At 43.7% G+C, this 144,179-nt stretch overlaps 2 protein-coding genes across 2 annotated transcripts; one reads left to right on the forward strand and one right to left on the reverse strand.

The window, feature by feature from the left end:
- Positions 1–37,026: 37,026 nt before the first annotated feature.
- LOC101058699 (putative transcriptional regulator encoded by LINC00473) lies at positions 37,027–74,095 on the reverse strand. Its single transcript, XM_054686480.2, is given in 3 exon segments — positions 37,027–56,163; positions 56,166–56,414; positions 62,602–74,095. Coding segments are annotated over 2 exon segments (555 nt in total). The 5' UTR covers positions 56,404–56,414; positions 62,602–74,095; the 3' UTR covers positions 37,027–55,846.
- Positions 74,096–103,540: 29,445 nt separating this feature from the next.
- Positions 103,541–105,050, forward strand: LOC735389 (putative uncharacterized protein FLJ36797). Its single transcript, XM_001134827.5, has one exon. The coding sequence runs from the start codon at positions 103,543–103,545 to the stop codon at positions 104,245–104,247; it is 705 nt and encodes a 234-aa protein (XP_001134827.3). The 5' UTR covers positions 103,541–103,542; the 3' UTR covers positions 104,248–105,050.
- Positions 105,051–144,179: the final 39,129 nt, after the last annotated feature.

A 144,179-nucleotide genomic window follows, 5' to 3' on the forward strand; every position in this document is an offset into this window, starting at 1 on the left:
AGACTGCAAAGGCAAGGGTGGGGGACAGGAAGTCAGGAAAGTTTAGAGGCACACATTTTAAAAACGGTGTTCCTTCCCCAAAGCTTTATAAAACTGTGATTGAATAAAAGCGTCTTTCATCGATTTTTGATGCCCAGATTTGACTCCCATCTTAGTTACTACTTAAAGAACCACAGGAATGCAGGTCCTGGACGGCAGCTGGAGGAAGGCCCTGCCTGGGACACAGACGGTTCAGTGACTCACCCAAAGTCCCAGAACCCGCGAGTGGCAGAGTTGAAATCAGAAGCCACGGGTCCTTTACTGTCCTACCTTCCACACCTGTCTCCCCCCTGAAACTCCCAACTATACTATTTTTTAAAACCATACATAATTTCAATCAATTTATATCACATGGGTTTGTTTGACTCAAACATAGAAACTTAAAGTTGATATAAACTATTCAATCCTGATATGACTGAAATGAATTTTATGTAAAACATCCTTGCAGACACTTAAAGAGGAACACAGAAATGAACTCAAATCAAGTGTAATTGATCTCCTTTTGATAACAACCACAATAACGGGTCAGATTAATTGAACACTGCAATGAGCGAGGCTTTGTTTAAGAAAATTATAAACATCTTCAGCTGTGAGGGCTTCAGGGATAATTGGACACAACACAGGAATAATTTAGGGGAAGGAAATAAACACAGAGGGAGGGAAGAAGGGAGCAGTGGCGGTGCGCGTAATTGCAAGGCTGTGTCGTCCTGTGTGGGTTTAATTACAGAATTCCGCCTAGACTGCGGTGCGGCCTTCATGTGCACGCCCCTGCCGCCGTTTACCGCCAGGTGGCAGCGTAGACCAAGTAAGCAAGCCGGCCCACCCAGAGCTGGGAACTACAGGGGTGTGCTTTGTGGCTTTCAGACTCACAAAGATTCCAAATGCACGTTATGTCTCTTTTTAAAATCGATTTGAAACGCAGGTGTATTAGTCTATTTCACACTGCTTTAAAGGACTACCGGAGACTGGGTAATTTATAAAGAAAAGACTCACAGTTCTGCACGGCAGAGGAGGCCTCAGGAAACTTACAATCATGGCGGAAGGCAAAGGTGGCAGAAGCGAGAGAGAAGCAAAGGAGAAGCGCCACACTTTAAAACCGTCAGATCTCGTGAGAACTCCTTCACTATCACGAGAACAGCATCAGGGAAACTGCCCCCGTGATCCAATCATCTCCCGCCAGGTGCCTCCCCTGACACATGAGGATTACAATTCAAGATGAGATTTGGGTGGAGACACAGAGGCAAACCATTATCAGTGGGTGAGGATGAGGTGGGAACCGCAGCAAAGTGAAGCTCTCCCCCATGCTGTGAGCAGGAGGCCTGCGGATGAACAGAGGTGCGGATCTCACTGAAGACAGCTCTGCTCAGCGCTGGCTGAAAGGTGGGAGAGGGAAGGCCTGGTTGTCTAAAGCTCCTGGGCAGATCCAGTGCGTCCTTCACTCTTCTTTGCCTTTATTGGATGCCTTTGATACATGGGCAATGCCAAATGAACAATTATGTTCTGTGTTCCTCTTTTAGAGCTGCACATCCGGCATATGTGTAGACATGTGTATGCATATATGTGTTGGAAGGGAAGACAGAAAGTCTCAATAAAATAACCTGTTATGCTCTTTTGGCTAAAGATAGAGAGACTTTACAGATAAGAAAGTTTAAATGTGGGATTTTATATACCTTATATAACTTTAGACGTCTGTGTATGTGTATTCGTCTCCTCGAAAAATATTGTCTATCATAAGTTGTACACTATGCCAAGAAAACTGTAAACATACATAAAATTTCATTTATTTTTTGAATCATTGTAGTATGAAAACTCTTGCCACAAAACATTCTAAAAATGTTAGGTAAGTTTTTCAGAAATCCTATTATGGGCATAGCTGAATTTATTAGGGATGTTATAGGTGGAATGTGGATTCCAGCAGGCCCTGGAGCCCTGCAGCCCTGGAGCCCTGGAACCCTGGAGCCCTGCAGCCCTGGAGTCCTGCAGCCCTGGAGCCCTGGACCCCTGGAATACTGGAGCCCTGGAGCCCCAGAGTCCTGGAAATCCTCCAGCCCTGGAACCCTGGAGCCCTGGAGCCAGAAGCCCTGGAGCCCTGCAGCTCTGCAGCCCTGGAGCCAGGAGAAGCCCCAAAGTGCTTGCTGCTCCTGATGGGTTTGCTAAGCACACAGAAGTCAGAAGATAGCCTGGGGCCTGCCTGTGCAAAGTGAGTACAGGAACAGGACTCCTACACAAAGCCAGAATCCAGAAGTTGCTCAGTGAGGGTTGAACAAGAAGAAATCAGAAGGAAACAAAATGGAAACTTCTTGGCCTTACTTTTTTGAAGGGAAAATATGTCCCATCGAGAATCTGTATCACATGTTGGCTTGGTTTGGGATTCAGATTTACTCTGTGAGCACAGACTAACTAAGGCCATTGTTTTAAAGTCTTGTCAGACTGGTAGCACCAAGAAGTGTTTGAAAAAAATCAAATGAAGATCCTCTCTGGAGGAACATACCTTTCTCTAGTATCTCAGGGAACTTCCACAGATAAAATCACACTAAGCATGAGCTCACACTGGGAAGCATGATGCCATCTTGAGTGAGAGTAAGTGGAAACAACAGAGAGGAGAATCTGTCACTCGAATACTTTGGAAATGGAAATACCAGATATAGAATACAGTGGAGTTTAAAATAAATAAATAAGTTTCCTATAGTAAGAGGACAAAGAAAAACATGAAAACATGAGCAAGATACTGAAATCATTTTAAACAATTGGGGAGATTTATAAGATCTACAAAAGAAAAGAAAAATCAATGAATGAGTTAAACAGCAGGTTAGACACAGCTGAAGAGACAATTAGTGAACTGAAAGATGAGCATGAACCTTCTTCTCCCACCATCAGGGGTGAAGAAGGAGCCTACAATCCCATGCATTTCTGCCCCACACTCACAGCCTTACTAACACTACCTGCCTTGAATCTATCTGGACAATCTCATTTTGCCTTATCTGTGTTTATACCAGTCACCAGAAGAACCCCCAGATTCTTGGGTTCTCCTTCATCACTGGGCTCTTATCTCCATATCAACTCTGCATATTCCCTGTTTTGTCCTTCTCTACCGTCCCCAACTTCTGAAGCCATGTCATTTTGTAATGTAGAATGCACAGATTGACAAGTTTCCATCATTAACCTTCCTCCTGAACCTTTCCTTCACTTTGATGCTGTAGGTGAGCCAGGTTCTTCACAGGGGACAGAATTGCCCCTGCAGTCCTCTCAGCCAGCAGCGTTCCCAGGCCTTCTCTTAACTCTTCCAGTGACTAAGACCAATATGCTTAGAGTTATCTGGAAAAACTCTTGCATTCTGAACTCATATCCAACCCATCATCAAATCATGTTGGTTCTACCTTCAAGACACATCCAGAGTCTGACATTTTCTCACCAGTCTCACCTTTATCTTTATTTTACAAGCCAGCATTAAAGTTCACTCTGATTATCTGATTGGCCTTCCCATGCCTACATTCAGCCCTTTACAATAATGGGAGCCAGAGTGATCATTTTTAAATTCCAATGACATCATTACTTCTCTGAACAATTACAAGCAGTGGAAAAGACAAAGTTCTTTCAATGGCTCACTGGGCCCTACCTGATCTGCCTCCTCTTTGCATCTCTTACCTCACCCTGTTCCATTCCCTCTCCTCATTAATTTCCCTTCAGTCATGCTGGCCTTGTTTCTGAGACATGCTAGGGATGCTCGCTCCTTAAGGTCTTTGCACTGGCTGTTCCCTCTGCCTGAGACCAGTTATTTATATGGCTAATTCACACACCTTCTTACAGTCTTGGCTCCAACTTACTTTTTCAAAGAGGTTACCTTGATCATCTTTGCTCACCCCTCCATCCCAGCATTCCCAAACCACACACCTGGCTTTACCTTTTTGAATTTAGTATAGCTCATTACCTTCCAATCTTCCATTTGATTTACCTATGCTTGCTTTTCTTTTCTTTTCTTTTTTTTTTAATGGAGTCTCGCTTTGTCGCCAGCCTGGAGTGCAGTGGTGTGATCTCAGCTCACTGAAATCTCTGCCTCCCAGGTTTAAGCGATTCCCCTGCCTCAGCCTCCCGAGTAGCTGGGACTACAAACGTGCACCAACACGCCTGGCTAGTTTTTTGTATTTTAGTAGATACAGGGTTTCACCATGTTGGCCAGGATGGTGTCGATCTCCTGACCTCATGCTCCACCCGCCTCAGCCTCCCAAAGTGCTGAGATTACAGGCGTGAGCCACCGCACCTGGGCTGCTTTTTTTCAGTTGCCTATTGCCTTCTGCGGGAATGTAACTTCTACCAAGGCTGGGATTTTTATTTGTTTGTTTGTGGATGTTTTCCAAGTGCCTTGAACAGTGTCCGGCTCAGAGCAATCACTCCAAAAATGCATGAGCCTAAGAAATGCAGAACATTGAAAAACATGGTGACAGTTATGGAGGATAGAGTGATAGGTCCAACACACATTTAATTAGAGTTCCAGAAGGAGAGGAATTCACTAGTTGAGTATTTGAAAGACATCAGTTTTCAGACTTAGAAAATATATGAACCTTGGCCAAATACATAGATAATTCAAACATCCACATCTGTGAACATGGCAGAGCTCAGGCAGTCAATCAGAAGTCCTGCAATCACAGCCATCTATTTACCTTAGTTTTTAAAATTCCTGATCTTGCATACTTTTTGTGTATCTTTTATGAACTGAATATCAATGCTGCCTATGGGTTACCAAAAAGAATCCAAAGACAGAACTTAAAAACTAAGAAGTAACATTTTGTTGGGAAGCATTGAGCTTTAGAGGACCACAAACCATGGTAGTAACTAATATTTTTGCTGCTACCCCTAGAACCACATTTTTGCCCCTTGGGATTGATATCATGCAGGCTCTATGGTGTAAATCATGGTGTGATGCTGCCTATGGAGGAATATGGACCACAGGTGCCAGCAGGAAGGAGAGTAAGCCTTAGTTAGATAATGAATTGTTTGCACACATTGTTACTTCTACAAAATGCGCTGTTGCTAGTTGTTTCCCAATCTGCACTCTCATATGCAACACCTCCCTAAGCAAGGACGTTCTCAGTCTTCTTGGTGAACTGTGCCAGCTTCCAAAGGGGAAAAGCCATTGGCTCTGCCACACCATTGGGTTCACGGGGGAATATCTCCAGGCTTACATCTGCACTCAGGGAACCCAGCAAGCTTTCTGATGGAGTTGCCGTCATTGAGGGGATATGTTAGAGCTGCTAGCTCCATCCAGGCACACGTTAGAAAATGAGCATAAACTGGTGCTTCCCTAGGCTTCTCCTGTTCTTGGCAGCAAAAAAATACCAATCTCAGAAATCCTCCTTCTGTTGCCCCTCAAGTGTCCTCCATGACAGGACTGTGACTCTACTCGAAACTATGGACCCTCTAGACTAACACGGCACAGGAAGATTTCCTGCAGGAAACCCAAGAGGCTGAGTACTGCACCAATAATTTCCTCACTCACCTACTCCTCCCTCCCTCTCGCCCCACTCACTCCTCACTCCTCCCTCACTCACTCCTCACTCCTCCCTCCCTCACTCCTCCCTCCCTCCCTCCTCCCTCCCTCACTCCTCACTCCTCCCTCCCTCCCTCCTCCCTCCCTCACCCCTCGCTCCTCCCTCCCTCACTCCTCACTCCCTCCCTCACTCCTCCCTCACTCTTCACTCCTCCCTCCCTCACTCCTCACTCACTCCTCACTCCTCCCTCACTCCTCACTGACTTCTCCCTCACTCCTCCCTCATCCTGTGTGACTTTAGCTGAATGTCATTTAGAGTCATTTAGACAGAAGCCAGGGTCTCTGTGTTGTCATCATGCAAGTAAAAAGTCACCCCCAGACTTTCCCCACGTGCGGAGCCTGCTGTTTCTCTCTTTCCCACTTGATGGCAGCAATCACTGGAAAGACCACACCGCGGAGGAAGACAGGAAGGTGGCCTGACCCTGTCAATAGCATTTACTTTTTTAAGATGGAAAGTGTTAGCTAGATGGTCAAGAGAGAGAAGGATGACAAACAATAAATCACTGTCCTCCGCGACAGTGGCTTTAGCTGTTTAGCTCATGCCTTAAATCCTCAATTTTTTGTCCTCCTGAGTATGTGTGGACCTCATTAGAAGCTGCTGAGTTTGTCAGCACCGACTGACCCTCTGCTTATGACAAAAACATTACCGCCAGAGTTACAAGTCATTCTTCCTCCTCTAGGCAGGTAGAGAAAGCCCCCATTGTGCCCCTACGTTTCTCAGTGGATCCCAAGTAGGCGCAAAGACGTTCCTGCCTTTACCTGAGAAATACAGCGTTAGAAAGCTGAAGGACAGAACAAGCTCCCGGTGAGAGGGTTAAAGGAACAGATACTGGTACGGTTGGCCATATAAGGCCATTAGGTCTCTATCGCTTTATACAGAGCTCCTTCTGGAAGCGAAGAGCTGTTCTAACTTTCAAGTTACAAAAGAAACAAAGGCTGTAATTTCTGTATTACTAAAGGGATCCCTACTGCGGTTCCAACGCAGGACAGGTCTGAGCAGTATTTTAGGTTTTCTCATTATCCCCTGCCCAGGTTGGTCTCCACTCTCTCAAATTCTACAAGATAACAAATGATTTTTCCCACAACCTTACAACCTAGTAGACTGCCTTTTTGAAACAGAAAGATCTTGAACATTTTATGAGATTGGTGGTTGAAGCCCGTGGAGAGGATTTTGAGCCCTCTGTGCATTCTGATCACGTTGTCACCCATTGCGTTCCTTAAAGGGTTGGAATTTCTGTCCAGTGTTGCAGGTTTTTCAAAGGGCCTTTCCAAACATCTGGAAAGTAGCTTTCATTTATGTCAATTCTACATGTAAATGACATCATTCTGTATTTGCATCTCATTTGGGATTTGCTGGCTCACGTAATGGTTAAGTTCATGTAACTGATAAGCTTCAGGAGTGGATTGGTCTGAGGCTCAGGTGCCACCAGGGCCCAGGCGTTCTTTGTCACTCAGCCCTGTTACCATTTCCCTGCATTTGGGGGTGAGTTGTCGCCAGTTGTCCCCAAGTGGTTGCTGCTACAGAGTCAGATCTCCCAGCCTCCCAGGTTCAGCCAGGGAGAACCAGCCCCTCAGCGTCCTGCAAACCTCATGGTAACCTCACCAGGGTCTCTGATGGGGCCCTTGTCCAGCCTGGAACACTGGCCGCAACCTGACCTCAAGAGGATGCTGCCTGTCCCTGCCACCAGGGGGCTAGATGGCTGCAGGTCCTGGTCACAGTCCTACTCCAGGCTGCCGTAGGAGACTAGAACGAGGGATCCTGGTGGGAGTGCAGTGTTGTTGTTATTGTTATTCTTGTTCCTCTCTATTTTTCTTTCTTCTTCATTGACTGGAAATAAAATTCAAGGCATCTGTAATGTAATTCTAGGCTAGTTAATAAGAGGTCACATAGCTGAAACAGTAGTTATAGCATGTCTCATCTCCGTTCTAGGCAACAAAAGCCATGACCCTTATTCCTGGTTATTAATAACCTTCGTGATCACCCCCATAATCACAAACTCTGAATGGGGTTTCTTGTGCTTGTATGGAGAAAACACCTTGGACATTTTTTTTTTTTTAATGTGATGAAGTTTTGCAGCTTCCAGTATTCACCCATCGGAAGTCCTAGTAAAACTCGATTCTCCCCCCACTGACCGGACATGATCCAAGCATAAAATATCCATGAGGTGGGTGAAGAAGGAAAAAGTATTTATACATGTTCTGAACCGAAGCTGCTGGACTTTTGCCCACAGAAATTTTCAGTTCCAAAGAAAATTCCAGTGGTAACTTCTTGGTACCGCTGGGATGTGATGGAGGGAGACGGGAGTTGAAGGTGCAAAGCAGGAGCCTTCCTGGACCACGAGGTGAGAGTTCGGGTGACACAGGAGGAGGTCATGGACAACAGTCCACAAGGGACCTCTCCAGAGAAGGCTGGACTCCCCCCTCTTCATTCCCCAGCACTCTCTGACCAAAGTGGACATGGCCACAGAGAATCCACTCGCCTTCCACATCAGACCACAGCAGGGCTGCTCTGCCCAGTGCCCTCAGTGGCAAGAAAAGCCAAGGGAATGCCGAGCCTGGCCACCGTGTGTGAGCCCTGTGACTGTCCGTCCTTACCAGAAGGTGTCATGGCAGCTGGCATGCTGGAGGTATGGCAGCCTCCCCAAGGCATGGGTGCATGCGCTCTCCTTGGACTTCTGGCTGTGTTGTCCCTTCTGCAGGGCTTAGAGCTCCATGTTTGTGTTCCCAGCTCCTCTGTCCCCTGTGAGTGGCCGTGTCTCCCTCCCCGGCCCTGACCCATCATCACCTTTGCTGCTCAGCAGCCCACTCTGAAGCATTTCTCTCAGCCTCTTGTACTGGGAGTGTCATGCCTCACCCTCCCCAGGAATAGTCGGGAGAATTACACTGTTGTCTCCATCAAGTTAAAAGGGTCTTGGGCAATCATTCTGTCCAAGGGAAGGCTGACCATGAACTTGAGAGGAATCGAGGCATTGAGCAGGGAGTTCTAGAAGGTATGTGGCTCCCTCAGCTCCTACTCGCTCCAGCCTTTCTGACCCATGCGAGCACCGGCACTGCACGACCTCCTCTTCTCGTTGTTCTGGGATGGTCTCACGTTCACACCTGCTGTCTCCCCAGGTAGGATTTAAGCTTTTATGGGGTGGAATAGACAGATGCATGAAAGGAGTTGATGTTTTCATTTCTTTAACTCCATTTTGAAATAGTTACACATTTACAAAAAGTTGCAAAAATTATATAAAGCATTCCCATGTATCCTTCACCCAGCCTCCTGAAATAATACATAACCACAGCGCGGTTATCAAAATCAGGAAATAAGCATCGCTACAGCACTTTTAATGACTGTATAGTCACTCTTCAGATTTTGCCCCTCGCCCTGCGAATGCCCTTTTTTTGGTCCACATTAAATTTAGTTGCTTGGCTTTCCTAGAAAAGTTGCTGTCTTGACCACTTACTATGTGTTAGGCACTCTCCTAAGTTAGGCTGTTTTCATGCTTCTCATTTTGTTCTCACAGTCTTGTTAGTTAGGCTTCTATTTATTGTCGACATTTAACCAGAATGTGAATATAGTTTAAGATAGCTATAATGGCTAGAATGAGGCTCAGAGAAGTTAATTAATTTGACGGAGGAAACACAGCCAGTAAACAGCAGCACTAGCCTTTGAAGCAGATGTGTCTGCTTGGGAGGGAGGCTGAACTTCTCACTCATGCATCTACACAGCCGGGCAGCTAGGGCTCTGGTCACCCCATCCCACATTCCTAATGCCTTTCCTTTCCTGTATACCCGCATATTCGTATATTCTCAAGTGTCTGGTACCCTACTAAATATATAGCAGGAGTTCAGTAAAGGTTTTTGAGTGGGATTGAACGGTCCAGGTATTTGATAGAACTTAAGTAGGGTTTGAATCGCAACAACATTAGTGCCATTTTTTAAAATTTTTTTTTAGCTTTTGGCTTCCAAGATGGTGCCATGTTAGCTCTTTGAATTTATTTCTCAGTAATGAACACATGGTGCTTAGTTGACCCATTCATTGCTTTCAGGTCAAAGTTGGCAATGAAGATTCTTTATCTGTGGCTGGAACTCTCTTGGTGCAAACCAAGTGATGTGTTCATGGCCCTGGGCACCTTGTCTCCCCTTGTTGCTCCTCCTGGCATGTCCATCAAGGACCAACGGTGCATTTGCAGCACTTCCTGGATGACTAAAGTTTCAAAAGAGTGCTCTAAGAATAAAATATGGCTTGACTGGGTGTTTGTTCAATATGACAGCTGATTTAGGAACTACATTCCCAAAGAGTGCTTTCCGAAGGAGAGCCGTCTCTGGAGGAATATCATACGTCTCTCCTGTGACATGGTGGCAGGTTTTTCAGCGATTTGGTGAAGCCCGAGAAGATGTGTTGATCCAATCTGCAGATGACAAATTTATGAGACAGCGCTAACACAAAAAATGACAGACTGAAACTACAGAAGGCCTCGACAGGCCAGAACACTTGGCTGAAACCACAAGACGAAATTAAACAGAGATATAAGTCAAGGCCTGCATTCAGGCTCCAAAAAATCAATTGCACAAGTGGTGGAGAGGGAAAACCTAGATTTATAGCCCTTCGTGTGCAAAAGATGTGGGAGGGAGTTTTAATAGACCACAAACTCAACGGGGAGCCAAGAGCAGTTCTGGCTCCTGGAGAAGGACCACAACCCTGTACTACATTCCCCGAGGAAGAGCACATGAAGAAGATAAGCAGTCTTCCCACTGAGCATGGGGCTGGCCACATAGCACCTTGAGGATTCTTCTCAATTCAAAGGGTCACCTTTTAGGATGGAAACTTAGAAAATGCATATAAATATGTGTTCATATTGTGTTATAATATTATGCGATAATATTATTTATAGTATATTTGTTCAAAGCTGCAAGCTGTCCTAAAACTGATACCACAAGAAATAAAAACCTTTCAAGAGGTCCTCATTAGCCAGAGCAGTGGCTGTCAACCTGGGGTAAGTATTAGAAACCCATGGAGCTTTAAATGTTTCATATCCTACAATGACTGATTCAGTAGGTTTGGGTAGAATCTGATGTCTGCATCTTCAAAAGCTTTTTAGGTAGTTCTGATAAATAGCCAGGACTGAGAGCCACTGGCCTAAGGAACACAGTCTGAGCTACTCAGCCTGGCTCAGTACAGGTTTGCCTCTCAACCATCCTTCCTACCTAATGTCCACTATCCTCTTGTTGAGGGTTGAATTTTGTCCCTGTAAAAGATATGTTAAACTCCTAACTGCGGTACTTGAGAATGCAACTTTATTTGGAAATAGGGTCTTTGCAGATGTGAGGATGAGGTCATACTCCATAAGGGCGGGCTGCACTCTGATACATCTGGTACAACAGGTGTCCTTATAAGAAGAGGAGACAGACATGAGGAGAAGGCCATGGAGATACAGAGACACAGATGCAGAGGACGGCCACCCTGTGAAGACGTGGGCAGAGAAACCCCAAGCCAAGGACTGCCCATGGCCACCAGAAGCTGGGAGAGGTGAGGAAGGATCCTCCGTGGTGGCTTTGGAGAGAACGCAGCCCTGCCCACACCGCAATCTCAGACTTTTGGCCTCCACAACTGAGAGGGAACATGTTTCTGTTGCTTTAAGCCACTTGGCTGTGGCCCTTTGTCACAGCAGCCCTGGGAAATGAATCACCCTCTTCACAAAGTCCTCACTCCATAAGACAAAGGCCTTCCTTATCCTTTTCCCTGTCCTGGCCTTTGCCACAGTCCTCTCAGACTTGCCAAGCCTGCACGTGCCCAAGTCCTGACCCCACCCCTAGTTCCTGCTCTCATGTGTGTCTTTCCTGAATTACCAAAACCTCCTGTTCCCATGGGTCGCTAGAATGTTGCCTGTGAGGGCCTCGGCATCCTCAGCACTTTCATTCCGGGCTCCCCAGTCCTGTCAATGGTGGAGATGATGAATTGTCCACCAGAGCCATCCTCCCCCGGTCCTGGCTTCTGGACACACAAGCAGATTGCACAATCCCACCTCCAGGGATTTGACTAAGTTTCTGCCACAGAAACAGAAACAAGCACGGTGTGCACCATGCCCAGGCCTCTGCACCCACTGGCTGGATCCGACTCTCCCAGCTGAGCCTTGATATGGTAGAGACCCAGCTTCAACTACAGAAGCAAAGGCCACATCCTGCCCGGGCCGTGGTGAGAACAGGACGGGAAGGAACTGGGCTTTGATAACCCTCTGGTGCACAGCCCAGCGCCCACCCAAACACCTCCCAGACCAGCACTGCATCTTGCTGGAGTTGTCATCTTGTTGGGACTCTGTCAAAGCCATTTCACCTTGTCCCAGCTAATACAACACAGATATTGTCGTCCTACTAAACTGTGAGATATTGAGGACAGCTTCCATGACTGTCATTTTAGTAACTGAAACACCTAGCACAATGCTTTGTATGTAATACATATTTAGTAATTTTTTTTTTTTTTTTTTTGGAGATAGGGTCTTGCTCTGTTGCCTAGGCTGGAGTGCAGTGGCAAGATCTTGGCTCACTGCAACCTCCACCTCCTGGGTTCAAGTGATTCTCATGCCTCAGCCTCCCAAGCAGTTGGGATTACAGGTGCCCACCACAACACACCGGCTAATTTTTTTTTTTTTTCTGAGATGGAGTCTCGCTCTGTCGCCCAGGCTGGAGTGCCGTGGCGCAATCTCGGCTCACTGCAAGCTCCGCCTCCCGGGTACACGCCATTCTCCTGCCTCAGCTTCCCGAGTAGCTGGGACTACAGGCGCCCACCACCATGCCCTGCTAATTTTTTGTATTTTTAGTAGAGATGGGGTTTCACCATGTTAGCCAGGATGGTCTCGACCTCCTGACCTCGTGATCCACCTGTCTCGGCCTCCCAAAGTGCTGGGATTACATGCGTGAGCCAACACACCCAGCCAACACACAGCTAATTTTTGTATTTTTAGTAGAGACGGGGTTTCACCATGTTGGTCAGGCTGGTTGTGAACTCCAGACCTCAAGTGATCTACCCATCTCGGTCTCTCAAAGTGCTGGGATTACATGCATGAGCCACCACCCCTGGCCTCAGTAAATATTTTAAGTGCCTGGAAAATCATGAGAATCCTTATAGAGGAGACAGCTAACAACAGATTTCATGGCCATCTTGAGGCACTCAACAGTCTGTTGGGCAAAAATATGGGCAATTCTTGTGGTTGTAGAACTGAAAAAAATATGGAAAAGCAAACGGAACTTCCTGGTGTCCAAGCACTAAACAAACTGCCTGGAGAAAAGGTGAACCTGCAGTGTTTGGAAGTGCTTTGGTGGAAACAGTGGCCACGTGGCTAGGGTCCTGGCAGTGGAGTTTAGAGGAGAGTTTCTAAATGATCACAGAAATTGGGGAGGCCCTTGTGTGTAGACTGTCTTTAAAGACTTGAGGCTGGATGAAACACCTGGGGAGGGATGCCATACGGGGAAAAAGAATTGGGGAAGAAATGACCTGAGGACAGTCTGGGAGTGGGCACCATCCAGTATTTGGGGGTGGGGGAGATAGGGAGGGTCCCAGGGAGGAGAATGAGAGGGTCCTGAGCTGCAGGCACCCCCAGGGAGTGGGGTCCCTGGAGGGGAAGGGATGGCTGTGGCACACTGCTGAGGGGTGAGGATTGGATGTGAGCATGTGCTGATCTTGGCAGGAACTGTTTCGATGATGGGATCATGGCAGGGGAGTGAGAAGGACCAGACCCGCCCCCCAGCCCCCGCAACTCCAGGCTTCTTGCTTTGCTTCCTGCCCTGGAGTGACCTGTTCATCTTGGAGTTCCGACGTGTCCTCTGGGAATCCTGGCACACACTCTAGGTGAGCTCAGGATGTGCCTGTGGGTGCCTTTTCTCCCCCAATGAGATGCAGGATAATGGCTTTCTGGTACATCCCCAGAAGCCTCACAGTAGCTACTGGAGGGCTTCATTTCCAGAAATGCTGTGCTCTCCTCCAGCTGCTTAGGCTAAAACCTTGGAGTCTTCCTTAACTCCTACCTCTCACCTCATGTCCACCCAGGAGTAGAACCTGCGGGCTCTACCACCATCAGGTGCCTCGTGCCGTCCTTTGCCAGTCACTCCTGTTAGCCCCTGTAACCCACCCCCTTGTACAAGCTGCCTCCCACATCGTGGCAAGGGTTCCCCTCTGTCTCCCCCTCCTACCTTGCGCTGGGGAGGCTCTAGTCCCCCTCCATCCCCCATGAGTTTCCATCTGCCAGAAATGGGAGTCCAGTCTTCTTACTGCTGTGCCCAGATCCCCCCGCTGCCTCCCATCTCCTTCACAGTGATAAACTAAGCTCTCACTGTTTTTACACTGAGAAGGTGGCTGCAGTAGATTCTGTAGCAACTTCTAGGACACCAGAGCTCCGCCTGAACCAGAGTAGGAGCTCCTGACTGCCTGGAAATGAACCGTACAACGCAGCACCTGGTATAGCCTGGTGAGCGAGCACAGCCTCAGGTCATGGTGCCAAGGTGCCAGGCACCACCCTTTAGGTCTCGAAGTCCATATTGGAACTCCAAGATGAACAGGCCACTCCAGGGCACAGAGCAAAGCAAGAAACCTGGAGATTGGGGATCTCTTCCTCGTCACTCCCGTGCTGTGGTCCCACCATCAAAACAGCTCCTGTGGAGATCAGCATGTGGTCAAATCCAATCCTCACCCCTCAGCCTTTTGCCACAGCTGTCCCTTACCTCCTGGGAATCCCACACCCTGAGGGTGTCTACACCTCAGGACGCTCTCGTTCTCCTCCCTGGGATTCTCCCAACCTCCCCACCCCTAAACACTGGAAGGCACCCACTCCCAGACTCAGCCCTCAGGTCATTCCTCTCCATTCTTTGTCTCCATGTGGCATGGTAGGGCTGGAAGGCCTCCCAGGACCTGGCTGCTGCCTCCTCCCTGCTCCATCCCAGCACACTGCCTTCCTCACTCGGCCAAGTGCCGTCCCTATGGCAGCCTCAGGGTCTCTGCGTTTCCAGAAGGTTCTTCCTCCAGATGTCTGTGTGCATCATTCCCCCATTTCTTTGGGTCTCTTCTCAAAAGTCATCTGATCCAAAGGCCTTCAGGGACCCCATCGAGGCCTCCTGGCAGCTCCTGCCTTCACTTGTTGGTTTTGTCTTTTTCCCCACAGAGGCAATGTGAGTTCCATGGGGACAGGGGCTTTGTTCATTTGTGCATCTTTCCCTGGCATCCAGAAGAGTGTCTGGCATAACAATGAGACCAGCAACTTTTGTGGTATGAATGCAAACATGCTGGTTAATTTGGGGGATGATCCTCATTCAGTAATTGCCAGAATCTAGGTATTTTATTGTTGAAAGATACTTCCGGTAGCAACTTAAAGAAAAGATACTTCTGGTAGCAACTTAAAGAAAAGATACTTCTGGTAGCAAGTTAAAGAAAAACTGTTGAGATCATAGTACTCTTTCCCACACTTTGACTAGAGTTGACATTTAATAATGATCAGAGCCATCACACTAATATTCAGCCATCGTTTTCACATATTCCATGAGTATTGACTGAGAGTCACTGGGCCAGAGGATGGGCTAGGGGCTGGGATGTACAGTGGTGAATGGAGACTGTCACTGCATCTACCTTCCTTGGCTTCCAGGCTAGTGGGCAGAGAGATGTTTTGCAAAAATACGCTTATAATTACACATTCAGGTGAGTGCTATGCAGAAGCAGCACAGGCATGCTGAACGACTGACTGAACATGGAGTCCTTTCTAAAGAAGTCACATTCAATCTGAGCCCTAAAGGGTGGTGCCTGGGGTCTTGGCACCCATGACCCAAAGCTGTGTGTGCTGGCCGGGCTGTACCAGGTGCTGCGTCCTGTGGTTCATTCCTGGGCTGTCAGGAGCCCCTACCCTGGCTAAGGCAGAGCTCTGCTCTCCTGGGAGTTGCTACAGAATCAACTGCAGCCACCTTCTTGGTGTAAAAATAGCATCTCCCTCTGCTTACGGAGTTGGGTTGCTCAGCAACCTGTTTTTTCCCTTTTCTTTTTGAATCTCCCCATACACTGATTTTCACTGGCCCTTCAGAGATCCATTGGGGAGGGCTGATTGGCCAGGGCTATCTGATGGGTCCTGCTGCCAGGAGCCAAGGAGGCCATGAGGCCAGGGGAGGCAAGCAGGACTCCCACAGGTTTGCTAGTGCCCTGCAGCCTCAGCGACATCTAGTGGGCCTTCCTGCCCCTAGCCCTGTGAGGGTGATGGGGGCTGAAACAGAGGGGCGGGGAGATGTGCTCTCTGTTCTAGAGACACGTGGAGGTCTGTCCAGTCAGATCATTCAAAAATAAAGACATCTGGGCAGGGCGCAGTGGCTCACACCCATAATCCCAGCACTTTGGGAGGCCGAGGCAGGCAGATCACTTGAGGTCAGGAGTTCAAGACTATCCTAACCAACATAGAGAAACCCTATCTCTACTAAAAATACAAAAATTAGCTGGGCATGATGTCAGGCACCAGTAATCCCAGCTACTCCAGAGGCTGAGGCAGGCTTGAACCCAGGAGGTGGAGGTTGCAGTGAGCTGAGATCACACCACTGCATTCCAGCCTCAGTGACAGAGCGAGACTGTGTCTCAAAAAAAACTACAAATAAAAATTTTAAAAAAAGACATCTGACCAGTGGGCACACATCATCTCTCTCTCTCTCTCTTTTGTCCCTCTCTGTCTCTCTCTTTCTCTGTCTCTCTGTCTCCAACCCCCATGTGTACATACACCTAGTTGTAAAGAAGGAGAAATTGTAGTTGAACACCTTTCTTCCAAACCCAGTGAGTATTGGTTATAATTGGTTGGTAACAGAAAAAGGATTACAGGACAAATCAGAGACAAAGTTTACTTCTCCCTTCTAGGCTCCAGCTCGAGGCCAAATTCAATAATCAATCTATAAAGGATAACTGCAGGCTTCCTATCTATCCAACATACTCTCATAGTTCCTGCATGCCACTGTGACAGTTACACAGCAAAATATACGATGTTCCCTGAACTAACCAGACTAATGATAACAGGCCCCTGACTGAAGCCAGGAGCAAGTTTCTGTTTTAAACCAGACCTGGGCACTCTCTTAATGAGCAAAAGGCCCAGTTGTAGGTCACGGTCATGTGCACAGCCAATAACAGGAGAGGGAGAGCCCAGACTGCGTGGGAGGAAGCACTGTAGACAGCAGCACGTTCCACCTCAGCCTCCACGTGGACTCATCCACCGAATTCTCCACCAACAGGGTTTGATGATTCCGCAGCAAAACATTCACCCACTTGGAAGCCCCTCATCTATCAGGACCTGGCCCTGTTTCTGTGGCGTCTCCAGCTCCTGGCTCGATGCCCAGCATGAACTCTGTGCTCCCCCAAGGCTAGCTAAACAAATGAACCTCCACACCACACGGCAAAAAGGGGCACCTCTCCTGTTATGCCCAGCTCCATACCAGGTATGTCTTCAGTTCACTTTCTAGAGTTATTCACCTAAAGTATTAAAAATGACCACTCTCTCCTCTGTTTTAAAACAGCCGGTGGCTCCTGCGGCACAGAGAACAAAGCCCAGGTCCTCATCAGGGCTCCGGGTCTCACGTGGGCTGCCTCCACCTCCCCTGCCTCTCATCTGGCTGCTCAGCCCTTATTACAAAATGCCCCGCATGGCCAGGCACGGTGGTTCACGCCTGTAATCCCAGCACTTTGGGAAGCCGAGGCGGGCGGATCACCTGAGGTCCGGAGTTTGAGACCAGCCTGACCAACACGGAGAAACTCTGTCTCTACTAAAAACACAAAATTAGCCAGGCATGGTGGCACATGCCTGTAATCCCAGCTACTCGGGAGGCTGAGGCAGGAGAATCACTTGAACTTAGGAGACGGAGGTTGTGGTGAGCTGAGATTGCGCCGTTGCACTGGTCTGGGCAACAAGAGTGAAACTCCATCTCAAAAAAAAAAAAGAATTTGTTTTTCTCATTTTCTTTGTTCTTCTCATTTATTTGTCCCCATGACTAAGCCCAGCCCTGTCACATAAAATTATCCAACAGACATTAGCTGATCTGATATGGACGGTTGAGGTCAGAGTATCCAGATATATTTATTCATTCCATTGTCCAAGTGCTTTTCAAACAGTCCCAGTCCATTATTAACTACTGATCACCTTTGTTCTTACCTCATTTGTGTGAGCTGTAGGAAATCATGGTCAACAATTATTTCCAAATTGAATAAAAACGAAGACAAATTGTGTATATGTATATGCAATCTATACATAGGACTGCATGGATCACATATGCAGATTACATTTCTGTCTGACAAGCTCATGGTCTTCTCGGAATCTTTGTTCAGAAAAGCCCACCCCATATTGACTGACTGCATGTCCACTCCTCTGGCCACAGCCCTTGTTTCTCAGAGATCTGCAAACAGATGCCATGATTTGAACCTTTGCTTCCTCGGCTGGATTTGTGTGATGCAAAAATGAGCAAGCGGCAAGCCGGCTGCCGAGCTGTGAGTGTTTTCCTTTGATCGGTGTTTCTGGATTCAAGGTCAAATGATCAGTTGACTGTTTTTTATCCCAATTGGTGGGTTGCTTTTGGCATCACATGACATGCATAGGTGTTGCACCCCTGAAATACTTTCTCTCTTTGCTCTTGCTTGATATGGTGTGAATTCCCAATACTCCCTCACAGAACTGGCTCTCTTCAGCATTCCTTATTTCAAAGAATAGTTATCTGTGGCAGCACTGGCTCACTGACACTGGAATTTGTGAGCCCATCTAGAGAAGGAAGTTCTAGGAAGCGGCTACCCACCAGCAATGATATTTCCTCGCCATCCTTCCCATTTCAGGTGTGGCCCACGGGCTGTTCTTGCCAGTGGAATGTCAGTGGAGGTATCAGCATTGTTTCTGGGCCAAGACTGAAGGGCAGATATGTCTTCTCCACACTCATCCTTCCACAGTCTGGACACAGGTAAGAGTGAGTCTCTGGAGAAGGCAAGGCTGCAGAAGAAAAGGTCCTGGGTACGTGAGGGAAAGCTGCCCAGACCAGGAACACACATTTTATACTGTTAAGTGAACCAGAAATAACTTCTGTTGTGTTTGAGCCTTTTATATGTGGCCTATTTGTTACAGCAGCCGGCATTACTGTTACTAACACTACAAATTGAGCAAGATAGAAACACAGAAGTCACTCCTGACACTTTTTTCCTCATCTCCTACATTTAACTCTTTGTCAAGTCCTGTTGCTTTACTTCCTAATTAAAATTGAGGTATGATAAAGGAGAGTAGTAGGATGTTTGTAAGTTAGGTGGGGTTCGGTTTTTACAGAATTTTGTAAGGGTTCGAATTTTTATTCTTCTGCATTGGGAGCTCATTGGAAAATATTAATTAATGGTGTTTCATATGGTTTCAGTTTTTAAAAAACTTTTTCTGCCTGCTCTGACTACACTGCAGTGGAACATGGAGGAAGGCTAATTTGCTTAGAAGTTGAGCTAGTTTAGTACTAGTGAAGATGGAGGAAAGCAGATGAATATAGGATTCATTTTGGAAGCAAAGTTGATAGAACTTCTTTAGGGTTTGAATGTGATGGGTACAGGGAAGTGAGCGATCAATAATGAGAGAGTTTTGGTTGGAGTTTGGTGCCACATATTGAGACTAGGAGACAGAAAAGACAATTGGAGGAAGGCAAATAAGATTTCTCCTTTAGACATGTTGAGTTTGAGGTTTCAATAAGACATCCATGTGCATAGGTCCAGTAAACTGTTGTGTAACAGGCCGCTACTCATTGGAAGTTGGAAAGATAAAAGGTGGAGGTAACATTTTGGGAATTATTTTCATAAAGAAGGTGATTAAAGCCATTACTTTGGATGAGATCACCTGGGGAGAAAGTGTAGATACAAAAAAAAGCCGAGTACTCCAACATTTAGCGACAGAGAAATAGAGAACAGCCAGGAGGAAACGGGAGGATGAGACGTCCTAGGAACCAAGGGAAGAGGGTGATTTAAGGTGGAAGCAGTCACCTATGGAAAAGAAGAGGGCAGAGAAACGGCCAATGGATTTAGCAAGAAGGAGGCCACTGGGGACCATAACAAGGACAGTTTCACTGGAGTGGAGAGATGGAAGCCTGGCTTCAGTGGGCCAAGGAGAGAATCTCAGCTGAGGAAGTGGGGATGGAAACATTGGTTTCAAGGGGAACAGAGGAGTAGGGCAGTAACTGGAGAGAATTATAGGATGTAGGAGGGTTGTTATACCAAAGACGAAAGATATGAGAGAATTTTTAATGCTGAAGGGAATGGCCAAATATAAAGGGAATAATTGGTGGTATAGTAAAGAGGAGGGTAATTTCAAGACAAAGTCTTTGAGAAGAGAGAGGGGGCGGAATCCGAAGCAGCAGTGGAGGGGCTGGTCTGTGTTGGGGTGAGGCCATTGCATCTGCCTTAGGGGAAGGGAAATGCGGAGACCTCCATGGGTCTGGTTGGCCCTCATTGGGAAAGAGACAAGGAAGTCTCTATGATTGATCTTATTTTTGCAATAAACAATGAAGACAGGTCATTGGCCAAGAGTAAAAAGAAACTTAAGAATCAACCCATACAGGAAATTATTACCTAATTTCTTAGACTATAAATATAATCACTAACTTTAATTTTTCAAAATAAAGTCTCACTCAATATTTTTTCTCTCTTTATGGTACAATTTTTTTCCCTCATTTTGGTCAAATCCTTCTAAGGAGACTTTTTTAGGCAGCAAGATTTTTTGGAGGGCAAGGATCTCCTATACTTTAGATTATTAAACAAACAAATGTAAACATAAGAAAAGAAGTATTCTTTTTATATTTCACATTTCTCTGAGTTAGAATGTCTCAATTTCCATTAATTTCATTTACTGTTTTTGTGTTCGCTTAGTACTGCATTTGTGGATAACCATGGAATCTTACTCAGAAAGATTCAAATCCAGTGTGAGTCACATTCAACTCTCCTTCTTTTTATCAGCAGCATAAAATTGGTCACATTCAAAGACTTTCATTGAACAATGTCTACCAAAAGTAATTTGTCTACTAATTAATAGATTTGAGTTTTCTTTGTTCTTTTAGCTCTTGTGTCATATTTGCCTAAATTCTTTTATCATTTTTAGATATTTCATGTCTTTCATTATTTAGTCATTATGAGCTTTTGTGTAATAGAATATGTTATTTACTGCATACAAGGAAACATCACCACTCTCCAGTCTCCAAACTACCACAGATGTAGATGTTTGTAAAGAATTGTTATGCAGAGCCAAAGCCATTCAACTACATAAAGTGATTTCTTTAACTTTACAAAAGTAATATTTTCATACCAAAACCTTACTAATTTCAACCAATTCAGGAAATTTACTTCAAATATTGGAGAAATGAAATTTTGTATCAAAAATAAATGAAATTTTATTATATTTATGTCTGCAAAGTCTACGTAGAGGTTGTTTAAATTAGTAGACAATCTTAAATTGTTATTTCTAGCCTAAGTTTACATACATGCAATTAAAAGCAATTCAACCCTTAAAAATCTCGATCTTTTATATGTATTCATCTTTCTTTAATAATCATTAAGAATCTTGTCCATATCTATTAATTTCACTAACAAATACTTTTTATTAACTGTCAATAGCATGGTTATACTTGTAAGGAGTCTAAAACACATATGTATATACATATATGAATTTAAAGATTAAAAATACATATGTTTATATATTTTAAATCGCCATTTACATGGTAATTTAAAAAATTATTTTCTTTTTCTCTAATTATCTGCAGTAAGCTTATACTACTTTTTTAACTGAAAAAAAAAAAAAAAACCCAGCCTCCAAAGAATGAGAGTGACTATTAAACACTTGCAAGTGCTAAAGAGTCATAAAATCCAAATATTAACAGTGTTGGCCTGGAGCTGGAAAGACTGCATGCAACAGGGACAGCACTAGGGTTTCCCAAATGTCAGGTTTAAAAACAAAGCAGTAATAACCTTACCTACTTCTAGACACAAATCTAGTCATAAAAGTAATAGTATACGTTCTTGTAATTCAGAAAAAATGTGTTATTTTATAAAACAATTTTTTTCCTTCTTTCTTTGTTCCTTTTTACCTTCCCTTTTTCTCCTTCCCTTCCTTCCTTCCTTCCCTTCCTTTTTTCCTCCCTCCCTCCCCTCCCTTCCTTCCCCCCTTGCTTCTTTCCTCCCTCCCTCCCTCCCTCTCTCCTTCCCTTCTTCCCTCCCTGCTTCCCTCCTTCCTCCCTCCCTCCCCTCCCTCTGCTCCCTCCTTCCCTTCCCTTCCCTTCCCCTCCCCTCCCTCCCTCCCTCCCTCCCTTCCTTCCTTCCTTCCTTCCTCCCTTCCTCCCTTCCTTATTTCCCCACATGAGACTGGTGGCAAAGCCAGTGATCTTGGAATAGTGGACTCCTGGAGAAGAGCTTAAAGTCACATAAGACCCTTCTTTGTCACAAAGTCCTTCAGCCAGTACTGCTCCAAGGGCGCAGTGGAAAGGAGGAAGCTCTCCATTTAGCTTTCCCAGCATAACACCATTTCACACTTTCCCCAGCCTCCTATGAACTCAGGTCCTGAGATCCTTTCTCCCTTCTCTACCACTTGCCTTCTTCAGGGACCTGTCCTAGGACCCACGGTGCCGAAGTCACTTGAATGACAGGGGTTATGCACTTGTCTTTCAAGGTCCTGTAGAGCAATGTTTTTCAAACTCCAGGTCTCAAACCAATAATCAGCCATGAAATTAACTTGATGGGTCCCAAGCTAGACTTTTTATAATGAAATAATAGATAATGGCTTCAGAAAGTCAGATTGGGACAAAGCAAGGTGAAAGAATGGAAATAATGGAAAGGTAAGGTGGAAGGAACATCTGGGAAGGGGTCCTCTGGCAGATGCCAGAGAATGCACACATGGGGAGGAAAAGGAATCCATGGAACAGAGAAAGCCTGGAATAGGAGAGGTGCTTAGGGAAGAGAACACTTAAACGCTGCCCAAAGGGCAGATCCTTTCCCTTAGGATCAGGAGTTCTAAGAGGCACTGAAGGAGCCCAGTCCCTGGGTTGCAAAAAGTAAAGAGACTATTGCCAAGAGAGGTGAAGTAATGTGACCAAAGTCACACGGTAGATTGGAGTCCAGGTAAGTAAATTAATATCCAAGATGGCCTTCGCTCCTGGGTTGCAGAAGGAAGGAATGCAAGTGCTCACAGCCCTGTCCTTGCTGGACAGGTCTTGTGAGGTAGGGCTCTGTCTTGGGACCTTGACCCTTTCTTTACGGGCCAGGCAATCACAGAGCAGGGCCTTGTGTTAGGAGGACTCCTCTGCATATTTTCAACTAGGTTTTGAACTCATCAGGACAAGCAGCCTTGTTGGCTTATATGTAGCAGGAGACTATTCATGGTGATGGGGCCAAAACCCTGGCTGCAAGGCACAAGGCTCCATCGCCCAGAGTCCTGGTGCAGTGCAGGCCTGCCGCTGTGGTTGCAGGATTCACTGGTCCTGGTGGGAGATTCAGGATCCGGGCCACCACCACATCTCTTTTCCCAGAGGTGAGTAACACTGTTCCCAGCGTGGAAGGCCAGGGGCATAGAGGCTGAGGTGTGAGGGGTGGGCGAGAGCCTCCCTCTGAAAGAGCAGCTGCCCTTCCCGGGAGCCTCGCGTTGCTGGAACTGGATTCAGGTGCGAGTCACTTCAGAGACACTCTCTGTGCATTGCACAGTGGGAGCCGCACTCTCTCTCTGCAGACTCTGCAAAGAGGAGCTCTGAGGTTTGGGCTGAGAGTCACTGGCCGCTCTGAAGTTCGTGGCCTCAGCTTCCTTTCCCCCTCATCATCCTGCTCCTCAGCCAGGTGTCAGGGGTTCGTGTGCTGCCCTGACCTGAGTGCCATCGTGGTTTGTGGAATCCAGCAAGTAGGAGGAATAAAGCACCCTGCAGGAGGAGCGGATGCCTCAGACCAGTGATGGGCCTCCCTGCAGCAGTGGGGAAAGGACCGTGGAACAGCTCAGAGCAGCATGGGTGAGGGCTGAGGCCATGCCTGGACACCTCTAGCTCTGCAAAATAGTTTGTTCAGAGGCAGAGAGAAAATTGTAGTCAGCTCTTAGAGAGAACAGGCTTCAGTCATTGCTACTTAAACAAACAAAAGAACTAACAAAAAACTACACCTCGAGCCTTAGGACAACATTGGAAACCCAGAGAAGAAGAGGGTGAACTTTAAACAGGTGTCGTTCTGGAGTCAAGTCAGGAACTGAGGAATGTGTTTCCAAAAACCCGGAGGAACCTCTTATTTCAGCAAATGCTTGGGAGAGGAGGAGCAAGAACACTTTGAAAAGTAAGGCTAAGTTTTGCAGCCCCAGAATAATCTTCACAAAAATTATTACGAGGAAGCAAGGGGAATGGAAATGAAGCCACAGGAAGGAGTCGGGCTCTGTCCCTGTTCGCAGAGAGCCAGCGAGGGCTGCCATGCAGGACTTCACACACCCGGGAAGGCTGGGTCTTGTGTTTTGCTTTGTTTCTTCTTAGAGAACGAGAAAGTGCCTCCCAAAGGAGACAGTCCATAAACAACACCCACAATGGCAACCTAAAATGTCTTGGGCTACCGTTGGGTTGGAGAAACATGGAGAAAAGAGAAAGGGGCTTTAAGGAATTGCAGAGTACTCAATTTTGCTGGGAGTTGCTTATTCTAAATGTGGGTTCCATTCACAGCAGCAGAGGCAACAAAAGAGAATCCACATCTAATCCAGCACAGGGGCCAGGAACCTTGAATGCACGGGCTGCGTGCGATAACACCAAGGCAAATCTAGTGAAGGCTGGAGGTGTCCCCCCTGCCAATTCCGTGTTGTATCGTCAGAGGAGTGGGCACTTCAGATGCCGCTTTTCCAGAGGGAAGGCAGCCTGCCAAGACAGACCTCTTCCCAGAACATGGGGACTCCACCGTCCCAATCCGTGAATGGGATGTGTCTTTTCACTGAGTAGTAAATCTCCAGGGTGGAGCCTTGTTAAGCGGTGTGTTTTCCATGGCACCCTAGAACAGCTGAGCCAGAAAGCTGCTCTGTGGTGAATCTCCTTGAATTTCTCATCTGCCGTCTTCCTCCACCCACCACACGCTGTCCACGGCAGCCTGTTAACTGAAGGACACGTCAGAAGTGGGCTGCATCCTAGAAACCCGGCTTTTCCTTAGAAAGCAGTTGTTTGCATTGTGGGTTGATCCAGTGGACACATTTTGGGTTTGGAGCTGTGTGTCCAAAATGGTAATGAAGATCTGGAGAAAGGTGCTTCTCTGTAGAAAGCTGTGTCTTGGTAATTCATGGAAATGTTGAAAAAAAAAATGGAACACAAAAGTCAAAGTTGGTTTAATCAATTTGAGAGGAATTGAAGGTGCCACATCAGTCCAGGGAAAAGGAACTGCACTGCGGACTTTGAAGAGCCTGACTTTACACACTCCCGGGCCCCTGGCTGGGGCTGTGCCACACAAAGGAAGAAAGGAGGAAAAGAGAGAGGCCTCGAAGTTACCTTGGGTTTTGAGTACTCTGTGGGCAGGTCTTGAGCTGGCAATGGGAGCCACTTAGATAAGAAATTGTACAAAGTTACAGCACATTTTTATATTGCTCGCTGTGTTAGTTGCTGTCTGTTGGACTCGGACACCGTAGCTTAGGACAAATAGGAGATACAATAGAAAATGGCTTCCTGGTTTTACGCATATTATGGCTGCAGGATAATAATTGAAGCAATGGCCTGATACGTCACAGAGGTGGCTGGGAGTGACATTAACAAGGCATTTATAGCAGGGTTTGAGGGATGTAACTGGCTGCCCCATTGGTTCCAGGTGGAAGCATCAGAAAGCGAATTGCTCCTCCCCGGGTGGTGCCAGGCCTGCAGGCAGCTTCTCACCTGCTCCTCTTGCCTTGCACAAGGGCTTCCCAAGGGTGGGAACAGTCCCTCTTCTGGCTTCTCACTTAGCTCAGAGCCAAATGCCTTAGACCAGCCTTCATGGCCTGTGGGTGCTCATCTCCCAAGCCCACCTTGACAAACCTCCCCTCACTCGCTTCTCTCCTACCACCCCAACTCCTTGCTGTTCCACCAAACCCAAACTTCTCCTCCAAAGGGCTCCTTTGCTCTTCCTTCTTTCTCTCTACAAAGCCCTCTCCCTGAGTCTCTATAAGGCTCGCTCCCACATCAAACACCTGTCCCCATCACTGTCAACATATTTTTTAAAATGGATGTATCTTGTTTATTTTCTCTTTTCTCCTCTAGAATGCAAGGCTCGGGGATTTTACTCTAGTTTGTTCTTTGTTGTATCCCCTGTGCCTAGAATAGTGCCTGGCATAAACTAGATGCTCAATAAACACATGTGGCATGAATGATGCAATGTGATGACATGGAGCAATCATATCTGGGTGCAAAGACATAGAGATGGGGCCGACCAGCGTTAAGCAGGACTCAAGAGAGCACTAAGGCTTTAATGAATAGGACGCTAGTGGCAAGGTAGACAAGATGGCCAGAAAACTCAGGCAGTCAGAAAGCAGTGCCTGGGTCTGTTTACATTCCAACTCCCTCCCTGACGAACAGATGGGAATGTTGTGATGGCTCATCAGATAGTCAAACCGCATCTAAATAAATTGCTGACAAATCTGCAAAGTACAGTGCTTTCTGTTTGGAAGATTCACAAGGCAACTCATATATATAGTGTCGTGCCAGTTTAAAAACAATACTGCCAGAATAAAAACTATAATTGAAAGTTTCTTTTAATAACATCTTGGGGGTGTTAAAAGCAAGAGATTTTTAAAAAGTCTAATTTAGTTCTACAAAGGGGATAAAGCTTTAGCTCCTAGTAAAATGAATTTACTTCCTCAATTTCTCCATTTCCACCCCACCCTCAATATACTATAAAATCCTATAACTAAACTGGAGTTAAAAATGCAAACAAAATATCCAAAGTATGTGAATAAAATCTAATGTGTATTTACAGCGTTGTACTTTGCAAAGCCAATGAGAAAGAATGTTGACTTTGGAATCAAGCCCACCTGGGTTTGAATCGCAGCTCAGCTTCATCGCAGCTATTCTAAGCCACGGTTTCGGCATCTGATCAATGGGGATCCTGATATGCACCGTCAGAGATACGATGGGACTGGTCAGCACTGGGACTGGTCTGGTGAGTATTTAATAGAGTGCTCAGCACATACATGGCCCATGCTCCCAAGTGGCAGCTAACAATCTATACTTTTTCAGGTACAAACAAACAAACAAACAAAAAACCCCACACACAGAAAAACAGCCTGACTAATCCTGGGCTATGACAGAATTTCTAAGAATCACAATGCTATTTTTAGTTTGGTGCAAAAGTAATGGCGGTTTTTGCCATTACTTTTGTACCAACCTAATAATACAACTCAAAAATTATCATAACTTAAAAACCCAAAACATCAACATGAGTAATCAACAAACTCTTCTCCAAAATAATGCTTTGTATTAATACTAGTAATGGAGAACATTAAAAATGATTTACTGCCTTGTTCTGTGAATAGTTCCCCAAAGGGCAGCATTCCTAAAATGGCAAAGACGTTACACAACTCCAAACGAGTTTCTCAAAATGACAAAATTAGAAAACAAATTTAAATAAAGAACTTCAGAGCCACAGAATTCCCCCAAACAAACTATGTACTTATGTCATTCTATTGATGAGGAACTTGAATCCCAACTTCCATCTGGTTACACAGGCAGGTCTTGAAGGGTGACTGTTCACTGCTAATCCAGTAACTCCCATCTACACTGTCGCTGGGGCGGCCACTAAAACAGAGAAAGATAAGCCACCGAAAAGGGCAGCACACCCTTCAACATGAGGCTTTGCCCCACTTCCATTCCCTGACATCAGCATTTCTGCATTTCAGTCATTCAGTGGGTATGGATGGCCCAGCAGATTCCAAGAACTGCCCCCAGGCATCTCTGTGTCCAAGACCCTTAGCTTGCCTTCCAGGCCTACCCCCAAGAGGGACTGAAGCACCTGCAGACATGCACCAGAGGAGCACAGAGCCAGCACCCAAAAGGCCTGGGAGAGGTCATTCATTTCCAAGGTGCTGTCTGGAGGAAGCTTTTGAGGGCCAGGAAGTGTGCGTTTTCCTCTGGGGGATGGCTGCCCTTCACCTTCTGTTCACCACCAGATCTTCAGGTGGATATGAAGAATCTATAGAGAGGGAAGTCTAAATATATATATATATATCTTTCTCTCTCTCCATCTATCACTCTTTTCATCTATCTCTATCTCTATTATCTGTTTATCATCTCTATCAATCATCTATCATCTATAAATCATCTATTATTTATCATCTATCTATCTGTCATCTGTCTATAACCTATTATCTATCTAACTATCTAACTCTCTTTCTCTATCATCTATCTGTCTATCATCTATCATCTATCCATCTATTGATCACCTATCTACACACACACACACACACACACATATATGTATACATACATACATACATATATACACACACAGGCATTCAGTTGACCTCACTGGTTATGATTCACATTTGTGAAGGCATCTACTCACAAAATATATCAGTAACTCCCACATTAACACCCGCAGTGTTGTGCTTGTTTCTGAGTGTGTGTGGAGAGGGAAAGAATCCAATTCTTGATGGGAGCGTTCCCAGCTGAGGGTGGACAAGGCAACGCTCCACCTTCTTGCTTCAGCCCATTCTGTAAATGTGTCCTTTCTGCAGTCTACACAGTGCTACAGTTTTTGCATTTTCTTGCCTTTGATGGTTGATTTTTCAGCCTACAATGGCCTAAGCACAGTGCTGAAGTGCTGTCTAGTGTCACAAGTCGTGAGACTGCTGTGATGTGCCTTATGGAGAAAACAGATGTTAGAGGAATTGTGTTCATGCTTGAGTGTTAGGGCTGTTGGTGGTGAGTTTGATGTTAATGAACCAATAACATAAATTAAATAAGATGCCTTTAAATAGAAATACACAAAAAGTAAGGCTATGTATTACTCAGTGGATAAATGTGACCAGAGGGTCACAGGAAGCGAACCCTCTATGTCCAGTACAAGCAACTGTTTAGTATTGGCTAAGCATCTGTTTAGTATTGGCTAATGCAGTGTACATGGCAACTTTATAAAGCAACTATCTCAAATAACAAGAATCACCTGTATAAATGTGTACACATATATATACGGGTTGAACATCTCTAATTTGAAAGTTCAAAATGCTCTAAAATCTGAAACATTTTGAGCACTGTTACAAGGCTGCAAGTAGAGAATTCCACACCTGACCTCATGTGATGGGTGTGCAAGATTATCTAAATTATTACATAAAACTACCTCAGGCTATGTGCAGGAAATATATATGAAACATAAATAAGTGTTGTGTTTAGACTTGGATCCCATCCCCAAGACATTTCATTATGTATATGCAAATATTCTAAAATCTGAAAAAATCTGAAATCCTAGACACTTCTGGTCCCAAGCATGTTGAATAAGGACACTCAACTTGTACACACACACACACACACACACACACACACAGAGTCATCCCTCAGTGTTCATGGGAGTTCCAGGACCTCCTACAGATAAAAAAATCCTCAGATGTTCAAGTCCCTGATATAAAATGGTGTAGTGTTTGCATATAGCCTACACACATCCTCCTGTGTACTTTGAATCATCTCTAGATTACTTACAATATCTAACACAATGTAAATGCTATGTAAATAATTATTACACTAGATGTTAATTTTTTATTATTTTTATTGTTGTATTGTTATTATGATCACTTTTTAAAATATTCTCAGTCCAAGTTTGCTTGAATCCAAGGATGCAGGACTGGCGTTTATGGACCTGACTTCGCACACACATCTATGTATGTATGAACGTGGAAACACACAAGGGGGGACATGGCATGTGGCTTGGGTCACGGTTTCATAAAAGGAGACTCTTGTGATTCTGTAACCTGTGGGGTGAAACCAGGAGTTCTCAGGAGATGGCCAGTGATGGCTAAAAGAACTACAGCAAAGACATGTGCATAAACCAGTCATCAGTGCTGCAAGGTCAAGGTCACACATGTGTGAGACAAGCCATCCAGCAAATCTATGGTTCTTGCAGTTTTGCAAAGAGATTTTGTCTTTTTCTCCTAACAACTCTGACTTCACGCGGCCTCCACAAGTTCCAGGACATAAGGGTTTCTTGAATGCAGCTAAAGCGTAATGTTTTTCCAAAAATTTCAATATTCTACATATCTTAAGTGTCACAAATTATTTGTCTCCAAATAGTTTACATTAACAAACTTTAAATACTAATATTTTAATCAAAACAGCCACCCCTACATATACACCTCCTTTGGCTTGCAGTACAGTAAAAAGGGAGGCATTTCCAACTGTCAACATTCTGAAGCTGTGTTATCACACAGCTTTGCAGTTCCCATAGAAACATGTTCCATTGCCTAGGTGATGGTGATCTTATGATGTCACTAATGAGTTGAACTAACTTAGAAGACAGACGGACATTTCCTCCTGGGTACACCCACAACTTAAAGTTGCCCTCCAAGACTTATAGGGTTAATGTACCAAAGTGTAGCTTCATTGGGAGTTATGAGCACATTTCATAAACATAATTCCAGGGGTTCGCCTGTGATGACATCATTCCTTTTCACAAGGTTTATGGATATCCACCAAGTTGCCCCTCACATTATCCCATGGAGACTTTTCCCAGCTGAGAAACAGATGCCGAAACAGAGACACAACCACTTGGGGGAAACATGCAACAGCTGTACAAAGGTGTCAAGGGGAGGGAAAAATGAAAGTGTCAAGGGATGTTGTCACCAACTCAGACAGAATGGGTCACTAGAAAAAGTGGATGAGATACGTGAACCATCCTCGGGCAGTTCTTCCTTTCCCAAACCAAGTGATTGCCAAAATGCAGGAAGATTTGCCCGTTTCAGTTTCTTTCTGTCTATATTTCAGTGTGTTTGTCATCTCATAAATGGTGTCACACACAGGCAAAGATGTGTGGAAGAGGTAGTCCCAGAAGTGTGGGGTATCTTAAACTATGTTTAAGACCAGAAACTTAACATTGGAAAGGGGATTCCGGTCCCATATTATCTCCCAATTCCCTCACAACTGGTCTGTTTGAATGGCAGATACAGTACAGGATGTTTCTAGAGCAAAAGTGAAATTTAGAAGATGGGTTGCTATTCCACTGGTTTCAAGGCACAGAAACACTGTCCCATGCACATTTTACTTCCAAAATCATCAAATAGCATTTAGGCACTTTGTAATTAACCCAAAGGGGGCTTTCAACAAATAACTTGCAAATGTGCAATTAGAGTGTGTTCAAAACCAATTTTCTTTCATGAATGGAAAATGCGTCATCAAACTGCTTGTGTACAACTAGAAGTGTGGTAACCTGGCTCATTGACCCTGTCCAAATATGAGATTAGACAAGTTCAAGGCTGATTCTGGGGGACAAGGCAACAGAAGGCTGTGACAAGGTCCCTTTCCTCAAATTGTAACGATTTTTAAAAAACTGAACAAGTAATTTGAGCATAAACCAAAAAATAAAATAAAATATTAAAACCTGATACAGACCACGTACTGCACACAAATGCTGCAATGAGCAGTTACAGATCACAGAGGACCACAGTGTGTGTGGAGGGAGTGGCTGTTACACCTGCTGTCACATGCCACAGTGCAGCCCATGGTCTCTCTGCACCAGAGAGGCAGTAACACAACAGGACAGGGGAAAGGGTAGGCTCCTCCCCTGCTGGGAGTGGAGCTGGGTCTCTGCATTACTGTCTTCCTTGCTCTCTGTTTCCAGTGATGAGATGAGCTGGTAAAGACCCAGTGGACCCAGTGAGCACCCCTGGGCATTGCACACAAAATCGGAACCACACAAGGCCGTGTCATTTGACCTTGGTCCAGGGTCCTCTGCTTTTGCTTTCCAAAGAGCCGAAGGAATGGTTACAAAATCATGGCCATGTATGTGCACACCTCAAGGCTTCTTTACTTTCCTGCTTTTTCTGATACATCACTCAGGATACTTCAACTCTGGGGTTCAAATGCAGGACCAACTTTGGCATTTTGATGATTATTGCTTTTACTTCCTTTTGGTTATGCTTCTGCGACAACCAAAGTCTGAGTCTAAAGTGTTATGAATCCACCAGAAAAGGAACTTTGATATGGAGGTATCCCTCAAAATACTAACTTCGGCCATGTCATTAGGTCTAGATGCTGCACTCTAAATTTGGATGTAAACAACAGCAATCAATGAGTAATTGCACTGGCACAAAGTGGCCGTGTTAACATTGCTATGGGAACATTAATTTCAGAGTGTGTAATGATTCCATTTTAAATATTCTTTTAAAACGTTGTCAGCAATTGTCAGAACTGATGCCAGTTCCTAATTTGCAATCTGTTGATCCGAACTTGTTTCTGCAAAACCTGCCAGTACCAAAAGGTAAAATGTCTGTCAGCATCATGAAACTTCATGACCTAATTCCAAGTTCGATTCCACACGTTCTTCTCTGCTATAACTGGGTCAGTAAGAACTCAGATTCAGGACAGGACCATCCTAGGGTAGTTCTTCCTTTCCCAAACCAAGTGATTGCCAAAAGGCAGGAAGATTTGCCCATTTCAGTTTTCTTCTGCCATATTTCAGTGAGTTTGTCATATCGTAAATGAAGGTCATTTATGAGATGGCAATAAGGTCAGCCCTTATGGCTGCTGTGTCTTATGGGACAACACTGCATGACAAATGACAAGACCTAATGACAAAGGAGCAAAGAAAATGGCACCGTTCCTCTCCTTTGCCATCTTCTCCCGCTTGGAGCCAGCTCCACATGCATACTAAGCTTTCATTTATTTCACTTATTGATCGATTGTGCTGCTGCATGGCTCTGGGTCAAAAGATTGTAAAAATAAATAAACAAAACAAAGCAAAAAACGGATTCCTTTTGGTCTTCAGCAATGACCAACAATTCTCTCTTTTAGGTGGTGGTCACATTTGCTCTGTGGGATAAGGGCCACCCTTATTGTCATTAGAGCAAATGAAACACCACGCCCTTTGTTCCCCCACCGTGGGCCACCTCCCACTCCACCATACATAGCACGCTCTCCCTCGTCCAGGCCCCATGCCAATGGGGTTTTCTGTGTTGGAGGCAGCAGAATACCCAGTGAAAAGTGGCTTAGATCGCTGGAATTCCATGTTTCTCCTAAGACCTGTTGGGGTTGGGTAGTTCCAGGATTGGTTATCTCAGCAGTTCAAAAATGTCAGAGCTCCAGGTCGGCTTTTCCGAAATTCCTTTGGATTTCCTTCCACGGTGGCAACAGGGAGCAGTGGTTGCCGGCTCCGAACTCACTCCCGCCCACACGCAGACCCAGGGAGCAAGAGGGAGGTTCACCTCTCCTGAACCTCTTTGCATTTTAAAGAAAACCCTTCCCTAGCTACCCGCAGCGGACGTCTCTTCCTGCTCCGAGGCCAGGGCTGAGCCACAGGTGTACAGCGGTCTCACTGCACCAAGAGCATGGCCATGGCTGACTTAGAGCAATTAGGACTCAACCCTGGTCTAGAAGGCGCACATCACCTCCATCATCCAGGACACATGGGAGCTAAGCTGGACAAGGTTGGGATCCTGCAGGGGAAAGAACCAGGGAGATAAAATGGTGGGAAAATTGTGCACTCAAGGCACCCCGAAAATGCCCCGCGCCTCAGGGGTGCCGAAATGGATACTTTACTTCTAAGTCAGAAGCAGGGCAAATTTAGGGAAAAGACGTTGGCCTCTACAAGGGCAGATCAGCATGCTATCTAGCTTCCTAAAATGGTCAAAAGAGGACATTAACTGAATAAAGTAAAAGAAGAAAAAAAAAAGGCAGCCAGGCGCTTTGTGCGGCGGAGCCCGCTGGAGGCTGGGCAGTGAGGAGTCCGGACCCGGGGAGCACCCCAGGCCAGGCTTTCCCCAACGCCCCCTGCGTCACCATCACCTCGTCCTGCAGGCCCAGCTTAGGCGCCACCTCTGCATCCCAGAGCCCCTCACGGGTTCTCTGAGCCGGTGACGCTGGATCGCCTCTGACTCCCTCTTTTCCTGCTGAGTCCCCGAGTGCAGGGCCCAGACCCCCTGTTCCTCCTGCTGCCCTGTGGTTCCAGCCACTGGCGCGCTGTCTTATCCCCCACAAATGGTTGATAAATACTGGACGTCCACTAAAATCAATTCCCTTAGTATTCCGGAAGGGAAAATAATTCTGTAACTCAACAATTCCAGAGTGGTATAAAAAATAGAGACAGTAAATTTGATATCTCATTTAGAAACTGGAGGATTTTTTTAACCGCAATGGTCTCATCATGTGTAGAATTCTCTAATAGGTTACAGCAAACATGGATGTATTTTTGTTTTGTTTTGTTTTAATATACTTTATTTTTTAAGAGCCAGGTTCACAGCAAAATTGAGTGGAAAGTACAATGAATTTCATATGTGCCCTCCCTCTCCAGAGTGTATTCTGAAATTATCAACAGTATTTGAAAATATGGGTAATGTAAATATAATACACGTTTTCAGACTTTAGAGAGAGTTAACATTATACTTGCCTTATTTTCAAACCAGAACATACCGTAAACCACCATTTAATTTATATTGAATTGAGATTTAATGCTATGGGTACTTAAATGATTGTAAAGTTGTGCCGGAAATCCTTCTCTCCAAACAATAATTATTTAAGCAGCCAATCGTTCAACTGAGATTTACAACTATTTTCACAGAATCGCTTGAATGACAAACTGATTCTTGTACTTAAGTTATTGCCTTTTAAAAACAGATTTTGATATTGCCGTTTTGTATATGTGCCTATAGTAGCTCATAAAGCACTTTCGTTGACATTCTTGAAACAAATTTGGCTATGTTTTCAGATATTAGCAATACATTTCCAAGAAAATTGCCCAAGTGGACCTCATTTCTCCTGCACAGGTTTCACCTCTGGAGCAGGAGTAGGTGAAGCCCTCTTCCTCTTGGGGGTGTCAGTGTGGACCCCTGGGAAGTTAATACTACTAGTGAATGACACAAACTTTCAGACTGTCTTTGTGGATGTGTTTGTAACCTGTTGATGAGCTACAGAGGACTGTTTTTAATGGCAGATGATGGGAAATCTGCTCTCACCAAATGGCAAAAGCATAAATGCAAATTACATTTTTCTGGAGAGGGCTTTGCACCCACAGACTCAGTACATTGTCAGAGCATAGAAGCTGATTCTATTCTTGAATAAACATAGAGAAGATAAAGGAGGTCCTGAATCTTCCACACTTACCCATGTAATTATTCAATCTTTCCCTTCCTTTTGGCTTCGTCAACAAGCCAAGCAGGTTTCATGCCTTCACGGAATTCTTCCGAGATGGCAAGTGGATCATCAGGTCCTTGTTCTGTCACCATTTCCCATTACAAATATGATGTCTACCCACCGAAAATAGGAATGTATGCACTGTCTCTTGGGGCAGGGCACTCTGTGTGGCCTCACTGGGCCCACCACATGGGGACTGGGTATGAAGGCACTACATGCCATGAGCATATATACTCATGGCTGAGCTGCCCCAGGCCCACCTCCATCTAGGGGATAACCTTGTGGCTTAGTTAATAGCAAGATCTTGGTATTCCACAGACCACGTTTCTCCTATCAGCCCAATCTTTCCACTTTCTAGCCTGGAGTCAGCAAACTTTTTCTGTTAAGGCCGAGTAGTGAAAGATTTAGGCTTTACAAGGCACATAAAGTCTCTGCTGTATCCTCCTTCTTGTTCTTGCTCTTCCTCCTCTTCCTCCTCTTCCTCCTTTCCTTTCTTTTTCTATTTACAGCCCTTTGAGCATATAAAAAAACATTCTGAGCTTCTGGCCTGTGCAGAAATAGGCTGCGGCCTGGGTAGGCCTGCTGTCTGGCGTTTGCCAACCCAAGCAAACCATTCTAACTTATCTTTTGCAGTCCTGTTTTAAGAGCTATAATTACTTATTTGCTGTTTATTCTGATCCTCCCAACTTTCTCTGAACTTTATTGTGCACATGAAAGCAAATACAAAGCTCCAGTGGAAGTCAGACGGAAGCAGAACGTGCCCTTCTTGATAATTTTCAGGTGCATTCTGTTAATGAGGATACCTCACTGGTGCCCACCCTTCATATTCCTTAGAGTCTCTGATTTTTTTTGGTATGGCTTATGCCATTTCATATTGTTAGACATATTCTAGTTACCCTAAATCACTGCAATACTCTAGTCAGCAAACTACTGTTTCTTTGCTCCCTGTTTTATAAAGAAAGTTGTATTTAAATGCAGCCACACTTATCTGGTTACAAATTTTTTTGGATACATATTTCTGTGGTTGCTTTTGCTCTACAATGGCAGAGCTGAGTATTTACATTAGAACTGTATGGCCCATAATTACTAAAAAATTTCTACTGGTTCTTTACAGACCCCTAATCAAAACTACAAACCATGATCAAGGGCATACAGTTAGTGTATTATCTGCTTTGCAAAACTACACTTTATCTACCTTCACTCAGGTGTTCTTGCCCTTACTCCTTCTTTCAAAAATTTAAACCAATCATCTTATACATGAGTAGCACTTTGTTAATCTGGAGACAGAAATAGGTTGTAGTAAAATGATCCAGTTATCTTTAAGAATGAGACCATTGGTCTTATACTGTGGCATAAATACTTTGAGTGACAATCAAGATGCTTATCTTCTAAGACTGGGCTTACACACACACACACACACGCACGCACACATACCTGCTTACTATACATTTCAGGACAAATATAAAAGTCAGCAATGAGCCATACTTAACTCTTCTATTTTGAAATTAATAAGAAAATTGTGATGTTTTCACTGCTTCTTTCTATGCCCACACCTCCCTGGTATCTTTCTACCTCAATTTTTCTATTTTTTTTCTGAAATGCTATTATTTGTTTGTTCATTTATTTGCTTCACTCTGAATAACACACTAGACCATATTCCATGGGTTAGGGATTTTATCTTCTACCACTGTATCTCCATTATATGTTCCTGAACCACAGTAGATAATAAATAGTAGTTAAATAAATTCATTCTTATGACACAAATAGCACTCTCCTCCAAAATTTGTTTGGAGGAAAGAATCTTAAGTGCTCACAAAAATGTGAAGATACTCCAAAGACTCATTTTGTCATGGCTCCAAAGGTCTTGACTCATCCTCCTGATGTGCACCCATCCCCCGGAAATAGGGGGAGCTGGTTGAGGGATGGAAGGGCTGAATGACCCGCCTACTGACTTTCAGGTCTATGTACCAAAGCAGCGTGGGATTACGAATTTCCCCAGTGCCAGCCATACCCCTGACTGTGTTCTGGATTATCTCCAATAACTGGGAGTTCAAAGCCAGGGTCACTAGGTTTCAGCTGCTGGTAGACTGCATAGAAACAGACTTCATTTTGGAGGAATGTGCATCTTAGACAGCCAGTTTGAAGGGCACAGAGAAAACAACCTGCTCTTGTTGGAGGTGGTGGTTCATTTATTCAGCAAATATTTATCAAATACATAGGCAGGGATATCAGGGAACAAAAATGACAATCATCCCTGCCCTTGTGGAACTTACTTTCTAGAGGCTGAGAGTAAGGCCAGATAATAAACAATGACATCATAAATTTTAGAATCATTTGATGTGTTAGAAGATGATACATGCCATGGATGAAAGAACAGGAGAAGAAAGATCAGGAGTGCTGGGGATACAGGCTGACATTTACACAGGCTGGGCCAGCTAAGCTTATGAAGAAGGGTAACATTTGGGCACAGATCAAAAGGGGTGAGGCAGTGATACCTGGAAAGAGGCTGTTCCAAGCAAAGGGAGATCTTGTGCAATGGCCTGTGATGAGAGAGGGCTTGGTGCATTCCAGCATGAGCATGGAAACCTGCTGCTATCACAGTGAGCCCATGGGAGAATTTTAGAAAGTGGGTGCAGAAGGGCAGGGCTACACCACGTAGGGTCTTGTGGACTCTTGAAAGAGACTGGCTTTCCCTTTGAGAGAGACAGGGAGCACTGATGAGCTCTGAGCTGAGGAGTGAAATCCAACTAATGTCACGAATGGATCACTCCTGCCGCTGCTGGGATTAGACTACAGGGTAGAAGCTGAGGGGCCAGTTGAGAGAAGCAAGCCGGGTGCATGAGGTCAGTGGGATAAACCAGGCTAGGTAGATGTGGACATAGTGAGACGTAAGAAGATTCTAGACATATCTTGAAGATTATAGGGCCAGTAGGATTTTCTGAATAGATCAGATATTGCGTGTGAGAGAAAGCAGTCAAAGACAACCTCAAGATTTTTGGGCAGTGCAACAGAAAGCATGGGATCTCCATCAACTGAGATGGGAAGGCTGAGATTAAGAAAAAAATGCACAATTTCCAATATCATTGAGTAAGTTTGGTCTTGATTGCCATCAGAGTACCCCAAGACAGCAGGACTCCTGTGGCCAAGCCCAACCACTTGGCAGAACACAGAGTCTAATGAGTGGGCAGGGTCACCCCATCAAAGCCAGACCTTCCCTTGCTGTCCGCTCCTCTTACACAAAGTGGTACAAGCACAGCTGAGGTATGCGGCAGATGGCTCTTGCTGGTGCTACTTGGCTGAGGTTACATGTCTGAAAGTTAAGAAGCGAAACAGTAAACAAAGGGATGTTTAATATTTTGATAGTTGAGATATTCATATGGAAAGTGACTCATTTCCTTTTTTCAAAAAAACTAGGACAATCTGTTTGCTCTACAACTGGTCAAACAATGACCCCCTTTTTTAATAATAGTAAAACTCCTCAGGGTGGCATTCTGAAAAATCATGTGGGAGTTTATGAGAATGTAAAGGTTAACCTTAAGTAACCCAGACCACTCCCATGAGCTCCACACGTGAGTCAGAGTCGGAAAGAAAAGTGCCCCGTGGGTAGTGCTGTCCATTTGCAGATAGATCTGCTCACAACTGTTTTCTCAATCTTGGAAACATTCGGTTGAGTCCACTGAGTGGCTAAGAAAAGGGTTCTGTCAGGGTTGCATGCAAAGAGAGCCTAAGCCACCTTCCGGGAGTTCCCTCCCCTCCATGAGTCCACGTTGTGAAACAAGGATCCCAGCTAATCCCAAAGTCTACACAGAGGATGACTTTACCTCCAAGCCCTGAGATTAAAGTAGGTCAAAGTAGACACCTTCCAGGCAACAAAATAGGAAAACACCCTAGCCCACTGTAATGGGTACTATTAACAAAGCATTCTAAGATGGAGAAAGGAAACCAAGATGCTTTGCTAAAGCTTGGTGAGATGGGAGCAGAGATAAACAATGCAAACAAAAACGACCTTCGCTCCTAATTAGGAAGTCACAAACACGATGTGTCTTTTTACATGTTTAGACAAAAGTATTACAAAAGCAAAGGGCTTGCTTTTATCAACATAGTTACTGACCAATGTTAAGCATAACTATCCCTGGGAAATAGACTTTCAAAGTACAGACAATTTCTTAAGACGAAACTCTGTGCATGTCTGCTAGAAAGAGAACAAGGCCTATTCCAGGTGTTCAGAGCAGTGACCACATCGTGGCAGGTGGCAAAGTCCTATTAGAGAGATACGTGTACCATTGACAGCACCGTCGATATGTAGATACATTGGCTCACAAATATTTTGGGACAGGGCCCTAAACAATGCCAAGACAGGCTGGGCTGCAGTAGTGCCCCCTCCTTAGTTCTGTGGCAGCCAGAGAAGGCTCCTGGCTGTGGTTGGGAGGTGACGGAACAGTCAGAGCATGTGAGTCCTTCATAAAGAGAGTTTGTACTGGCAGCCTTCTTAACAAGAGGACCCATTGCTGGTTAGGATGCTTTTACAAAATTATCTCAATGAACATGGGAAGAGGCTCAGGAAACAGTTAAACAATTTGGGATTATACTCCTAGTATATAACTATTGCCACTTTAAAATTAACTGTGTTTTTTTTTAAAGAAAATTGCACAAATTTAACTGGACATTTGTGCCAATTCATTTTTCAGAGAAAATATAAAATGCATTCTACCCTTGAAAGTGATTTTTACTTCTCAAACTTCAGCTTTAGAAAGAATAAGACCAGCTTTTGCCTGTAATCCCAACACATTGGGAAACAAAGGCAGGAGGATTGCTGGAGGCCAGGGATTCAAGACCAGCCTGGGCAACATAGCAAGACCTCACCTCTGCAACAACAATAACAATAATGACATCACGAAACTTTAGCTAGTTGTAGATACAGAGTATGCTATCACATAAGGAACACCTGAATTGGATAGAAGATCTCCCTCTGTGGGTATAACTCATTGTTTCCATGTTGGATAGAAGATCTCTCTGTGTGTACAATTCATGGTTTCCAAGTTGGATAAAATATCTCTCTCTGTGTGTCCAACTTGTGGCTTACATATTGGATAGAAGATCTCCCTCTAGGCGTACAACTCATGGTTTCCGTTTTGGATAGAACATCTTCCTCTGTGGTACAATTCATGGTCTCCATGTTGGATAGAAGATCTCCCTCTGTGTGTACAGTTCATGGTTCCTATGTTGGATGGAATATCCCCCTCTGTGTGTACAATTCATGGTTTCCATGTTGGATAGAACATCTGCCTCTGTGGTACAATTCATGGTGTCCACGTGGATAGAAGATCTCCCTCTGTGTGTACCATTCATGGTCTCCATGTTGCATAGAAGATCTCCCTCTGTGGTACAATTCGCAGTTTCCTAGTGGGACAGAAGATCTCCCTCTGTGGTACAATTCATGGTTTCCACGTGGATAGAAGATCTCCCTCTGTGTGTACCATTCATGGTCTCCATGTTGCATAGAAGATCTCCCTCTGTGGTACAATTTGCAGTTTCCTAGTGGGACAGAAGATCTCCCTCTGTGGTACAATTCATGGTTTCCATGTTGCATAGAAGATCTCCCACAGCACGACGAGCATCAGAGAATACTAGTGGTGGGGCAGGGGTCGCCAGCATCCTGTAGTAAAGAGGCAAAGATTCCCCTGAAACAAAAATCCTATCCAAGCATCCTTATGCAAAAAGGACCTCAACCAAATCCTCACACCTTATATGGAAATTAACCCAAAATGGATCACAAACTTAAATGTAAAACATAAAAGTTATTAGAAAACATTTAGAAGTAAGCATAGGAGAAGATCTTTGGGACCTAGGGCCAGGCACAGTTCTTAGATTGGACACCAAAGGCATGAGTCATTAAAGAGAAAATTGATAAGCTGGACCGCATCAAAATTAGACACATGTGCTGTGCAAGAGTCTCTGAAGAGATTGAAAAGGCAAGCTACAGACTGAGAGGAAATGTTGGCACACCTCATATCCACCAAGGTCTTGAATCTAGACCCTATAATGAATTCTCAAAATTTAATAGGAAAAATGAAATGGGCCAAAGACATAAACAGCTGCTTTGTTGAAGAGGACAAATGGCAAATAAGCACATGAGAAGAATTTTAACACCATCAGCCATTAGAAAATGCAGATTAAAGCCTCAATGAGATATCACTATACACCTGTCACAATACAAAAAATAAAAAACACTAGCAATAACACCAAATGGCGGTGGGGTGAAGAGAAACTAGATCACTCGTACATTGCTGGTGGGAATGTAAAATGATACAGCCACTCTGGAAAATAGTTTCTTATGAAGCAAACCATGCACTTACCCTAAGACTCAGTAATTCCACCCCTGAACAGCTATGCCAGAGAAATAAAGGCTTATGTTTACACAGAAACCTGTACACAAATGTTCATAGCAGCATTTCTTGTGATAATAAAAAACATGGGAAATAACCCAAATATCTTTCAATGGGTGAATGGCTAAACAAACTGGTATGTCCACACCATTAAATAGTACTCAGTGACAAACACGCAAGTTGGATTACTCTCCAGTGAATTGTGTGGAGTATAGAAAGCAAATCTCAAAAGACTACATAGTATATGATCATTTTAATAACATTCTTGAAATAACAAACTATTGAGAGGGAGAACTAAAAAACAGATTAGTGGTTGTCAGAGGATCATGATGGGAGATAAAAGCATTGGCTGTGGCTGTTTGAGGTCAGCAGGATGGAGACTAGTGATAGAATTGTGTTTATATTGACTATGCCAGTGGTGGTCAAACAAGGCTTCACGTCTGATAAGACCACATAGAACTAAATACACACAAATGAGTGCAAGAAACATATGGGAAATCTGAATATGGTGGATGGATTGTATCAATGCCAATATGTTGATTGTCATAGCAGACTGTAGTTACACAAGATGCTGCCATTGGGGGGAACTGCATGAAGGGTATATGAGGCTCTGTATTATTTTTTACAATTGCATAAAAATCTTCAATTTTCATAAAATAAAAGTATAAAAAATCTTATTCAACAGAAAATATGCAGTGTACTTGTTTCTGTCTCTGGGACCCCAGTTTTCCAGCTGTTTTCTGCCTGGAGCAACCCTGGCAAGGTGAATGAAGGACCAGCAATAGTGGCTGATGGTGCCATCTTTGATTTCTTCTGCAGGTGAGGCCCCAAGCCAAGGCAGGACCTGAGATGTTCACTGATAAAGCCAGTTCTAGTAAGAAGCCATCCATCCTTGCTTGGAGCTGTAAACCATCCCTTCTTACCTGGCAACAAACACCCTTTAGCCAATTAATCTGAAACTAAATATGTATGTCTCCTTTAGTGTTGAGAAAACTCTCCTGTTTTGGCTTTTTCCATAGTATTTGTGTCCATGTCTAAATTCTCAGAGGCAAAAGTTCTATTTTAAATGGAAAAGTCAAACAAAAGAACAAAATGTTCGATTGACCTTTAAAGACTTAGAGTTTACAGTTAATTTGGAAACCCTAACGATTAGATTGGACACACCCTATGTTCACACTCTCCCTGTGTGTCCCTGCACTGGATGACAGGAAGAGAAAAACAAGCCAGGCTTCCAGCCACTGGCAATTAGAGCACAGCATCCAACCCGAGAAAAATCAGACTTTCCACCCAATCCCACCCAATGCTCAGCATCAATGACGTGTCAGACAGGCTGGGCTCCACTATCCTTGGATGACTTCCTGGGTCACTGCAAAGATCTTTAAGCCTCAGAGCTACTGAAGGTAATTCTGTTTTATAATGAAGATGTTGTACTTTACATCAAAAAGGATTTCATTTTCTAATGGAAATATGTTGCATTTCTATAGATTTTGCAGTTGCATTTAAAAGACTTGGGCTGGGTGGGAGAGGGGTTGATTGGAGTTTACTTACTATAGAAACAAACTTATGGAAGCATGTTAAGATTCATTAAAAAGCACATGCTATGTTCTCACTTATAAGTGGGAGTTGAACAATGAATACACATGGACACAGGGAGGGTAACATCACACACTGGGGCCTGTTGGGGGGTGGGGGGCTAGGGGAGGGATAGCATTAGGAGAATTACCTAAGGTAGATGACAGGATGATGCGTGCAGCAAACCACCATGGCCTATGTAACAAACCTGCATGTCTTGCACATGTACGCCAGAACGTAAAGTATAACTTAAAAAAAGCACATGCTAGTCCTTAAACTACCTGGAATTCATCCTAAGAAAATAGTGAAGTATGCCTTTCAGGATTTAGCCATAAGGATATTAGTTACACTGCTATTAGAAACAGCCTAAAAGCCAACAAGAGATTGGTTAAATTATTTACAATTATATATCCAGAATGATCATATAAAACTATTTTATTGATATGGAAAGATAATCACAATAACGTAAGATTTTTAAAAGGCGGTTTTTTAACAACTGAACATGATTTATGGAAATAATATAAATGTATAAATGACTATGCAGAAAGTTTGAAGAATATATGCAAAGGTATTTTATGTGTTGGTCTGTGGGTAGAATTGGGAAAGTCTTGGATTTTCTCTTGCTTATATGTCTTTTTTTTCTCATTTTTCTTTCATAAATATTATTAACATGAGAATGACATATATATATATATATATATATATATAGTTTTTTGTTTGTTTGTTTGTTTGTGTTTGAGACAGAGGAGTCTCTCTCTGTTGCCCAGGCTGGAGTGCAGTGGCACCATCTTGGCTCACTGTAACCTCCACCTCTTGGGTTGAAGCAATTCTCCTGCCTAAGCCCCCCAAGTATCTGGGACTATAGGTGTGCGCCACCATGCCCGGCTAATTTTTATATTTTTAGTAGAGATGGGGTTTCACCATATTGGCCAGGCTGGTCTCTAACTCCTAACCTTAAGTGATCTGCGCACCCTCCCCTCCCAAAGTGATGGGATTACAGGCGTGAGCCACCACGCCAGGCTGAGAATGATATAAATTTTTAAATTATGTTCTTTTATATATAATTTAATATGTACTATTTACATGTAATTAAACATATTTTATATTTATATGTAATATTTATACATAATTATATACATACTATGTATACACTATATAGTAGAAGTAGGTAAAAAGGGGGAAAACATGGGTCCTGCGTGGGCGTCCTCAAAGGTACCTGTTTAGAGGTATTCCCTGGAGTTGGTGATGAGATCTTAAAGTTCCCTTGCATAAGAATCATTCTAATTTGCACTGTGAGCAGATTGATTGGAGGATGAGAATAAAAGGGGGTTTGTGAAACCCACATGAGGCCGAGGGAAGAGTCAGTCCTACGTGGTTTGTGCACAACCTGCTGGACCCACTCCAGGATCCAGGGAGCCCTCAGGTCAGCACGTGCTCAGACACCCACTGTTTAACCGCCAGGCATGGGGTGTGAGCTGCTCAGCCCCTCATGCTCGACTTGAGCTGGTCCTCCAACCTTTGTTGTCTGGAACGACAAAACAGCTTGTTCTCAAAAGACCATGGCAGAGCAAAAGGGGGACATTTCCTGGAAAGCATCCACTCTACAGGAAATAAAAGGCAAAGCTGTCTTCATATTTGAAACCTGGTGGTGCCAACATCCCGGCTGCTGGTGGCCGACGTCTGAAGCACTTCTGACTCCCTCACATCCCCTCTCAACCCAGCACACATCACTTAGTGCCTCCTTCTGAGTGCTGGGACCCATGGTGGGCTCTAGGAGCTCAGAGAAGAATGCAATCTTTTCTCAACAAGCAATTGCTCAGCCCCGACTCCACTGTGTGTCCCCAAAATGTACTCAGGGAAATGAATGAAAATGAGATAGGATTCTTTGATTGAGAAGTTTCCAGTGCAGTCTTGCTGGGATGAGAGACGAAGAACTAAACCATGGTGCACGTTAGAGCCATACGGGTCTCCTTTCTATCTGAGCTCTTCCCCCAGAAGCTGTGTGTCCCTGGGCAAGTGAATCAGCCTCTTGGAGCTTCTGACTCCTCGTCTCTAAAATGAGACCTCCTGCACACAGGGTTTTTTGGAGGACAAAACTCATGGCCAGGCACACAATAGCATTCACCAAGAAATGAATTCAGTCTACAGCCTCACACGTGGCGGGCATTCAGTAAACTGTTAAAGACGTGGTTGGTGCAGAAAAACAAAAGAACTAAAACAAGATGCTTGTAAAGCACGCAGGAGTCCTCGAGTGCAGGTCAGATTTGAGGATGTTGTGGGGAGTGGCTGGACACGGGGAAGGATCAAACATGGGGTTGTGCTTTTTCTCTCCTCAGATGTGTTTGTTTGCTTCTGAGAAAAGCAGAGGGGATACCTAGGCAGGGAATATTATTTCTCTTGCCCTGGCAATCTGGACACATTCCATACATGTGATGGAATAATACAACATTGCTGTGAAGGCCGTCAGAAACATTACAACCACTGAGGTTGGGTCAGGCTGCCCACGGGACCGGGAGTGACCACTGTGTGGGGCTGGATGCCGTGACACCCTATGTGTCCCATGCCCCAGCTAACAGCCCCCTGTGTGCAGGGCCTTCAGTGCTGCTGGAAAATCATGAAGTCGAAAGCATATTTTCTTAGAAGGATCAGTTCCTACCAGATTTGGATAAACACAGCCAACTTCACTGTCCCTAGCAACATCTCCATGACCGCGTCCGCACAGGAAAATCTGACCCAGCCTGTGGCATGGGCACTGCAGTTGCCCATCACCTAGCACCGGGCTGGCTCAGAGCTGCTGTCACCCAGGTGGGAAGAGTGTGCTCCCTAATGACCAGGCAACATCACTCCAGGCGTGAGGGCAGCAGGTGGGAAGAGAGTGCTCCCTAATGACCGGGCACATATCACTCCAGGTGTGAGGGTAGCAGGTGGGAAAAGAGTGCTCCCTAATGACCAGGCAACATCACTCCAGGTGTGAAGGCGGCAGGTGGGAAGGTTCACAGATCCCTGAGCCACTGATGAATGAAGAAAATGGTTTCTTCTCCATGTTCACCAGGAAGCCTAGAGAGTTATGAGGAAGAAGAGCATTCATAGCCCTTTTCACCTCCATGGAGCTGCCAAGGATCTTCATGAAGAAAAGAAGTTAGGGACAAGTGGCCCAAGAGAAGAGAGAGGGTGTGGGTGGCCACCCAGCAGGCAGGAAGGAAACACTTGAATTTCCTTCCTTTGCATGCGTTCTTTGAGTCTATGGACATGACCAACTGGATCAGGGAAGAAAACAGAGAAATAAAGAGAGAAAATTAACAATGTGTTGTTTCCCTGCTGAATTCACAGTCCACAGAGTTGCTTCGAGTTTCACAAGTCATACTTTTTCCTTCAGTTTTGTTTTCTTCAAAAGATGCTCGGGGTCTGCCTTCATCAGTATTCCAATAAGCCCATGCCGTGCACGCCTTGCCCAAAGGCCGCTGATGAAAACGCTGGCTGTGCATGGAAGGAAGTGGCAGAAAGAAACAGATTCCTATTCTTCCATAAAGCAACTTACTTGCATTCGGAACATTTCAAGTGAAAAATCCTGAGCACTTTAATTGCCCATGTTCACAAGGGCCGAGGCTGTGAGGGCTGGAGCTGCGGGGAAGGCTCCCGGCTCACTGACACGAGGGGAGCTTCACTGTGGCTCTTCGCAGGATCAGGAACTGGCATTTCAGCCTGGCGCAGCCTGGCACATGGGAAGCCACCGTGGTGCTGATGAAACTGAGGGAACCGCAGGGAGAACCAGCCAGCCCCGTGAAATATGGTGAGACAGCATGGAGCATTGACGATGCCTGTTAGGAACCTTCCCATGCCCCTGCACCTCTGCGATATCAGATGGGGACCTCGCCCATTTCAAGTATGACTTGATTGTAGAAAATGATTGGTTCATCTCCTCTTCCATCCACTTTCCCATGGTGGTCTCCTTCCATTCTTCAGGCCTCTGCTCAAGTGCGACCACTTCAGGAGTCTTTCTTGCCAGCCTAGCTAGGGAAGCAGCTCTGACTGGCACTCATGAGCACCTTGCTCTGTTCCTTGGCTGCAGTCATTATTATTTGACATCCTATTTATTCATGTACCTCCTCAGTGTCTGTTCACAAGAATAGATACCACATCTGTCTACAATAGTAACTGGCATATAATAGGTGTTCAACACATATTTATTGAAAGACGAAAAGGAATAAAGGGGCCATGGACTGCAGCAGAGTGAATGGACCCTGATGTTTGTGCTTGTTTGCACACTTGTCCTATACTCACACTTCATTCCACAAAGGATTCGAGGCAGAACTAATTCTGTGATTTGCCATAAAATTGTATTGAGTGCCTATTATTTGCAGATGTGAACATGAAAGAAGGTGGGAGAAATAGTGCAGGTGTTTAAGGTTTTGAAATGCTTTTCTATGGGCAGCACCAGTTCCTTGCAGCCTTCCAGAGTCACATCTGACATTTGTATTCCTTGTCTCATACCTCGGGGAGAAGGCAAGGGTCTATGTGGAAAAGGTTATACATGAAATGGCTGTATTGTAAAGAAACAAAATAAAACAAAGACCCAGCTCTCCTAGGGGCTGTCTCCCGACAGTCACTTCTCCTCCTTTCAAAGTGTGGCTGTGATCCAGTGTGTGGGGCCCTCCTCCTACACCCAGAGGAAAAAGCTCCAGGAGGTTGTTGAGAAGCAGGAATGAGAGAGAACAGAGGTTGAGCTGGACCACCAGGAGGCCACACCCTGTGGCTCTCATCAATGGCATGTGGTAGATGACAGAAAGGTCAGAGTCCCCTCACGAGGCAGGTGAGTGGAGGCACAGCACAGCCTTGGTGAGTGCGGGTGAACGGTCACAAAAGCAGAAACCATCAAGCTAGTGCCAGTCACAGGAAATGCAGCTCCACACAGGGAACGATATACCGCCCGCTGAAGTGGTCCTCAAAGCATGGCTCAGCCCAAGAAGTCCAGATCTTCCTGCCCTCTGTCTTTGGTGGAGACTCATGAGAAATACCAGTCTAGGAATGGCACCGGCATCAAGTCTTGAGGTTAATAAGGCTTTTTAACTTTGTTACATTTTTTATCTGCGTTCTTAAAAGTTGGAACAGAATAATAGTGTGTACAGCCAAAGTTTTTGACATGTGAGAGCTAGATTTTTCTTTTTCAAGATGAAGTTTTGCTCTCATTGCCCAGGCTGGAGTGTAATGGTACAATCACAGCTCACTGCAACCTCCGCCTCCTGAGTTCAAGCGATTCTCCTGTCTCAGCCTCCCAAGTAGCTGGGATTACAGCCATGCACCACCATGCCTAGCTAATTTTTGTATTTTTAGTAAAGACAGGGTTTCACCATGTTGGTCAGGCTGGTCTCGAACTCCTGACCTCAAGTGATCCACCTGCCTCAGCCTCCCAAAGTTCTGAAATTACAGGCATGAGCCACCACACCCAGCCTAATTTTTGTATTTTTAGTAGAGACGGTGTTTCACCATGTTGGTCAGGCTGGTCTCAAACTACTGACCTCAGGTGATCTGCCCGCATCAGCCTCCCAAAGTGCTGGGATTACAGGCATGAGCCACCACACCCGGCCTGAGCTAAACTTTTTGAGGGATAACTGGTTTTGAGTTTCTGGGGGGCTTAGCCTTTAAAGACTCAGGACGTTGGTGCAAGAGCTGGTGGATAGCAGGTTGCCCTGCTCCAGGCATTCCCCTCCACAATCCCTCCAAGGAGACCAGGCAGAGTTCACCCAGGGCTGGGGAAGAGGCAGGACCAAAGAGGAGGGAGAGAGCCAGGCAGCAGTGGGCTCCTGAGAGAGGCCTCTCCCCTGGGCTGATTCCTGGTCTGGGGAGGCTACCGGAGATGACAAACCCCTCCCCAGGTTTGTGGATATGAAGACATTAGGAGTCTTCCTTGGGGAGCACACAGGAGGCAGCAAGTCTTGTGGTAAAGTCCCCTCTACCTGTGTGGTTGGGCAGCAGATGAAGGAAAAATGGCTTTACAGGGTGTCTAGACATGAGAAGACCCGAAACAGTCCCTATGTTGTCAGTGGGCACCAGGCAAGGAGGAGAAGGTGAAACATCACAGTTTCCAGAGAGGGAAGAGAATTGGCTGAGAAAAGCTTGATGGACCCACAGGAGAGAGAAACTAAAACCTACTTCTCTTTTTAAGCACCTTGCCTGGTAGCTAGCATAGCACACATCCATTCATTAATAAATTTGGATATTACCAGGCAATTCTAGTTTGTCTCATTTTAGACTTGCGGAGGACAAATGAACTCAAGCCAGTCGATCTTTTATATTATGTCCTAAAAAATATATGCCCACTTCTAAGGAAAAAATTAAAAAAGCATTGCTTCTCATTTTTTACGTAAATTTATACAAATTCACATGGGAAGCAGAGACCTGAAAATTCATTTTCAAATATACATAATGAAAGGCATTCCCCCTGAGGAACCTCTCCCTGGTTAAAGAATTGTCAGCAGAGTGCTTCTGGGTTTTTACAGCCCAAGTTTCATAGAATATACAGATCTTTTGGTACAGGATTTTTAGGCTAACATTTGTACAGGAAAAGAAATTTATACACAACAAAAATGTAACACAACATTCCGGAATAAGGAAACATACAGGGAGACATCTCAGGCTACCTTCCAAGTGTAGCCAGGAGCAGGTCAGAACCAAAACAGCTGCTTTGATGGGCACCTTGGGGCCAACCACAGGCACAGCACAGCAAGAGGGGTTTGTGAACATAAATTCTGGGACAAAAGCACAGTTCCAGTTTGCAATTTTTCATTTTGAAGCATCAATTCCCCCTTTTTTTTTTCAAACAGAGTCTCACTGTGATGCCCAGGCTGAGTGTACTGGTGCCATCTCGGCTCATTGCAACCTCCGCTTCCCAGGTTCAAGCAATTCTCCTGCCTCAGCCTCTCGAATAGCTGGGATTACAGGCATGCACCACCATGCCTGGCTGATCTTTCTTTTTTTTTTTTTTTTTTTTTTGTACTTTTAGTGGAGACGGGGTTTTACCATGTTGGCCAGCCTGGTCTTGAGCTCCTGACCTCAAGTGATCCGCCAATCTTGGCCTCCCAAAGTGCTGAGATTACAGGTGTGAGCCACTGCGCCCAGCCTCAATCACCTGTTTTGAAGATTTGTCATCACTTTACTCCCCAGAGATCTTTAGCTGCACCAAAATGGCAAATATAGAATAGTCATTGCCTTGAGTTTGAATCTGATATTTTGCCTGAAATTTTGGCTTCATCCTTCAACTTGTCTACACCACCACCACCAATTTTCAAACTAGTGACAAAAAAAAAAAAACCTCTGGATCCATCTTTCTCTATAATCTTTATTTTCCTCAGCCCCATTAAAAAAATTAATTTTGCATTTATTATATCTTGCTTTACTGCAGGCACCTCTAAACTACCATAAACAAGTGGTCACTGAAACGAAGACTTAACTGAAAGCAAAGAAAGCATACTCTACCCAGTATCCTGCTTTCCCAGATACTTATCCAGTTCTTAGGATGGCAAAATTTTCATCTGTGGCTTTTGTTCCACCCCACCACTCTCTGCAATGCCATGGATGGGCTCCCAATGTGGTTTACACCACATTGGATGACACTACTACTACTAATATCTTGGTTTTAGATAGAAATGTAAGTTTGAGAAACATTTTCATACACATTGTCACATTTAGTCTCACATTTAGTGTCAACTGTCAACTGTAAGGTCGGCAGGAATGGCACTATGATTTCCATTATTAATGCGAAGAACACATATCCAAGTGTGTGAAAAAAATAGCAAATTTGGGGCTCAAAAAGATTCCTAAGTGTTAGGCACTGCTTCCATGAAGTTACAAAGAATGTAGTTATCAGACGTAGTTCCTTCCCCCAAGAAGTTCACAGTCTAGTGCTGGGTATAGATTTGTAAACCAGCAAGTGTAATACAGTATGGAAAGAGCCCACCACATACATAGGAGGTTGCATAGGAAAAGGCACAACAAACTCTATCAGCAAGAGAGAGCTGTGGAAAACCTTATAAAGGAGGCCATCTTTGGGTTCCTTGAAGAATGAGAAGACTCTAAATAGTGTAGGAAAGAAAAATAGAAGTAGGACGAAGTGATTCCAAGGAAGAAAATGTGTGTGCAAAGGCACACAGATAATCAAAGAACTGGAAGTCTGTGCACAGGAGATGGCACTAGATGACAAAGGGCACTGAGGACCTTGACTTTGTCTTATAGCAAGTGGTAAGCCACTAAAGGATTTAACCAGGGGAAAGACAGGATCAAATCTGAATTCAAAAACATTTTGAAAGTAGAGAGGAGGATAGATTTCTAAGGAAGAGGGAAATCGTGGGCAAAATCCCAGGCAAGAAATGATTCTGGACTAAAATTAAGGCAAGGATAGCAGGAATGGAGGAGAGTGGATATGTTTGAGAGAACATTCACTGGGAGAATAAAAGTAGGGTTCATGTGCTGGAAACTTAAATCCCAATGCAACAGTGTTGAGAGGCAGAATCTTTAAGAGGTGATTAGGTCATGAGGGCTCTGCCCTTATGAATAGATTAATGCCACTATATCAGGGGTGTGTTAGTGATTTTGGAAGTGGGTCCTGAGAAAAAGGATGAATTCTGCCCCCTTGTTGTCTCTTTTGTGCTCTTGCTATCTGATGCCTTCCACCATGGGATGACACAGCAAGAAGTTTCTCACAAGATACAGCCCCTCGCTCTTGGACTTCCCAGCCTCCAGAACTGTGAGCCAAATAATTTCTATTGTTGATAAATCACCAAGTCTATGATATTTTGTTACAGCAGCACAAAACAAACTAAGACAATTGTCATTTAGATGTAGGTGATGCACATAAGGAAGAATTCCGGATGGATTCCAGATTTTAAACTCATCAAAGTTGGATGATGGTAATAACTTTAATAATGAGGGAAAGAAGCAGATGGGTCAGGGAGTGGGGAAGAGCAGGAATCAGAAAGAGGAGGTAACATGTTCAGTTTTGAGCAGTCCTTGTACACTGAGCCTCTGATGTATTCATGCAGAACTGGTGACATTTGAGCTGGAGTTATGAAATCCATTTTACTGATGCCAGAGGGAGGAATGTGATGAACCATGGAGGGAATGTGATGAACCATGGAGAGAATGTGGAGTAAGCAGTAGCAGATAGGAAAGGATGTGGATATCACCCTCGTTTAAGATCGGCAGAAATAAAGCAAGATAATGAATGCAGAGAGAGAGAAAGACGACAGGAGAAAATGTTGTCAAGGAATCCAAGAAATATTTTTGAGAAGGAAGAAGAAGAAAGAACAGATGGTCACGAGGGTCAAATGCTACACCCATGTGTTAGCCAGATCTGGCACCAGAAGACAGCTGTGTCCCCACGACCGGCTGTGTCTATTGTGTGGTGAGGGGAGCTGCCAGGCAGGGTGGTGGGAATGGGAATGAATGCAAACAATGGGAGACAAGGAGAATTTTGCCTGTGAAAAGAAAGGAGAGAGAGGTGATTACAACCCAGGAAGATGGTGATTCTTAAATTTTAATGTAGGAGCAAGATTTGACCATGTTGGCAAATGAAAGGCAGCCAACGTTGGTGGAGAATGAGTAGAGACTTACTGGGGAGCCTCATTGTTCCCCAGTATTCTCTCTTTTTAACCCAATAGTGTGAATCATCGCCACTCTTCTAAGATCATCTCCCATCAGTCCTTTCATGGTTGAACTGAGAAAGGGCATTTGTGCTTTGGAAAGAATGTGCAGGTGGAATAAGACCTTTGCTGTGAGTATGGTTTGCTTAGGGTTAAATGCAGCTTGTATTGTTGGGAACTTGTTTGTACAAATTTTGGAAGACCATTTGCTTGCGCTGAGACAAAGTTCTTCCTCTGTGTAGTTCAGGGGTGACCATGACAATTTTTTTGCCCCAAAACAGGCAGTTCTGCCTGCATCCTATGTAGCATCCCAGAGGTCTTAGACACCCCTTGAGGGCTGGAGGAAAGCCAAACCCTGTAACCCACTGGGCTTGGCCATCAAGCTCCACGTGCCATTGCCACTTGTCTAATCCTGAATATGGAAGGGTTCATGCGGCACCTACTTGAAACTTAATAAGACTTTTGTTTACTTTTTCCCCAAAAGTACAAGACAAGAAGACATTAGCTAGCATACAGATTTTAACTATCTTCTTCTATTCGGCTTCTATTAATTCTCAGCGTAACTTTTCTCCTAAGTCAGTGAATGGTGAGATTTTCGCATTCTCTTAAAACAACTTTGCATTGGAATTCAGTCTCATATTGCATCCAAAATAAACTTACATATTTAAAAAAAAGCAACCTGTTCTTAATAGAACCTTTCTTATTTTTATATCACTTAATATTTTTACAACTTAGAAATATTTATTGGAAGAGTTGGTACATGTCTTGACATCTTTATAGGCTAGACAGTACTTGGCACATAGTAGGACTGAATAAATATTTGTTGAATGAATGAAGAGTAAGCAGAATAAATTAACAGTGAACATTTTGGCCAGTAGAGAAAAACAGGCTGAGAAAGAGCTGTTGTCAGTTTCACAAAACCTGTCAAGAGCAGCAAATCACAATTAAACACGAAACACACACATACACACACAGACACTATCCAGTTCTATAAACAGGAGACAATTAAGGACCTACAAACTGACCTTCTAATAAATGCTAACCAAACTAGTCTTGTTCATTTCAGAGATTCTTACCTGTCAAAGCCTAAATTCAGGGCTCTGCAAACCAGTCCCCCCTGTATGAAGCCTGATAATAAATGTTAAAAAAAAAATCCAGATATCAGCACAGACCCCCACGTCACAGGAGGGTCCTCTGACAATCTCTCCCACTTCCTTTCCTCTACAAAGACTTCAGAAGCCAAAGCTGGACTGTCAGTATCAAAGGTCTAAATATATTGCATTTTACCCTCCCCAGCAAGCCAAGCAGCTTTGCAAACAGAGCAATGAGCTTTGGCATTCTTGAAGCACAACTGTGAACACAGCAGTCACTCAAGGTAAAACAACCTTGTGAAACAGGTCACCAACAGAGCAGCTTGTGGGCAACCAGAGCAGCTCTGTCACCAGAAGCAAACACTGCTTCACAAAGCTGTAGTGTGGAGTCCATTGACAACTGTGAGCATCTCTGAATAAGTTGTGTAAATATGGTTGTCTCCAACTAGAATAAAGGCAACATCCACTCATATCTCTTGTTGTTTTCATTAAAATGGCTATTCTGTTTATAGCTTATCCATGTTATACATGCAATTTTTAAATGAAATCATGCAATAAAACAAGAATTTGGCTGGAATGTTACTAATCTTGGATGAGTTTCAACTGAGGGTGCCAAGGGACCCTGTGCTCACTGGACAATGGGGCCCTTATCCTTGGGATTCAAGTCAGGTTCCCATGTGAACCCCAGAAAACCCACCCGGGGCTTCCTTCAGTGAGGGGGCCCTGGCTGATGTCTTCTAAAACACTGGGCCCTGGGCACTTGTCAAGTTCTTACTCAAGAAATAGATTTAAAGAAGTCCTGTAGTGTTCAGAGTCCAGTGAGCAACAACATCAAAAGTAAAACAAAAACAAAACACACACACACACACACACACACACACACACACACACACTACATATAACCAGGTCGATGACCTTAATATGTGTGTGGAAGGGCAGCTTAAATGAAATTGGAGATAATAAAATTCTATTTGGAGACTAGAAATAAAATTCTATTTGGAGAAATAAAATCTTTGTTAAAGTGGACATATGTGCAACAATATTTATTGCAGCTCTGTTTATAGCATCAAAAAACTGGAAATAACATAAGTGTCCATCAATAGGAGACTGGCTGAATAAAATATGGTGTTGCTACACCTCTACACCACAGAATATTATGCAGCCAGCACAAAGAATTAATTAGAATATACCAGTTGACTCAGTAAGATTTCTAGGAAGTGCTATTGATTAAGCCAAGATACAGGAAATATGCATAATATCCTTCTTTTGTAAGACAAACCATAACCCAAAAGCTATGTATACATACAGGTTAACAAGTATCCCTTTCTCTCCAAAACCTCTTGTTCTTGCGTTCAGATCGCAAGTGCAGATGGTGAAACTGTACAGGGCGAGGGGCACCTGCATGTGTGCAAGTCCACGTGGATGTATTTATATCTGTAAATCAGTAAGCAGCATTATGGAATTCCACATTTTTACATTTCTTAAAATGTTTGCATAGACACATATAACAAATTTCTAAATACAATTTTATAAAGGAAGAAATGAAACAGGTGAACTGCTATAAATTTTTTGGACTTTTAAATTTTATTATTTTTAAATTTTGTTTCCATAGTTTACTTTTATTTCAATGGTTTTTGGTTACATGGATAAGTTCTTTAGTGATGATTTTTCAGATTTTGGTGTACTTGTCACCCTGCTTTAAATGAATATGACTTGGGTTCTTCTGGCATTTTTATTCCTGTAAAATAAACAGTGTCTGCACATCGTTAATTAGAAAAGTGTTCGACACAGAGTGTGGATTCCATTGTCCTCAGAAAACCCGTCAGAAGGAGGAGCAGGTAGGGAAATGATGTTCCTGGAAGTGCAGTCACTTTTTTAAGCTTACACAACTCCTAGCCTGCAGGACTGGATTTGTAACCTGAGGCTGCCTGACTCTAAACCCTTTTGGCTGCTCACAGGAGCCTCCCAAAGTCCTTGTTTTTGTCTCTGCCTTAAGACGTCCGTGGAGAATCCCGCACAACCAAGCTCCAGCAATGGAAGCATTCTTTGCAGCTGATCACTTTGATTTCTCCAGTTACCACCCACCCCAAGTTCTTGGGCAGCAGAAGAGGTCATAGGACTCTCAGCTCTCAACAATCCCACATCTGTGTGATGGGGGCAATGGGTGAACCTTACACCGTGACAATGACTAAGCCTTTAAATTGGAGCGTCCCCAAAACTGAGCACATAAGCCTTGCTTGTTTTATTATTCCAGAATTTTTTACTAGGTGTCTGCTTTGCATTCAGAATAAAGATTCTATTCTTTCAGCAATATGTTGTAGTGTCTTTAGTACATTTCCAGGCTATAGCACGTAGACTCAAATTTATATTAAACTGGATCTTTGCAGACAGGGTTGGCCCAAATAAACGTGGAAAAAGGAGCACTGTGTTAAAACACATGCAGTGGAAACTAATCAAGGGCGCGTACAGACGCGGGCAGCTACTTGCCAACAACCAGGCCGAGCATAAAGTAGTATCAAGGAAAATCAACCAAGACTGTTTCATATTAGAAGGTGGAACCGCCTGGAAACAACACGCCCTCTCGGAAAGTTCCCGCCATGCTCTGGCGCAGTTTTTCACATGCATCTCCCGGCGCAGCCTGGCGCTCTGCGGGCTCCGCTTCTGCTCACACTGGCAGCGTCGGTGCACGTGGGAGTGCAGTCACGGGGCTCACGTTCGCGTTTCCTCGGCTGCCTGGGGGCCATAGAGCGCTCCTTTCTGGGGGTGCTTCCTCGTTCCTGGGAGCGTTCTGTCCTGTGCCTCCCTGTGAATTCTCTCCAGGGCGCCTGCCTGCGCCTTCCAACCGCAGCCGACAGTTCCATTTTTAAAAGGTCTTGAATAAAGTGAAATGTGATTAGTTGTGGGAAATGAACCAATGATAAGCACAATCCAGCAGCCTTTATCACTGATGAAATGCAGAAATAAAGGTAATTTTCTGCAACTTTTGGTGCTATAGTAGCCGTGTTTCTATGAAAAACACTGATAGAACTTAAATTGTTTCATCCCCATAGTGCCTTTAGAAGAAACATAACCCACCATCAACTTCAGAACTGCTGCACGCACACTTCAACACTTCTTGGTGTAGAGCGCAGTAGGGGAGGCAATAGAGCGAGATAAGAGCTCAGACTCTGAAGTCTGTCCGGGATTTGTGCCCACATCTCACACTTGGTACTCTGACCTTAGGCAAGTTACTGATACTTCTAGGTTCCATTTCCTTGAATAAATGGGGTATAGTAACATTTACACACCCCATAGGGTTGTTGAAAGGATTAAACCAGATGATACCAGTAAAACACTTAGAACGACGGTTGGCAGATGGGAGTGCTTAGCAATTCATTAATACTACATCCAAAGAGAAAAAATGGACTCGGGCCTTTCTGAAATCAATAAAAATCTGTTTCTGTGGCTGTTAAGGCCTTGTTTACAAGAGGTGGAGAGACTCCCTCCATGAGCTCTCTGTCTAAACCAGACAGACTCCAGTCATTTGAAAACACTCCTTGCCTCTTGGCCTTCCCACAGAGCCCACCTGACATCATTTGGATATTTGTCCCCACCCAAATCTCATGTTGAATTTTAATCTGCAACATCCCGGTGGGGGATGTCGGGATCATGGAGGTGGATCCCTCACGGCTTGGTGCTGTCTTCCTGATAGAGTTCTCACGAGATTTGGTCACTTAAAAGTGTGTAGCAACTCCCTCCCCCACTCTCCCTTGCTCCTGCTTTTGCCATGTGATGTGCCTGCTCTCCCTTTGCCTTCTGCCATGATTGTAAGCTTCCTGAGGCCTCCCTAAAAACTGAACAGATGCCAGCACCATGCTTCCTGTACAGCATGCAGATCTGTGGGTCAATTAAACCTCTTTTCTTTATAAATTTCCCAGTCTCAAGTGTTTCTTTATAACAATGGAAGAGTGGCCTAATGCACCACCTTTCACCTGCAGAGCCATCCCCCATCTCCTGCCATTTCACCTTTCTTTAAGAGCAGACCCAAAGATCCCCCATCACCAAGATCTTCCCTGGGCACTTCAGGGGCAGAAGCCACTAGGGATGCACCTGGCTTCAGTCATCGTTCCTATCCACATAGCCATCCTCTCACGATGCCATCCGGACAGTGATTCCTGGATGTGACTCTGCCCCTCAGGCATGATTGGCAAGCAACTTCAAAACGTGCACATTTGGGGTTTTCTCATAAAAACTTTTTTCAATAAATGTCCGTTACTGCCTCATTTATTAAATATTCCAGTTAGGGCTGCCAACAGCCACGCTGTAGTATATCATATGTGTGCTGGGGTAGCAGGGGAATTAGAAATGCCAGTTTATGATTTTATATATGTATGTACACACACACACACACACACACACACACACACCCCTTCACAAAATAAAGACTCCCTGAAGCTTGTTATTGTTCCCTGTTTTGTTTCTGCCTTGAAGATAGTTACTAAGGATGTTAATAATTTGTGAGGCATCATCTTTAGTGCCTCTTTGCACCCACAGAAGGAGGCTGTCGAGGGAGATGTGTTCGGTGTGTGCTCACCTGTGCTCGCTGCCACCCACTGTGGACAGTGGGCCCTGCCATGTGTGCTTGCCAGGGCTCGCCGCTCTGCCCCCGCTCTGCCCCGCTCTTGGGCCTCTGCTCACCTGCCCTTGCCTTGTCTGCTCCCAGTTTCAGCTTGTTTCATTCAAATCCCACTGGACCTCTTCTTGGGAAAAGTACTGCTAATTCTGATCATTTATTAGGCACTATTATATACCAACCTACATAAAGTGCTTTAACCTCGACAGTGTGCTGGTAGGTATTTACGACAAGGCCCTCGAGGAGGAAAGCCCTGGTTTATGGTGTTTGCCAATTCCAGGGTGTAACTGCAGCCCATTCTGCTAGAACATTTCTTCTGAAAGTGAGGATTTGTTCCACTGTGATTGGTAAATTAGGGAACAATTTGAGTGTCATGTCAATGTCGGTTTGCTCAGGCACCATTTTGTTGCTCAGAAGCCAGGTGAATGTAATAGGAAGGATGGATCTCACACACATGCATTTCATCAAGACAAGGAGCCACACCCACCCATAGGATTTTAGATAGCCCTTGTATTAGTCAGGGTGCTCCAGAACCCTGGGGAGAAACAGAATCCAGAGAGAGGAAGGGAAATGGTGCGGTGGGGCAGGGGAGGCAAGAGAGGAGAGAGAGAAGAAAGAAAGAAAAAAGAAAGAAAGAAAGAAAGAAAAAGAAAGGAAGGAAGGAAGGAAAGAAAGAAAAAGAAAGAAAGAAAAGAAAGAAAGAAAGAAAACGAACGAACTGAGTATACAGATCTATTGAGCACAATATTTATGATGGGAATGGCTCATGCAATTACGGAGGCTAGCAAGTCCCATGATCTGTTGCCTACACACTGGAGAACTGATGCCGTAACTCAGTCTGAGTCCAAAGGCCTGAGAACCAGAGAGCCGGTGGTGTAAAACTCTTAAGTCTGAGGTCAAAGGCCTGAGAACCTGGGAAGCCACTGGCGTAAGTACAGAGTCCAAAGGTCTGAGAACCTGGAGAACCTGGTGTTCCAGGTCCGGAGAAGATGAATGTCTCAGATCATACAAAGATAATTCACTCAAATTCACCCTTCCTCCACCTTTTCATTCTATTGGAGACTTCAGTGAGTCAGGTGATGCCTGCCATGTTGGTGAAGAAGGATCTTCTTTATTCAGTGTTTAAATTCAAATGCTAATCTCTTCTGGAAACGTCCTCACAGACCCACCCAGAAATAGTGATTTTCCAGCGATCTGGGCACCACCTAACCCAGTCAAGATGGCACCTAAAATTATCCATCACATACTCCTATCAGCAGTTCAAAACAACATGAGCTACAGCCCTTCCTGCCACCAACCGGCTGCACAGCTCTGTGCCTTCCCTTCTGTATTAGTCTGTTCTCACACTGCTGATAAAGACATACCCAAGACTGGGTAATTTATAAAGGAAATAGGTTTAATTGACTCACAGTTCTGCATGGTTGAGGAAGCCTCAGGAAACCCTCAATCATGGTGAAAGGGGAAGCAAATGCCTCCTTCTTCACATGGCAGCAGCAAGAATAAGTGCTGAACAAAAAGGGGGGAAATCCCCTCTTAAAACCATCAGATCTCATGAGAACTCACTCACTATTGGGAGAACCGCATGAAGGTAACCACCCCCATAATTCAATTACCTCTCACTGGCTCCCTCCCAGGACACATGGGGATTATTCAAGACGAGATTTGGGTGGGGACACAGCCAAACCATATCACCGTCTCTTTAATTTCTCCTCTTGAATCTCAGATATTTTGTATTTTTCCTTTGGTTTTCTGTTCTTTTTCTCTTGGGAACTCTTTGGTTCCCTTCCTCTTGCAGACAGGGAGGTGGACATGGTGGGCCCCCAGGCATGGGACACTCACTTCTACAAGCAAACTTCAGGTCTTTCTCAAGGTGATCTTTTCAAAGTGACGTCTTTACTGTAGTATTTACAGATTTCTTAATGAGTTGAAATGTATAACTGTGTGCTACCATTTTTATTGGGTTCCTCATCTTTTATTATTTGTCACTAATAAAGTTTTTGAATGTTGTGTCCCTAACCCCATTTTCCCATAAGCCCTACAGTTTTTAATGTAGAAACACATACATTACATTAGAGCAGAACTAACTGCCTGTGGTATGCTGGGGCCCACTCACGTTCACATACTCTTGCTTCAAAGAGCTGGTTGGATTCCCAACTCTGTGTTTAGTGATGTCATATAAATACTGCAGTAAATATGTCACTGTGCAAAGAAAATTTTTGAAAAAAAAAATCTTCTATACTTAAAGAGGATAAGGTCCTTTTATGAACAGTCTGTGTGAAGTGAAAATCTTCTGTGCTCAGAAGGCAGGGCTTCAATTTCTAGTTTTGCCAGCTGGTATGACCTTGAGTGTGGCAATGACCTTGGGTGTGGGAGCCAACTCATGTTGGCCCCTGTGACCCCCATCTCCTGGTGTTCACATCCCCCATGTTGCACAGGGCGGTTGGTTTGTGTGACCGACAGAACCCAGCAGAAGTGAGAGTGAGTCACTTTGAAATCAGGCTCTAAAGACATTGCAGCTTCTGACTTGGTTGCTTATTTGCTCAGTGGGCCACCTGCTTTGGGGAGGGCCAGCCTCCACATTGAATGGGCCTCCTGACAACAGCCATGTGCCGTGAACCACCTTAGAATCAGTTCCTCCAGCCCCAGTAAAACTTCAGATGATATAACTACAGCCAGCATCTAAACTGAAATCTCATAAAAGACTCTGAGACACAGCCACACAGCTAAGCCACTCTTGACTTCCTAACCCTCAGAAACTATGAGAAACAATATATGCTTGTTTGTTTAAGCCAATAAATTTTGGGATAATTTGTTGCTACAGTCTTCAACTTTGTGTCCCCACACCCCAATTTATATGCTTAAATCCTAAACTCCAAGGTGATAGTATTAGGAGTTGGGGCCTTTTGGGGTGTGATTAGGTCATGAGGGTATAGCCTTCATGAATGGAATTGGTGCCCTTATAAAAGAAACCCCGTTGAGCTTGTTTGCCCATTCCACCATGTGAAAACACAGCACGGAGGTGCCATCTACAAACCAGGAAGAGAAACTGCCAGCACCTTGATCTTGGACTTCCCAGCCTGCAGGACTCTGAGAAATAGATTTCTGTTGTTTATAGTATTTGATTGTAGTAGCCTGACTAGCCTAAGACATTTGCTATGGAGCAATAGATAACTAATAGAGTCACTAAGTCATCTAGTTCTCTATATACATATGGCAAACAGGTACAATAATGCTAATTCTGTCTACTTCATAGATAAATAATTAAACCAAGTGGGGAAATGTGTGTGATTGCACTTTAGCAACTGTAAAAATGCCATGCAGCCATAATGTGCTATTTTTACATTTAAAGATATCATTTAGTTGATTGTTTCCTTTGCTGTGCAGAAGCTTTTTAGTTTGAAGTAATCCCATTTGTCTATTTTTGCTTTTGTTGCCTGCGCTTTTGGGGTCATAACCAAAAAAAATCATTGCCTAGACCAATGTCATACAGCTTTTCCCTTACATTGGTCACAGGTTAGGAAGGTTCAATGAGACAGAAGGAATAAGCTAAAGAGAGCTATTGCAAAACATAGTGACTATAGTTAATAAGAATATATTGTTGGCCAGGCTCAGTGGCTCATGCCTGTAATCCCAGCACTTTGGGAGACTGAGGCGGGTGGATCACCAGGTCAGGAGATTGAGACCATCCTGGCTAACACAGTGAAACCCCCTCTCTACTAAAATAAAAAACATTAGCCGGGTGTGCTGGCATGCGCCTGTAGTCCCAGCTACTAGGGAGGCTGAGGCAGGAGAATGGCGTGAACCAGGAGGCGGAGCTTGCAGTGAGCCGAGATTGCGCCACTGCACTCCAGCCTGGGTGACAGAGCAAGACTCTATCTCAAAATAAAAAAAAAAAAGAAAAAGAAAAAGGAAAAAAGAATATATTGCCTTCTTAAAAAATGCTAAGAGAGTAGAATTTAAGTGTTCTCACCACAAAATGACAACTCTGTGCAGTTATGTATATGTTAGTTAGCTTGATTTAGCCATTCCACAATGTATATATATTTCAAAACATCATGTTGCACATAATAAATACATAAAACTACCTGGCTATTTAAAAAACTAATAAACATATCATTCAGGCCTTACTACATGACCTTCACATGATCAGAAATTTAATAATTAAAATACATGTCTCTACCATCCAGAAATTAGTGCAGGAAACACATTATTGAATATAATTCAGATATTTTCTATCTATATATACACTTGCATACCTAAAATGAAATGACTTTTTACGTATAATTTTATAACCATTTTTTTTCAGTTAATAAGCTCTAGGTTTCCATTTCAATGAATCTTCATCTTATATAATATCTAGTCCATGTTCAAATTTACTCGGTTGCTCCAAACATTTTCTTTAGCTGGCTTAACCATTCAGGATCCAGTCAAGGCCCATTCATTGTACCTTGTTGCCTTCCTTAGGTTGCTCCTAATCTACCACAGCTTCTTTATGAATGACGTGCAGTCATTGATGAAGACCACATTTCATCTTCTGGGCGTGTCTGGGTATTTCCTCATGGAGTCATTTTGTCTTTTCCTCTATCTCCCATATTTCCTGTAAGCTGAAAGTCAGATCTAAACGTGTATAAATTCAAATTAGACATTTAGGATTAGACTACATCTTAAGTGATGCTGTGTACATAAAGCCTGGTTGACTGGCCATTGCTGATGCTTAAGTTGACAGTGGGTTAAGAGATTGAACATATAATCCTTCCATTGTACAGCTACTTTTTCTCCCTTAGATCAATGTCTAGATCTGCATTAAACTACATATCTAATGTTGATTTTTCTAATTCTATCATTTATTCTATATTATTGATGGCCTTTTATTCTTTTAAAATAGAGCTTTCTCTCACCAACTCAGCTGTCTCATTATCCCCAGTGCAGTTCATATTGGAAAGAGAAGGTAAATAATGATTGCTTTTCAGTGGCAAATTCTTAATGTAATGAGTTGGTTTAGTAGTCATCTCAAGTTGTGGCATAAACGTATTTTCCTAGCTTTTGCTTTTTGAGTTTCATTATGGACTCACGTATTTTTATTGATTCAATGTGCATTAATATGCTATAACCACTGCTACTTTTGATGTCGAAATTGTCATACTTTTGGCCAACAGGAAGGGGCTTCTCTTTGCACAATCGTATGAGTTTTTGACTGCTTCCTTGCTTCCTGACACAGCAAGACATCACTTACCCCCGACCTGGAATTATCCATCTCACCAATTAAGTATGGCCTTCTGAAAGGGCAGCATTAGGTAATGTCCTATCAAACAGACTGGAAAGGCATAAGATTCTGCTTTATTTTCAGAATATTATATGTAAATTACAGGGAATAGGAGAAAACCTTGTCAAATCAGAATTCGACCTGAATCTTGACAATGGACTTCTCTGATGCAAAGAATCATATACATATACATATATGTACATATATATATACATACATATATATACATATATATATAGAGAGAGAGTGTCTGTGTGTGTGTGTCTGTCAATAGACAAGAGATGTCTAAATTGCAAAGTCTTCTTCCGCTTAATAAAAGTAAGACCAAAATAAGACCTTGAGACCTGAACCAAGAGTTTTATTATCAAGTGCAGGTGGAGAGACCTCAGGATAGGTAGAGAAAGTTCCTACCATCAGGCAAAGAAAGTATAAAGCTCTGTCAATGGAGAACAAGAGAAGAGTACACCGCCAGGAGAAAGAGTTATTGATTCTCCCTTCCTGGGGAGGAGGTTCCACCTCTCAGTAGTGAGTGTGGTGGGGATGGAGGCAGAACTAAGTCAGAGAGCAGAGGAGCTTGCACCTACCTCCCACCGGGAAGGCTCTGGGAGGAGACCTCATGGAGTGCTCTGCACCAAGGTGATGTTCTACCTCAAAGGAGAAATGGCAGTGCGGCCTTCAGGCAGAATGCTCTCCCGTGTTTCCAGCAACAGAAGTTCCCGAATACTCCTGCTAAGGAAGGTAGCTGAGAGCTGAGGCCCATCAAGAAACCATCGAGATGAGAAACAAGGTGATTTCAGAGCCAAGATTGCTGTGGGTGGACAGTCTAAGCCAGGGGCCAGGTGAGGGACTTGTTTGAATCCTACACGAATGCCAAGGTGGGACAAAGCAAGCTGCAGAGGGGACTTCCGCCTTGGCCATGCCTAGGGGAGTGACTAAGCTGGCCCCACAGCAGTAGGTACAGGGAGGACTGAGGCCTTGGCCCAGAGTCCCGGTGAGAGAAGCTGTGCCACCACGTGAGGTCAGGTACCTGCAACAAAACATGACAGCCTCGATTATGTGTGGTCCCTGTCCTGACTCCAGGAAGCCATCGCATCTGTCTTGCCACAGGGCACCTACTTTGGAAGAAGCAGCAAACAGGAAATGGCCCTGGTAAATAATCTGAATTTTGAGTTGATGGATTCAGAAACTCGATTTTTCAAAAAGAAATAGTTTCAGTCCAGAAAAGATTGTTACCTTTAACTAAGAAAAATGTTATCTTTTCTTCCACCCTCAATGGGAATATAGGCTCCATGGCAAGATGAAATCAGTTAAACATCACGATTAAGCCATATTGGTCACGCTAACCCATTTGAGATGAGTTATCTTTTAAACCCACCTAGTACACAGTATGATGCAATTCAGAATGCTTGTTATTACAACGATTCCCTGGTTCTTCGACTCTCTTGAGTCTTAGTGCACGGGCTGGAGGAGGTGCCCATGGCAGATGCCCTGGAAGGGGTCGGCAGCACGGCTCAAACAGCAACACACACTGGTGCAACACGTCGGATGATGACTGGGGTGACCACCGCAGAACTTATGAAGTGCCACAAACTGGTGCAACACGTCGGATGATGACTGGGGTGACCACAGCAGATCTTATGAAGTGCCATCTCCCACTGACCATCCCCCACATGAAGAACTACTTGAAAATAAAAACGTAGGAGATCTCTTTAGAAGAACTCTATTAATATGATACACATGTTATGCATTCATTATGAGCTGCAGGTTACATAATGAGGTGTCTGAAAAATGTTTAGGAGGAGGCATAGTACATAAAAGTATTCTGTCATGGTTTATCATCAGTGTCCAGAAATTCACCAAAAAATGGAAAAAACGAACACATCCAAAGATGAATAAAATGATCATCTGTAGTTATTGCATGAGTTTCAATGTAATTCTGGCTATTTTTGTTGATGATAGGAAGTAAAATGATCCCTGGGGGAAAAATGAGAAAATCAAAAACTAAAATTTTATTTAATTATAATAAGAGCTAAAACATGAGGAGGAACAAGAATGTTGATGCAAGAGGCATCTTTTAAAAATAAGTATTATTTTGCATGTGTTTAGTCCAGCCTCTTGTTTTTGCTTTGTCCTGATTAAGCTGACTGCTTTATCATTGTTAGGTTATCTCCCTTAGAAGATGAAGTCAGATTGGCTTGAAAATACGACCTATTTTTTAATATATTTTAAATGTTTAAAATAAAATTGAATATATCCTGTGACCTGAATAGGAGATCCCAAAAAATACTACAATATTTATCCTTCCAGCATACACAAAAGTACTGTCTTTGTTAAATGTTTTAACAGGCTTTTATAGCTTGATAGCCATAAGTTTTTTATCCAACAAGATTCACTCACAGTAACATGGTCTAGAGCAGCATTTAGCATTTTCTATTTGCACACTGAGAGCTTCTGGAATTTTTAGCTTCTGATTTCTATCAAAAGAATGAGAGAGGAGCTTGCTTCCCTGGAACCCCGTGTAGGGTGTGAGAGTGATGCACCTGTTCCCTAGGAAGGACACCGGGCGGGAGCTCCAGCACAGAAGGCTTTGCCAGCTCTGCTTAGAACCTTCTTCCCTGCACACAGAGTGCTTTCTGCAAGTGGGCGTTCACAGGAGACTCCCAATACCTGTGCAGACCAGGTCTGCTCGGATGCAGAAGGCGGCCTTCTAGTCAGGAGGACAGCAGCTGCCAGCCCAGGAGTGGGTACCCATGGATGAGGAGGACCAATTTAAGTTACAGCCGTCTTCAGCTGAGCCTTGGAAGTCTAAAGCACTAAAAAAAGGGGAGATGTGCTTACAGGATGGTGAGTATCCTGAGCTGGCTGAATCCCCAGACATGAACCAGGGCTACACACAACAAAAGTCACGTGAAAAATTAATAAAGTAATGTAAAACTGGGGTACACGTTGGGAGATCTGATCTCTCATCCTGATTTAATAAAGAACACGTGTCCTCTTTGAAAAGATCCTGATTTCTTTGGACATTATTCTTTCCTACATTGTTTGGAATGATAAAAATGTGGGTTATCTTGGTTCTTACATATTGTATCATTTTATGCCAACTTTAAGCTCTAGAAGTCAGTTTGTGGGATTGGCAAGGCCATGAAGGTCTTTCTCAAGGTTGAAATAAGCCACACTGTTTAGGGATGTCAACTGGGGAGGGATCTGAAAAACTACCTCCGAACTGATACAAAGTCACACTAGATTTGCCAGTTCTGTAAAGTAACACATTAGATCACAGTCAACAGACACACTCACAGGTCAGTATATTAAACATCATCTCCGACATTGTTTTACGTCTTCTTCTTGAGTATTACCTGTGCATCCTTTTGTTCATTTTTGAGTCTTGTAGAACTTCAATTCAGGTTGATCTGCTCTGTCAAGCTTTGTTCTGCCCAACCTGAGATCCCTTTCTGGGGGTATTTTCTGATCTATTGGCTAACAGCCCTCCTTTCCGTGTCCAGCATCCTTCAGCTGAATTGCCACAGCTCCTTGGTTGATTTCCCTACCAACTGTCAATTGCCCCTCCCACTGGTCCTGAAGCAGAGCTACATCCAGCTTCTTCTGCACCACTCACGACGTAGGGTGAACTTCCAATGGGACCCTTATGTGCAAGGTCCTCTTCCATCTGGCTCCAGCCTTCCTTTCTCACTCGGTCTCCTAACACTGACTCCCCCATTTAGACGAGTCTGTTTTCCGTTCTCCAGCACTGTCCTCTGCCTGCCGTTTCTTCTAGTTTAATTTTTTAGTCTCCTCTCCCACTGCCCTCAATTCTCCAAATCCAGGTGCAGGCACATCTTCTCCATGCAAGTGGTGACCTGGCTCTTTTAATACATGGTCCTTCTTCCATTTATTCATTCAACGAGATTTTACTGGGGTCCTACAAAGGGCCCAGCCCTGTTCTAGCTAAAAACTAGCCAAAACTCTTCAACTGGCATTTTATCATACACTTGCTCCAGTCATTTATAATAAATAGTTGACATTCATCATGAATTTACTATGCCAGGGGAGGTAAGTACTTTCCAACATGTGCATCTCATTCTCGCAATAGCCTCCTGAAATAGGTGCTGTTATTACCCTCAAGTCCTCATGCGAAGTAACGAGGCAGAGACATTAAATGACTTTCCCAGTCTGTGCATCTAATACGTGCCCAGCTAGGGTTCAACGTCAGCATTCTGGCTCCAGAACGCCTCTCAGCCAGCAAGCTGCCATGCACCCACCAGCAGCCCCCATGGCCTCTGCCAGAAACCGTGCCAGGGATTTGATTCCTTCACCTGTGCCTGTCTTCACTCCCCAACTTTAATAGAGCCCACATGTCTCACGGAGCATAACTATACAACTCCTAAAGAAACCATGCATACATTACGTATTATCTTGGTTAGCTTTTGCCAAAATCAGGTGTTTGAACCCGATAATGAAGCCACAACAGGAACCTGTTATGTTGTATGGTCTGTGGGAAAAACACCAGAAAATGACACCGTAAAACACCAGAAAATGACACCGTTTCTTAGTTTTACACACACACATTTGCAAATTCAATTCTAAAACATGCAGACTCTATTAGTGTTGATTCTTAAATATGACTACTGAAATAAAAATGTCAACATTTACTTTTCTTCTTTTAAGAAATGGAGAAAACTCACGGGAGGACTAAGAAATCTGGGAGAGGCAGGAAACCACACCCCTTCAACTCCCCGCCTGGGCAGAGAGAAAGGGCTCTGCACAGGACGGAAAGCGCAGCTGCCCTGACCAGCCTGGCCTCAGGGGCCAGAATCCTCCGCATCCTCCAGCCACCAGGGCTCACATGGGCCTAATCGTCCTTCACACTGGGCTCCATCCACTTTGCTTAAGTAAATCTTTCACAGATATCTCCTCAGCCACTTATTATTTTTATAAGAGAAAAAAAAAAAGGCCACGGTGCATTCCTAACCAAAAGTAGTTGTGGTTTTTCCATCCTCTCATGAGTGTGAAACTGCCCAGCGGCCTCCCTCAGGTCCTACCTGAAAATTATGTTTTAAGTCCAGCATTAGAGGAAATTCTGAAGTGAAGCAGGGAGACTCGTAAAATGAAAATCCGTGTTTGAGCTTGCTGCTGGGCTCCCTTTTTGTGTCTATTGAAGCTAATAAACTTCTCGGCATTGTAGTTTGCACTTAGGACTTGCTCTATGACTTGGGCCCTCAGTGCCTCTGTTCTTACAGAGGCACTTTCCAACCATCTAGTTAATAGCACTCCCTTCCTACCCCTTCCAATATCTGAGGAATTAAATATTGTTTTCTAAAATAGTAATATTTATTACCAAAAGAAATAAAAGAAATTTGAGGGCTGTTTAATATTTATTTTAAAAATTTGGCCAGGCACAGTGGCTCACGCCTGTAATCCCAGCATTTTGGGAGGCCGAAGCGGGCGAATCACCTGAGGTCAGGAGTTCAAGACTAACCTGACCAACATGGTGAAACCCCATCTCTATTAAAAATACAAAAATTAGCCGGGTGTGGTGGCGCACACCTATAATCCCAGCTACTCGGGAAGCTGAGGCAGGAGAATTGCTTGAACCCAGGAAGCGGAGGTTGCACCAAGACGAGATTGTGCCACTGCACTCCAGCCTGGGTGACAGAATGAGACTTCGTCTCAAAAAAAAAAATAGATTTCTATTTTTTAGAGAAGTTTTAAGTTTACAGAAAACTGAGCAGACAGTAGAGAGTCCTCCCGTCCCTGGCATCCTCTGCTATCTGCGTCTTGCTCTAGTGTGGCATATCTCTTACAAGTGATGCACCAATACTGACACATTGTTATTTACTAAAGTGCGTAGCTTACATCAGAGTTGGTTCCTTGTGTTGTACAGTTCTACAGTAGTTCTATGTACTTTACCAAGTACATAGTGACCTGTATCCACCATTTGAGTAACATGCAAAATGGTTGCATTGTCCTCAAATTCCCCTGTGCCCCACCTATTCATCTCTCCATCCTCCTGAGCCCCTGGCAACCACTGATCTTTTTAATGTCTCCATAGTTTCATCTTTTCCAGAAACCAATATAGCTGGAATCATGGCCTTTCCAGATTGCTTCTTTCACTAAGTAATGTGTATTTGGGGTTCCTTGCTGTCTTTTCCTGACAACAGCTCATTTCTTTGTAGTGCCGGATAATATTCCACTGTGTGGAACGACCACAGTTTGTTTATCCATTTACCTAACCGAGGGTATCCTGGTTGCTTTCAGTTTGGGGCAATTATAAATAAAGCTGCTATAAACATTATTTTGCAGATTTTTGTATGGAAAGATGAAAAATTTTAACAATTTTTAGATGAAAATATTATAGTAGATGGTGCTTCTGACATTACCACTCTTGTGACGTACTGATATTGCTAAGATTAAGTTGTCAGACCTGAATATAAATGTGGTGGCTGCATAATGACTGCTACATGTCTTAAAGATCACACACACTCACATGGACACTTGGTTTGGTTCTAGACATTCACAGTTTAACGTCTACCTACGGGTAGGAAGCCCTCAGCTTCCTAAAGTCCATCAGTTAGGAACACAAAACTCAACCAGCAGAGCATAAAACAGGGTTAGGATTCGTTTTGCTAAGATAACAAGAGAGGACAGAGGCAGCTGCCAGCATTGTCATCAAAGGCACAGGGTCTCTCCGTCCTCCCTCCTCACCACCTGTGCCGACTCCAGCTTCATCTTGGCTGCGTCTCAGTTGCAAGGCGGGCACAGCAGCAGGTAGGCCAAGCAGCCCACCAGGGATCGCACCAGAAGGCCTTACAGAAGGCTCAGGGTTTCCGGAAGCTTCTACACAGCCTTGGTTTTCTATCTCACTAGCTGGGCCCTGTCCCATGGCCACCTCTGTGTGCAGGGGAGGCTGTTCAGGCCAGCATTTCTTTCTTCAAAGTTCACAAGCAGAGACAAGCAAGGGAGAAGGTCATGAATTAGCTAAAGCAACAGGCTTTGTTATTGCAGGGAATTAACAGCAATAAGCAAAAAACTCAACAAACTCAACGTAGCTCCAGCCTGGCCCATTCCAACCTGCCTTACACCTCCACAAGGATCTCCTCGCTGCCCAGGTTGGGACCTGGCCATTAAGGACTTTGAGAATGGTCGCCATTTCCGTGACAGCTCCTCCGCTGCCATCACGGCCTCTGTGCCACCACTGATCCACACGCGCAGAAAGGAGCCCAAGAGGGCTCTCACTCACCTTGGGGCTACAATCCCCAAGTTCTCCCCATAGCCCGAGGGTCAAGGTCGTGCTCGGTGTATAGGGTTGGAGGTGCACAGAGGACAGAGAAGGCAAAGCTCATTTTAATGGCATCCCTCTTTTATTTTCCACTCCTTTACTTTGATCATTATCTCTCACTTGGATCTTTGCGATAACTTCCAAACTGTCTCCTCTTCAGTCTCCCTGTATTCAGTGTTTCTCCAACAATTTCCAGATGAGGCTTCCTGAAACGTGGAAGTGACTGCTCCCTTATTTGCTCACACACCTTTGCCTCCTCCGCTTTAGCCACCATGTAAAGCCTGACATGGGAGCTTAGCGTCTACCTCCACCGTCTGCCTGCTACCATTCTGCTGTTCCCATTACCCGTAATCTTCTTCTTACAAAGCCCACCATTTCAAATCAGGAAATTCACAAAGCCAGATACTAATCCACATTATAAAATCTTAATATGGGACACATATGGAAGTATTTTAAGTGCGAGTAGAAAAGTCATTTCTTCATACTTTAGAAATTATTGACAAGAAAAAAAACAACTATGCAAGACCAGAGAATTTAAAGAACTTAAATTCTAGTAACGTGTTAACTAGTAGTGCAAACAGGATACTATGACAAATGAAAAGTTAAAAGCTGCCAATACCTGCACCTATATTTTGGAAGTATAACATAACTACCAAAGGTAAAATAACATAAAACATAAAAATATACATTTGATTCATATAAAAATTCCTAAAGCTATACAGAAGAAGCATCTTGTATGTTTTGTTTTGCTACAACTTCTGAGCATATTCTTAACATTGATGCCTCAACAGTCACGTCTATAAAATGGAAACATCTGTAAACTGCCTGAACAGAAGACTGGGAGATAGATGGGAAAATTGTCAAGGGTCTTTTCAACTTTAAAATGTCTGATACTATTAGATTTTTTAAAAATAAAACAGTGCATTGCATGAATTAGTAAAATTCGTGTCATAATAGTAGCAACTTATTTTCAGCAATTTCTACTTAACTCTTAACTAATCTACATTATGCAAATCTAGAGCCTGGAGAGCAGGGTACCCTATTAGCAGGAGAAATAACCCAAATACTATTATTTATTTCTCCACTTTTTTGAAGAGTTCAAGAGAAGGAATCAATGCCTGTGGCAATTTCTCTTCATCTTGTTGAATCCTTTTCTAAAACCCTATTTAGGTGACTTGATTTTTGTGGTTTCTTATGGTTTAATACTTCCAAGTGGGTCTAACAGTGTTTAATTTACTAGTATCTCTAAAAACTGAACAGGAATGATGAAAGTCACATAAGAAAAGCAAATTAATACAGAAATTCAACATGGTTGACTTGCAAAATCCCATAATATTCACCTGCAGGATCCAAATTTTCTTTTAATTTCTGTGAGTAAGAAAAGTTATTCTTCAAGCAAATGTGAGAAATACTCAGGTCTTTTTAGTTAAACCTGTGACAAGATTTACCAGATCCTGCCTTTTCCTGTGGTTCTCATTTTAAAAGCATAACTATTCATACAAGGAGCTGGTGAGCTGCAGGATTTCTCTCTGACATGTCTCTGACATGCGGAGCACAGGAACAGATGTGTCTACCATGGTATGGAATCCGAATCATGTCATAGAGTTGAAGGGCAAGTGGGATCTTAAGACCTGGCCATAGGCAAATGATGGTATATTCCCAAATCAACCTTTACTTAAGGAGCTATTAACTGCATGGGTCATAATTCCACCTCCACCCTCTCAGAGCATTTGAAGGAGTGGGGCCAGCCCAGGGGTTGATGGATAAGTCATAATCAGCACAGGAGGTGGGCCAGGAGCACACCACACAGCTGGGGGCCAGGCTTCGGGGGAGGAGCATTTGCAAAGCCAGAAAAATGACCTCCTGGCTACTAGTGCAGGAGACCTGTGCTAATCAAAGAGTGAACTCAGAGGGCTGCCAGATATGAGGGTAGGGGTGAGAAATTTTTCCTAACACCTTTACCTAAAAGCCACTTAACAGACTCATTCAAAGAGCACAGGCCCAGCCCAGTGGGCTCGTGACTATAATTCCAGCACTTTGGAAGGCCAAAGTGGAAGGATCACTTGAGACCAGGAGTTTGAGACCAGCCTGGGCAACATATTGAGACCCCATCTCTACAAAAATTTACAAAATTAGTCAGACTTGGTGGCACATGTCTGTAGTCCCAGCTACTTGGGAGGCTAAGGTGAGAGAATCGCTTGACCCCAAGAGTTCAAGGTGACAGTAAGCTGTGATTGTGCAGCTGCACTCCAGCCTGGGCAACAGAGGGACCTATCTCTAAAAAAATACAGAAAACAAAAATCCCAAAACCAAAAAATATATATGATTAACAATAATTACAACTAACGTTTTCTGACCTCTCCCTCTGTCAGCCACTGTGCTAAGTTCTTCACAAGAATGACTTTATTTGTGCAATTTGACTCCAGAGCCCATGGGAGTCCAGCTCCAAACCACTTTGCTCAATAACCTCCTTATTAATGAAGGTGCTGTGCTTGGGCATTGTGAAGACAAAATATGTCCCATGTGTAAGAAATAACCCCCAGCCTCTAAAAGCTTAAAATATTTGGAAGGAGGCAGAAATGTTCAGACATGAATAATAATACTAAGACAGAACCACCTTTAAAATAGAGTTGTTCTAACTCAATTTGAAACAATTGTGTTTGGGGGAGTCTGAATTAGGTCCATGCCTCCATGGAGGCCCTGGCCGAAAATCCAGCTCCTTCTTTCAATTCCGCACCTCTCAGGGCTGGAGGGCAAGCGGTGGTTCTCCAGCAGTGGGCAGTGGGTTTGATCTCAAGCATGATCATAACGGTCTTTCTCAGCTTCCATTCCAGGAGAAAATTATTGAGACATATTTCTGATCCTTCCCAGAATGAGAACTCACACAGACGGTCTCCCACTTAGCAAGAGAGACAAAACATGGGATCCACTGGTTTAATGAGTAGAGACCCAGCGTCTCCGGGAACAATCTGCCACAGTCTGTGAGCAGGACCTTCTGAGCTTCAACGTCCTGGGCTCCTCCACCCACAAAAGACAGCAAAGCCCGCCAGGCAGGAGGTTTGAACACGCAGGTGCCCAGGAGCAAAATACAAAATGACCCGAATGGGAAAGAAAAGCCAAAACCAGCAGTTACAAATAATTACCACTTGGCCTACAATTTCAAAAGAAAGTCGGAGAATCACTTGAACCCAGGAGGCAGAGGTTGCAGTGAGCTGAGATCGTGCCATTGCACTCCAGCCTGGGCAACAAAGAGAGAAAACAAAAGAAAGAAAGAAAGAGAGAGAGAAAGAAAGAAAGAAAGAAAGAAACAAAGAAACAAAGAAAGAAAGAAAGGAAGGAAGGAAGGAAGGAAATGAAAGGAAAGGAAGGGAAAGAAGGAAGGAAAGAAAGAAAGAAAGAAAGAAAGAAAGAAAGAAAGAAAGAAAGAAAAGAAAAAGAAAGAAAGAAAGAAAGAAAGAAAGAAAAAGAAAGAAAGAAAGAAAGAAAAAGAAAGAAAAAGAAAGAAAGAAGAAAGCAAGCCAGCCATGCCTCCCGACTCATGTCTGGAGGGCTTTCAATATCACTCATCACTTTCAATATTCCACACCCTCCGGCAGTGCTTCCTCCCCTCTTGCTTCTGCCCAAAAGACACATGGAAAGCAATGGAAGCTGCCATGTTAGCTCATCACTTTCAATATTCCAGTTGCCCTGGAAAACTGGAGGCCATAGTGCTTGAGGGCCAGCTACAGGAAAGGCAGAAAGTGCACAGCTTCAGCGTCAGGATCCCTCTAACCAGGCTGAGAACTGGACCAGCAGCAAGATTGGGTGGTAATGGGGCTCGGTTTCCTTCTGAACATAGCAGAGTTTAAAGCTCAACACTTCTGCCCCAGGCTGTTCTTGGCAAACATCGTACATATATATTAGAGTGAAAAGTCTGCAATATGTCCTGTGGATGTGGAAGCCAAGGTGAGGCCATTCCTAAAAAATGTTCAGCTCCTCATTTCCAAGCAATGGTTTCCATACTGGCAGCAAGAGGCGATTTCCTCTTTGAGCTGGATGGGGTGGGGATGGGAGGAGGCAAGTGAGGGAGGGCAAATGGGGAGGAAAGAAGAGAGGTCACTGCAAAGTCCTGGCTTTTCTTTCTTGCACTAATGCTTTTGTGAACATATAGGAAAAGTCATGGTGTTTGGCCATAAAAAATAGTGAGCCATTTATCCACTGCCCTCCCTATGACAAGTATTATATATCAATTATATATGGATTGAATCAGAGATACATGATCATCTAGTTTCTGCATTCATTTCAGGAGACTGGATATCTTTGGAATATTTGTGGAAGTCAGCTTAAAAATTGTTTCCCTGGATAATGTTCCATCCACACCCTCTGTTTCTGGAGAAAATAGCGGGAAGGGAGTAGTTAAAGCTGGGGGTGAGAGAAGACTTGAGCCTGACCCCCAGGGGAGGCTCTTCTGCTTGGTGAGACCTCCCGAGTAGGGTCTGAAGAGGGCCCTCTCTCCCACTCTCCTGCTTCCCAGGTGCCTGCTTCCTGGCAGAGAGACCTAGCCTGGGGAGGGGCAACTTAGGAGGGCCACCCTGGAGAGCTGCCAGCTCGAAAGCTCAGGCACCAAACACCATGACCTCTCCCCACTTCCACTGGAATCAATGAGGGGAACACACCCAGAGGCGACTTCCTGCAGCTGTCCCTGCCCCACTTTATCTACAGTTAGCTGCACCAGCCACAGCAAGGGACAATCCAGCAAAAGGTTAGCCACTGGGATGAAAGACAGACAACAAACCCAACACATAGAACCAAGGTACAGCCATCCAAAATTAAAATGGGGATTTGATACAATTAAACATGGTCCACCTAGAGAGAAAGTGAGCTGCTGTACTTCAAAAGCCATTAAGGAGGTTAAGGAGCAAGAACAGGTAAAATCAATGAGAATCAATAAAGATCATAGTAAAGAAAACTAGAATTCTGAAAATAAAAAATAGTGAAGGCTGAGTAGCATACAAAGATCAAATTAATGTGGTGATAGTTGTTACAAAGGAATTTTCCTGGAACACAGCACAAAGTTGTCAAAGAACACCCAGTAAAGACGTGGAAAAAGCTTGAAGACATGCAGAAGCACGTGGAGGCCTGATCCGACCCTCATCCACGGGATTCCAGGATGAGGAAAGAGACAGGATGGAACACAGCACATTCACAGATGGCATCACGTCTTCCCAGAACTGAGGAAAGGTCCACTGAATTCCAAATATGGTAAGGTTGGAAGGCTACCCTAGACATGTTGTCATTAAATTTTAGTACATCAAGGACAAGCCCGTAGTCTTGAAAGGAGGAGAGCAGGGGACAGCTAGAAAGGGTTGTAGAATCCAGAGATTTTGTGAGGATGTCAGCAGTTAGCGCAGATCTGTACGGCAAGGGACGTGAGTTAGTAACTTCAAAGAAAATGCAGATATGAGGGCGCTGGAATCGCCAATGACCCAGGGGCATTGAGGAGATGGAGAAGCTGCGCATAGAGCACAGACAGACCCGATCCTCAGGCAGGGAGCGGGGTGGGAAGACAGAGGAGCACTCTGTGTGAGTGAGTGTCTAATGGCCGAGAAGACAGATGGGCAGGGAGTGAGGGAGGCAGCTCTGCGCTGGCCCCCAGGAGTGGGGCCAGAGCTAACGCTGCAGGCTCCATTGCTTGTGATGTGTCTTTGGGCGGAAGCAAGAGGGGAGGAAGCATTGCCGGGGAGTGTGGCAGAACGCATAAGGGGACCTGGGCTGGGTCAGGCCATGTTCAGCTCTGGGCCAGGAGCATGGGGTCACTGACTCCCTCCCAGCCTGTCGATCTCCAGTCTGAGGCCAGGCTTGTGGTGGGAGGGTGGGGACGGGGTGCAGGGGACCTTGCTGTGGATGCAGCTGCTGAGAGCCCTAAAGCTTAGTTCTCTCTTTAAAAGCTGTCACTTAAAAGCTTTACATCCTCTGAATTTCAGTCCCACAAAACAAATAGGATGTCACCACATAGCATGATGGCCTTGCTTCAAGTCCTCGTGCTGAGATCACAAGCCAGGCAACTTCAAGCAAGTCGTTAACCTTTCTTCTCTATAGAGTGGGATAATGCTTCCTACAGTCCTGTCCTACTTCAGAAGGAAGCCAGGATGAAATGCGATCACGTGGAAATGCTAAGCCCGCCTTAGCGGGTTTCATTACCATGAGGTGGCGAATGGCATCATAGTGGATGCGGTGAGGGTGGGATCACTGCTGGTTACCCACGAGATGAAAATGCTTTACCCATGACGTCAGCGAGGGCTCCACAACCAACGAGCCTCCACTTACCCCTTGTTTGGTTTGCAAGTCCCCTCCACAAGCTTGGAAAGCTGTGCCATCACAGTGACAGGTCACCTGCAGAACTCATGGCCCCTCCAAACTTCTGCCTCTGACTTGATGGAAGTTTCCCAGACTGTACTGTACGGTGTCATCTCAGGCTTTTCAGAGGCCCAGAACAAAACCACGATTCTTAAGGAAGACATGCCCGCTTCAGAGCAAACCCCAGAACCCCTTAATGATTTCTCCTTTCCAGAAATCCATAATATTCTTCTTAGCCAAGATCCACCCTCTATCTGGGCACAACCTGCAGTAAAAGGTGGTTTGTGGGCAATGAAGGAAGGACATGAACCCAAGTCACCAACTGGCGTGGCTTTTATGGAACATTATTTGCCAATCCCTACCTAGGCACTTTACGTGTGTAATTTCAAATCCTTACAGCTCTAGGGTCTAGTATTATTCCCATGATAGTCCTAGGTAGATAGAAACACGAGGAATTCGAGGCTCAGAAAGTAAATTGCCCAAGGTTGCCTGGCTCATAGGATGCCGCTGAGATTGGAACCCAGTTTATTTGCCCCCACGGGCAACACTCCCTCTGTACATGGTGCACATCACAAAGAAAACTGACCAGATATCTATGTATTGCTTGGGTTATAGCCTTTAATTCATATCACAGGACTCAGAGACCTCAGGGGCCCCACTACAGGGAAGCTGGCCATTTGCTCACTGTCAGACCTACTTGGTGACCAGTGGGTGGGAATGATGATGGACCCAAAGGTGAGCGGCTCCTGGGCTGGTCCAGCCTGGCTGCCTGATTGAGCAGTTGCACTTCTCGTCTTCAGGAACTTAGACGTCCACCATGGAATCATTTTCACCATTTGGCTACTCATTCAGCTTCGCTCGGCTGCAGAATTCAGGTGGGAATGCACATTCTGACAAAGTCATGGAGAAATACGTTTCCATGGGGCCCTGGGACAGGATGTGCTAAGGTTCAAGTTCATGTTTTTCCCAGACTCTGACCACGTGCTGTGGAATGTCAGCCATGCACATTTTGGTCCATTTTATAACGTGACTTAAGGACATCAGTCAGGATTTAAGCTCCCAGACGGGCTGTGGTGATGTCATATCTAGGCCCAAACTAGCCAGCAGAGGCGAAAGATTAACTGTCCTCATTATGACCTTTATAAATTCTGGTTCATAAAACCAATAAGACACCCAGGCAGGAATGGCAGGACCATGATCACTCTCCTTGGGTGAATAAGGTCCATCTGCTTTTGGCCAGACCTCTGTGCCTTCACCAGAGGCACAGGTTAATAATCAGCAAATTAACCTGTGGCTTAGGTGCCATACATTGAACCTGGTTATTTTATGAGTTAACGTATGAAGCAAGCATGCATACGTGAGTGCACACACCCACACGCGTGGTTGTAATTGCTGTGATAACCAGCCAATCTTACAAAAACATCAATCTATTCGGGATGGAAATTTGTCATACGTTAAGACAGAAGAACATATGACTAATGTGTTGAATGAAGAATGCAACCTTTTCCATCCTTTGAAATAAAAATTTTTCAAGACATGAATCAAGATTTGTGTTAGATCCCCCCACACCCTAATATATATCACATACACATATACACACTTACACAAGAGAAGAGCAAATATGTTCTTAATCTCCCATCCAGGGAAGCTCAAAATCTCTGTGAAACAAATCTGTCTTATTTACTAATGACTTACATCTGAATAATGCTTCACAGTTTTCAAAACCTCTTCTCCAGCACCCTCTCACTGGATACTTACACAGGCCTAGTAGGAGCTGCTATCCTCATCTTTACAGGAGATGAGCTGATATTTTAAAAAATGGCGTGAAGGAAGTAGTTCCGGAGGGAATGCCTGCTGTGCGACCTTCTAGCCATGTGGCCTGCTACAGTTGTTTAACATCTTTGTATCATAATTTCCTCATCTAAAATGGGAGGACAACATCTACCCCAGTGGACTGTGGTGAGAGTTTGTCAGAAAGTACCCAGTATGTGTTTGAAAGTGGACAAGTTATTTTACTAATAAAGAAAGGGGCCCAGAGAGGGTGGGTGACCGGCGGAAGGCAGCAGCATGGGGGCGGCCACACCTGTCCTGAGAAAAGCCTCAACTCCTTCCTCTCTTGACCCCACCATCTGTCCCCTCTTGCTGGAAGGTGGTATCCCCTGCTGGCACGTCCTCCTTGACCACTCAGGCTGTGCTGCGCCTCCTCCTCTGAGCTGTGGCCATCCCTCCTTGGGCCTCTGTCCTGGCTTGGGCCAGGCAGCCGTCTCACCTGCCAAACTCTGACTGACAGCCCCTGGTCCACTGCACCTTATCGAGGTTTGAAGGAAGGAAGGAAAGGCAAGAATCCGTCAGCTAAGGTGTCAGCAGCAACATCAAAGTTCTTTGCTTTCCTGGCAGGTGATACCCATGCAATCAAAAACAGTGATTCTTTGTTTAAAATGTACAGATGTAAAGGTTTCTCTCAGCTCTCTCATTATTTTCTCTCTTTTATTGCCAAGAAATTATTCATTTTAGCTATACACTCTCCCTATAAAATTTAACCCACTTCTTCATTATCAGCCTGAAGGCAACAAGGAGCAACTTGTCAAGGTTTACCCCAAATAACTCCTGCTCCCTTGTCCTCCCTAAGCCAAGCAGCTGCAGCTTAGCATCGGGCTTCCTACAAGCCAGAAGAGGACTTAGACTCAGTCAGCCGCCAGCTCCTCATTTCATAGACACCAAAAGTGAGGTGTGGAGTGCTAAGGAACACTCGATACTCTTTTATTGTTCATAGGACTTATTTTTTTATCACTATAATTGTTTTTCTCCTGTTCTCTTTTGTGTCATTGCCAGCTTTACCACACTGTTTTTAAAATGTGGAGATGAAATCTGGGCGTAATGGTCTGAAATAGTCATCAGGTTTTAAAAAGTGCCCAGCCAATTCTACTGAGGGATGCTAGTGGAATTTACCATGAGATGAGTCACGATCTCTCTCATCATCTTCATCAACAACGGAATGCTCCCTATGTGCCAGCGAGCGTCCTAGGCACATGGGAATCAGACTTTATAAGCCCTGGTCCCTGTTATCCAGCAGTGCCCGATTTAGAAGGAGACGGCCATGTAAATACATAATTACTGGAGAGATGTGTACATGAAATCACAGCTAAAATATTCCTTAAACATTGTTTTGGCTCTGGGTACACAGATGGACCCACTTAATGATGAGAAAGGTGCATAAGGGGCTATAAAGGTGGGAGTGAGACCCTGCGTGAGAAAATCAAGGAGCACTTTATAAAGAAGACATGACCGTGCTTGTTAAAGGAGGAGGAGAAGCTCAGCAGGCAGACAGGAGAAGGAAGGGTGCCAGGGGAGAGAGGCATCAAGCCTTCAGTTGGGTGGGAGCGGCAAATGGCCAGGTGATGGGGAAGGGGCAAATAAAGGGGCCTTTGGCCAAACTTGACCCTGACGGCCATCCAGGTGCCTTACAGGGCACAGTGCAGATGTGATATATTTTAGAAGAAGCAATATAGAGATTGTATTTTAAACATGTGAACCTGCAAGGGGAAACCAGAGTTGTCCAAGTGAGAGATGGTGAGGACTGGAATTAAGGCAACCACAGCAGGGAAGAGGTAGGTGCCCCGAGGAGAGGGACGGCGAGGAGGTGGGATTTACGCAACTGTCCAGAAAAGTGATGGCCCCAAGTTTCCAGGTTGGGTAGCATTCTGAATGGTGTGGCCATCTCCCTATACAGAGGAGACACTGGTGGGGCAGACACAAGGTGAACTGTGCTCTTGATGAGTCTGGGGTATAAATCGGGGGTAGTGGCAGGTGTACAGCAGGGCACTGAACACGGGAATACGGAGCTGAAGATAACTCTGGAGCGAAAATCACCACAATTCTGTCAAAATGAGGGCGAGACTGCATTCCAATCTAGATCCTAAGGTTTTCCTGGGATTTGATACCCTACAACTTCACACTCCTGCCCTAATACTGGAATCCTTACCTTTGTATTTCTTTGTCACTCAGCACACTTCTGGCTATTATGCTGCTCGGAAAATATAAAATTCAATAGTGGCTTTGGGTTTATCCTTGCAACTAAAAAATTGTGTCTACATTTAGAAATGCCTGGGCCTATGCGAGTCTGAGTTTGATCATAAGTACTAATACAGAGCCATGTGCTGACTTTTCAATACTCTCCACAAGGTAATATGTAGCTGGGGCTCTGCCTGATTGCAGCCAACAGCACTGAAGACAGCCCAGGAGCTGCTGAGTAAACTGGAACAAGCCATGGTGGATGTCACAGAGGCTTCTGATCCTTTTGTGAGTTTTGGTCACAGCTACATAAAACATTCAGTAAACTATATTATTAGGGGTGAACTGTGGATCCTGTTCCATTGTATTTAATACATAGATTTAGGGGGAATCACAGTCATCGGAAAACATCACTAAACACCTCCACACACATCTTTCTTCAGATCAGAGAACTACAAAGTTGGGACTTCATCTTCCAAGTAATTGTAATCTAACACATTTGAACTTCAATAATGCCTCCTCGAAAACCAAGTGGTTGAGGAAGCAGTGGGGATGTAGAGATGCAATGTCTGCAGAAAGAGTGGAAAAGTGGCCTCCCCACAGGGCTCATAATGGAGCTTAGGAAAGTCAGGTCACTGTGAGTTACTTTTAAAGGCTGTAGACCCCTTGTTTCCTATGCTCTTCACAGAGAGAGCATTCAGATTCGGAGGTGAGGCTTTTCCAGCCCAGTGTGAATTCACGTGACCCCCTGCTCATTTTTGCATTGCATTTTGCCTCCTGACCATGTGTCTCGCTGTAGCCTACTGCATGTTCTTATGTCTGTGACCGTTACTCAACTGTGGGCCCTGGACGTGAGGGACAACATGCAGTGTTCCAGGCCTCGCAGCCCAGCTCGTGGAAGATGCTTAAAAAACAACTGGGTGGGAAGCCCACTTGCTTTTCTGTCATCATGCAGTGAATATCGAGTCCACTGCTTTGCCTCATGGACTCAGAAACAACTCTTCACAATTTAACAAACATCCATTGAATCCTTGGTACAATTTTTGCAAAGCCTTGTTCTCATGGCAAGATGCAAAGAGAATAAACAAGCATTGTCCCTGGCCTCACGGTGCATGCACTAAGTAAAGGAGGTGAACCTTGTCCCCAAATAATAATGCATGTATTTATTTCATTGTGGTTATTCATGTGTTTATATTCTGATTTTATGCCAAAAGAGATTTCAGGTAGCTTACAAAACTGCACACAATAAGTCAAGAGAAAATAAAATATAAAATAAATAGATGAAAAAATCTACACAAAGGAGAAAGAGGGAGGAAAAACAAGATGAAACTGGAAATGAGGGTAATACACTAAGTTGTTGCCATAAGATCCTCTAAATTTTTTAAAGAAGAGACAGAAATTTGACTGCTAAGCTTCTAGAAATGAGTGAGAAGAGGGAACTACAATTATCTGGGGTGCCAAGTGCTCGCCGTATATGGAAGGGTACAACTGATTCCTAGAGATGCCCTGGGCTTTGATTCTCACCCCTATGCCTGTGTCAGACCCTGCAATATTTGAGACAAAGGGAATCTTGACTCTAAACAAATAAATACAAATTATTGGCCAGGCACAGTGGTTCACACCTGTAATCTTAACTTTGGGAGGCCGAGGCAGGTGGATCACCTGACCTCAGGAGTTCCAGACCAGCCTGGCCATCATGGTGAAACCCCACCTCTACTAAAAATACAAACATTGGCCGGCTGTGGTGGTGCATGCCTGTAATCCCAGCTCCTTGGGAGGCTGAGGCAAGAGAATCACTTGAAACCGGGAGGCAAAGGTTGCAGTGAGCCAAGACTGTGCCACTGCACTCCAGCCTGAGCAACAGGAGCAGGAAACTCTGTCTCAAAAAAAAATTTGTTTAACTGTCAGAAATTTTGAACACCATTCGTATCTATCGTTTTTTTCCTAAATGATCAAAAATCATTTCAAAAACAAATACTGCATAAGGAAAAGATGATTTGAATAAAGAAATAGCATATGTACATGAGAGATGCAGGACAGAAAATAGAGAAGTGTCTCGGGCATTTTCCTTGGGTAATACACATCTATCTTTTAATTCTTAGACATGGGCTTCAACCTTGCTTTTGAGATAGCCCTGTGATTGCTCTATGACTATTTTCCCAGTCTCTAATCAACTTTCATGAATTTATACACAGGAGAAGTGATTCCCATGTTTCATTTGATGTGTAAATAGATGGGTAGCTGTTTTCACCACAAACTCTGCCTCCTCTTGGGTTTCACAATAGCACTCCCCAAAATTGCACTCTGCTAACCTTCCTGTAAGACATCACACCTCTGTTAATATTAAACACACACAGAGCAGCTCTGGTGTCGATGCTGAGCAGTGAAGCATCACACAGAAAGATGTCCAAGGTTAGGAGACAATGTGGGTGAAAGACACTGATCATCATACAAAATATGTAGGGAAGTGGCACAGAAAGGTTGGTATTACGTGAGTTGGTCGGTGGCAGTGCCCCTCCTCCATCAGGGAATGACAGAGATGCCTGCTCTTAGGAGAGTATTGGAGAAACTAGGAGAAGATGACTCATCAAGAGGCATGATATTAGCGAGGAGTATTGTGCAGGATTCACCAGCATGCCTATGCAAAATGTCAGGTTTAAATGAAACCATTGCAGGTCATTGTATTTTACACAGTATTGACATCAAACCCATCGGACTGTGGTGGATGGCGTCACTCACATTTGCTGTAACACAAGCAGCTCATCTTAGTGCCATTTTAAAACAATGTCACCATGAAGCCACCACTACCACCCACTATCACAATGGGGGTCTCTTACCTACATGGATTTCTAGAAAATGGGCCAAACATTTTCAACATGCTAATTTTCTTTTGACCAAGGAGGAACAAAATCAGACATGCAGCTCCAAAATGTTCACCATGTGAGGCGTCATGACTCAGACAGAGAGAGATTTCATGTGATTCTTTAAGTGACCTACCCTGACCAAGTGACATGGAAAACTTCAGCTGTGTCTAACTGGGGCTTCCTTGTAAACCAGGGATTTTAAAATGTTTTGAAGATGATTAACAGATCAAAAAGGAAAACACATAAGATTATATCTATGAGCAAAAAAGACATGTGATAAATTTTTATCTCTAACATCTACTCTTGATTAAAAGGAAAATGATCAGTAAAGTCCTGAGGCAAAGACAGAGAAGGCAGAAGGCAGAGCCTGTAGGGCCCCACTGACCGCGCTGCGGGCTTGAACCTGCACCCTGTGGTCAATGGGAATCCATCTTAAGGTTGAATGCAGCACTCTGTTGGTACCAGGTTTGCACTTAAGAATCATCACCCTGATGAAACCTCCCTGTCTCTACCCAAAGCCAGCACTATGATGAGTGAAAAACAAAAGAAGCATTCCCATAAAGTCTTCATCATTGTCCTCATTTAATGACGTTCTGGAAGCATTTGACAATGCCATCAGATGAGAAAGACATGAGGTATAACGTTTGGAAAAGGAAAGTAAAATTACCCTTCTGCAAATCATGTTATGAAGAACTACCTGAGGTACCTGAGAAAATAATATGAAGAACAAATGTAAGTAACAGAAATCAATAAGGTGGTGGAGTACAAATTAGCTTTCAAACTTCCTCTTCCCCTGACAAGATAAGCAGCTCCGCCAAAGATAGAGGAGGAGGGTGGTGGCTCAGGTGTCACAGCCTGGAGGGGGTAGGGACAGTGTCCTCACTGGGGAGGGCGTGGCAGCGGTTATGAGATTGGCTACACCCAGACAATTGTTCAAATAAGACACAGCTGTAGCTATAGCGATGGAGGAGAAGAGAGGTACAAACACTAACAAGGAGAAACTAGAAGTAGCCCAGTGGTACTGGGTGAAATGAAGGTGTTGATACGAATTCCTGGTTTTGACTATATTAGGCTGGCGCAAAAGTAATTGCGGTTTTTGCCATTAATGACCAAAACCGCAATTACTTTTGCACCAACCTAATAGATTAAATACAGAAAAAAATACAGCTATAAATGCATTTGTATATGTACACGTCTCATCTCTAAACAGAGAGAGATCGAGATAGAAATGTATACATCGAAAGACACAGAAGCCACCCTGAAGGAACTCCGACTGCCCAAACCTGGGACAATTTAAGCTTCAAAGTAAATTAAATAATGTGTTATAAACCATTGAATAAAATAGGAAACCATAAGTCCATACTCATGTAAATCAGCAAGTGAATAATTGAAGAAGTTTGGAGAAAAAGAAAATGTTTACATGATTTCAGAGTAGCTACTCCCAAATTCCTTCATAATGACAAAGGGAAAGAGTGTAATTTTACAGTGGAGACTGTTGGAAGACACTAACTTAAGCTAGTGACCAAGTGGTCAAAGTAAACACCGTCAGTAATGGGACAAATGGACACAGCATCATTTTTATGATATTTCCCCCAGCAGGCATCACTTCGATCTAACCATGAGTATATAACAAAACAGACTCAAACCAAGAGACAATCTTTAAAATCATTTGCTCAAAATCTTCAAAAACACAAGTCATGGAAGCCCACGAAAGACTGAGAAGTTGCTCCAGACTGAAGGAAACCAAAGAGACAAATGCTATGTGTGGTTCTGGAACAGATCTTTTTTGCTATCAAAGATGTTATTAGAACAACTGACAAAACCTGAATGAGATTTGAAGATTAGATGGTAGAGATGTACCACGATTATTTTCCTGATTTTGGTAGTTGTAAGGTGATCAATGTAAGAGAATGTCTTGGTGTGTAGAAAATGCACACTAAATTATTTGGGGTAATGGTTCAGAAAAAAAAAATTTCTACTGCACATGCAGGTTTTATATAAGTTTGAGATCATTTCAAAATTTAAATATCTGTTTTTAAAAATATCCATAACGGTTATCATATATTAAAAAACTGTTTAAAAGATTTAATAGAAGAAATGACTCCATTTATAAGTTCAATAAAAAGGTAAACATAGCTAAAGATAAACTTAGAGGAAAGAAGCCATATCTATATGAAGAAAACTTTGAAACACTACCGAATTAAACAAAAGATTTATTTCTTGTTATATATCTTTTTGTCTTTTGAATTTTTGCCAATTGCATTTATTTTTTATTTAAGAATAAATCAATAGAATTACAACAACAAAAACAGTGCGTTGGAGAAAGTATTATCAGAACATGAATTGGATCCCATTATTCTGATAATGAAAAAAAAATTTTTCAGCCTGGCGCAGTGACTCACACCTGTAATCCCAGCACTTTGGGAGGCCAAGGCAGGTGGATTACTGAGATCAGGAATTCGAGACCCAGCCTGGCCAACATGGCAAAGCCCCGTCTCTACTAAAAATACAAAAATTAGCTGGGTGTGGTGGCCGGCACCTGTAATCCCAATTACTCGGAAGGCTGAGGCAGGAGAATCTCTTGAACCTGGGAGGCAGAGGTTGCAGTGAGCCTAGATTGCACCATTGCACTCCAGCCTAGGCAACAGAGGGAAACAAAAAAAAAAAAGGAAACTTCCAATTTGCTTTTTGAACCTAGTAGAAATTGCTATAAAGAAATCACTGTTAAATTTTTTTAAAATGGCACAGAAATGGATTCTGATTGTTAAATACATGATTGAACATGATGGAGACCCCTCATTGACTCGTGAGCACCTCAAGCTGGAAGTTCAAGGCCATCCATGATTCAATTCATTCAAGCTTAGGAGAAATGATTCACTCCCTTCCAGAAACCTCTGCAACACACTGGATGACCTCACTTAAGGGCTCATGCCACACCTTCTTACCTTCCTATAAGACTGAAAATTCCTTCAGGGCTGGGAAAATAAACTCGTGCCCATCATCCATTGCCACTTTCTGGGTCTTTGCACACAGGAAACATGTGACTGTGCGACTGTACGTTTCATTTTCATTTCTCTCTTGGTCCAAACTCAGGCCCAGACTGTCAAAAGTGCCTTGCCAATTAAGAACCAAGTTTTACGTATGTATTTTACTGAAGATGGGAGAAAAAGAAGAAGCAAAACAATAGTAATTTATTGCTTCTGATTTTTCAAAAGAGAATGCAAAAGTTTAAATCTTCAGGCCTGGGATTGGAAGCGGTACTGCAAACCACAACCGTTCCAGACATTTCCAAAGATAACTTGGCATTAATTTTGAAAACTGGCATTTTGGCAGCCACAGAGCTTTTATTTATTTATTTTATTATTTTTACCTCTGTACCTGTGAAATCTAGGCCACCCAGATTTCACTCTTGAAGGGGAAAATAAAGAACTGTATGTACCCATGGCGTTGACTTGGGCTTCACTTTAAACCTGTTAAAGTATAGAATGAGGAGTGATACCTGACACAGTAGCAATCACAGCATAAATAACAGAGGCTGCAGTCCAGCCTCCTGGGGTGTGAGGGGGTGAAAGAAAAGGTACACGCTGTAACAAAGGAAGCCTGAAAGAATCTCACTTAAAGAAAATACATAATTACTCCCCAAGCACATTGGAATAAGGATTGAGAATTAGGTGTGAAAAGTTTTAAGAGCATAAAAATGATTTTAGAAAGGAGAGTGCACCTTTCACTCTGTGGTAGAAGGTGGGGAACATTCTGTTCTGCTGGCCGGGATGGAGCTGCTGGGAAGTGAGAACTTGCGGTACCAGCAGGGTGGCCACCTGCGCAGGTGGACGGGGATTCTGCCCCTGGGTCCTCCACACTCTCTCTGCTGGCCACCGGCACCCAGTATGGCTCTCTTGTCTTCCTCTCCTCTCACCCTACCCTGCCAGGTGGTATGACCTGTGGCTGAGATGTGTCCCAGTCTCTGTCACGAAAAAAAATTATTTGTGAAACACCTACTCTACTTATTCCCCGAAGAATAACTGAGACAAAGAGTTGGTTGTACCCTTAAAATGTGTTCAATCCAGCTGGGGAGACACAGCGCACCCAAGCAGCTTTAGACACTGTCAGCCAGCAGGGACAGTGATGACAGGAGGCTCCAGTGGCACTGAGGCTCGGGTGCTGAGATGGGGGTGGGTGCCCCTTCAGTGAACAAAGGAGGCTGAGAGCCCTTTAAGGGACAACCCTTCATCCAAAGCAACTGGCTTCAATTAATTAAATAATGTATTATTTTTCGCCAAGAGGCCAGAAGAATTCTGACATTGGTGCTCTGTTTATTGTGACCAAGATACCTGTAAAATATGGTCTCGGCCAGGGATTTTATTACTGTTTTCACTCACAATAAAAAATGTGTTTGACAAGAGTACCAAATACACACACACACAAGTCCCTCTACAACACCAGCTCATTCCTTTCTCCCCTCCATTCCCACCCTCTCTCCTTCTCTCTTCTCCCCTTCCCCTCACCGTCTCCCTCCCCTTCTCTTCCATTCCATTCAGTTGCTTAAAAACATAGTTAGGACTCACTAAAAATAAATTGATTTCATAGCTCACAAATAGGTTGCTCTCCATAATTCAAAAAAATACTGCTTGAGCCCAATCCGAAATGTGATGGAGGCTGGGCACAGTGGTTCATGCCTGTAATCCCAGCATTTTAGGAGGCCGAGGCTGGCAGATCACATGAGGTCAGGAGTTCGAGACCAGCCTGGCCAACATGGCAAAACCCTGTCTCTGATAAAAATGTAAAAATTAGCCAGGCATAGTGGCAGATGCCTGTAATCCCAGCTACTTGGGAGGCAGGAGAACCACTTGAACCCGGGAGGCGGAGGTGGCAGTGAGCCAAGACTGCATCATTGCACTCCAGCCTGGGTGAAAAGAGTGAAATTCCGCCTCAAAAAAAATAAAAATAAAATAAAAAAGTGATGGAATTGAGGTCTCTTAGGATCCCTGCATATGTTTTGTGAGTGAAAGATAAAAGGAAGTTTTATTGAAGTTAGTTGAGATTGACTAAGGAATGTATTACATTAACAAAAGCTTAAAATCTTTTTTATGAAAAAAAAAATTCTGAAGAAAGACTCAGTTGTTCCTGGCAGTCTGAAGATGCCTGTGATCGCTGAAGAGGCCCCAGGGAAGAGGCAGACAGATGAGAAGCACCGCCGCGTGGGCCCCAGACTGGCCCATCCCAAACAAGGGGTGAGGTCAGGACGTCGCAGGAATATCCAGACAGATGTGAAATGGCTGGACCGCAGCAGTGTTCATTTATGAATACAGTAACGTAGCTTTGCATGTAAAGTTTTTTTATTCCTTTATCACAATTCATCTTCTTTGATACTTGGGCAATTTCTTTCTTCAATAACATGCAGAATTTCTTAACAAAACTAAAGCATTTTGCATAAAAATTACCCACCTTGTGCACCAGTCATTGTCTGAAGCAAGATAGTTTTATCCTTATATTTTCTATCATCTACAAAGTACCATTTGAATCAGTCCATTAAATTATTAAATTCACTTTAAATAATGCTAAACATATCAAGTTTGAAATTGCCTTCTCATACTGTATACTGATATCACTAGTAGCTAGAGGAGAGCTTCTTATCAATGCAGATATGTAGAGTTTTATTTCTTTACATCTTTCCTCCTCTTTCATCCATACATTTTTGACAAGTGGCAACTTTCACAAATGTATGTCTCTATTCCATCAGAAAATGGTCATGGGCCTTCTACACAACTAGTGACTCCAAAGACTGCAAGAATGTGCATGAAACAAATCTCTTCTCTAGAATCCTTCAGGCTAATGGGAGAAAGAGGGATCTAAAAATGATTGGAACAATCCTCATGCACCAGGGGGTATAGTAAGTGCCTGGCACGCCACCCAGAGCCCTGGAGTCCTGGAGGAAAGAACCTGTCTGCCCCTTGTGGGGATGGCCATACTTCCTGGAGAAGGTAGAAATTCACAAGGGCCTCCAAGGATGCTTAAGGCCTACACAAAGACATAGTGGAGAATGGGAGTTCTGGAAGAGAAGATATCATAAGCAATAATTGAAAGTAAGTATCAATTTTGCTGAATGATAAAGAGTGCAGAACCTGATGGACATAAGATATTAAGACTTTACCAGTTGATAGAGCATTGCACATCTGTTTTACATCTCATTGGTACCTTCTCTGGGACCACAGTATGCTAGATTCTATTGCTGAAGGAGAACATTTGTACTAAATTTTACTAGACAATAAAAGAAACATTGGCAAGTTCCCTACAGCCAGAAAGGACAGCAATGGTGCCACCTTTACCCAGTGAGAGGGATCTGGCAGGAGGAACAGAGGGTGACTGTCGTGCCTCTCTGCACAGTTTTCTCTTGAACTTTCTTCTAGGAACACACCTGCCCTATCTATAGAAATGGGAGTGTCTGCCTTTGGGATATTTTGGCTGGGTTAACCGGGACAAGGTACTCTTTCCTGGCTGTGCAGGGATTGTGAGGGTGTGACCTTGAGCTGCCCTTCATCTCATTGTCTGAGAGAACAATGGAGGCAGGAGAAGGAGCCTGGGTCCAGACCCTGGAGGTGGCTGCTTTCTGTACACTCCTCTGCTGTGGCCTCTCCCCAGGACTTGCTGATAAACCGCCTTTCACTTAAGTTTATTCTCTTTGCGTGTTGCCACGTGCAACTGAGACTGACTGAGAGCCGGGAGGTATTCAGGCTACCTGGGGAGCTCTTCTAAAAGTCTCCCTTAGCCTTTCTCTATAAAGCTTTTGATTCACCCTAACTCAAGGGAAAAATTCCATTAAAAAGACAATTTATTCCAGGTGCAGTGGCTCATGCCTGTAATCCCACCATTTTGGGAGACAGAAGTGGGTGATTAGTTGGGCTCAAGAGTTCGAGACCAGGCTGGGCAAGACATAGCAAGACCTCATCTCTATTAAAAATTTTTTTTAAAGGGGAACTCAATCATTCAGTCCCACATTCATTCAACAAAAAGTTTAAGAGCACTTAACATTTGCCAGGCTTTAGTCCAACTGCTAGAGGTACACAGGAAGAAAGCACAAAGAAGTTTCCAACTTTAATGAGAATATATTTTCATGGGGAGAGGCAGACAATAAAAGTAAGCAAAATAAGAAATTATCAGATGACACTTTGTTCTATGAGTTAAATGAAACACCCTCACTATGACTAGCAAGGCTATGCCTGTTCCTGAGACACCATGTGTCCAGCACTTAGCTTAGTGGATACTTGGCACATTTTTGATGTCTAGAATAGAATGGAATAGAAATATTTGTAGGGACACAGGATAACCCTCATGGATTTTCCTTTTTAAGTTCAAAGTCTAACTTGTTTTTTAACGACATTGCGTGTGGGTAGAGCTGTTCCCAGCACCTCTCTTGGATTTAATGAAATCTTGTAATTGACAACATTTCACTTCCATGTTGTAATTCTTTTGCATTGTATTTTAGACAATCAAATAATGATGATCTTACAAATCTTAGAATCAGAGACTGAACAACAAAAATGGGAGAAAGTAGGCAAATAAAGAACCTGCTATTGAGCATAGAGGGGTATGGATAAAATTAGCATGTTGTCAGTTAGGTATAGATTTTTCTTGTATGCCATGACAAATTTATCTTCTCCATATACATTTTGACATTCATAATGAAGCTAAAAAAGACTCCTTTTAAGTTACTGTTATGTGGATATGTTAATTATTATTATTATCGTGTAAGATAACAGCTGATGTTGACTCAGCCCCAGTGATTTTAGGCTGAATCACTAAAATCTGTTGGGCCCTGAGTAAAACCAGGCCTCTCACCATCTTTGTAATCTTTACCTAAATCTCAAGCCACAGGTGATGCTACACTGAAAACAGGAGACTAGGCTGTGACTACAATCAAAATGTTCCAATTCACTTCAAGTTAAGAAGAAAATGGCTTCAATATAGCTCAAAGCCAAGAGTTTGCTAACCCTTGGGGTAGGGTGATTTGCCTTGAATCGCAACATATTCCTACCTGGAGACACCAGAGCCTTTGCCAATGTTTCAAAGAATATTCTAGAACCTGAGTCTTCCTGGACTCGCCTGACTCTGGCTACCACTTCACACTCACTCACTCTGGTTTATGCCACCAAAGCCCATATGTGAAACTCAGACCCTTCACGGGTTTTTCATTTACAAAGCCTCTCTGAATCACTCAAGAATTTGGTAAACTTGACAGAGCACTAGACTCACACAGAGAGTCACGTCTTCCACCACACACCACACCAGCTCACAATAACTGACAGCTGTTCCTGGGCTCTGCAGTCCCCACCAGCCACCCTGCAGCAGGGCCCTCCTCGGGCTGTGCGCCATGCCATCCTCCTGTCCCCAGCTTCCCCACACGCTCTCCTGGAGCAATCAAACCCTGTGCACCGGAAGCCTTGGAATCGCACCCTCTGCTGTCAGCACACATCGAAGCATTGTCCCAAACAGATAGTTCCCTTGGTGAGAGATAGGCTAGAGCCAAATGTGAAGATAACTGAAAGTTCTCTATCTTGTTACAGAACCTGTTACTTTAAGATGAGATTTATCATTCTGTGGCAAGAGGGTGACATAAAGTTACACTTGTCCCTTTCTACTTCACAGTTAGTCCAGGCCAGCCCCAAATAAGACAAGCAAGTGGATGTCATTATGCCACATTGATGCAGAAAAATAAAGAAGGTTGGAAATCAAAATCACAATAGCACAAAAAGCAGTTTGGGAAAGATAGCAGATTCCTTCCCTTCTTGAGCTGAACTTACGGACTTTCCTAGGCAGAGATTTCTCAATCTGGTAAGCTTTTGTCAAACAGAAGTAAAGAAACCCACACTACCAGCAAACTGTACCTCAGGACGGTATAACTTGGTGATGGTCCATCTTTCTTCTTAATACCGTCTCCTTCAGCGTCCTCAAAGCAAGCACAATACACCACTTAAATGAACAAGCACCAAATTCAACATCCATGGTAGAGAGGGATAATTATATTTGTGAGTCAAAATTAAGCACAGACTTCTATTATGGGTAAAATCTAGTTCATTTGTCAAGATTCTATATCTGAATTTTAAGTGTTCCCATGAAGGCATCTGGATTTTTTATGAATATAAGGTTTGTGATATTCAGACATATTTATAGAAAATCAAACACCTTCACTGATGAGTTCCAATGACTAACAAAGAACATTAAACAAATTATTAAAATAAAAAGTGGTCTGTAGGATTTGTGCCTCCGATAAACGAGGGTCTATGTCCACTAAAGGCATGTACAAAAATGTTGCATAGCAGTTTTATTTGGAGTAGCCCCAAAGTTGAAACTACTCAAATGTCCACCAATAGTAGAAAAAACAAGTAAATTGTGGAATAGTGATAAAACAGAATATTACTTAGCACTTAAAAAGAGCAAGCTACTGCAACAATGAAGCTGAATCCCACAGATTGAAGTTTGAAGAAAAGAACCCAGGTAACGAAGATGTGCTTTTCCATTCCTACAGAAGAGTCCCAGAGCAGGCAAATGAATTGATGACAGAGGTCAGAAGGGTGAACAATGGTTACCTGTGGGAAGGGACCTGATGAGGCAAGGGGCACAGGAAGCCTTCTGGAATGCTGGGAATGGCTTACATCTTGGTGTTTATTTATGTTAAAATCCACTGAGCTTTTCCCGTAAAATTCACCTAAGCTGTTTAGCTCAGAAAGGGCCCTTTCTAAAATCATCACACCTCAATGAAAAAGAAAAATGTTGGCATGTAAATAAAATCCAAATTTATATAATTATGAATGATATTAAATTAAGGATTTTAGTTGTCAACATTTTGCACCTTTAGGCAGACATTTTGCCATGGCATAAGGGAAGAATAATCAGAGTTTATTACTACTTCTCTTTACAGTAGAGAAGTCTAGCAGAAATTTTCTTAACCAAGCGATCAAACTTAATGTCACCACGACAGGACCTGCTGACATCAGGTGCTTTCCAATGGGATGCATCGAGAATGGCACAATGCCACCTATGTGGTATCTTTGTCCAAAATATTTAACTTGAGTCTAATCACTAAGAAGCATCATATGAATCCAAATTTGGGATTTCTGAAAGATAAGTGGCCTAGATGCTTCAAAAATGTCAATGTCCTGGAGTTTTTTTAGATTAAAAAAATGACGACTCAACATATGTGTGATTCCCGATTGGATCCTGGATTGAGAAACCAGCTAGGCTATTACTGGGGACATTTGAATATGTGCTCCCACTAGATAATAACGTTATATCAGTGTTAAGCATTCTTAGAATAGGTGTTGAATTGTGGTCATGTACAGGAATATCTTGCCCTTAGAAAATAAATCTAAAGTATTTAGATTATCAAAATGTTTATAAATAACTCTGAAGTACTTCAGCCAATAATAATAATAATTATGTGTGCCAGAGAAGAATAAGAAAAGGAGGAGGAGGTGGAGGAGGAGAAAAAGAAAATGTAACAACATGTTTGTGATGGGTATTCCATGAGAGTGAGATGGATCTCCCACCCAAAATTTCATTCCGATGTCAACTCTGATGACACACGCACCAAGGGGACATAAACCGGTTTATTACTCAGAGTGAGGCTTTCTACGCAGAGGAGGGCTAGCTCCGAGTGTGTCTGAAAATGGCTTGAAAGCAGGGATACAGGCTTGGGGCCTGCTGTGGTTGGGAGCTGGAGCTGGGTAAGGGTTCTTGTTCATTGGCCAAGACTTGTGTGGGCTGAACTCCCCATTAGCACCAAGGGAAGGAGTACGTGGGCTTTCTCCCCAGCTGGCCCAGGTATGAAGCAGAAGGGGAAGGGGAACATGTTTCTGCTTCTCTCTCACCCATTCATACCAGGCATTAGCACCTTAAAATTATGTCCTGAAGAAAAATGCTTTTACAAATATGTGCTGCTGCGGCATGTTTAATCTCATAGCAGATTTTATTTCATGAATAAAAAACTTTCACAACTGAATATAAATATTTCTTCTTTCTATAGTCATTTACAAGTAGAAATATTATAGTTTCTATTAAATAAGATACTTGTTAATTCAAGTTGCCTCACTTACAAAAACATTCATAATGTCACTCAACAAGAAATGCTCACATGCCCATTAGGTGCCAGGTACACTGGTAGGAGCAGGGACAAAACAGGGTACAAGGCAGGGGTTATCAACTCCCACACGGTGGAAATGTCACAGTTAAGACACCACCACTCCCACTCTTTGAGAGCCAACATTCTGACTGACAAATTGAGGAATCTCGAAATATATAAAATGTGCGAAAGTCACGACACTCAGAGTTACCATTGTGGTTATGAGAACTCAAGAGTAATACATATACCAATTACAATTCTCACAAATCTCCTCAGAAAGAACATTCATGTCCTATTTTAAAATAATACACATTTTAAAATAACACAATTCATTCTCTGTCACTACTTAAATTCCTCAATGTTTATTCTACAGCAAAATCACAAACCTGCGCCTATGTATTGTTACTGAGATAGATGTAATGCAACACCGCCCATCCCAACATCCACCTTAAGCAGAGAGCAGGAGAAGAAAAAAAGTTGTCTTATGAATCCTAAAATCCATCATAGGTGTAATCACCCTACAGCTGGGACTTTCAACATTTCAAATACTGTATCCCACTCTTTTGAGGAATATGCTTATACTTGCCAAATATCCCAACTTGGGATTTTCAAAATGTAGTGTCTGTACTCATGACAGATCAAACTGCATAAGAAAATTACAGCAGGTATGGACAAATAGCCTTCGGTAGAGTTCAAATAGTTATCATTTCTTTGACTCAACTTCCATATCTAGGAATTTACCAACATATACATGTATACATGTGTTGAGAAAGTACTGTGTGGTTGCTTATGAAAGCTTTATTTATTTATAAAACAAGAGACTAGTATTTTGAATGTCATTCAATAGGGTTTAGTTAAATCAATCACGGCACATTGTACCACGGAATATTATACAGGCAATGAAGGTAGTTTTATATATGCTGATACATTTCCAGGACACAGGTAAGTGGATAAAGCAAAGTATAAGGGGAACAGTTTAACAGGATACTTGTGTCTGTATATGAAAGGGATGTTACGTATATCACCCTGCATGTGCTCAGGAAATTTCTGGTTGGCTTCATAAGAACCAGGGTCACGTAGGTGACATTTGGGGTTGGAGGAGGACTTACTGTACATCTTCTCATGACCATTGACTATTGTTGCCATGTGTGTATAATATACTTGCATGTATCTATATGATACATGCAATATATAATATCAAGATATTGGTCATCGTGATTGCTACCTTGTATTCATCAAGGAAGGAAAGGGAAAGTCAAAGAGCTCTTAAGAATTTCATGTCACGGTTGGGCAGTTCTTTTTATTAAAAGTGCTCCTCCTGCTAACAGGTGAAGATAATTTCTGCTTGCCTGAGAAACATTTGTTCCATCTGTATTATTTAAGCTAGCCATAGAAGTGACAGGAGGTGGCATTGTTACATAACTTTCACCTCTGTTTATTTGCAATTCTGTTTTCCCCTGGAGGGGAGGGTCAGGTGCATGTTTGTTGGGGAGCAAGAGTTGGCAAACAGACATATAAATGTAGGTAAATATAGGCCATTTACAACATAAAGAAGAGTCCCTGCTGTACTCTAGATCAAAAGGTGCTCTACATTATTGAACTGTGATGCTCAGAGCTTCTGCAGTTCTAAAAAGAGAGTATCCTCCCAGTTAGTGGCTTCTCAAATAATCCAGTTTTTAGGTAACTTCCTCTCCCCACACTTTCAGATGAATAATTACCCCTCCTTTGGTTCCTTTGTCAGTTATCATTTAGATTGAAGTCCAGTTATGGTTTATGTTCATTTCTTCCCAAAGTCATCATCAAAGTCACAGAAATTGGACCACTAAGGCCATCTAATTCAACCTGAGGGGAGGAGAGAGGCACATGGGGTGACTTTGTCTTTCAGATGTCGGTCATTTTCTTTCCCACTTGAATCAAAAAGGCAGGGGCAGGTCCAAAGATGAGTGAGGACTGAGGCCTCTATTCCATTCTGCAGGCTTCATTCTTGAGCTCCTTTTCTCCTCAAAGACCCCTCCTTCACCTTCTTTGGCCCACTGGATGGTAATGGCCTTTCTGGTTTGAAGCCAAAGAGACTAACACAAGAACTTTAAAAAATGTCTAAACGATAACCGCCTTTGCCATCAAACTTCTGTAAAAATGCATGCTTGTATGACTGTTTGTTTGTCTTTAACATTGATTTCCTCTTCTGAGGGTCATGCCCATTTTTTAATATCAATGATGTAAATCAACCTTTGAGAGATATTTTTGTAAGCTATTTTAGAGATAGGCGATCTGAGCAATTCTATTAGAAACATTAATCTGTTGGAAAGATCAATCCAGCTGATGGTGGGGGTTAGGCAGATGTAGGTCAGTTAACAACATACACATTCACTTTTAACTAGTTTTAGAGACATAAAATTGATGCTATTTCCCATACCCAGTTTCAGGCTCTCCCAATGCTAACTACCCATTATTAATGCAGGAAAGTTACAAAATCTTGGTGTTATTGTAATGTCAGAGAGGTAGAGGTATGTGGTTATTGAAAACCATATGTTCACTCAGTCACTGTTTCATCTGACCACATAATAGCTACCCATATTTCACGATGGCTCAAGAAATTCAAGGAACGCGTGAGTCGGTCATGCCCAAATGTCCCCTAGATTCATTCAGTCCCAGAGTCTCCCCTTTGGGTGGTTTTAAGCACTACCAAGGCAAGCACCCAGAAAACTGAGCTGGGGAGGATCTTAACCAATTTCATCCCAAACAGAAACTACTTACTTTTAAAACACTCATGAGATTAATTTAATGTAATAATATACCACTTACGTAATTTCCTAACCTAAAACCATCTTGAAAGACATGGAGGTTAAAACTAGAAGACAAAGCAAGATAGTCCATTTAGGGTGACATTGGGGAGAGGGGAGAATAGAGATGGATTTCAGAGAAGCTACAGGTACTAAGAGAACAGGTTTCTAACTACAGTGTAACTGGAAAAATACAGTCAGTATTACTTCTTCAGTGTATAGTAACTAATAAGATATCTTGTGATTAAACCAAACTCTTTAAGTAAATACTAATTCTTTGAAAAAAGACTAATATAAAAAGAATGTGAAGAGAATGAAAAAAATTTTGAAGTACTTTCTTATTAGTTATAAGATCAATAAATACAACTATTCGGGGTTTTCATCAAAGAGTCCTCCCATACAGCTTTCCACATGTCCATTCAGTTATAATCAACCAAACATTGTAACGCAATCTTATGTCCAAGTTCAAAGCAATTAAGAAAAGAAGAAACAAAACAAAACAAAACAAAAATTGTCATTGGCATGGTCCATTTGCACACCAATTTTCTTTAAGTTACAAAGGAAAAATGTTTATAAGTTTAACATTTTATGCTAATATCTTCCATCAGTATAGACCGCACACATGTTGGACACGGAGCCAGCTGCTGCCCACAAGAGGAATGTATCCTAATCACAATTTTACAGACACACACACACACACACACACACACACACACACGAGTACATGTGTCAAATAACTTCAATGGACATCCAAGGAAACATTCAGTCTAAGCTAGGATAATGTACTTCATCTTTCCTTTTGCCTAGTTAAATTAAGCAGGCTGGATCTATTAAGTCAGGGAGGAAACCAAAACCATCTGAGTGTGTACACAATGACCCATTTACTATCCTACGTTCATCAGTATAAGGAATCTTCTAATGAGAATCTATTAACAATAGAGGGGCCACACAGCACCATAGCCAGGAAGTATCAGCACAGGACCTGAAATGAGCACTTAGCAGTTGTGGCCAGAGACCATGAGCACTCTGGCATGGATTGGTGGTAGGGAAGGAGGTGAACAGGACAGAAGGGCTTTAGTTCTCATGTTCAAAGTTCCCACCACACTCCTCTCTAGGCAGCCTATATGCCTATCAGCTATTTAAAACTTCAAGTCAAACCAGCCTGCCAACATGCCATCTTAAAATCATTGACTACCACTGAAAGTTAATTTCCAGTTGCCTTCATTTCATACATGCTATAATATACTCTCAATGGTTGAAATGAGCAAACACATAAACCTTCCAAGTTGTTGGAACTTAAAAGATGACCCCTCTGATGTTCCCCATCCAGGTCAGCAACACCAACATATATACTTTTCTCTGTTTTACAGTGTGTGTACAGTCACATTTGGCTTAGAGGCCCAAAGGGGTAAAAAACAACAGCACTGAGTTTGAGAGGCAGAGAAATGCAGTTTCTTAATCATGGGTAAGGGGTTATGTGTCATGAACAGCTGTCACTCAAACACTGCCAGCTACCTGGCCTCCCGGTTTCCCATTGTGAAAGCGTGCACAGCCGTGTATTCATATAGCCATATACCACAGACAGCCACCAGAAATGCACAGATGTGCTCCCGCCACTGCAGGCATGGGCCGTGGTTTCCATTTCCCAAAGAAATACATTCCCAACTCCATGGTAGTGGAGTGTTCACCCTTCAATGGTTTCTACAGTTACATATTCTCAGACAATTACCAAGTAGCATTTTTAGTTGCCAAATACAAAGGATATAATAAAATCTTTAGACATTTTTATGCTAAAAAAACAACTGTACAACAAATCATTTTGAAATTATGATAATCTCTGAGTACTATGGATATAGGTACTTACTGTTGACTATTCTGACTTGCAAAATATCCTCTGTAGACTCTTATTACCTGGGGAATGTGGGAATTACTTGCTACTGGTAGTACAGACTTCCATTGCTTAGATTTTTAAAAATCCTAATACCAAATATTTCCACCAAAGAGATGAAAAATGTTTGCTGAAATACAATTCTTATTTCTTTTCATAGCTGGCAGTCATACATTTATTAATTATTAAAATAGCATTAAAAATATTAAGGTTGTTATTTACCATAATAATGGTTTCAGTTCCCATAGACTTCGTCTGCTCTTAACCAAAAGAAAAGCCTATGTACCTTTACAGAGCGACCCGAGGTCAAAACCAAATGCTGCGTATGGAGCTGATGAATTTGCCAGACACTCATGGTGATATTGAATTATTTCCCCCAAAGATGGAAAAATACAACCATACAAATAAAGTCACCTGCAGTGCTTGAATTTCTTACCAAATGCCATTTTTTTTCAGTAAAGGTAACTTAAGAAATGCCCTAGCTTTGCTCTAAAATCATAACTGAGCAGAGAAAGTCAAAGCCTGCAGTTACTGAAATACCCCTTTTGAGGTAAGCGGTGGGATTCTTCTCAACTCCTTCCAGTGTAACCAAAATGCACTTTCCGGGCATGGCCGGAACCCGACCTTTGTTTGGAAACGGAGGCAAGACATGCCGAAGGTTCCCAGTGCACACAAAGGCTCATGTTTTCTGGCTGGAAGGACTTCTGTGACTTGGTGTTTCTTGTGACGTCAAAGGAGAAGAGCCATTGCCTCCATTTTGGAGACAGGAGCCCAAGCCAGTCTCTCTGGATACTCTGCCCAGCTCGGCCCCTGCCACAGCCGAGGCCACAGAGCTGGGCTGCAGGAAGGAATCGGTCACACAAACAACCCCTCTACCTAGCTGCCTACCTATCCAGACTCAGATTCTCCCCCAACATGCCTGTTCACCTAATTTTCCACAGCTTAGCCAACAACAAAACATCTCCATCTGGTTCATTTTTCCTTTGCATTTTAACTGCAGCCCAGAAAAAGCCTGACTAGTTCATTGGGGCCTACTTTCAACCAAATCCAGAAAGCTTTAAGGGAAATAAAAGGTGTCTGCCTGGGTTTCTTTTATGTGGAAATCAGATATCCAAGTATCACTTGTGTTTCCATAGGAAATTTTCCATCTTCAGTTTTTCATTGGTGTTATTCTAGGCAAAGAAGTACCCAACTGCTTTCACCACCACGTCTCTCCTTGAAATCACAGCACATCACCCCATTTGCTTCAAAAACCTCACCTCCAACTTCAGGAGGAGGCACAGGGCCCTGCCTGTGCAGAGGATGAAGATTTCACATGACGCAGCCCTAAGCATCCCTGGACTGGAGAAGCATGGAAGAAGTAAACGTCCCTCCCTGCTGTCCCTCATCAGCAACGAGCCCGAGGGGGATCTCACCGGCACCCCTGCCCTCTGGACACAGGTGTCCTGCACACAGGCATTCATGTAGGCTCTCCATCCCCAGTACGGTGTGTCCACACCAATGCACATGACAGCCAGGCAGGCATGAGGGAAAACAGTCAGCTGTCCCCAGTCAATACCTCTTGGCCTCTTCCCTTCCCACCCCACCCTCCCTTCTTCCCCACACAGCTTCAAGTCCACGCAGATCTGGGTCTCCAGCATTATCTAATCAGCTCACTCCCACCCCACTCCCCGTATCCTGAAGAAACACGTAAAATCCCATCTGTGGGGGAAAAGTCTACTCAAGTTGTCTTGCTATAGGGAGCTCTGATGAAGCGTGGCGAGGGCATTCCTGCGGAGGGATCTCAACTCCCAAACGTCTTCCTGCATGTGCTCCTGTTCCTTTTTCTCCTCCCCCTCCCCGCCCCCTACCTTGCTCCTCGCTGCTGTCCCCAAACCAGGCAGTGGGTTCCTCCTCTGGGAGCTGGGGTTCTCCGCCACCTCCTCCACCCTCGAGGGCTTTGCGTTTCTTCGACATCTCTGCCCAGGGCTGGGGATTTGGGGGTTTTCTTTCCCCACCCCCTGGCCCTCCCCCCTCGGAGAGGAGAGTGAAGGTGGGGTTAGATGGAGGGGAGGGGGTTAGGTGCAGAGGAAAGGGGTGGGGAGAAGAGACCAGAGAGGGAGATGGAAGAGATTGCTTCTTCAGGAGGGGAAGGGACTTGGGGTGGCAGGAAAGGCAGAGGGGCAGGGACTCAGTGCAGAAATCCTACAATCCGGTCCATCAGTGTAGCCCTACGTCTAGGAGACTGTTTGCTGGTGTTGCGCCTCTCTCTCTCTGTCTCTCTCTCTCTCTCTCTGCCTCTCCCTCTCCCTCTCTCAGTCTCTCTCTCCTTCCTCCTTCCTCCTTTTCCTTCAACTAGAAGGGTGAGCCGAGAGGGGAGGAGAGATCAAACCAGAAAGGAGAGGCTCCTTGGGTGCCTCAGCGGATTTCTTCCCCATTTGGGGGGGCGATGGGGTGGGGTGCTATGAGGACTCCTGGCCCTGTCTAGCTATGAAGGAGTGGTGTCTTATGGTTGGGCTTGGCTTGGCTTGGGGGGAGGGGGCGGGACAGTGTTTGCAGTGTTTGGTGAGGATGCGATTTCAATGGGTTGCAAGGAAAATTGGGTGGCATGAAGAAAATAAAATGCTGCAAAATGCAATCTAGTGATGCTTTCAGGTGCTGGGGACTCCGGACCCCCTCCTCCCCTATGACATCACAGGATCTTTTGCAGAAGAGACTAGGGGAGGTGGGGGGAGAGAAGAGAGTGGCGGCAGAGGCGAGGATCAAAAGAGCAGGGGGTCCTGTCCCCACTGAGAACTGGAGAAGGGCGGCTGGCTCGGGAGGAAGGAAGTTGCGGTGCACACACCATCCCTTCTCCGGGCCGCCTCGGGAGGCACCTGCGGGTCTGGCGCGGCAGCCGCTGCGGTTTGCAGCTGGCGCGCAGCCCTCGCTGGGAACTTGGAGCTCTCAAACTCCTCGGATCAAGCGTTAGCCCCGAGGCTGTCAGTTGGCGCTGGGGCGGGCTGCAGTCTCTCTCCCCTCCTCTGCAAACCCTTGAGTCTTCGGCTTTATAAACTCCCTTTTCTTCTTTCTCGAGTCCACTCATCACCCTTTCCCCCAAACAGTCACGTCCACAAACACAACACACCACACACGCGCATACGTTTTCTTATTGCCAAAAAGGGTGGAGGGAAAGGACAGGAAGTTTTTTTAAGTACACGCACACACACACAAAGATTGGGTCTAAGTTTTTCTGGACTCTCAAGGGTTAAATAATAGGTAAAAGAACTGTCAACTTACCCGCCAAAGTATGCTGACGCGCATATCTGCTTTCCGCTTCATTTCGAGTTCATAAATTTAAAAAGAGACAGTGAGAGAAAGAAAAAGAAAAAAAAAGGCAAGGCGCCGGGAGCACAGTGGGTCCAGGGTTCCATGGAGAACTGCGCAAAGCAAGTTGCCAAGAAAGCCCGCTGGCCAAGTTCGGGACCTGTCCACCACGCTCGCGCGCTCCGCTCAGCAGGCAGATTCCAAAGGCTTGGGGCACTCTGGGGTGCGCGCCGATCTTCTCGCAAAAGGCGAGTGTGTGGGGTTCCTCCTTCCCTCCTTTCCATCTGGGGGTCTCGGGGAAAGCTGCACCCAGCGCCTTGGGCGCCCATGAAGACCAGTCCATCTCAGCTCAAGCTCCCAGCAGCAGCAACTTCGGACTCAGACCTCTCTCTCTAGAACATGAGTGCTTGTGTGTGCGTGCGTGTGTGTGTGTGTGTCCGAGTGCACTTGACATTTGGGGGTGCATGTGCTCTCAGGAACGACTCTCCCGGCTGCCCGGAACTTAGAGAGTTTCCCTTTAAGCCGGAGATGCTGCTCGGACACCCCCCCGCGTCCAACAGGAGGCGATGACGTCTGTAGCCTCGTTGCCAGAACAGTCCCCAGGCTGCCGCTGCCGTTCATTGACAGGAGCGGGCGCTCGGACGTCAGCAGCCGGACCTTTGGCAAGGCTGCTCCCGCGGAGACGGCTCCCACCCCCGCACCTGCCAGCCCGCCCCCCCGGGGGGTGGTCACGAAATCAAAGCCACCAGAGGAGGGGCCCGGGGAGGTGCTGGGGCTGGGGGAGGGGGATGACTCGGATCTGCCCTCTTTGTCCTGGAGCACCGGAGTATATAAATAGTGCAGTCTCCAGCCAGACTCTCTCCCAGTCTTGCACGCCCCCGCAGTCCCCCCAACCCGACCCCCGCCCCTTGTCACTACGTGTCGGGCTCGCTCTGCCTGGAGGGAGGCTGGGGTGCGGGGAAGCAGGGAGTGCAAACAGACATTGGTTCTCTTTCCTCTTCCCATTCATACATTTCTGTTGGAGTCCTAGGGCCGCCGCGCCGGGAGTCGCAATGAATGGATGGATGCCCGCGCGCTGGGACCACCAGGTCCGCAGAGATGTCGCCGGCGCTAGGGGCGCTCCTCCCGCTTGGGGACAGGCGCCCTCGCCTAGGCGCAGTGTGGGGGGACCCCAAAAGACCCTTAAGAGGCCAAAGGCCTGCTCTCCCCCTTCTCCCCAACACACACCAGGGGTCTTTTCTGCCCCGGAGAAGTTGGGACGCAAAACGTAGGGAACTGCGCTCAGTCTCCGCACCATGAAGAGTCCAGATGGGGACCGAGACCAGCACGGACGGTAGCAACAGAGAGGGGAGCGCCCAAGTGGCGCAACGCTGTGGCTGAAGCCAAGCCTGTCGCCTCCCCCTGAATACCGCTGGCGGCCCAGGACCGTGCGCTCTCCCTTCCTGAGCACCCAGGGATGCACTGCGCAGGGAAGGAGGGCACGGCGGGAGGGTGCTTGCAGGCGACTGCTGCGCGGATTCCCCATCCGCACCCGGCTCCCCCATCCGCACCCGGCTCGCGGGGAATCCGTGGGCTTGCACTCGCCAGAAAGAGTTGCTGCAGGAGCAGCCGGATGGTGAGGCCCGTTCCCGACCCTGGGTGGGAGGCACTGAAAGGACTGCGTTCTGAGGCGCCAGGCACAGGGCGCAGCTTCATAAATGCCCCCAAAAGCTCCATGGACAGACGGCACAGATGTCGCTGAAGTGAACCTAAGGAAGTTTGCTACCCCAAGACCCGGGCTTCGCGCCAGGTGACAACAGACGTCTGGGAGTGTGGTGACACCTGCGCAGAGTCCCTGGTGGTTCAACGTGTCCGAGAAGGTTGCAAGAAGATGCCACTGTCTTACCTTTCTCCCCTAGTGCTCATGCCCCAGAAAAGGCCACTGGGTCACTAGATCCCAACCCCTTGTACCATGAGAGGGAAGCCTGCACAACTGCGTTGGCACTCCCCCCTAAATCGTCTCCTGGGTCCTTCCCATTATGCACACACATAATGTCATTTCTCCAGGGAAAAATAAATAAGAACTTTCTTGACTCTCCACCTTCTCCCTCCATCTCTACCCAGGTTCTCTGTTTCCCTTTACAAAAGAATGCAGCTGTCTAGATGGTGGCTCTGGTCTCTCTCCTCTCTCTGGGTCTTGAATCGTTCCAAAACACTTTCTTAAGAGTTCTACTTCTGCTGTCCTGCAATATCTCACTTTTACTGAGGTCACCATTCAACCCAAAACTCTATCCAAGAGTCCATTCTTAGACATCTTAGATGACTTACCCATGGCAGTGGACAGAATTCTTCATTCCTGCCTCCTTAGAATACAACCTTGACTCAGCTTTCCAGATCTCCACTCTGCTGATTTGTGTCCCACCTTTCTGGACATTCCCCCTTAGTCACATTTGCTGAACTCCTCATCTCCCCACTGTCTTCATGTTGCAGTGTCCCAAGGCTCATCTGTGGACCTTTTATTTTCCATCACTCCCTGCTCCCTTGGTGATCTCGCTCAGCCTCATGGGTTTAAATCTGAATACTAATGACGCTTGCACTTATATGTTTAGCCCAGACCCCTCCCCTAAACTCTACATTCATGTATCTAGCTACCAGCTCCACTGGGGCATCTAGAAGGTATCTGAAACCTAACATGGCTGTTACTGAGCTGTTGGTTTTACCCCCATCACAAACCTGCTCTTCCCACAGTTTTTCCACCTTGGTGAATGGAAAGCCCACACCCATCATGTCTGGGTTATAGCTGTTGCCACCTCCCTCAGCTGTCACTCTGCCCACGCCTCCTTCACTCTATTCTCAGCCACATGGGCCTTCCTAGAACCCACCAGGCACCCTCCCAACTCAGAGACTTTGCAGCTGCTGATTCCTCTCCAGGAACTCCTCTGCCCAATGTCCTGAATATCTGCAGGGCACATTCTCTTCCTCTTTCACATTTTTTCATCTTGCACCTCTTCAAGAAGCCTCCAGAGTCCACCCCACCACACACTGCTACACCACCTCTCCCAGCACTTATTCCCGCCTTTCTTTGCTTTACTTCCTCCATGCATTGCTTGTGGTTGACTTATCTACCTCGTTTAGTCTATTTCCCCAGTAAAATGTCAGCTTCCTAATGGCAGGAATTTTGCCTTTGCTTATAATTGCATAAAAACTACATAACCTCATCAAACTTTCTTTACCTGTCACCACACATTCAGGAGTTCCTGATTCATCTCTTAGAACATAGAAGAAAGTGAGCTTGGAGGTTGGCAAAGGCCATTTCTCTGTCATAGTGATCTCTCACATTAAATGTGTGTGTGTGCGCTTGTGTGTGTGTGTGCGCTTGTGTGTGTGTGTGTGTATCTGCCCAAGACCACTGTCACACCTCTGGTGATTCCTGAGAAATGCAATCTCTCTACCTTCCTCACTTTCTTCTTCAATCCTTTCTTTGCCTTCCCCTATTTCTTTCTTTTCTCTCCGTTAGTCTTCTTTTCTTTTCTGCCTTAAGCCTCCCATGGGCACCAAGGGGCATGCCAACCTAGCCCTTGGCCACCAAGGAGGTAAAGGGGACCTTCAGGCTTACCTGTGTTCTCAAAGCCGCCTGCTTCTTCCCATCCATCCTGTTTCAATGTGTTCACATCCCTTCTCATCAGCAAGGAAATATATCCCTGTTTCTAGAGCTTTGGAGTACCCAAATTAGATGTCAAACATTTGAGTCATTTAATAACTGCTGAGCTCTAGGGCTCCAGAATGAAGTTCTGGGATCTCCCCTCAAGGCTGTCCTAATCCAGTGGAGGAGAGGGACAGGCACACTATCAAGGCATCAAGGTGCTGACGAGGGTGCTGATGAAGACAGCCAGTGCGACAAGAGCGCTGATGAAGGCAGCCAGTGAGACGAGGGCGCTGATGAAGGCAGCCAGTGGGACGAGGGTGCTGGTGAAGGCAGCCAGCACGACAAGGGCACTGGTGAAGGCAGCCAGTGCGCGAGGGCGCTGGTGAAGGCAGCCAGTGGGACGAGGGTGCTGGTGAAGGCAGCCAGCACGACGAGGGCACTGGTGAAGGCAGCCAGTGCAGGAGTTCCTGGAGTCCAGGTCACCGGAAAGGTGGGAGAGAGGACCACAGGGGGAGCTGCATCCAAGAGGGGTTTGCAGGCCTTGGGGGAGCTCGACAGTGGAGGCAGCTGTGCAAGCCCCAGAGGCAGGAATGAGTGGGATGGTTGGAACGCTGGGCATCAGGGTGGTTTGGGTGCCAGTGCCAGGATGGAGGGTGAACAGACAATGAAGGGCCTTCAGCCTACGCTGAAGAGTTAAGGCTGCATCCTGAAGGGCTTTATGAAAGAGAAAAAATGGTGTCCTACATGTTTGAGTCGGAAAGTTGATGAGTGGATCAGGAGGTGAAATCAGAGGCAGGAGGAACAGCCAGAAGAGGCTATTCCGGGGTAAGGCGCTAAAGGAGATGAGTTGGCCATGTGGGACGAGAGGATGTGGAGGCCCACACTTCCAGTGCACATGTAATTGCCCACCTTCTGCAGAAGGACCTGAAAATAAGTTAGAGTTTGCTGAGGATTACAGGGTCATTGGCGTCGAGGGGGCAGATGCTGCTTCATGCCCGCCCTCTTAGCTGGGCACCACTTTGGTGGTATGAGTGCAGTTTATAATCTGTCACCTATCCTGCACATCTGGAAACTCCGTGTCACCAACTTAACCTGAACAGATCAATGTCAAAGGAGCTTAGATGAAGACTCATGAGAGATTGATGTAGGAGCCAGAAGCCACCTTGTCACTCTACAGTGGGCAATTAGTCTTTGTGAGCACTAGAATACTCTTTTCCTTTCCTCTGGCCACCTCTACCCATATCAAAGTTATAACTGATCAAATTACAGGGCAAATTTCATCTAAGCTATGGTAAGGGCAATACATTCGTCATGTGAGCCTAGGAAATGCAATGCAATTCTCTAAGGATGCTTCCCCAATTCGTTCCATGCCGGGTATCCACTTGACTGTCAGTGGCCTTGCTTCCTCATCCCTGTGTTACTGCTTCCACAATGACCCATAAGACCTTAAGGAGGTTCTTTAAGAACAAAAATGCCTTGTGCAAGGCTTCAGCACTTCTGACATGTGGACGGCCTTAGCTTTAGTGTGAGAGCTGCTTCACATAGTCAGACCTTTTCATTTTCCCTTTTCTTGGAAGGGCGTTTTTAGGTTCTTCTCATTCTGAGAAGAAGAGAGACCTTCAGATAAACGGAGTGTTAATTCTGTCCACTTCCAAGGAATAGTGCAGAAAAAATGAGCAAAACCAAAGTAGCTTACAGACTACTTTATAAGAACCCATCATTAGACAAACTGATACTTCCCTCATGCTGTAGTCTGAATGTGCCGTCCAAAACTCATGTGTTTGAAACTTAATCCCCATCTCAACAGTGTTGGAAGGTGGGGCCTAGTGAGAGGTTTAGGTCCTGATGGCTCTGCCTTCATTAACGAATGAACAGCACTATAAAAAGGGCTTAAGGAGAGGGTTAATCCCTTCTGCCTCCTTCTGCCATGTGGTGAGGAGCAAGAAAGCCCTCACCAGAGGCTGGCAACAACTTGATCTTGGACTTCCCAGCCTCCACAACCATGAGAAATACATTTCTGTGCTTTATGAATTACTCAGTCTGAGGTATTCTGTTATAGCAGCACAAAACAGACTAAGACACCCCACTACATTGACCGATTGAGCACAACAATTTCTATACGGAAAAAAATTTCTAACTTATGGGAAACTATTTTAAAGTAAGTACAGGAAACACAGAAAGTCTGGAAGAAGTTTACTTAAAGTTGCAAATGGGTTAGATCTAAAAACATTCAGAAGGTAATCATTGATTTTTAGAGCTACAAGAAACAGTAAGTTATCTAAGAAGGCTAATTCTCCAGCCCCAAAATACTCTGTTATAAATGAGGAAAAGGAGAGCAAATAATATGACATAGAACATTTGTTGTAGGCCTTGAAGTAACTTTTTTGGGAAGAAGGACATTACAGCTATGCATTATGCTTGGATTTTAAACTAATCATGTAATTGCAGAAATATTATATCATATCTGTTCTTCTTCCATAAGTGGCATAGTTTAGTTATTCTATATATGTTCATTTATTTAAATTCCATCACCCACAGTTTTATTCTTTTATTTGGAAATAATTCCAAATTTACAGAAAAGTTGCAAGAATAAAAATAATACCAAAAACACCTATAACACCTGTTACCCAGATTCACTTCTTGTTAGCATCTTATCCCACTTAGTCTCTCACGTGCACCCTCATCCTTTGCTTTATAAAGCAGCAAAAGGTGAATTATGTATCTCTAGGTCCTTGACCCCCAAAGGCTTCAGTGTGTACTTCCTATAAGAGAATTTCTTATATAGATATAGTACTGGTATCAACAGTACTAAATTAACATCATTACTACAATGCTTTTATCGAATCTATCACCCACATCCCAGTTTTGTCAATTGATGCAATAATGTCTTTTATGATGTTCTCCCCATCCGCCTGTCCCACATAGCATACGGTCTAGGGCTCAAGGATGGCATTTATCTGCCCTATTTCTTATAGCCCTTCAATCTGGAGAATTTCTGGAATTTTTCTTTGTCTTTTATGACTAGACATTTTTGAATAATACAGACCCTCCTCTCATTTTTTTTTTTTTTGAGACAGGGTCTCGCTGTGTCACTCACGCTGGAGTGCAGTGGTGCAATCTCAGTTCACTGCATCTTCAACCTGCACAGCTCAAGGGATCCTCCCACCTCAGCCTGCCAAGTAGCTGGGACTACAGCCATGTGCCACCATGCCCAGCTAATTTTTTTTTACTTTTTGGTAGATCTGGGGTTTTGCCATGTTGCCCAGGCTGGTCTTGAACTCCTGAGCTCAAGCAATCCTCCCACCTCGGGCTCCCAAAGTGCTGGCATTATAGGAATGAACCACCATGCCTGGCATCTTCCTTCTATTTTTAATAAAACATTTCTCAGCCTGGGTTAGGGTTCTGCCATCTCAGCTGGACTGCTATGGAGATGAGGTGGTGTCTGTTTCAGAATTTCATATCTGGAGGCGCTTATGTCCCATAGGTGATGTGAATTCTGATTGAGGCATGATCTGACTTTCCCATTGTATAATTACTCTCTTTGTTTCAGGTACAACCAATAAGCAGCCTTTGGGCAGCTGAGAAGACAAGGCGAGTATCCTGCCCCTCAACTCAGTTCCCTAACTCAGCACCCACTCCTGACTCCTGCTTGGTCTACTCCTGCCTCGGGGATGTTTAAGCTCAGTAATTCTTCCACATCAGCCCTCAGGCAGGCAAAAACACTTCCTTATGCCTCAATGACTAACGTCTGTACCTATTTATTCATAGTACAAGTATCTTGGACTCATGAATTCCTATATTTAATCGCTCATAATTCATTCCTTTATATATTATTTTGATGTTCATATTTGATCCATTAAAAGGGCCAATGAGAGTCCCCTCAACCTGGCTCCTGCATCCTGATGGCATGCCCCCATCACTTCTAAACACTTCCTTACTTTCTGGCTTAATAAGGTGCTTTGGGCTCATTTGTACCTACTTTGTTCCAGGCCCTGGGGTCAGCCATTTCTCAGAAGAACACTGGTTCCTTTTAATGGAATTATAGACCAAGACACAGGTACTAGGTGTGCTCATTGCTGCTGGGGCGTCTTTTCCCCCTGGCCCTTGCAGCAGACAGATCTAAGCAATAAGTGCATGTACATGCATGCACACATACACACACAAACACATGCATGTGCACATATACATACATGTACTTATTTTAGCAATCAGGAGCCATTCATTTGTCTATGTCTCTTTCATCACAGTGAAATCCCTGGTTCCCAAAAACATCGATGTATTTACTCACTTGCTGAATCCTATAGTGCATCTAGAATAGTTTCCTAGTCGCTCGCCCATGCCACCACAACAAAACACTCTACTCAATAAAGGTCAGGACGTGTTCGCAACTCCTCCCCCTAATTTCTTTCACCACTCAGCACAGAATCTGGAGGATCTATAGTTAAATTCTGTGTTCATCGTTATTTGCATTTGTTCTTTCTAGTTGATTTCCCTTTTATTGCCTTTCACTGGAAACATGGTTGAGTTCATTTGTTTTAATTTCCTTTCAGTTTTAGGGCTTTTCTCTCTTTCCATTCTTACTGATTTAATTCTATTGTTTGAATATTTTTTGAATATGCCTTCACAAGCCAAAACTACACTTTAAGAAATACAGGCAGAAGAGTCCTCCCCGCTGTATTCCTTCCACTCCATCTCCCTCCCACCCCCAGACTCTATAGGAAGCAAATTTCATTGTATTCAGGTTTATCTGAATTTCGTCTCCTGTTGTAAAGGTGAGCAGGTAAAAATTTATTTTCTTATTTTCTCTTTTTGCTTCATACAACTCAGTGTACTATATATGCTCTTTTGCGATTTGCTGCTTTCACCTAATAATATTTTCTAGAAATCACCCCATATCAGTTTATCAGTATCATCCTCATCCTTTTTTCAACAGCTGTACAGAACTCTACAGTGTGTATGTACCACAGTTCAGTCAGCCAGTATCCTGTGCTTGAACATTTAGCTAATTTCCAATATTCTACATTTACAAATAACACTGCAATTAGTTACTTTACACACTTATATTTAGGTAATTTCTAACACTTCACAATGACAAATAATGCTGCAATGAGTTACTTTGCACATGTAGATGTTTATTCTATGAGAGGTATAACTTCATGGTATAGACCTAGAAGCAGGTTTGCTGGAGCACAGGTAACTGCAAACAGTTTTATTAGATACTGTGAAATTATTCTTCAAAGGTTTTGTACCAGTTTCTAATTTACTAATCATTTTCTTTTTTAAAGAACAATAAATAAAACTTCCAAGGGGTGATAGAGCTGTGTATTAGTCTGTTCTCCTATTGCTGTGTGGAACTACCCAAGACTGGATAATTTCGGCAGAAAAGAAGTTTAATTGACTCAGTGTTCCACAGGCTGAACAAGAAGCAGGACTGGGGAGGCCTCAGGAAACTTAACGATCATGGCAGAAGGTGAAGGGGAAGCAGGCACATCTTTACATGGTGCAGCAGGTGACAGAGAGCAAAGGCGGAAGCACTACATACTTTTACAAAACCAGATCTTGTGAGAACTCACTCACTATCACTAGAACAGCAAGGAGGAAGTCGGCCCCCATGATCCAATTACCTCCCCTCAGGCCCCTCCTCCAACACTGAAGATTACAATTCAACAGGAGAGTTGGGTGGGAACACAGAGCCAAACCATATCAATCTGCATTAATTTAAAAATATTTAATGCATTTTAAGGAAGTAATTTGGTTCTCCCAGCTGGAATGGTTAGGATCTAAGGCCTACTTCACCCTCAGACAATTTGGGCTCCAGCGAACTTGAGAGTATGGAATACAAAAGCATGTTTCTATAATACTGGTCTACTAAACTCAGCATATACATTTTCCATCTGGTATCCTCCATGTTATATAATAAAATATACTAGAAATAGCCCGGGTGCAGTGGCTCATGCCTGTAATTCCAACACTTGGGGAGGCCAAGGCAGGCAGATCACCTGAGGTGACAAGTTCGAGACCAGCCTGGCCAACATGATGAAACCCGGTCTGTACTAAAAATACAAAAATTAGCCAGGTATGGTAGTGTGTTCCTGTGATCCCAGCTACTAGGGAGGCTGAGGCAAGAAAATCACTTGAATGTGAGAGGCGGAAGTTGCAGAGAGCAGAGATTGTGCCACTGTACTCCAGCCTGGGCAACAGAGCGAGATTTCATCTATCTATCTATTTATCTATCTATCTATGAAATAAATTGATTAGAACCAAATGTGATTTCTGTTCTCAATTCTGACATGTTCTTGTTCTGTGAATTTGGGAAAGTCATTTAATGCTACTAAGCCTCTGTTTCCTTGTCTGTAAAAGGGGGGAAAATAATAATTTTCATAATTACACAATGAGTTTAAGAATCAAGTGTGTGTGTCATTTATAGGCATAATCACAAAGTTCTATCTATCTATCATCTATCTATCTATCTATCTATCTATCTATCTAATCATCTATCTATCTGTCATCTACCCATATCTCTATATGTCTATAGTCTTTGAAACATCTCCCTTTCAAGATAGTGAGAAGATAAAAAAAAATTTAACTAAAATTTGGGAAGCCTGGGTTTTTTTGTTCATTTTTATCCTAACCACTGTAAACTCACTGTTTAATTCTAGAAATGTTATTTCACCTTTCTGAATCTTATCTTCTACATCTATAAAATGAAAGGGCTAAACTGGTTGATCTGTAAGATTCTTTCTGGTCCTAAAACATTTTGATTCTTCATGTAACCTATGTTAGGTTGGTGGTGAGTGCACTAAGAGAGTGGAAAAGAATTTCACTCCCCATATTTGAAGATCCTCAGTAAAAACAAATTATTTAAAAATGAAACTTTAAAAAAAGAGAACTAGTACAGCTCCCTAAAGTCATTTTGAAGATCATATTTTCCACCTAGGAGGTGTGAGACCAGCCACCTTTGATTCAGTGGAAAGTATTTAGATTTTTTTCTTGCCTTTCCATAAGATCTCGAATTTTTTAGTGTAATTTTTGAGTTCGGAATCTCGAGATTTTGAATTTTGGGTGTAGTTGGCTAACAAACAAAGGCTGGAAAGGAAGAATGGAAGGGAGGGAGGAAAGAAGGGAGGGAGAGGAGAAGAAAAAGGAAGAAAGAAAGAAGAAAGGAAGATAAAAGAGAGAAGAAAGAAAGAGAAAAGAGAGAAAGAAAGAAAAAGAAAAGAAAAGAAAAGAAAGAGCGAGAAAGGGAGAGAGAGAAAGCAAAGAAGGAAGGAAGGAGGAAGAAAGAAGAGGAGAGGAGACGATATTACATATGTCCACTCCTAACACATTCTATGCCCAACTCAGTGACCAGGAAATAAAAGGGAATCCTCCCCCTGGCAGGAGGGAAATGAAGAGTGCAGGTGGAAAGGAAAGAGAATGTATCAATATGGCTGATGTGTACTTTATAAAATTTACCTCCATCAAGGACTTTGAAGCTCTGATTCTAAAAGTGCTTCGTCTTCTGGAAGAGGATCGGCCTGGCTATGCTGGCCAAGTCCATCGAGTCCATGTCACCGTTCCCTGGGTGACGTAGTGCCCGGTCTCTTGCTTTAAGGCCCCTGCGGTATTTCACTCACAGCCCCTGGGATGTAGGACTGACACAATCTCCAACCCCAGCCAGGCCCCGAGCGCCATCCTGCTTTCTCATTCATTGTCGCAGGGGCTCCTGTGAAAGCCTCCTTGTGCTTCCCACCCTTTCCCCACCCTGGAAGCCACCAAGGTCGAGTGTGCCTTTGTCTTCCACCTGCCTCCAATCCTTTGCAGATGCTGCATCCCTGTCCTCAGCCAGGCATCACTCGAGCCCTCCTTCTCTCCATTCCCAGTGGCTGGCGTTAGGCCCTTCTCATTTTCTTCCACTGAGACCCCATGGAGGCCACCTGACACGTCCCCTTCCTCAGTTTTCCCTCTGTCCCAGCCTTCATTATAACTGTGTGAAATGGAAATATGAGCAGCTTAACAGCATCCAGAAACTCTCCTCAGTACACAGCCCCAGCCCAGGTGAGCCCACGGAGCCCTTCAGGGCGGGACCCTGCCTGCTCTTCCAGCTCTGTCCTCCTCCACTGGCCAAGGCCTCCTCCTTCTCCAATCACACAAACACCTGGAGCTCCCAGCATGCTAGCTCCTTCATGCTTCTCTCTTTTACTGATGCTCAGTCCTCTGCCAGGACATCTTGCCTTGGCTCCTTTCCCAGGCCAAGGTCCGCCGGGCTGGCTGTGCTCCCTCGGCAGTGCTCCACTCCACTTGCTCCTGGAAGCTCTCACCCTCTGTCCTCCACCTTGGGAGGAAGCTGGATAGCTCCTCAGAATAACCTATACCAGGGCACACTTTATCCCATTGTATTATGGCAGTCGGGGGTGTGTGTGCGGTATCTGCGTGTGCCTGTGTGTGGTAAGAGATGTGATCTAGAACAGAAACCCTAGCCTCTTGTTCTCACAGAACAGTACGTTCTGAAAGGGGGTGGTTGCTGCTGCCAGTCAGAGGCCCAGCAACGCCAGAGCTGGCCCTTTGGCAGTGCCATTGGCTCTCTTCCTCCCACTGTTCCTTTCATGGACAAGATTCCCTGTGGAGATCCAGGCGCCATTTTGTGTCCAAGGCATGAAAATGAGGGAAGAGAGGTTGACATCAACCGACACCGTTGTTGATGTCGTCAGGAAAAATAAAACCTTTTCCACACACCTCCAGAAGACGGCTCACACCTCATCGGCCGGGACTGTGTCACAGACCACCTCTTCCAAGAGCAGAAGATTAACATGACCGTGTCATGTGGGCAAAGCATGCAGCTCCCCCCGCCCCAACAGAACCAGGGATCTGTTAGAAAGGAGAAGGGAGAACAGAACTTGGAAATGCAATCACTCAGCTTTCTCCCTGAACCCCACGACAGGTCCATGTCCCTCCCTGCTCTCAGTCTCCAGCATTTGGCAGGCGCCTGGCTCACAAATAAAAATCAAGCAGAAGTCAAAGGGGCTTCTGGTTTATCACTTAAGTTTTCATCTGCCTTAGCATGAATAACATGAGTAAATACAGTAGGCGCCGTGCTCATCATACTGAACATGTTTTGATTTGGTATAAAGTATTTTGTTCAACTACTTCCATTTTCTTGTGAGATTTCACTCTTGCTCCCCATTAGTGACTACAGATTTGGGCCAATTTGTGAAAAAAAGAGCTATTATATATCGAAACGTCTTGACTTTAGAACAGTAACTGATATGCAATAACAGAGACAGCACTGATCAATTAGAGGCCAAATGTCTTTAAGGAACAGACAAAAGAGTTGTTAAAAAAAAAAAAAAAAGTAAAAGAATTGCTAGGCCCAACTAAATGCCAACATAAAAAATTGTCTTCTTATAAATTACAAAATGCAGAATTTTGCTCAAAGTTAAATTGGACAGCCTATGTTCAACTATGTACGCTTTGGGAATTAATTTTTTTATATGTAGGCAGCAAATACTAGTGAGCTGCACTGAAAATCGGAGCTGTTTGGGAATGTGCTTTGCTGCTGTTTCTTATTAAGTGTTTGTCTTCCAACTCTACCTCCCTCATGCTATCAGTGACAATGCAACACGAGGGTTTCCTTATGTGAAAAATAAATAATATCGCATTGAAAGTTGTGAAGTTTCTTCTCTCAGATTTGAGGCATTTCTCAACACACTAAGGCTTTAAATGTTAGGGATTCTCTTGCAAATCTGGAAATTTCCATAAAGAAATGCTAAGATTTTGACTAATGTACAAGTATAAGAACACGTTGCCACGGCATGTAACCCATTTATAATTTGATCTTTGATCCAAAATTTTTTTTGATTACTTCTTTTGGTAACCATAGCAATATTAAAAAAAATAAACATATACAATGAATGCTGTAAGAGAATTATTATGGCGTATATGTGCACATGCTCAGCTTGAACAAAGATCAAAGATGCAAAATCTTATATAACCGTGTATCTGAGGAAATTCTACACAAATTGAGGGAGGGTTGCAATGAACATCTTTAATTTATTTCAATGTCGCTAAGTCTCTTTTTTTTAAAAAAATTGCTTGCATCTAACAATTGTCTTTTATATCTTGAAACCCAATTATCTTAAATACATTCTGAAAATAGCTAATAAAATATTTCAACAGCAAGTAATTGTAAAAGGAAAAGATATAATTAGCAGTGTTCATAGATGATAGAAAATGGGAAACATGCTGCGTATGGGTTGAAAAATGAAGAAGCAGAAAGAAAATCGGAAGTGTGGCCAGTTATTGTAGCAGCCCATAGGACGTGACTGTAGGGTCAACCCTGGTCCTAGTCCTCAGCTTCGTAGTAGCCATCACTGGGAATAAAGAGTGGGAATCTGAATTCAGACCTACAAGTAAGCGTTCTCCTGTTGCCTGGTGTAGCTCAGCCTAAGGGCCTAGGATCCCTTTCTGTCATTGTTGAGTTATAGAAAGCACACTTCCTGAGCATTGCCCACGTGCTGGGCACGGAGCACAGGCTGAAAGCAAACAGCACAGCCAGTGCCCGCCAGAGTTTGCAGGGTTGGGGGCTGGGAAGACAGGCACAGAGCGAAGGGAATAATATATAAGTCAGTACATAACTACAAGTCGTAATATGTGCTGGGAAGGAAAATTACACCATGTAATCATAGATCACAATAAAGCCGTGTGTTTGGGGTTGGGATGGAAAATAGGAAGAGAAGATCTCTTTGAAGTGACATTTCTGGTAGAGCCTCAAAACAGTATGAACCGCAGCCAGGAGAGAGGTGAGGGAAAGGAGGACCTAAGTGGAAGGAACAGCATGTGAGGTTGCTCAGGACAGAAAGAGCCTTCTGGAGACTGAGAGACAGGGAGCTACACAAGGCAGCAAGGGAAGGAAAGGAGCAGATAACATGGGGCCTTGGGATCGACACTCAGACTTGGGTTTATCCTAAGGCAGTGTGTGGTCATCAAAGAGTTTTAAGCAAGAAGGGGACAATTTGCTCTGTCTTTTGCAAAAGGCCAGCAGTTTCCCTTCTCCCCTAGCCATGCAATCCATCCCACACTACCTTTGCAAGCTTTTAGAAGGACAGTAAACTGAGAATGCATGGCTGTCTCCTGGCCCTGCACCAAAATCTAGAAAATGAGAAAACACCTTTTAAAAAAAATGTTTAATTATGGCTGCACTCAAAGGGGGAGACTGTGAGGACTCTGGAGACGCAAAGCCAGTGGGAATGAGAAAGGAATCAGAGGGTGGGGAACCATGGGGGAGTTGGAGGGGGTGAAGGGAGACCAACAGGGAAGCTGTTGGTGTGGTGGAGATCCTTCACAAAACCCACCTTCCCCTCTGCGCCCAAACAATTAGAGCCCAACACAGGCCATGCATTTCCCAGGCTCCTTTGCAGTTAGATGTGGCCAGCATGGGTTACCTTTGCTTGAATAATGGGAGTGAAGTTGCTGTGCCCCTGCCCAAGCCCAGTTGTCTGTTGTACCCTCCTTCCTCTCCTTGCAGCCTGGTAAGCCAGGACAAGAGCAGCCTTGGAAACCCGGGCTCCCAGGACTCAGGACTGTAATGCAGGCAAGAACTCCTTTTGTCATTGAGTCACTTTATTGTGGGGTCACTCTTTACAGCAGCAGAGCCATTCTTGCTGACTAAAGACAGCAGAGGAGCAGCCAGGCCTGCATCCTCCTCACCCCCAGTGGTGCATTCATGGCAGGAACCTGGAATAACCACTGTGTCTAGGCTCAAGTGTGCTCAGGGCAGAGCTCCTGGTGGTGAGTGATGCTCGGGATGGAGAACCCGTCTGCGGACACCCCCCAGCTGGGTAGCACATCTTATTCACCCAGGGCTGGCTATGTGATTTGCAGGGCCCAGTGCAAAATGAAAATGCAGGGCCCCTTATTCAAAAATTATTCAGAATTTCAAAAAGGTGACAGCCAAGTAATAAGCAAGCCTGAGACACTACTGAGTAAAAGTTCCTAAGAGACCACACAGGCCAAGGCCCAGGACACAGGCCTGTCCCACCCTCTACTATCCTGAAACAATGAGCTCCTGCCTGTGCAGCTGCCCCACCCCCCGGCAGGCTGCACCCAGGAGCCTGTGAATGCCCATGGCCTCAGCTGCAAAGAGGAGCCCTGAATCCAGGTTCACAATCATTGGAGGAGCACCACCAGTATGACAGGAGGGACCAAAAACCCTCCTCCAAAAAGCATAACTCACTCAGGGAAAAAGGGAGATAGCAGAGCAACCTCCCCAGGACTCTAGGATGGGATCAAAGCCACTAAAAAAAGAAAAAAGAAGTAAAAGTCACTGCAGGAGAGCCTTAGTTAATTTCTACCCTGAATATTTATAAATTGTGAGCAAGCTGGTTTAAATGACTCTGAGTTCCCATAAGCAATATTCTTTAATATAAAATCATAAACTAGAACAGGTTCCTTAGAGTAGACAGAAAGATGGCCCCAGGATGTCCATGTCCTAATCCCCACAGCCTGTGACTGTCACCTGACATTGCAAAGGGGATTTTTGCGGATGTCAAGGGCATGGAGCTTGAGAAGGAGAGGCCACCCTAAATGATCCAGGTGAGCCTGCCCAATTTAATCGTGTGAATCCTGAAAAGAGGAATTCCTTCCTCAGCTGTTCAGAGGGAGAGGGAGCCTGGCAGGCTCTGACCATGGAGGAAGGGGCTGTGAGCAGAGGAATGCAGGCAGGGGCCAGGAGAGGGATTCCCCGAGAGCCTGCAGGGGAACAGAGCCCGCCCACAACTTCATTTCAGTTTACACTTCTGACCTGCAGAACTGTAAGACCATAAATCATAGATTTTTGCAGTTCTAAGCTACCACATTTGTAGTAATTTATTACAGCAGCAATAGAAAACTAATACACTTAGGTTAGCAGTAACCAAAAACACTGACATTACTTTTCTTCACAAAATCCATTCTATGTTCAGCAGTGCACGTGGTGAGGCACTATCGAAGGGAAGAGCCAAATGATGTAAGAATGTAGTCTGCTCCCCCAAATTCTCAAATAGACAGGGTGATCTTTTTAAAAGATGTAAATGAGCAAGAGAACCCTAGTGGTTTTTGGTATCTTATCTCAGTTTGTTTTTAAGGAGGCAGAGGGTCCATTTCAAGCTGGGGGTGCCTGAGCGTGCTGACACCATGCCTGGGGGTGCTCTTCCCAGAAGGCAATTTGAAGAGGAAACCTGGGTGAAGCATCTGTGCTAACAGACATTCATGTTTGTTTGTTTGTTTTGTTGTGGTTATATATGTGTGTGTGTGTGTGTGTATACACACACATATATATGTACATATATATAAAATATATATATATATAAATTTTCCATTGTCGCCATCTTTAAGGATACAATTCAGTGGCATTGATTAAATTCATGATGTTGTGATATGAGCGCCATGATCTATTTCCAACACTTTTCATCATCCCCAACAGAACAATATTCTACCTATTGAACAATAACTCCCGACACCCCTCCCCCAGCTCCTTGCAACCACCACTCTACTTCCTGTCTCTATGAATTTGTCTACTCCAGGGACTTCCTGTAAGTGGAATCCTGCAGGGTTTGTCCTTCTGTGACTGGCTCGTTTCACTGAGCACAACGTTCTTATCCAGGTTGCGGCACGGGTCAGTGCTCCCTTCCTTAAGGTTGATGCTCCATTGCATGGATGCACCATGTTTTGTGTATTCGTTCATCGGTTGAGGGGCACTGGGCTGGTCCCTCCTCTTGACTATGGTGAATACTGGCTATGGCTGTTGTGAATCCTGGTGCGCAAGCATCAGACATTCCCGTTTTTAGTTCCAGGGACATGGGGTGCCTTCTGCCCCAGGGGGTTTGAAAGCTCCATGTCCCTGGGACATTATGAATGGCACATCTCCCTCCCCAAGTGGATGTAGTGTAGCGGGATTGATGGGGGAAGTTTAGGCACTGGCTGATTAAAATGTTTATAGAATGACTTATGGACTTGGAATTGCGAGGGTTGGACGTACTTGAGTTTTTTAGTTTTTTTGATGTCCACGTGCCAGACGTGCCACGTGCCATTACTAATTTTTGATAATTAGTGATGGAATTTTAAGGCCTGTTTTTTGTTTATTAGTCTCTCTAATTCCTTCTCGATCTCGCTACATTTCGAGTAGACGTGTAAAAATGTAAGGCTGGAGGGCTGAATCAGGGCTAGCCGATACAATTACTTTTCTAGTGTCCTTAGGAGGACATCTTGCCAGTCATTCTGTTCTGAGACCGTGAGAAAACCACTGGTCTGGAAGCCCAGATGTTCTATGCCGTCCTTGGCTTGTTTTGCCTGGATATCAGAAGCAGCATTTGTGCGTGGGTCCAGCAGTGGCATTTGTCCCCGCACCATCTTCGGGGCTGGCCCGGAGCCCAGGTCCTCCTACTGCCCGGGAGCAGTGGCCGCAACTCCAGGCTGAGGCCTGGCTCTGTCCACGGGGAACCACGCGTGGGTGCAGGCACCGGGCCTTGGATCACACTTGCGCACTCCGAGCACAGCGCATTACTCTTTTTTTCCTGCCCAGATGACTTTAAATAGAAAAATAACCCTGACTCTAGCATGTTCTCAGCCCGTGAACAATGGGTATTTGCTGGACGAGCGGCTGCGGGCCCTGTCTGCAGGCAGCTTGGGCCTGTGGGGAGGTTCCCGTGACTGCAACTCCCCGGGGGCTCGGAACACAGGACCCCAGGCTCCCAGCCCTACCTCCTTCCTCGGAGGGAGGGGAGGGCTGTGACCCCCTTCCTGGGGGGCTGTGAACTGCCCCCTCCCAGGTCGCTCCCTCTTTCACTCTCCCCTCGGAGGACTAGGGGTCCACAGGGGCAGGGGGATCACATAGGGTGGCACCCGTCACTACAGAGGGGTGCAGGGTTGCAGTAGCGGGGGCTGGGTTGCCTGGGGGACTCGAAGAGTCGCGGGAGCCGTGCGGGGACGAGTGCAGTGGTGCGTGGGGGTCGTGGGGATGGCGACAGCGGGGGCGGGAGCTGAAAAGGCGCGGGGGTGGCTAAGGGACCCTGCGCAGGAGCTGCCGGCCCTCGCGCGCCCCTCGCGGGCCCCCCGGGCCCCCCGCCCGCCCGCGGCTGCTGCCGTCAGAGCTGCCTGCGTCAATGCTGCTCGGTGACACACACAGCTTTTTTTCTTCTGCTCCTTTTTCTCAATGAGAGGAGCCTAATGGGATTTTTATTATCAGACTCATAAATCAAACCGTTAGGCCGTCAGGTCTGGCACGTGGACAACACCCCCACCCCCCGCGGCAAACGGAGAGGGCTAGAGCTGCGTTTTCCCCTTTTCAAGAAAAACTTCAAATATTTTATCTTTATATTTTGAAAATCGCAGTAATGCACAGAGCTCGGCTTGCTGTGGCTGGTGCAGCTCTACATGGATGCAGAGCTGGTCCTCCCGTTCCCTGGAAATGGTTTTGCAAAGTTGTTGGTTTTGCAAACAATAAAAGGGTAAAAAATGGGGTTTGCAGGCAAATCGGTTGGTTAGAGGGAACCCACAGATATTTCAAGCTACTGCAACACGAATCGATTAAACATTGTATCAGAGGGGGTTGTGGGCACAGACTTTGGAGCAGCCCTGCCCTGATGCTTGTGCTACTGACACAAAACAAAACCCCAGCTATGAATGCAAATCAAGGAGCAAAGACGTCAGCAACTAAGGCGATCTGGAGCGCTAGGAATCCTGAAAGCTTCTGCATTCTCATAGCTACTTGCATGCAGATTTCTAATAAGATAAATCGGCACTGGTGTATCTAATTAATGGTTGTCCTTCAACAAGCCACTGGATAGCACTTATTAGCCATGGGAGGTAGGAAGCCAGGTTAACCCCCAAAGGACTCTCAGTGCAGCCCCTTCCTCATTTTGGTCAGAGACTCAACCAGAGTGTGGAAGCGGAGCAAAGTCAAAAGGGGTCCAGGGACTAAGGCGTTGGGGCAAGGACCCTCAGAGAGGGAGGTCCCAGCTTCCAGAGTTGGACACAGAAAAATATGTTCCACTCTTGGGAATTGCCTCTTGTGCGAAGCCATATATATTTAGGGGGTCATCTACAGGGAACTGTGAAAGGTCTGCAAGCCCGTCATCTGGTCACTCTGAAGCCAGGTCTCCAGAGCTTCCCTGATGAAATTGTCCTGCCTGTGATGGGGGAGTGTTCTCGGAACCTTTGGGACAGCCTCTGCTGGTTCAGATCAAAACTTCACAGAGCTCAAGGCGTGGTCTTCAATTAAAAGCCTGGACCACATGTCAGGTGGGCAGAGGGCTACCGCTTTAGGGTAAAGTGGCTACAAGGAGAGTGGCCTGATATTTTGTATATATTCATGATCATTTTAATTTCCTCTTCCCAGCCTGTGTTCTGCATTTCCCCAGATGTCTTCAAAGGACATATATGACGCCCAGGAGCAGAGTTGTTGGGTCTGTTCTTTCTAATTCCAGACCTTTCTGGTCTTGAGTCATGGTTTTCTTAGGGTCCAGTGAAAACAGCAGCGCTTGGAGCTGCAGACCCAGGCTGGGAGCTGCCGCGGGGGCGCACGTGTCTACCTGTAGCCACAGCCTAGGATCATTGCCCTGCGCAGTTGGACGGCTTCCACGCCTCGTCTAGTTCTCACTGCATTCTTATAGCAGGACAAGTTCTCTGGATTTGTGTGAACTTTTAAAATAAGAGTTAATAAGTCAATGATTGCCAGATGAGAGAGGCAGCTTATGTGTTTTTAAGAAGCATCAAACCCACCCCCCCCACCCGCATATTCTTCCACCCCAGCAAAGAAGGAGCCAGGAAGGCACTGCAAGGGGGAAGCGGGGGGGGGGGGGGGGGGGGCGGGGGGGGCAGGGAGGATCCGTGAGAAAAAAGATGAATATTTGCATCTTCACTTGTGTGTCTCATTTGGGGTGACCCATGGGTGCAAAGGATGATGTATTTTATACTGAACATGGTACTGGCAATTTTGGGTGCACAATGAAAAAGAAATGGGCATGAGCATATCTAGCTTTAAGACACGATTTCAAATATAACTTCTGTCATTCACGTCTAGACCCATATTCTGATATGAGTAATAACTATGCTAAGCAAAAGTAGATTAGGTGCAATAAACATAAGACCTGTATTCCCATGTTGATTGATGGACTTCAGTGGAATATTTCATTTTAGCAACCGATATATTGCATAAATGAGTTAACATTGGTCCCATTGCAAAATGATTTTTTATACAAAATTAGAGAGGCTGACATAAGGAATGCTGCTAGAAAATTATTAGCTCACTTTTTACATCCAAGGGGGTGAAATGATACACTGTGGAAATTTGTACAAATAGAGAAGTGGATGGATGTCGATGTCAGTGGGGAGAAACGGGAGGCCAGGTCCCGTTTTGAGGAGAGGAGATGCGCCCAAGCCGGGGCGGAGGAGCGGGTCGCGCCGCTGACATTCGCCAAGGACAGGATGGGGTGGGCGCCTGCCGGTGGCCGACTCCGCCCCGCCTCTCAGGGGTGCGAGTCATCAGCGCAGCGGCGGATCCTGGCCCAGGGAGCCACCGGCCCACCCTCGCGCCCAGGAGCCGGACTCGGAGACGTCCACCTGGTGGAGAGAGGCGAGGGAGCCGTGCAGACAGGGGCTGCTCCATGGAGAGCCCGGGAAGCCTGCGGGGCGCCAGCGGGGTGGGTCCCGGGACAGACCAGTGACCATCCGCCTCCTGCGTAGCGCTGCCCCCAGGAGAGGAAAACCCATCGGAGGTTGTGCTGTGTGCGTTCTCCAAGAGGGAAGCTTAGTATGCGCACTCCCTTCGTCCCCTTAAGGAGGAGCGCACAGTGTGTGTGTATGTGTGTGTGTGTGAGTGCGCGCGCGCGCTCATGTGTGTATGTGCCTGTGTGTGCATGTGTGTATGTGCGTGTGTGCATGTGTGTGTGCATATATGCGTATATGCGTGCGTGTGTGTGGCGCGCACATACGTAAGCACACCCCCGGTACATAGAAACTCACAGAAACATACAGTAATCCTGTATAAAGATTATGAGTCTAGAAAACATGTACTGCCCGTCATTTTTCTCGGCTGTCTCTGTGCCTTCTAGATATTTCCGTGTCCTCCGCGCGCTTCATTTTTATCAGGCTCCTGGGTGTGTGCAGGGAGGGAACGCAGGCACGGAACGCAGGCGCGGAAGATGTAATTTGTGCATTAGGAAGCCTCCGCTCGAGCGCCACTGACGTCTGCACCTCCGCGCTTGGCTCTGCTGCAATACATCAGACTGATGGCATGATCACTGCATCTTTGCTGTAATATCTGTGCACTGCTGGTTAGGAAAATCCTCAGCCATACCGTGACTCCAGCTAGCTAGCTAGTCAATGTATTTTAATTTTATTAATTGAAAGGAAGGACTAAGGAGGGAAAAGAATGCAAAGGAAACATGAAAAGATTTTACAAATTTTTAAATGCTTATTTTTCCAGATGGAAGATTGAGACAGTAGGATTAGAGACTTCATGGCTGCAGATGTTGAAGCTTTTGCTAAATGAACAGCCAAATTCAGTTCTGTGAAATTGCGTCATATTTCTTTTCCAGAACACATAAATCTTTTGATTGTTCTACTTCTCTTTGTATATTATTACTGTTTAAAATTTTGAGGAAAAAATACTTTAATGTGATGTCAATTCTTAGATTTCATCCCTCTCAATTATTTTTGCAGGGCCTCATCACTGCACTTTCAGTGTGATGACATTTGCTTTTTAGTGTATTGTCTTGTGTTGAGGTCATGAGAGATGTGAATGAGGCAGGAAGATCGTTACAAGTGAACCATAATTAATATTTACATAGTTCTCACGGGTTGGCAGGCAGCCCCCTAGAGTGCTGATTTGCTGGCGAGCTGCTGGGGTCACTCTGCAGGGGCACCGGGCAGGCCTAGAAGTAATTGTAGATTCCACTTTGAGAACTGTCACTGGGCCTGGGTATCCCAATATTAATGCTCTTGCATGAGTAGAAGCAGCAGAATGTCCTGGGACCTCAAGGAGGGTTTGGGGGTGGCAATGCCAACATGGGGAAACCACTGTAGAAGGAGAATGGTGGGGTTCTATCTTGGGACAGCATTAGCACCTGACAGAGAGTGGACGTTATGCCAGTTTGCTAGGGTTGCCCTAACAAAGTCCTACAAAACTGGGAGGCTCAAAACAAAAGAAACATCTTCTTTTACAGTCTGAAGCCTGGAAATCTGAAATGAAAGTGTCAGCAGGGCCAGGCTCCCTCTGAGACCCTGGGTGGATTCCTGCCAGCTTCTTCCAGCTCCTGGTCCTGGCCAGCCATCCTGGCATTCCTCGGCTCGCAGCTCATCACTAATCCCTGCCTCTGCTGTCAAGGCTGTCTTCTTCCTGAGTGTCTCTATCTCTGACTCTTGTCCTCTTAAGGGGACACCAGTTGTATTGGATTGGGACCTGCCCAAATGACCTCATCTTAACTTGATTACATCTGCAGAGACCTTATTTTATAAAGAAGGTCATATGGACAGGTGCCCATCTTTTCAAAGGACACAATAGGACCCACAACAGATGTTTTGGGATTGTGCCTCTGCCTCAGTCAATGAGGAACTTGTCCTGAGTTTCTCAAAAGAGGTGATGAAGAGTAACAGAGGGAACTGGGCCAGAGTTTCCACACCGTCTAGCATTACAGTGTTCCGTGGCTGATGGCATTAGCAGGTCGGCATTAGCAGCTGGAGGGAAAGCTGACGGGAGCCAGGACTGGAGGGGCGTCGACAGGGCAGATTTATGGTGGGGGTGGCTCTCAGGCCACCAAGAAAAACACCAGGAGCTGCAGGGCCCATGCCAGGGAAAGGAAGGGATGTTGTGGGTCTTTAGGGCCTAGTGTTCCCCCAGATGGGGACCCCAGCCCACTGCTTTTCTTGTACCCGTTTCTCCTGTCCTTCTTCAGTGATGAGGTCTGGGGAAGCAAGAATGGACGTCCACATAATGAAGCACCAAATTAATGGAAGGGATTGTGGATTTACCGAATCTTTCATTTCAGCCCTATGTGGGATGCATTGTGTCGGGACTTCATGGGTAGCTACGATGGGTGTTAGCTTATAATAATAACTCACAGTTAAAGCACAGCCGGGCCAGTGATTTCCAGCTGTATTCCACAGGATCCTAGCACTCAAACCAAAATACTGCAAAACTGAGGGAACACTGTCAAAAATAAACATTTTGTCTTCTTCATTTCTGTATATTTGCTGTGTGTGTAAATTTTGTAAGGAGTTTCATTTGGGGAAATGATTGAACAAATTAAATAATACATTTATTAATTCAACAAATATGTGGGCCGGGCACAGTGGCTCACGCCTGTAATCCCAGCTATTTGGGAGGCCGAGGTGGGTGGATCACCTGAGGTCAGGAGTTCGAGACCAGCCTGGCCAACATGGTGAGACCCCCATCTCTACCAAAAATACAAAAAATTAACCAGGTGTGGTGGTGCGTGCCTGTAATCCCAGCTACTAGGTAGGCTGAGGCAGGAGAATTGCTTGAACCTGGGAGGCAGAGGTTGCAGTGAGCCGAGAATGTGCCACTGCACTCTAGCCTGGGTGACAGAGCAAGACACTATCTCAAAAAAAAAACACAAAAAAATGTAGATCCCTGTGATTCAGGTACTACTAGGATATACACCCACAAAAGAAAGTAATAGTAATTCCTGCAAGTGTGGAACTACCATTCTGTTGGGTAAGCAGCATATAATTAATGACAATAAATGAGAAAAATAGGTACTACGATGGTAGAAGGTGACCCATCGCTCTGAGAAAAAGGAAACACAGCAGGATGATGGGAGACTAGGGCCATGAGGGCACGCTCCATGGGGACGAGGCATTCAGCAGAGTTGGAACTGGTGAAGGAGTTTGTAATGTGGTGTCTGTGTAAAGAAGGTTCTGGGCCGAGGGATGAGCTGCTGTGATGGCTTGATGGTTAGAGTATGCCCAGCGTGTTGGTGAAACAGCAAGGAGGCCAGAGTGGCCGAGGCAGAGGGGGCAAGAAGTAGAGGCCAGCACCTGAGGCAGACAGCAAGCCCTGCAGGTGCTTCCAAGGATTTTGGATTTTACTCTGAGTGAAATGGAGGGCCAGCCATTCCTTGGTGGTGCAAAGCATGACATGGTATGACACACATTATAGAAGGATGTCTCTGACCACAGGGAGGAAAATGGACTGGAGGGGCAGGTGGGAAGCAGGGAGACCCAGGAGGAGGCTACTGAGGGAAACCAAGTGAGGCATGATGTTTGCTCAGAGCAAGGCGGTAGCAGTGGGCATGGTAAAATGATGTCATATTCTGAGTCTATTTTGAAGGTGAAGCTAATGGGATGTCCTATGGCACATCATGAAATAAAGGAGTCAGGAATGACTTTGAAGAAATGAAAGCTAAGCTTGAACATTTTTCTAGTCCCCTTGGGCAGCTACAACAAATACTTTAGACCAGGAAATTTATAAACAACAGATATTGCTCACAGTTCTGGAGACTGAGAAGTCTGTGATCAAGGCACCAGCAGGTTTGAGGTCTGGTAGGGCCTCTTTGCTTCATAGATGGTGCCTTGTTACTCTGTCCTCACATGGCAGATGAAATGGAAGGGAAAAACAGGCTCTCTCAAGCCTCTTTCCAAGGGCATTAACCCCATTATAATCACCGCGCAAAGTCCCAACCACTTAATACCATCACTTTGGGGGTTAGGATTTCAACATATGAATTTGAGAGGGACACATACATTCAGACCATAGCAAACATTTTAGCAAGGAACTGAACAATATGAAAAGTAACACACTGCTGGACACAATGGCTGACATTTGTAATCCCAGCGCTTTGGGAGGCTGAAGCAGGAGGATCACTTGAAGGCAGGAGTTTGAGACTAGCCTAGGCAACATTACAGATCCTGCGTCTACAAAAATTTTTCTTAAAAATTAGCTGGACGTGGTGGTGTGTGCCTGTAGTCCCAGCTACTCAGGAGGCTGAGGTGGGAGGATCTCTTGAGCCCAGGATCAAGGTTGCAGTGAGCTGTGATTGTGCCACTGCACCCCAGCCTGGACGACAGAGCCAGACCCTGTCTCTAAAATAATAAATAAATAATTTTAACAGTAACACATTAATTTGAAAATGAACCAAAAGTCTATTCTAGATTTGGAAAATGCCATAATCAAAAGTAAGAAGCCAGTGGATGAGTCTAAAGTTTAAAGCCAATGCACAGACACAGCGAAAGAGAAATTATTCAATAAGAAAGTGCATCAGGATAAACTACTCAGACTAGAACACACAGTGACCAAATATGGGGAATATCACAAAACATAAGAGATGCTAAAAGGGTCTAAATTGGTTTACCAAAAATGCCAGAAAAACTGAAATTATCAAATAGGGTAGAGGCAACAATTGAAGAGATAACAGCTAATAATTTCCCAGAACTGATGAAAAATCAACTCACAGATTCAGAAAGCCCAGTGAATCTTTAGCAGGATAAATAAAAAGATATCCTGACCTAAACACATCATACAAAAAGAGAGTAGGCAGAGTTGAAAAAAATGAACTATCTCCAAAGAAGAAAACACTGACTAATGAATTCTCAAAAAATGAGAAAGGAAGCCTGAAGACAGAGGACGGACATCGTCAAAGAAGGTGCTGAAATAATGGTCAATACTCGATAATGAAGTGAAAGAAAGACACTGTCATTCAAACAGTGACTGAAATGGTTTATCATCACAGACTCACACTAAGGGACCTTCTAGAAAATGGGACTATGTTATCATTGGAATGTGGCACCTGAGCTACCTTGTTTGGTACAGATTCCCCCCAGATTTCCACCTTAGCAAGGGAAAATGACCCTAGATGAAGGCAAAGATGCTGGAAGGTAAAGCAAATAAAGAAATATATGAGTAAGTCTAAGTTAACTTTCACGCTATAGTACAAAAACAATAATGTATTTTGAGTTTAAAATACAGCATTAAAACTCATCAAGATAATACTATGCAAGTTGAGATCAGGGTAAATGAAATTAAAAGTATTGTAAGGTCCATTGGAGTGTCTGGGCAAGGATAAAGCTATTGATTAGCATAAGGGTGTAATTAGATATGGATGCATTCTGTCTTATCATAAGGAACACTTGAAGGCGGAAACCTTTAAGTGGGAAATAGGGATAATTTCAATTTGCTTTCAAAGGCATCCAGCCAGAAGTATTATTTAAATATTACCCCATGCATCCTTAACCACTCTCAGACTAAAGGATGCTGTTCTCAAGTTGCAATACAAAATCTTGTTTAGAACCATTCTTTTTCTGTAGTTGGGTTTTGATGGCATTGGCCGGTTCCACAGTACATGGGACAATGTTATCATTGGAAAGTGGGGCATGAGCTACCTTGTTTGGTACAGACTCCTCCCACATTTCCAGTAATCATCCTTGATGCAGTCTTTCCCCAGTATCTCAGTAGTTGCATATGATATTGTAGTCTTACGCACCTAAATTGCTCCTTTATAACAAGCCCCATGATGTGCCAATGTTTATTTGTAAAATACTGAACATCTGCTTCTGTTGGGCTTTTCTTTCAGCAACTCTTCAGAGAATTCCGTTTGGCCTTTTTAAACTTAACTTTTTATGTTTTATATATAGATGCCACCACCAGAGTTTTGGTGATTTCATTGCTGTATTACCTAGTGCATCTCTGCAAATAACATTCTCTGACTTTAGCATTTTACCACTGATTTGGCTACAAAACTGATGACAGCATATGAAAAGATCATACTTCCAAATAAAGCTGTGAAACTTTTGGCCTTAATTTCTTTAGAATCACTTTCATCAATATCGTTACATTTACACTATACTACGACATTTAGGAAAGATTCACTGGACTTGATAACTAACAAACAACAACAAAAGGCTAGCAAACCTGGTTCTACCATCAATACATTGGGGAAAAAAAGAAGAAATACGAATTTTACTTCTCTAATCTAGATAATAATATTAAAGTATAAATTTAAAAATTTGGCTTGGTTAATGTGATGGTTAATATTGAGTGTCAACTTGATTGAATTGAAGAATGCAAACTATTGTTCCTGAGTGTGTCTGCTGCCCGCTGCCAAGGGAGATTAACATTTGAATAAGTGGACTGAGAAAGGCAGACCCACCCTCAATCTATTCGAGCCAGCACGGCTAGAATAAAGCCGACTGGCTGAGTCTTCCAGCCTTCATCTTTCTCCGGTGCTGGACGCTTCCTGCCCTCGAACATCAGACTCCAAGTTCTTCGGCTGTTGGACTCTAGGACTTACACAAGTGGTTTGCCAGGGACCCTTGAGCCTTTGGCCACAGACTGAAGGCTGCACTGTGGTCTTCCCTACTTTTGAGGTTTTGGGACTTGGACTGATCCACCACTGGCTTCCTTACTCCTCAACTTGCAGATGGCCTACAGTGGGACTTCACCTTATGATGGTGTGAGTCAATTCTCCTTAATAAACTCCCTTTCACATATACATATGTCCTATTAGTCCTGTCCCTCTAGAGAACCCTGACTAATACAATTAAGATTAAAGTGATTGTAAAAATAAAAGTTATAAGAGAAAATAAATGCTCAAATATTCTTAGATTTTTATATACTATTTAGTTACTGTTGACTGATTAACCTTAAAATACCATACACTGTATGTGTTTCTATCGCACATGATCAGTTCACAACTAGGAAGCTAGGCTAAAAAATAACTTATCAGAGATATTAGGGACTGCACAATGCATGGGTGACATATTTCACAGTTCAATTCCAGGTAAGTTAATTGCCTACTTAAAGAACCCAATAACCTTCAGAAAAGCAAAACAGAATCCAGAGCTGAAGGAACATATTATCTATATCTGGTTTTGATGACGTGTTGAACAGAGCAGAGAAAAACTTCAATGCAAGCATTGTAAACAAGTTCACAGAATTAAAACAAAATGTAAAATCAGTGAAGTAACAGACAATCTCAACATAGAAATGGAAACTATTAACAACAGAAATCCTAGGACTGACAAGAATGATAACTAAAATAAAATTAAAACAGCACATTAGAAATGACAGAAAAAAAACCCCAATGAATTTAAAGAAAAACCATTAGAAATTATCCAACCTGAAGAACAGTCATAAAAGACTGAAGATAAATGGATAAAGTCCCAGGGATTCATGGGACAAAATCAAACATACCTAGGTGTGATTGTATTCCCAGAAAAAGCAGACAAATACAAAATGGTTAAAAAAATTACAGGAAAATATAATAGCCAAAAACTTCTTAGATTTGAGAAAGAAAAACAAAACATTAAATCGTACATCCAAGAAGCACACCAAACCCCAAGTAAGAGAAACGCAGCTTACAAAGATGTGTGGTAATCAAACTGCTGAAAGAAAAAGCCAAAGAGAAAATATTAAATTAGCAAGGGTAAATAACCCATCACGTACAGTGGGAAAATAATACAGTCAATGACTAACTTCTCATCAGAAACAAGGGAGGCCAGAAGACATTGGAATAACTTATTCTAAGGGTTGAAATAAAATACAGACTACTAAGAATTGCATATATAATGAAACTCTCCATCAAACACGAAGGTGAAAAAAAGACATTTCTAAATAAATAAAAACTGAGAGGATTTGCTAATAGAATACCAATGGTATAACAAATTCTAGAATAAATTACTCAGGCTAAAATGAAATAACACCAGATGATAATCATTTAGTAAATATAAAAGATAAGAACGGTGTGTGTGTTTAAGAGCATGTGTTTCTCTTCATTTCTTTGAAAGACATATATTTAAAAAGCAGTTAATCACTGTATTGTTAAGGTTATAAAGTGGATAGAGGCTTTATATATGACAATATTAGCACAAAGGAGGTAGTAGGGATTCTACTATATTGGCACAAAGTTTCTATATTTTACTAGAACAAGGTCAATGTGAAATTAGAGGCTATTTGATTTACGCAAATTGCATATTTTAATCCCTAGAAAAAGTACTAAAATAATAACACAAAATATAGAAAAATTTCAATAAATGTATTAAGATTATATATTACAAATGATGTTTAACACACACACAAAAATAGGAAAAGCAAAACTCAATGAGATAGACCAAAAACAAATAGCAAAATGGCAGATCTAAATACAAACATATTAATTATTGCATTAAATGTAAATGGCCTAAATACTCTAGTCAAATGGCAGAGATTATCAGACTGGCTATAAGAGGAAGATCCAATTGTATATGTTCTACAAGAGATGCACTTCAAATTTAAACACACACACACACACACACACAGAGAGATTAGAAAAAGATACACTATGTAAACAGTAAGCATAAGAAAGCTGGAATGACAATATTAAAGCCAGACAATATAGAATATAAAACTAGGACTATTATTAGAGATTGTAAAATATACAAACAGGAGTGGAAGTCAATTTAGCCAAACTGGTACTTTGAAAAAAAATCACGTGAAGTTGATAAACATTTACCTAAACTGATGAAAGAGAAGGAAAATAATTAAGATATTATCAATACCAGAAATGAAACAGGAGTACCACTACAGATTCTACAGACATTAAAAGGATGACAAAGGCATATTATAAACAATCCTACACCAACAAATTTGATGATTTTTATAAAATAGAAAAATTCTTTGAAAGACATAAATAATCAAAGTTGACACTAACAGATTTATTCTGTGACATGTTAGGAACGATTTCCAGGTACAAATAGCAAAATAAAAGGACCACTTGTGAGAATTTCAAGTTCTCAAATAAATGAACTAAAAATTAAGCATGAGGTAGAAGATTCGAACAGATCTATAACATGTAAGTTGAATTAATTATTTAAAATCGTTCCACAAAGAAAAGTCTGATTCTGAATGCCTTCATCATTCATTCTATCAAACAATTAAGAAAGAAATAATACCACTCTTATATAGCTCTTGTATAAAACCGAAGAGAAAGGAACACTTCTAATACCAGTAGTGTGTGCTCTCTCTCTTCTCTCTCTCTCACTTTCACACTCAAACACAAACACTCAAACACTCTCATATACTAAATATTAGTATATTTCTTGACTATAGGTGCAAAATCCTTTAAAAATAATAAGCACTTCCAATTTCTGGTCTGATGTGTAAGTAGCTTAGAAATCCTAACAAATAAAGAACTGAACATATTGAAAAATCAACAATTCTTCTTAGGTCCATCAGAGAATTTAAGTGAAATTGCAGGGCAATTTGCTTCCCCACAGTTTGGAGAGATAGACAAACGCATACAGAAATCACAACTTACTGGAGCAGAAACTTCATGGGAACTAGTGCTGTTAAGAAAAACTGTATTTTTAAAGAGATGCTGGAGGTTCGCTGTGGACAAGTTTGAGAGTTAAGAACTCCAGGGGAGACAGTCATAGAGGGCCTTCACACTTTTGTGAGTTTTATCTCTAGGGGTCCCACCAGGTCATCACAATGAATATTGGAGAAATACTCCCCCATGCAGGTGGAGGGAAAATGTAATCCTTTTGTAACATACCAGAGCCTTCTCTTTTTCTCAAAAAGGCCTGCCCTCAGGAGAAACTATTTAATCAGAGCATAACCTTCTGGCATTTTATCAGCGCCTACCCTACCTTGGGGGAGAAACATACGCAACTCCAGCCCCCACCAGTACCCTGTCCCACATAAGAGGAGTTACTAAGAAATACTGGTGAACCTTACTGTCCATGGCACAGGCTCACTAAAAAACAGACCTAATCATAGGACTATAGAATATTTCCCCTCTCCCTACACCTTACCACCTCATTACTAAAAGCCTATTTACTGTTGTTCCTTTTACCTAGTACATCATATTCACCTTTTAACAAAAAACTAGAAAACATACTAAAAGGCAAAAAAAAAACACAATTTGTAGAAATTGAACTAGAGTCTTATGTTGCAGGTATGTTGGCATTATCAGATAATAGACATGCCTTGCAAGAAATGTTTTTCTCAGAAAACATGATTGTCTACTTAGAAAATTCTACGATGTTGACCAAAAAAATCTTCTGGACCTAATAAGTGACTATTTCAAAGCTGTAGTTTACTTGTATTTTGAGAGCCCCCAGCTAAACTGGGTTTCCAGGGCATCTGGAAACCGTGCCCTAATGGGAAATGAAGGGGAACTGGACATAGTGTTTTCAGGGTGCCTTTCACATGGCACTGTTACCTGGTGGAGAGCCTAATGCCCAGCTGTTCTGCCCGTTACTAACGGGAACCCTCACATGGGAAGCTTGTTTATACTGGCAAACGCCCTGTGGCTCTTGTCTGACCAGTGTCCAGTTTATGCCTGCCCTGAGCTCTTGTCTGATTAGTGTCCAGTTGCTCTGGTACTGGAAGCCTAACCTTCTGTTCTCCCCGGTGTCCAGGGAAAACCCCAGCCTCGGGCAGCCCCAAGTGCTTTCTTCAGATGGAAGGTGCAAACTCAATTCACCACCACAATAAGAAACTAGTTCAAAGAGTTTACTTACAGATCCTGGGCAGGGAGGATATAATGAGTCCAGAGTGCAGTCCACCATCCCCAGGTCACGCCAGGAAGGAATGGAGGGCCAGGCAGAGAGAAAGGAAAGCCTGTGGCAATCAGTAGTGTCTATAAGGGAATAGGGTGTGGATCACTTTAAGATTACCGGCAAATGCCTGATTAGTTTGTTTAAAGGAAACAGCGGGAAAGTGGGAGCCCAGTCCGCTAGGCAGAAGAGATGCCTCTAAGTTCTCATCTCCGGCCACTGGCTTAAGCCATTTGGGTGTGGTATAGAACGGAAACTGTGCCAGGGTTAGCTGAGTCCTTCCTCTGGATGAGAAAGTTAAATTTGCATTCAAAATGGATGCCAAGGAAACATAAAAATTGTAAGAATTCATTACAATCTGGTCAATATAAGAAATCAAATGCATTTTTATATACTAACAGTGAACATTTGGAAAATGAAATTTTTAAAAATCCATGATTACCATACCAAAAAAAAAGAAAAGCGTGCAAAAATGTGCAAGACTTGAACACTGAAAATTACAGACTACTTCTGAGAGGACTCAAAGAATACCTCCATTTATATGTATGTTCTTGGATTGGTAAACTCAATATTGAGATGTTAATTCTCCTATACTGGTCAAAACAATTCCAATCCAACTCTCAGCATACTTTTTTGGAAATTGACAAATCAATTCTAAAGTGTATGCGAGTATGCAAGGGACCTGGAGAAACAAAGCAGTTTTCAAAAAAAAGAACGAAGTTGAAAAACTTATAATACCTGATTTTAAGACACATAGTAAAGCAACAATAAACAAGATAATGTGGTACTGGTATAAGGATAGACACATAAATCAATGGAACAGAATTAATAATTTATAAATTGTGATGGTTAATATTAGGTGTCAATTTGACTAGATCGAGGATGCCTAGGTGGCTGGTAAAGTGGTGTTTCTGGGTGTGTCTGTGAGGATGTTGCCAGAGGAGACTGACATTTGAGTCAGTGAACTGGGAGAGGTAGACCCACTCTCAGTGTGGGTGGGCACCTTCCAACTGGCTGCCAACGCAGCTAGAACAAAGCAGGCAGAAGAAGGTGGAATAAGTCGGCTTGCTGAGTCTTCTGGCCTTCATCTTTCTCCCCTGCTGGATGCTTCCTTCCATTCCTTCTGCCCTTGGACATCAGTCTCCAGGTTCCTCAGCCTTTGGACTCTTAGATTTACACCAGTGGTTTGCCAGGGGTTCTCTGGCCTTCAGCCACAGACTGAAGGCTGCACTGTTGTCTTCCCTGCTTTTGAGGCTTTTGGACTTGAACTGGGCCACTACTGGCTTCCTACCTCCTCAGCTTGCAGACAGCTTATCATGATGCTTCGCCTTGTGATCGCATGAGCCAATTCTCCCTAATAAACTCCCTTTCATGTGTGTGTATATATATATATATATATATATATGGATATATATACACATATAAGGATATATATATATGGATATATATATGGATATATATATGGATATATATATGGATATATATATGGATATATATATTAGGATATATATATGGATATATATATTAGGATATATATATAAGGATATATATATTAGGATATATATATAAGGATATATATATTAGGATATATATATTAGGATATATATATTAGGATATATATATTAGGATATATATATAAGGATATATATATTAGGATATATATATAAGGATATATATATTAGGATATATATATAAGGATATATATATTAGGATATATATATAAGGATATATATATTAGGATATATATATAAGGATATATATATTAGGATATATATATAAGGATATATATATTAGGATATATATATATAAGGATATATATATTAGGATATATATATAAGGATATATATATTAGGATATATATATAAGGATATATATATTAGGATATATATATAAGGATATATATATTAGGATATATATATAAGGATATATATATTAGGATATATATATAAGGATATATATATTAGGATATATATATAAGGATATATATATTAGGATATATATATAAGGATATATATATTAGGATATATATATAAGGATATATATATTAGGATATCTATATAAGGATATATATATTAGGATATATATATAAGGATATATATATTAGGATATATATAAGGATATATATATTAGGATATATATATAAGGATATATATATTAGGATATATATATAAGGATATATATTAGGAGATATATATAAGGATATATATATTAGGAGATATATATATAAGGATATATATATTAGGATATATATATAAGGATATATATATTAGGATATATATATAAGGATATATATTAGGAGATATATATAAGGATATATATATTAGGAGATATATATATAAGGATATATATATTAGGAGATATATATATATATATATATATATATATATATATATATATATAATGGTTTTTTCCCTCTGGAGAACCCTGACTAATATGTAAACAAACTCATATTTAACATGGTGCATTGATTTTGAACAAAGAGGGCAAGATAATTCAACAAGTAACAGAAAATCTTTTCAATACATGATTCTAGATTAAATAAATACCTGTATAAAAAAATAAACATAGAGTCTTACCTTAAACCATACACAGAAATTAATTACTAATGGATCATAGACTTAAATGTAAGAACTAAAACCATAAAACATCTGGAAGGAAACAAAAGAAAATCTTCACAATCTTTAGGTAGATAATTATTTCTTAGGACAGAAAAAGCCCAAATCATAGAAGAAAAATGGAAAATTGAACTTTACCGAAATTTTAAGCATTTGCTTATCATGTAACACTCTTAAGAAAATAAAATGCAAGCCAAAGACTGAAAAAAAAATGCTTGTAAAACATAAATCTGACAAAGTAGGAAAGCACTTGAGAAATTACATATTAGGTTGGTGCAAAAGTAATTGCGGTTTTTGCCATTACTTTCAATAGAAAAACCACAATTACTTTTGCACTTACCTATATCCAGATTGTAGAAAGAACAATTAAATAATGATAAGACAAACAACTGGGCAAAAGATTTAAGTGGAATCCATAAAAAAAGATATTTGGATTATTAACATGCACATCAAAAGATGCTCAACGTGGTGATCAGAACAGCTCAAAGCAAATATACCATGAAATAACACTACACACTCACTGGCATAAAGTCAAAAAGATTGGCAATACCAAATATTGATGAGGATGCTGAGCTATTAGGACCTTCACACGGTGCATGTGAGAATGGAAAACCATACAGACACTTTGGAAAACAGTGTATCAATTTATTTTAAAATTAAACATACATTATTTACACAGCCCAGCAGTTCCACTTCTAAAGAAATTAAAACATGTTTCTGCCCAAAGACTTATATGTGTGTGTTAATAACAGCATTACTCATAAAAGCCAAAAAAAAGATATAATTCAAATGTGTATCAGCTATTAAATGGATAAATAAGACTGTGGTAAATCCATTCAATGGAATCTTAATTTGGTATATATATAAAACAGTTCTATATATATTTATATTTATATATTTTATATTTTTATTATCTATATATTGTATTTATTTATAAATTTATATTTTATAAATTTATATATTTTATTTTTATATAAATATATAATATATAAATTATATACAAATTTATCCACTGATCCACCTACTGTTGTGTTGGTTTCACTTCTTGAACATTTCATACTAATATAGAAGACATTCTCTTGTGACTAACTTCTTCCAGTAACTATGACGTTTTTGAGATTCATTCATACTACTGTGGTTATCACTGTTTTTTATATATATAAATATATAAGTATATATATAAATGAAATATATAAATTATGTTTATAAATTTATATCTTATGTATGTATAAATATATATTTAATATAGTTACATTATGTAAATTATAAAGATATTGAATATATTTATGTATAAATATATACTTAATATATTATATATGCTATATATATTAAATATGTATTTTTATATATTATATATTATATATTTTTATATATTATATGTAATTTATATAAAAATATGTATCTATATGATTTATATATATTTATATATTATATAAATATATATTATATATAAATATATATGTTTATATGAATATATATTTATAAAATATATACTTATGTAAAATATAAATATATACATTAATATAAAGATATATTTATATATAATTTATATTTATATCATTTATATTTATATATAATTTATGTATAATTTATATTTATATATAATTTATATATAATTTATATATAACTTATATTTATATATAATTTATATATAATTTATATATAATTTATATATAATTTATATTTATATATAATTTATATATAATTTATATATAATTTATATTTATATATAATTTTTATATAATTTATATTTATATATAATTTATATATAAAATTTGTATAAAATTATATATAATTTGTATATAATTATATATAAGTATATAATTATATATTATGCATTATATTACATATAAATATACAAATAAAATATATATTTATAAATATATAATAAATGTATATATTTATAAATATATAAATAAAATATATTTTATTTAATATTTATTTATATTAACAAATAAATGAAATAATATATTTATATATAATGTATAATATATGCTATATATCATATAATTTATACATTATATATATTTATATAATGTGTAAATAAATATAATATATAATTATAATAATATATAATATATAACATATTATATATTACATATAATTTATATATAAATATACATCTATATATAAATATGTAAATAAAATATATATTTATACATAAATATATAAATTTATAAACATAATTTATATATTTTATTTATATATAAATTTATATATTTATATATATAAAAAACAGTGATAACCACAACAGTATGAATGAATCTCAAAAACATCATAGTCACTAGAAGAAGCTAGACACAAGAAATTGTCCTCTATATTAGCAGGAAATGTTCAAGAAGTGAAATCAACACAACAGTAGGTGGATCTGTGGTGGCCTGGAGCCTGGTGAGGGTCGTGACTGCAGGGAGGCATGAGGTCACTGCAATGCTGTGCACATTTCCCAAAACTCATGAGACTGTACACTAAGCATGGGGAAGCTCCACAACATGTAAATTATTTTTCAATAAAGCTATTCTAAAAATACTTCCCACAAAGAAAACTTCAGGCCCAAAAGACTCCAACAGTGAAGTTTATCAAATATTTCGGGGAAAAAATAACACCAGTCTACCATAAACTTTTTCAGAAAATAGGAGACTAGCATACGCTCCTATGACCCAGCAATTCCACTCCTTGGTATTTCCCCAGGAGAAATGAAAGCACATGTACAGTTACATGTTTGCAGCAGCTTCCTTCATAATCAGCCCCAAGGTAGAATCAACCCAAGTGTCTATGAAGGGGTGTGGTCCCTGCATACAGTGGAACACTAGTCAGCTTCCACTGTGATCAGGAGCAAATTGCTTATAAACATGACATTATGGACATCTTAGTTTAGGCTGCTGTAATAGAAATACCATAGACCAGGGGACTTAAACAACACACATTTATTTGTCACAGTTCTGGAACTGGAAATCCAAGATTAAGGTGCTTGCAGATTCGATGTCTGGTAAGCGCTGTTTCCTGGATTTCTGATGGCCACCATCTTATTATTTTCTTACAGGATGGACAGTAGAGGGAGGGAGAGAGAGAAAGAGAGAGAGAGAGAGAAATAGGGGGAGAGGGAGGGGGATGGGGAAGGAGTGAGGTGGGGGACAGGGTGAGGGAGAAGGAGACCTTGTGCCTCCTCCCCTTTTACATTTCATCCGCAAGACCTAGTTACCTCCCAAAGGCTCCACCTCCTAATAATGATGCAGGATTTTTCTCAATCCCTTCATTGTACTCATGAGGGGAGCAAACGTTTACGTGGCCCACCGTGCTCAATCCCTTGCAGGAAGGAGCATGTGAGCAAGCGAGTGCAGGACCCAGCCAGCTGCTCTGGGCCCCGGCAGGAGCAAGCTCTGTGCAGCAGCGCCAAGGTAGGGGAGGCCGGTGCCTGTGACCCTAAAGCCCCTGAGGGCATGTTACAGTGCTCTCTTAGTTCTGACATCCATGGATGGTAGTGTATTATCAGTTCAGTTGGCTCTTTGTCTCATTCTTTGGGGCAGCTGCCCTCTGCCAGCAAACGCAAAAGGCCAGTGCGACAGCCTTTTTTGTGTATCTATACTCGGTGGGTCCTGAGCTCTTGTCCAGCATCCAAGAAGAATGAGGTCATGTGGACACTTGAAGGGTGGTGAAGGTGGAGAATTTTATTTAGCAATGGAAATGGCTCTCAGCAGAGAGGGGAGCTGGAGAGGGGGTGGGACAGGCAGGTCATCTTCCCCCAAAGTCAGGCTACTTCTTCCCTGAAGTCAAGCCATCTCTCCTGTGAAGTCCAGCTGTCTCTTTGAAGTCAAGTTGTCTCTTTCCAGTCAAGCTGCTTCTCTCTCCAGTCAAGCTGCTTCTCTCCCCTCTACCGACTGAGTCTGGGGTCTTTATAGACACAGGATGGGGGTGGGGCTGGTCATAGGTAGTTTAGGGAAAGGCAACATTTGATTGGCAAAAGGCATTATCCAGAAACAACCAATTGGAAAAGAATGGGAAAACAGGAATAGAAGTTCCCACTTTGGGCTGTGGGTATCAGGATTTTTGGCTTGAAGGTGGGGTTTCACTGGGGACCCACCCCTGTCTGCCTAGACTTTCTCTGCCTCCTGCCTCTATCAATACCATCACCTTGGGGGCTGGGCTTCAAGCTATGAATTTGAGGGAGACACAAACACTCAGGCCATAGCAATGGATAAATCTCAAAAACATTCCGTGTTGCCACAGAAGCCTGACCCAACAAATTCCAAAGTGTATGATTCCATTATCAAAAATGCTAGAGAGGAGCATTCCAACCACCAAAAGCTGACCCATCCTCGCCCGAAGTGGAGAGCTGATTGCAATGGAACTTTCTAGAGCCGGGGAAATATTCTATAACTGGATTATGGTGTGATTACACTGAGGTAGGCTTTTGTCAAAACTAATTCAAATGTACACTTCAGTGGGGTGTGTTTCCATGTGTACAAATTAGATTTTCCCAAAGTTAAACTCAAGTTGATGGACTTATTTTGAAAAGAAAATAAGTGACAGTAAACAGCCCAAGTCACTAAGCCAGGCTCTAAGTAATGTGCCAGGTGACATGCCTTCGGGCTCGGTTAGGGTATGCTTTTGGGAGGGCTGGCCCAAAGCCAGGGCAGCGTAGTACTGAGCACTTCAACTGGAAGTGCTTGGAAAAAACAATCGCAGGCTCTTCCAGGTCACACTGAAATCAATCTCCAATAAAAGAGAAGGGAGACACCAGTTAGCCGGCAGCCAGAGGACCCCATCCTCATCCTAGTCCTCTGTCCTATGCCTTCTACTTGGCACTATGCAGATTTTAGGAGAAATGAAATAGCAAGGCCGTGGGGAGCAAAGCATTGGTGTGGGGCCTGTTTCTCCCCATCCCTCAGCCGCACACCCGAGTCTGCCCCTTGCTTGGGACCGCTCCCAGCTGTGAGCCCCAGAGGCAGGTAAGGAGTCTACCTGTTCCGTGCTCTGCCAGCCCAGCATTCCCTCTGAGGCTAAGCTGGCCTGGCTGCCCCTGCTTCCATATCCCTTCTCTTTCATCATAGCGTTGGGTAGAGTCATAGAGACCTCAAGCCACTAAAGAGCAAACATATTCAAACTTTGCCACAGCCCACATTAAATACAATTAAATATATATGGGTTGAGTTAAATTGCAGGTAACCAATTGCCATGTTATATTTTGTGGGCATTTAGTTAAACATTTATTTATTTCAAGTTTTCCCACCCACAAATTAGAACCAACTTTTTTCCAGTGTAGGTTCCTAAAAACCTCAAAAACTCTGGGATAGCAGGGTTTCTCTACTGACCATGCCTCATCTGTAAAATGGAAAATGGTCTCTGGTCTTTCCTTGCCACATACAGGCCTCTGGCTTCCTGCTTAGCCTTTTTTTTTTTTTTTTTTTTTTTTGAAAGCTTCGACTTCATTGAAAGGGAGCTCCCGTGAAAAGAGCCAGAGAGCTGTGGGGCATGGGCAGAGTGTGGGAGGCTGGGCGTGTTCTCCAGCCCTGGCTGCACACCCCTGTGCTGATGAGTAGCCTCTCAGCCCCTGCTCCCAGCGTACACAGACGGCTGGGGACCCATTGCATGCACAGGAAGAGTCCAAGGCTCTGCTTTCTAACCAGTGCCCCGGCAGTGCTGTGGTCTTAGGCTGGGCTCCTTCCAGGCAGGCTCCTGCCTCCAGGCTGAGCTCTTGCCTCCTCCTAGCTTCTTGCTTACTTAACTGAGGAAGGGTTCCCAGGGGAAGCTGCCACGGAGTGGGGAGCAGGAGAGGCCGGGGGGAGTGAAGTCAAGATGTGAGAGCAGCTGGAGACTCGCTGTGGCCTGGCTCAAGGCGAGGCTTGGAACCAGCATCCCACCTCAAGGCTGGTCCTGCCTGGAGGCAGAGTCTGAGAGCTCTCAGACCCCGCTGGGCAATTCTCCCCAGAAGTGCAGCTGTGAGCCATTCACATGGTCACTCACAGCTGTCCTGGCCTAGGAAAGGGGACGTGAACACCCACAGCGCCTACTCCCCAGAGCTGCAGATGTGAGGACCACACTGTGAGGAGAGCTCTGGTTCCTAAAGCCAGTTCTTAGATGGCTGCCACACCAAGTGCAGACCTTTTACCGCTACAGATTTCCAGGAACCACCCCCAAGGCAAAGGTAATTTCTAGGCGCTTCCCCGGGGCTCCAATTGCAGTGAAGTTTGAGACGCCCTAAATTTTAGCTAGTGTTTCACAGGCTCTGACTCTTGCCCACGAATGAGTGTCTGCACGGTGTTTCTCACCACCCCTTGCTCTGCCATGCCCAGGCTAGCTACCATGTGGAGCATGCAGGCTCCACTCCACACTGTTGCCCTCGGTGGGGTGCTGCCCACATCACACATCCCTGTCATAGCTGGGTGCTGGAGCCACATTCCCAATGCTCCCGAGAGCCCGAGAGACAGAGTTTTTGGTTGCAGGGAGACCCTCTCTCCCC

The sequence above is a fragment of the Pan troglodytes genome, chromosome 5 (assembly GCF_028858775.2).
Source record: "Pan troglodytes isolate AG18354 chromosome 5, NHGRI_mPanTro3-v2.0_pri, whole genome shotgun sequence".
Lineage (NCBI taxonomy): Eukaryota > Metazoa > Chordata > Mammalia > Primates > Hominidae > Pan > Pan troglodytes.

What these genes read in the sequence shown, in the direction of transcription:
- LOC735389 (XM_001134827.5), top strand. Translation starts at nt 103,543, where the DNA reads ATGACGTCTGTAGCCTCGTTGCCAGAACAGTCCCCAGGCTGCCGCTGC.